The 142500-nt window shown below is 41.8% G+C and overlaps 1 protein-coding gene across 4 annotated transcripts; it reads right to left on the reverse strand.

Annotated features, from left to right (window-relative positions):
* Positions 1-24206: 24206 nt before the first annotated feature.
* On the reverse strand, positions 24207-114478 carry epha5 (EPH receptor A5). 4 transcript variants are annotated; one of them, XM_078288408.1, is made up of 20 exons: positions 114463-114478; positions 108761-108825; positions 99153-99387; positions 98634-99065; positions 71322-71477; positions 70380-70718; positions 53859-53983; positions 51738-51827; positions 51082-51151; positions 50668-50770; positions 43622-43689; positions 42314-42439; positions 40506-40691; positions 39825-39886; positions 35538-35605; positions 35029-35170; positions 33194-33343; positions 28070-28263; positions 25586-25750; positions 24207-24318 (listed from the first exon to the last, which is right to left on the reverse strand). In XM_078288408.1, the coding sequence occupies exons 2-20, from the start codon at positions 108797-108799 to the stop codon at positions 24207-24209; spliced, it is 2862 nt and encodes a 953-aa protein (XP_078144534.1). In that variant the 5' UTR covers positions 108800-108825; positions 114463-114478. The 4 variants fall into 4 exon arrangements, with proteins under 4 accessions (XP_078144534.1, XP_078144547.1, XP_078144541.1 ...); XM_078288421.1 differs by lacking the exon at positions 114463-114478 and adding an exon at positions 103237-103244 and having other exon boundaries at positions 108757-108820; XM_078288415.1 differs by lacking the exon at positions 114463-114478 and having other exon boundaries at positions 43628-43689; positions 108761-108820.
* Positions 114479-142500: the final 28022 nt, after the last annotated feature.

Consider the following 142500-nt stretch of genomic DNA (forward strand, 5'->3'; position numbering starts at 1 on the left):
ATGGGGGGGTGGAAACAAGAGGGGACAGGAAGGAAGGATGGGACGAGGGAGGAGAAGTGGGTATGGGAGGTGGGGGGGTAGGTAAGGAGAGATGTATGGATATAAATTGTAAAGGGGGGGGGTGGAGGAGAGGAGGGAGGATGGGCAGATGTGGGGAAGAAAGGAGCGAGGGGAATTACAGATGAATGGTTGTGATGGAGGGATGGATAAGTATGAGGAGATGCACTGAGAAACTGACAACAAGACAGGAGACATATAGATGTGTCTGAGTGTGTTTCCTCATGTGTGAGTTGCATATGTGGGGCGTGGGAGTCTTCTACCAAAACATTTATTTTAATTAAGGTAAGAATGAAGCACTCAAAAGAATCAATCAAGAGAATCAAGTAAAATGAATTGGGAATTGAATTGAAAAACAAACAAAAAAGACAAAGAAGATGAAGCATACTGTATATTTAAAGGGTTTTACTAGAAAATCTATCAATTTTGGGGTAAAAAAAAAAAAAGAAATTACCTCAAGTTTATAATTCACATCTTAAAATATAGAGGATTCATTCTGTATAAGTATTCACATTTTTCAACAATAGACTTAATTTAATTTCTCGTTCATAAAGAATCACAGTTTGTTTTAATTTTGTGCCATCTGTCATTTTGTAAGTCGGTGCCACTTTTCAAACGGCGGATAACTCATTTTGGAATGTAACTCTATATTTGATGTGCCTATAGGGACCAATTATTTTCCCTATGTGTGTTCACCAATGGCAGGCCAGCAAAGCTAGAGAAAATGTATAAGAACAAACAACAAGAACAGCAATATCTACATAAACACAGTTATGATCCATAGTGGGGTTTGCTTTCAATATGTGTACAATATGTGTTCATATGTACAATATAGTCCACTTTTCCCTTGAAACAGGTTTGACCTGTGCAGAATTACACACTGCAACCTGCAATTGAAACAGAACTAAAAAAAAAAAGCTAGGATAGATGTGGAGACAAACCTAAAATTACCACACCCACACACACACACACACACACACACACACACACACACACACACACACATACTTACCACCCAACCCTCACCCTTGCCGCCATTGAAACTATTAGTGGACACACTGTAGGGACACACAGATAAAACCTCTCAGTGCAAGAAAGCTGATCTGTGATCAACCTCTGTCCTTTAACAAGGAATAAGATGAAATGGGCCCTGAGGACTGGTTTATTGATCCTGAAGCGGTATCTGCACACGGAATCTGCAGTGTCACTGTCTGCATTTACACATGAACGAAAATTTGCACCGTTTGTGGAAGATGTTTGAGGAAGATGTCATGTTTACACTGCTGTCTAGACGAGGAAACAGATTCCGTGTGGTTTCTCCTCGTTTAAATATAGCCGCAAGAGACCAATCTAGCTAGATAAAGAGAAGTATAAATTATTTGTCAAGTCAACATTTCTGGTAAAACTGTTAAAACTGACATATGTCTGCCTGTGTAAACCAATCATTGTCTGTACAGACTCGGGTTAAAAGGCCTTTGCCCACTGAGGTCAGCAGGTTCAATATTGCACTTCATGTATTTGGTCCTATCATGGTCTATTTTAAGTTTTGCTCTATGTTAAAATTTGTTCAGTCTTGCCTTTGGTGTCAGCGAGCTGGTAAAATATGCATGGTTTGGACTTTTCACCTTTCCGATTTTTATTCCTTGTATAAATCAAAGGAAAATGGAGCCTTTTATGGTTGGAGCTCATCCATGTTTGATGTGCAGCCAGGAGGGAGACCTAGATAATAGAAGCTATCAGAGACATACAGCGCTGTGTGTGCGTGTGTGTGCATGTGTGTGCGTGTGCATGTGTGTGTGTGAGTGTGTGTGTGTGTGTGTCCTCTTTTGGATTCTGTTTCATTCCCAGGCATTAATGGACTTGAATGTATTACGACAGATACACTTTCAGAAGCTCTGACACTGAGCTAAATGGGTTCACACACACACACACACACACACACACACACACACACACACACACACACAAACACACACACACATACACGTACATATATATGCATGTATTCATGTATTTAACAGCTATATCAAAAAAATTTGACTGTAATAAAATGCAATATGAGACAAAATCAGACACTAGAGTAAATGGGGTCAAGCAGTCAAGACTAAGACATTCAAAGCGTGTTCTGCAATATAGTTGTCTTAACATTATATGACAGCATTCATTAATTCCTCATTTATTCAAAGAGTCATTCATTCATTCATTAATTCACTTTTCTACCTTACATTCCATGAAGTGAAGAGTGAAAAAAATGTGAAGAAAATACCACTAGGGAAAATACCGCAAAGTGTACTTCAAAGTGCGTCTAAGCGATTCATCATCGGCTGCGGATGATAACCGATCGTCCTCGGGCGTAAATCTTTACAGAAACTTCAATCAGATCTCTAGCTGTGTGTTTTGTTGTGGCCCGTGGCAGCTTGCCCCCGCTGCGGGACAGAATCAATAGTCATTTGAGAAACATGACTTGGTAATGACTTATTATCACAGAGTAAGCACTGCGCTGCCGTTGGAGAGTGAGTCGGATTTAGAGGAGCTCGCATGCATAATGGACAACACATATATGGCGAGACATACTGTCACTGATGGATACAGAGAAACAGAGAATGGCAGACACACAGAAGCACAGACACACACGGAAGAAGATACATGCATGCTAACACACACACACACACACACACACACACACACACTTCTCTATTGAAACGCCACATCCAGGTGATGTATTGCAGTCATTAGGTTGTCTATGTAGAGCGCGGGGGAAACTAAGACAGATGGGAGGTTCATCACACACACACACGCTGTTCGTCTTTTAATGCATTTACCTCCTCAAATTCTGAAATAATAGAAGAATATGGCTTCAGGTGTACGGCTGACACACTCCGCCGCCGCCATTGTTGTTTATGTTTCTGCTGCATTGTTTCTCACTTACGTTTCCCCTTTGGATCAGCCTCCAAAACTGTGATTGGTCCGCTGGTGGTGGACCCAGAGACAGTGTTATATATAGAGACAGTGCACTCTATCAGTTTTGAATGGGAAAATCCGTAACGCTAAAGATTGCGGCTCCGACAACGTATAAGACGTGTCGTCAGCGAAAGTGGCCAATCGACGCACGTTTGTCTGCATATCATAAAGAAAATCCACCAATACTTTCAGGTTTACGCAACAGCAGAACTCAACATCAACCGTCTGCCAGCAACCGTTTTATTCATACATTTTAAATAATTTAATAACATGACATTCTCAGATATATAACCATCAGCTCCCTACTGTGGACTGCATGCATGACATGACTGCTGACAGGTGATACAGTGACAAATGTATGATGGGAGCTGTAAACCAGATTTGACTGGTTGTAATCTCACTGTTTGGTGAAGCAGTGGATGGCGCTGCACAAGTATCGGTAAGTGGAAAAAACGCATTTTCTGTGGCAACAGTGTCCTTTGAAAAAATTATTTTAACACTCCATGTTGTTCACAATTCAGCGGTTTTCATAAATGCAATGCAAATGATAATATGTATGTCAGAACTTTAGATATAGACGATTCCCCATTCAAAGAGATAGGAGTCTTGTCTTGTTAGTTATGAACTTACTACCTGGGGGGCGTTACCAAGATCGCATTGAGTGAACTGACTTTCCTCACAGCTGCAATAAGCAAAATTTTCTGACCACTAGAGGGTGATAGAAACTGCACTGTGCATAAAGGCTAACAGCTAAGCTAACCGTACCTACGGAGAAGTCTCATTGGTTACCAGTCTCACTTTGACAGATCTTTCTCCTGCTGAAGTGAAGAGGCAGGTAGCAAGTTTACTAGTTCAACAAGTTTACTAGTTTAACAAGTTTACTCTCTCGCTTCATCGATTCCACCATTATGAGTAAAGTTTCGGGAATGGGAGGGGGAGAGCGCCGCTTTTAAACAGAAAAAAAAAAAGAAAAGCTACGGATTCAGGAGTGGAATTTGACAACAAGCCTAGAAAAGAGGTGAAAACAGCAACACAGCTGCTGCTGTGTGGATATTGGTTTATATCATTATGTCTCAATGAAATCTCCACATAGCACACATTAGATTCAGGATTAGTTATGAGGTCTGATATCACTTATTGCAGGTTTAAAGGGACTTTGGTGGACTCATCTTTTTCCTAGACTCCTATGGGGGACAGATGTCTTCTAACAGTGTGATCAATTTGCAAGACTCGTCTGAGGCTGGCTAGGTTTTTTTTTTTTAGCAAAATTACTGTTCATTATGAAATTTATGCTCAGTGGATAATTGGAGAAGTGGAAAATCTTGTTAAATCCATGTGCTATTATACAGTTTGACTTTTTAAATGTCTTTCCATCTATTAAAACAAAAAATTGCAGAATGTAATTTACACACATTAGACACACACATGACTGCACACACACACAGAGAAACACATACTGTACTCATGCACAATGCACGCACACATGCACCCACGCATGGCAGGGGTGATTATGGAGAAAGTACAGTAAGCAGACACGGTGGAGGATAATTCCCTCCCAGCTCTCAGTGGGAAATGTCAAAATAATTATCAGACTAGACAGCTCAGTGGGCAGCCAGAACCTCTTCATTACTGAGCAAGGTTGAGGGGGTTGACTACTCCCAAACCTGGCAACGCACAGCATACCAGGTTTGACATGACACTCTTAAAATCCCTCCTACCTCTCTGCTTGGCTCATTTTGCTTCTCTTTTTTCGGACTTTTCTAGTACATGATCCTTCTATACTACAAGAATGTTGTCAGGACCACGATGCCTGAAAATGTGAGTCTCAGTCCTCTAACAAGAGAACTGAGGTGAGGTTTGTTAGAAGTGAGAACGAAATCTGAACCAACTACTGGAAACGACACCAAAAATGAAAGGGATTATGGGTACAAAGAGACGGATGTTGACATCTGACAGCCAGCGGTTCCTCATGCTTGGAAAGCCTAGCAGAACAAAACGAAGTCTGGACTGATGCTCATATTCAGCTATTTCTTCATGTGTTCTTAACTGGTATGAACACCACAGAAGAAGAGACAGACAAGTCCATCATGTTTAGCTAAAGTTACAGGGACTGGAATCAGATTAAGTGGTAGGAAGACCAATTCTTTAGACTAGGAGCAATGCCATCACAAAAAAACAAAAAAAAAGAAAAGAAAATTACCCTACAGTCTAAAACAATTAAATTGAAAATAACCTTATAAAATAGTCAAATAGCTGATACTCTTAATTAAAGGTTAACTGAACCTGGGTTGACTATAATAGAATTGTCTATATCTAACAATGCAGTATTGAAATTTGGGTTTACTGTGATCAAAAACTGTAGAAGTTTTACTTAATTAGTTTTACAGTTAATGAAAAAAATAGATTGATGAACTTCATAATTTCCGCTAGCTAGCAGTGTATAAAAGCTTTCCTCTCATATGGGCCTACAGCCTCAGAAAACTGCACACCTGTAGCACACAGTTAATGAAATGTTGAAGTTTTAATGGTTGCTATAGTGCCACCATCAGGAAGACTGGCCCCGTATTACAGCTCTCCATTTCTTTTTCCTTACTCTTTCTTTCCTTGGCATTCTGTCATTTCAAGCCCCAAAACAGACTCCTCTCTCAGTTATGTGATAGTGACAAACTCTTTTGGCTTTGAGCGTCCTTCATACAGCACAAACCTTACAAAGAAGGCTAGCATTAGCAAAGACAGCGATGACAGCACCGCTGCTGGTGCTGCAAGCATACAAAACTATTTTGTCCTGTTTTATTCTTGATTCTCGGGTAAATTAGGAAAGGCATTCACTATAAACAGAAAGAAAGCAAGTTGAAAATTGTGTTTTTGAACCATAATTTAAGTTGTATACCACCAATTTGCTTACTTGACACACTGAAGTACAGCTACCGCAACACAATTATTTCTCAGTAGATGGTTCTTTTCTACAGAAAGCACGCTCTACCCTGCTCTCTACTTCATGAATTTGCATGCATCCAACTTAAATTGAAAGATCAAAGTGTCTAACTTACAAGTGTTTAACAGCAACACTAATATAAACCACTTTCTGAGAAAATGCTGAATAATTTCAATGCATAAGTCTAAACATACCAAACTGCAAGCGAGCCTCAATATACGGCTTAGCCCAATTTGGTTCTGTAAGCAAATTAGTAAACAAGCTTGAATAGATGGAATAAAAATGTGCGTTCAGAGAATTACACTATTTCCTACTTGAGTGGTTTCTTTGTCTCTCTCTCGCTCTCTCTCTCTCTCTCTCTCTCTCTCTCTCTATCTCACACACACACACACACACAAACATACACACACACACACACACACACACATCCAATCTGAAAATTACAGGTCTAAAATGAAAATGGAATATTAAATTAACTTTGAAATATCAAATACAACCCTAACAAAGTCGTTTCTTTGTTTAGCAAGATAGTTTCCATTTCCAGTTTCCAGCAAATAAGAAAAAAAATTGCTTCCATAAAAGATAAGCAAGCACACTGAACATTTCTGGATTGGGGGGAAAAAAATATCTTAGAGATGAAAAGTGCAAATCATATAGCGTACTGTTTTTTGTCGTTTATAGTATGTTTTTGTATTAACCTCTTTTTAAAAACTCTTTTCCATTTCACCTCTACATTTTGTTCAATTTGGATATTCTGATATAAGTAAAAATGAAGCAAAAGCAAAAGCAATCAAGATATTCAAATGGCAACATCCTGCTGTACTGAACAGACTCAGAGGACAGGGATTATTAAACCAAATAATTAGCCTATTCCCGTAACACACAAAACACATACACACTCTCTCTCTGTTGCGGCTTTGTGTGTTGTGTGTGTGTGTGTGTGTGTGTGTGTGTGTGTGTGTGTGTGTGTGTGTCGTAAGCAGTAACAACAGACTGTGTGGAGCATAAAACCCTCACCCTCTTCTCACCTGAGTACAACTGAGAAAAGCCAGTCACATTATTTTCAATTTAATATATTTTCTCCACAACTACTATGTGCTTTACCGACTATGGTATTTGTATTCGGGAACATCACTAATATTTAGACCAAAAGTCATTCAACAGTTAATGGTGGGAAAATTAATCAAATAAATGTAGGCCTAGCTTTAAAGTTGTGTTTACAGGTTGTAATAGTTGGTCGTCAATACAGTTTTCTGTACACATTGCATATAAGAGAGGCAAGTGTCTTATGATTTTATTGGGAGGATGAAAACAACGATGTGCCCTTAAATGCTCACTGCTGATCAATACAAGCTACTGTCTGTGCCACTGTTTCTCAAAGTCTGGTTCATGACACAATTTCAATCGGGTCGTCAAAGGGTCACCAAGAAAGAGACAATCCATTTGTTAATTGATTATCTCTCAGTATCGTGTTTTGCCACCACACAGGGCGACATACCTGCGCTGTGGAGTCCTATCTGCTATCATTGCAGGAAACATTGAGTAAGCCACAATTCTACCATCTACTGCCATCCACAAGCTTTGTGATGTTACCAATACCGTAAATCCTCTAATAGTGGCCTGTAGTCAATTAAAAGCCGATAATGGCCGGGGGCGTGGTCGACACAAACAAATAATGGCCGGCCTCAAATACAGGCCGGGGAAAAAAACAAAGGAAACAAGACTAGCCCTCGGCGTGCCGAAACCTCCAACGGCGGAAGTCTCTGGAGCATGCCGTCGTCGATTACCGTAATTATCGGTAATGCATTGCAGTAACAAAAAAGCGTCTACCTAACGTACCCCAACAGAAGCAGATCAGAAAACAAGGAGGCTTCGTACTAAAATATGAGCAAATATACTTATCAAACAGAGGGAATTAGAAATAAAGGCCTGTCTCTAATAGAAGCCTGCTTCCAATAAAGGCCTGGTACCCTCTGCAGCTGAGGTAAATAAAGGCCCGGGCCAATATTAGAGGATTTACGGTATACACTCACTGGCCGCTTTATTAGGTACACCTGCTCGTTAACACAAATAGCTCCTCCAAACAGTGAATCATATGGCAGCATCTCAATATATCAAGCATGCAGTCATGGTGAAGTGGTTTAGTTTTTTGTTCGACCAAACATGAGAATGGGCAAGACGCGTGATCTAAGCGGCTTTGACTGTTGATTGTTGGTTCAGCATCTCAGAAACAGCTGCTGCCCTCCTGGGATTTTCACACACTACAGCCTCTAGAGACAAAAAAACATCCAGGAAGCGAAAACACCTTGTTAATAATGAGAGAGGTCAGAGGTCAGAGGAGAACGGGCAGATGTGCTCAAGCTAACAGAAAGGCCACAAATGCTCCAATAAGTCTTTACAACAGTGGTGTGCAGGAGGGCATCTCACAACACAACAAGTCTTATGAGAAATGGGCTATAGCAACAGATGACCAGCTAGCATTAGATACAGTACTGTGCAAATGTCTTAAATCAAAGTGAAGATGCTTTCAAAAATAATGAAATGAAAAGTTTCTAAAAATAAAATAAAATACTATAAAGAGCAGTCTACTGACACACTAATGCAGAAAACAAACATTGAAGACAAAATCTCTGCCTAAGACTTTTGCACAGTACTGTAGTACCTAATAAAGTGGCCGGTGAGTGTATAGTTGCCTTGAGTTAGGCTTCTGCAAATATGAATACGTTTTTTTATTAGAAAAAGACCAGTCATCTTCACCAAGCAATGTTAATACAGGAAAACAGGGTGACCTGCCAGAAGCAGCAGGTGCCACTGTGGAGACTCTGCTGGAGACGAGCAGCATCTCATCGGCCGCTGGTCAGACTGATGCTGGTGGACGGGACTCAGGGGAGGCAGTTTCCAGGGAAAAAAAGAGCAGGAAAAAGGGCATTCAAAGGGCTATTTACTGAAATACAGATTTATAAACTGCTCAAGAAGCAACGATCCAAGTCCTGTCTGCGTAGTGTGGAAAGATAAAGTCACCGATGGAAGTTTAAATTAAAAAGGCACTTAGACCCTCATCATGGTAAACTGGCAGCATGACCCTTGGACTTTTTTTGAGAGGAAGGCACAGGGGACTAAATCGTCTGAAGAAGTTCTCCTCAAATGACAAAAAAAAAACAGTTTAAATGACAAAGCACAATGAGCCTCTTGTCAGGTGGCAAAGGAGAAAATGCTGCACGCGACTGCAGAGAAATTGATTCTGCCTGCCGCAACGGACATGGTCAGTGCAGTCCTACATGAAAAGGCAGCTGTTAAATTAAAATCCGTCGCCCTTAGTGACATTACAGTTTCTTGTAGAATTAATGATATTTCAGAGCAGCTTGAAGAGCGGCTTATTTCAAGGTTGAAGGCAGTGGGGGATTTTTTCGATACGACCGGACAAAAGTACCGATGTGGCTGCAATGTTATTAGTTTATGTAAAATATGCCTGGGAAAATGATTTTGCCAAACACTTTTATTATGCTGTTTGTTGATCCCAGTTCTGTGACAGGTGAACAAATATTTGATACTTTGAATAACTACCTTGTAATAAAGTATGGGCAGAGCTAGGCTAATTGTAAGGGGATCAAGTGATGGGGCGAACGTGACAGGGAAGAAGAGTGGAGCGGTTAGCAAGGAGGCAGCTGGGGAGGAACAATGTGCGGAAACACTTTTATTCACAGAGAGGCGTTGGCAGCCAAATAATTGCCTCCAGAACTAGACTGAGTGGTTAAGGATGTGATTAAAGTTGTGAATTTTGTCAAAGGCAGTGCGCTCAGCGACTGGCGTTTCGGTGCGCTGTGTGCTGATATGGAGGTGGACCACGCGTTTGTTTCAAACAGACATGCGCTTGTTGTCCAGAGGTAAGGTGCTCACATGACTACCAACTAAGGAATTAAACACTTTCTGTCCTCCTTGAGAAGCAACTTATTCACTGATGAGCGGCTTTTAACTGTCATATCTTGCTGATATATTTTCATCACTCAGTGACCTAAATTTGAAATTAGAAGAGCACCATGACAACGTTTTCCGAAACTGGCAACAGGTTTTGGGTTTGCAAAAATACCTGAGACTGAAAAGGCCAAGTCGTGCTATGCTATTACATGTTTCCAACACCGTCACAGCACATTGAGGAAAATGATGCGAGTGAAAAAGACACCAAGCACCTGTCCCATCTCATTCAGAAAACTCGGATGTGCTCATTGACAGACTCGGTCATTATTTCCCAGAGGAGAGATACGGCTATGGAGCTGACTGACGGCCTCAGAGGAGTCTGGACTGCTGCGGCTGACCGGCGACATCATCCTGAGGACGACACACGCAGCGACGCCACTGTCTTCGTTTTGGCTCAGCGTCTCGTCAGAAAAACTCAAGCCTCAGCAAAAACAGGCATTCTGTTGCATTTACCATTCACAACCACATATAGGTGTGTAGTGGGATTTTCTGAGCACAGAAATACACTGAACTCAACACCTGATATGTGTGTATCCCTGTCATCCAGCCGACCAAACTGGGTTGTCATAATAAAAAACACAAACAAGCCCATCTCTCACATTACCACAGGATCTTAATGAAGTGCGTCCTTCAGCAGGACAAAAACTATGTGACAAAAGACACTCGCAGGGAAGAATATTTAAATTTCCCCTCTCTCACACCTGCCCACTTGGTTGCCAGGTTTCTGACATTAGTAAGTTTCTGCAGATTGGTGGTCTCAGTGGGCCAGTCACATTCCCTTTAAGAGAAGCACTTCTACTAATTTTGTGAAAATTAAAATTGTATAGACCTAAAGAGAAACATAACGTAGATCAAATAGGCCTAAAAGCTGTGCTATATTGCCAATTATATTTTATTAATTAGCATATTATATGGACTTGAATCATTGCATTGTTCATTCATTAGGCCTGTAACAGGCTACTCTGTGTTTTTATTTAATTTTATTTAATTTTATTTAGCCTAACTGATATTGCCTGTATCAGTTAGGCTAAATAAAATGAAGCTGTCCTGGGTATTGAATGCAAGCCTAATCAAACTATATTATAGCAGAAAAGACCATTATGTTGCAAGTCAGAACCCTGGAGCTGTTGGGGAACGCCCCTTTTTGGTATATAACATGCTCTGTCTGATATGCAATTATGTAATGTTTGAAATTTCAGAAATTGACATTTCTGTTTGGGTCAACAGGGTTAGTCAACTGAAAAAAGTGGGTTACCTGAAAAAAGTTTGAAAACCAACATTTTATGCTTTTACAGATATTATATATATATATAAGATATTTAACAATAAACTCATGGTATTTTTCCCACGGCGCAGCAAGTTCAGGTCAGTCAGTCATCTGTCGCTTCGTCAGAAGGCCTCTAGAGGGCGTCTTTGACTGTGAGATGCAGTGTTTCCCATACAGAGGCACAAAATCAAAAGTTGGTCAATATATAGAAATTGATCTAAATGGATCTCTAATGCTCCTGATGTCACATCAGGTCATGTCTATAATGTGGAGATGTACAGACAGCAGACCAGCAGCACTGAACTCAGTCCACATAGTCTCTCGGTGTGAAAACAAAAGTGTACAAACTTTAATGGTAAGTAACGTTATTTTAAGTAACGTTAGTGGAATTAGGTAATTTAACCGATATCTGTATCCAGTGCTTCAGTGCATTGAATTGAATTGAACTGACCACACGCACCGTGGGTCTGTACAGGCTCTGTGCTTGTTTCTCCAACAGAGATATATAGAATTTTGGTAAATAACTTTTCATATTTCTTGTCGGTTTATTATGGGAAATTACGGCTGTGGCTAAAGGATGATCAGAAGAGCACAGTGTTTTTGTAAGTTCCAACACATTAGCATTAATGTTGACATGTTTTTCTTTGCATCATAGCGTGTGCCTTATCGGAAGGTCATTGCAATTGATTGCATCACTTCAAGTTAAAATGAGTTTGTGCGCATAGTGAACCACGAACAAAATAATGCAGCATGACGATGAAGACGCTACGAGTTTTTCGAGACAATGGGAACAAAGACTGTGTTCCCTGCCAAGTCGGTTAAAATCTGTGCGTGTGTGTGTGTGTGTGTGTGCATGTGTGTGTGTGTGTGACAGACCTCATTAGACCAGAGTAATGGCTGTGTATGTGCAGAGTGTGTGAGGCAGTTGTTATTAATACATTATGTGTCCCCGTGTCCCAGGTTAACTGCACTTTCATCTCACCTTGATTGACCTTCCACACACACACACATACACACACATACACACACACACACACACACACGCACGCACGCACACACACACACAGTCATTACACCAAAGGGACTTCACTCTAGGGACATTTCAGCTTGTATGATTGAATGCTTCGAATAAAGGACCTTGGAAAAACATCTGGGCAAGTGACAAATACGTCCCTCTGGCTGCGTGTGCATGAAAGAGACAGATACTGTACTGAGAGAGAGAGAGAGAGAGAGAGAGAGAGAGAGAGAGAGAGAGAGAGAGAGAGAGCAAAAGAAAGAAATAGAGCGAGAGAGAGAGAGAGAGGGAGGGGGAGAGACCAGTGTGTGTGTTCTTGAGTTATCTCCAGCTCTACACAAAGACCTGCCAGCCTGCTACCTCTGGCTAAGTGAGTGTGTGTTTGTGTTTGTGTGTGTGTGTGTGTGTCCTTGCCAGCCACTTGACATCACACAGCCCTCTCATGGCAGGCCTCTCAGATCAGTAGCAGAATGGATAAGGCTATTTACCAGCAGCTTATTTGGTCCGGGTCAGACCTCCAGTAACAGTTTAATGGGTGTTGGGGGTGGCTGTTACATGGAGAAGAGCAGTTTTTATCTGTCCATTGCACCTTGAGTTTTGCTTCTGGATGAAAAAGTGATTTACAAATTACATTTTTGACGACTGATAGCAGGCCAGAAATGGGCGGAAAGGAAAAAAAAAAATGCCAGGAAAAAAATGTGTTCTCTCACTGAATTTCTCTTGTGAAAAATGGAATTTACATCAGTGACAATATCCTGCATCCTAAAAAAAAACAAAAAAACACAGCCATACTGGAACATACTGGAAGTCTTGTTAATGCTGACAGATGGCAAGTCGACTGTTCCAACTCAATATTACAGTGCTGATTCTTTATAGACAAGCGATCACGGCGAGACAGCTCTCATTTGAATTTCCCATTCAGCTGATTACACGCTTCAGCGAGCATGCTATGTAAACATTGGCTAAACACTGCTGGGAATTCAATGGCTGAGACATAAATATGTAAATTACGTAAATATTTGTAGTGTCATGCAGAAATACTTCAATTAGTCACGTGAAAGAAAATGCACTTCCCGAGTTTCCTAATTGACTGAAGTGAAAGTGAGGTGGCTGTGTCATTTCAGAGGTGCACACAGCAAAATAAAGGTGCCAACTGGAACCGAGAATGGTTCTTCGGAGTGATGCCATAGAAGAACCATTTCTGGTTCCACAAAGAAACTTCAAGGTTCTTAATTCTTAGTTATTGGATGGTGGGTGATGGCATAAATGTGGAAAATAACCAAACCCCTCCATAGTATATATTGTGCAATTGCAAATGAGGCTATACAAGGACAGATAAACAAAAAATACAATGCCGGTGTCTAAGCAAAGGAGAGCAGAAATGGTTCTTTAAAGAACCTTGGTCAAATGGTTCTTCTATGGCGTCACTCAGAAGAACCATTTTTGCCACCTTTATTTTTCTGTGTGTAGGTATTGTAAATTAGATGTTACAGCAAGGACAGTGTATGTTTTAGTGGGGCTATATAATTTAATCCGCACACTCACACCACACACACACACACACACACTTGCACACGTACACAAGCCATTAACGTTTTTCAACTTTTGCATCCCTGACGATGATTTCTTTCTGGACAAACTAAAATGATAGCGAGGCGACCGTAGCGCCTAATGCTTATAATTTTCCTGCAAGTTTCAGCATTTCCAAAGGGCTCGGTCAAGCCCGCTTCAAATAGCGTTGCCATTTTAAACACCAAGCCCGCTATAAAAACCTGCACAGCAGCAGCAGCAGCGCCTGACTGCTAAGTACCTGCACCCTTTTATTGTAGAGGTCTCACAATAACTTCTTTCTTCAGAGAAACTAATTACGCAAAATGTCATATATCAGTCCGCCCAAATCCTACAGCGCAGACTCAAACACACACAAATGTACAGATATGCACACACACACACACACACACACAATCACACCTAAACTGACAGCTAAGGTTCTGCTGAAGGTCACTCATAATGATTAAAGAGGCGTCTCTGCAATGATTTTCAAATGACCCTCGGGACGGCTCGACCACTGACACCTCTTGAAGAGAAAATTACTTTATCCTGCCCTGGGACACCTGACTTTAGACAGACACAGTGACAGACTAACAGACAGCGAAGAGAGGCAAGCTGGGAGACAGATAGAGAGGCGAGCAGACAGACAGCAGGGAAGATTGATAGAGTTACAGAGCGAATGACATGCAGGTATGGAGAGCCAGGCAGACAGACGGGTAGGGAGTGAGACGGAAAGCAACTAAGTCCATTTACTCAAGTACTGCACTTAAGTACAGTGTTGAGGTTCTGGCACTTTACTTGAGTATTTCCATGTTGTGACACTTTCTACTTTTCCTCCACTACATTTATCTGCCGGCTGGAGTTACTAGTTACTTTGCAGAATAAGGTTTTACATGCAAAACATACGATAAGCTCATAAAATATGTTGCATTGTTAGAGTTTAAACTCCCCAACAGTATATGGAGCAGTTAGACCGACAACATTAAAATTCTTCTGACAGGTTAATGCTTCAATAATTTAACACTCTGAAAGAATGAGGACTTTTACTTTTGATACTTAAGTACATTTTACTGCTAATACTGCTAATACTTTTACTTAAGTAAACTTTTAAATGCAGAACCTTTATTTTTTCATTATGGTATTGCTACTTTTACTTCAGTAAAGGATTTGAGTACTTTTTCCACGACTATAGGTAGGAAGTGAGACAGAAAGGCAGGCAGAGAGAGAGAGAGAGAGAGAGAGAGAGAGAGAGAGAGAGAGAGAGAGAGAGAGAGAGAGAGAGAGAGAGACACAGACAGACAGGCAGACAGGCAGACAGGCTAGCCCAGAGCAAGAAACCCGTCCATCCAAGAACAATCCCAGTCAGCACCTTTGGGAATATGGCTCCCCCCGACTGCACCCCCAACACACACACACACACACACACACACACACACACACACACACACACACACACACACACACACACTCTCACACACACCCTCCAGCTCTCTCTCTTCAAGCCGCTGATACAGAGGTTTTGGTAATAGCCACTCTGATGGTCTGATGGCTAATTTCACCTTCATACACTTTGTGTGTAATAATCACCTTGAGCCATGCTGCCAGTGGATTCCCCCAGAGATCACCCAGGTTGATTTGACATCATAACACACACACACACACACACACACACACACACATTGCTGGTATTTACATATAAACTAGCGCTGAAAGAACGGACCGCCACCTTCACACATGATTCAAGGTTATCACTTAAAATCATGAAGAGACGTTGTGTATTAAGACATTTTTGTATGTATGGCGAAGGAGATTAAGGAATTCCAATCTCCATTGTAAAATCTGTCATGTGTCTTCAAGGCAGAAATACTCAAACAACATGAGCTGTTCATCAGTTTTATTTTCATATGAAGGACTCTGTGAAGGGTTATATTCATATGAGCTGTATGTATCCATTTTTCATACAAAAACTTACCTGTTTTGACCTCAATCTGTAAAGGAAAAGACAATCGCTTCACCTAAAAGGTTTGTAATAGATTGTAACTTCAATAGTATTCAATAACAAGTAAGTCTTACAATTTTCGAATGGTGGATATATCATTTTAAAATGTAACTGTTTATACAGAGCCGTGTGATATTGTGTTAATGACAGATTTGCCTCGAATTGCACAATATTTGCAGAATGATATAAACGAATCAATGTTCAATATCAAAATCAAACTCAAATCACCTGAGTTGTTTATGTACCTTGCTGCTGCTATGCTACCTTACTGTTTTTTTGTTTTTTTTACCTCAATATAAAAAAAAAAGACAATTGCTTTCCCTAAAATGTTACTACTTTGTAAATAAAATACCTACTATACTGTATGACTACTTATCATCATCATCATCATCATCATCACCCATTCATATCTTGACTGTATGTTTTTTAAGGATATAAGCTTTTCACATAAAAATCACATATACAAAGCTTACAGATGAGCCAAATTGTTGGCAAGGCTTCACACATTTGGTGCTTTTGTGTGCAGGAGATCACACAAGAACAGGAGCTGCTGACATCAGCAGCTAAACTCACTGCATCTGACAGACACAGCCACATCGTTGCCAGCTCTTGCATCATCAGGTTTTAAAACATCATGCATTTTACAGAACCCCGCAGTTCATTATCACAATAACCTGGCAGTGAACTGTATTCTGCTGTCAGCCACGATGCACCACAGACGATACGTTTCGCCAGAGAGCTCGGCTCACAAATCGGGACAATTTCATTTAGGAAAACATATTTATTTGGGCAGTTTTGATTTTTTGTATTTGCTTCCTTGCCCATATAGTGTCTGTGTCTGCCTGTTTGTGTGTTCGTTTATCCATCTGTCTCTGTCTATCTACCCCTCCATCCATATATCACCCATCTGTCCCTCCCTCCCTCTCTGATTCCATCTAGACAAAGAGAAAAACTGCTAACTAGCTCCCTGGATCCACCAAGAATTGGCATCTCAACCAATAAACCATGTCTAGCTGTGCTTTGTGGGAATTATTATTAGCACGGTTGGAATGCATCTTTTACCAGTCAGATCGTTTAAATAACCCATTACATAAAGGGCAGCAAAGGATGCAAATACAGATAAAAACAAGAGAGAGCTAACAGATCACAAATCCTTGAATAATTATAGAGTTCTCTGTCTGAGCCATACTAAACTGTGGTACAATAAAGTCCATAGCCTGTAGCCTGGTCTATTATAGTAACTGGTTCGACAGGGTGGTGTGACAGATAGACAACAGCAGCAATAAGTACTCCCACACACACAGGTGCATCCATAAAAACACAGACACACACACACACCTCCAGCAAGCCACCTATCAGGGGAAAATGAAACAGTCAGAAAGTGAAGGCGTTCCATTTATCACAGCTAAAGCTGAAGATGTAGGTGTGTGTGTGTGTGTGTGTGTGTGTGTGTGTGTGTGTGTGTGTGTGTGTGTGTGTGTGTGTGTTCAACATCGCTCCTTTGCAGAGTGCAAGTTCAAAACGTGCGCATGGTTTTGTGACAAAAGGTCAGGGGTTAAACTTGCCTCAGTATGCCCTGTAGTGAACCCTTTTATTCAACATGTGTTATGATGACATGAGGGCGTAGATTTTAAGCGGTAGGTCGACCCAGTGCAACCTTTAGCCTGGTGGTGTTGGTGCCAAGCTCAACACGTTAAAGTGATGTTGAGCTTTGGTAGTATCTTGGGTTGTGTATCTTCCTCCATGATAAAACCCCAAAATCAATGATTCTGTGATCTGTTGCTCCGGTAGAGACGATTGGAGAATTGTGTTTTTTTTTTCTCTCTCCATTCACTGCCATTTTATGGAGGAACAGTCTGAAAATCACACTTTTAGCACATAAACGAATGCAAACAAAGCAGATTCTGACAATATATAAATAAACTAGTCCTACTAGTACTGCTGAACTGCTTTTAAATTTGCGCTTTATTTATGTTTGTTAAACCTTTCAGTTTGAACAAGTGAAACACCGAAATCCAGTCGGAGGAAACTTATGCTGATGGAATGAAGAAAATTGTATTTGTATCAATAATTATAAATACACAAAAAAAGGTGGGAGACAGGACTTTAACAAAGCAGATGTCAATGTCAATATATAAAAAACAGTCTTTTTTTTGGCCATTTACAATTATTGGTAAACATACTATTTTCTTCATTCCACCGGAAAAAGTTTCCGCCAACTGGATTTCGGTGTTACACTTTTTCAAACTGAAAGGTTTAATAAACATAAAGAAAGTGATTCACTTAAAAATAATTCAGCATAATGACTAGTTTTTTATATACTGTCAGAATCTGCTTTATTCGCGTTCGTTTATGTGCTAGAAGTGTGATTTTCAGACTGTTCCTGGCAGTGAATGGAGAGAGAAATAAAAAACACAATTCTCCAATTGTGTCTACCGGAGCAACAGATAACAGAGAATCACTGATTTTGGGGGTTTTATCATGGAGGAAGATACACAACCCAAGATACTACCAAAGCTCAACATCACTTTAATACAAAGGTAATGAAACCCTACTTGTGGAAGTGTCACTGCAACGCACTAGCAGTGAGATAATAAGACAATGAAAGCGCATGAAGAGTTGATTTTTTACATTTTATTGCAAAAATATAGAATTTGATAACACACTACAAAAAACATCAACACAAACAGAATACATGACAGTCTCAAAGACAAACCAATAGCACAACAATAGCTAAGTATTTTTTCTGTGCTTTCAATGAATCACAAAACAGTTATTCAGTTGTTCAAAACCTTATGCGTGAGTTATCAACAACATGATTATTGTCTTTGCCCTGGGGAAAACCTAATAACTGCATATCTGCTTTTTTGTTTTACTTTGATTCTGTGAGTGAAAGCTGCACATTTTGCCCCATGTCCACCGGTGTCACGAGCCTCTGGACGTCCCATTGGCTGTAAGCTTTGAAATGTACCTATTTTTCACTTCCTGAGAAGTTAAATATTTTGAACGTTATTCAAGGACACCGACACTATGTTGTTCACTATGATAAAATATCTTTAAACCATACAGATGTCAGTGCAACCTTGCCTTGTATGGTGGTTATATCCCCATGCATTGGTGTATGCAAATATGTTTTTTTGCTAATAACATATCAGATATTGCTTTTGTACATTTGCTAGAATTCAGTCAAACCCGCCATTAAATTGTTTATGCAGTGCTTTTATTGAGGAGCGAATTCCAACAAACACCAATATGTCTGACTACAAGAACTTGGAAATTTGAAAAAACAATGAAAATTGAAGTCTATTTTGATATGAAGAAATGAGATCATCCTCTTCAGAAAGTCCATTTCAAACACTAAATAGTTGTTTACATTTTGCACATTACACCAAATTTGTTGTGATTTCATTTGACGCTGTGAAACAGGCTCCTGCATAAACACTTCACTACATGTTTGATGGAGTTCCAGCGTAGCCACTGTGTCAGTCAGTTTCTGAGTAGCAACACATCGATAAATCGTTACAAGTCTTTGCTGGTTTGCTGTGCTTTGTTTCTTCCTGCTGAATGAGAATTGCTTTATATTTAAATGCCAGGATAAAAGCATGCCATTGCAAAAGTGCTGAAAGTAAATCATTTTAGTTAATAAAGTTATTTTCCGTAGCACCGCCTATACTATATTTATTGTTGTTTGCAATGACAAGAAATCAACACCTGTTTTCACACATTAGCAGTGGTAATGCTGAAATGTCACAAACGCTCTCTTAGACACAATGTCCTGCTGAAGTTCGCCGACATCGAGGGCGGGTGCTACTGACCTCTTGTCCAAAATCACATTTCATCCTCCCTTTGTCTTTTTTTGAATGATTTCTGATATACCATGATATACCATGTGCTTATGTTCTGAAGGTTCATTGTTGTGCCGTAGACAAGAAAATGATGGTGCTCTAACTGACAATTGCAGAAATTAAATTTTGAGCTTTGTGTTTAACCATCTATCTATTGTTTTTCTTTGTTTTGTTTATGCAAAACGTCAATGCTTTGTGCTTTATGGTCACATTTCATAGCATGGATAGCATGGAGAATTTGAACTGGCATTATCTGTAGCAATATCAGTTGGTAGCAGTATCAGGGAATACAGCGGTTATATAATCAGTCAATAATGAAGAAAAACTTTGACACTATAACGTCAGTCACCTATAGACATTTTTAGTCAAACAAAAGGGCAACAAATTTCCCATAAAGTGCAACTTAAATTAGTTCCAACATACACGTTGTCTGACATTCTTGTTATTGCCTATAGATATCATTGGCAAAAATAAATACATAGAAAGTTGGGGCACAATTGGGGCATAGCAGTTTGGCGCGGGAGGAGTTAATGGTGCTTAAATGATCAGAGGCACTTATAAAGGTGTACTATTCACCAATTGTTTATGCCCCAGGCATTTTGTTTAAGTCGACAATGTTGAGGGTGGTTGAAAAAAGCCAATAACATGAATTTGGGGGTGGTAGGATCAAAATACTCTCAAACTTCATCAAAAGGATTATGTCATTCATATGATTGAGGAAACTTTAATCTAAAACATGCTGTGGGTAAATTAGACGCTCCCAGCACAATAACCTTCACTGTACATGCCTTATACCGTTCAAAATAAAAAGGTACACCATATCGTCGATGCATTCCCCCGCTAAGTAAATATCTGCATAGCCACAATAGTCCAACAATCCTTAAAGCCACCGGTATGTTTATTTTATAATAGCATACAATTTTTTTTTTTATCGTTTATTTACTGTATATATTTTACTGCCAAAAAGTTTCCAGCTAGCCATCGGTCTACTACTGATGGCTAGCTGGAACTGCTAAGAAGCATAGCTCTACAATGCTGCCTGCAAGATCAATTTAGATTCAAACTGTTGGGGTGGCAATGACACCGAGTCAGTTAGAAAAATGAGAACTGCTTGAATAACAACAGTGGACTTAGGAAAAAAAGAGGTAAGAAAAACTACAGATCTTATGTTGCACAATGGCGACTGTTCTCCACTATTTTAACTACAGTACTTCAAGGTACAAGCCAGAGCCAAATCTCCATTGTAAAAAAAAAAGTAGACTAAGGAGACTATGCAGATGTTTAGCTTTCAAGCAAAATTTCACTCTTGTAGAACATTTCAACTTTTTAGCACACATACTCCTATAGAAGTTTCTTGGTTCCCCTATTCAGCCCAACTTACTTGCTTTTTTTGAAATCAGTCAAGTAAGTAATTTTGGCTGTTAGCAATTACTGATATTGACAGCAGGGGAAGAAGCTTGAATGCCAGTGGTGGCAGCGGTTCCACCACCGATGTGGCATTAATTAATGCCAAAATTTAACATGAATTAACTAATTAATGTTAAAGTTTAACTGCCCTCAAACTCCTACAGAGGTGTGAGCGTTTAAAAGTGGGAAATGTTCTCTGAAAAGTGAAATACCCCTTTAAAACCTTACATTCTTCTTGTGTGCTTCTTAATGCTTCTCATACAGACATGCGGGTGTCCCCCCCCTCTTACCACCTCTTATAAAACTAGTTTTACAATCTCTCTTTCTTTCTTTCTTTCTACTTGTCTTACCCCACAGCACCAGCAGTACACTGTGTATAAGCAAGAACAATATTAGCATGTAATCTGCAAAGAGAATATATATTTTATATCTACTGTCAGAACACAATTCCTGCTTAGGTGAACACAATGGTGAAATGGTCAAGTTTTAGCGATAAAGCACTGAGTAGCAATGTATAACATACCATACCATACCAAAGAAGTAAAGCAAGGGCTTGGTCATTGACATCATTGTATACCTCCAAACCATGCCGTACACCAGAAGTTCATAAATCAATCCCTGTGCGCACTTCTCAGGCTCCTAGAGACAACTGAGTATTTATTAAGTGTCTCATTTAGGGCCGCTGAAAGTATTTCCGGGGCCTGCACCAAAACTTGAAACAAAACATGCCTAATTGATCATTCTACATATGTACCCCCTCTTTGCGCCCCTTTGGACGGGACGGCTGTGCTGGTTCCCCCCGCCTGACAGCGGCCCTGGCCTAAGTAGCAGGAATGCTGATTTTGAATATTTTTCACTAACTATTAACACCTACTACTCTGAGACGCTTGATAAATACTTATCATTGTCCACATGATGGTGGACAGAAGAACAATGCTCCCTGCTTTGAATATATAATACATTATATACATGAAAGACATGTAGGCAGAGTTGTTCAGCAGTTTTTGAGAGTCCAACATATCTTATGAGTGCATTATGATGAAACACAATCTGTCTACATCGTTTTTGCTCTTTTTTTTAAACAATACACACTACAAATAAATAAATTACCAAGTTGATCAATATTGCCTCCTTATACTCAGTCCTAGGAGAGTGAGGTTTATCTGTGTGGCAACTGAAAAGAGTGTGTGGCGGAACAGACTCTGAGGCATGTTGAACTGAACGGAGGTTGCTGAGGGTTCTATTCTGTACCTGAAGGTTGTTGGTTCTAAGTGAAGGCTCCACTAAAGCCTGAGTGCGCTCTGAGTGAAGGTTCCATTAGAATCCGACTGACGGTTCCATCAGAATGTGAGTGAAGGTTCCATTAGAATCTGAGTGAAGGTTCCATCAGAATTGCTTGAACATTCCATGACAATCTGAGTGAAGGTTCCACCAGAATCGTACTGAATGTTCCATCAGACTTGGATTGAATATTCCATTAGAATCTGAGTGGAGGTTCCATCAGAACCGGACTGAATGTTCCATTAGATTCTGAGTGAAGGTTCCATCAGAATTGGACTGAATGTTCCATAAGCGTTGGATTGAATGTTGCATTAGAATCTGAGTGAAGGTTCCATCAGAACTGGATTGAATGTTCCATTAGAATCTGAGAGAAGGTTCCATCAGAATCATACTGAATGTTCCATAAGAGTTGGATTGAATGTTCCATTACAATCTGAGTGGAGGTTCCATCGGAACCGGATTGAATGTTCCATTACAATCTGAGAGAAGGTTCCATTAGAATATGAGTGAAGGTCCCACTAGAATCTGAGTGAGTTTAATGAAAGGTCCATAAGATCCTGCATGAAGGTTCCATCAGAATGTGAGTGAAGGTTCCATCAGAATGTGAGTGAAGGTTCCATTGGAATCTGTGTAGTTTATGAATCAAGAGCCTAGCAGGTTCTCAGGGAACATTCCGTCAAGATCTGAGTCGAGACTCGTATAGATTCTGAGAGCAAAAACTCTACTGGAAGCCATCTGAATCTGTTTTTCAAGCTGCAGCTTCATTTAGAAGCTTGTTTTGAGGAGCAGAGCGGCACTGCGCCACATTCTGTCCCCGTTTGGCTGCATTTATATATCAAACCATAACAGTTTGTGCTGTGACAGAGCATTCTGTTCTGTTTAGTGCTATACATTCAGCCAGGAGACCAGAGATAGACAGTATCCGAGTGTCTATAGTGTAGCATCTTTTCTCTCTTTCCGAAAAGACCCAAACCCTAATGGACAAAGCCACACCCATTGAAGTTTGCATTCTCCTCCTTTGTTATCCCCGCCTTTGTTATATTTTCATGCCCAAGTTTTCAGCCTTTTTAAACAATGAAGGTTGCATTGTATTATCTTGTCTTGCATTGCATCCTACAGTAATGTAATGTGTGATGTTCAATAAGACTCCGGACCATCCGAGAGTTGTGGAGTTAGTTTAGAACTGCAGTCTTATGGCATGAAGACCTGCCTGAGGCTGGACACAAAAGGCCAAAGCACATCAGCGTGACGCAGGACAGAACAAAACTTTCTCTCGGTCCATTATCACATGTTTACCCTGCCTGAGAATGGTGCTCGATTCCACGACTCCGAACAGAATTGTAAATCCAGAACATTTGTTGGAGGATGAGTAACAGAGTCAGTACTGTCCAGATCTGCTGGGCTCAGTTCACCTGAGACAGGCTCAGACGGTTCAGTTTGGGCCCATTGTGTGAAACTCCCATATGGTGTGATACAGCCAGACAGTGCTAGTTGAGATCAGATCTGGATTCTGTGTTTTATGTTTGGTCTGAGAGAACCCAAACAGTGCACAGAGATATTAGAATTAGAGTCTTCAAATTAACAGTTGAGTTCAGTTTAGCTCGCCGTCCTCTGCCCTTCATGCGGCACCACTCCAGTTCAATTCAGTTTGGTTTTAGCTCTGCAATGTCAAATCTCCCCAAAGACACCGCAACCGAACTCCACACCAGAACCACAAAAAGATGTGGATCCTCCAGTTTAGATCCGTTTCGGTCAGTAAATACTGGGTTTCCTTGTCCGTAGAAAGTGCTAAGCCGATCTAGGTCCAACAGCTAATCTGAGTGACCGTCTTCTCATCAATTAGGTCCATATTTTGTGTGTGTGTGTGTCTGTGTGCGCATGTGTTTGTGTGCGTGTATTCCTGTGCATATGTGTCAGATGTTTACAGTCGGGTTGATGTTGATCATATGGACTCTCATCTCCTGGATGCTAGTGATGATTTTTTTCTGATGTCCAGCCAGGTTCACTCCTACTCTCCGCAAATCCCTGTAAAACACAAACAACAGGCTCTCATTTGTCAAGCAATCTGCTAACAAATGTGCGTGGAAGGGATATCTGATGCAAGAAATTCTGACAGTACCGAACATTGGACAACAAATGTTCATTTGGCATCCATGGTTTATTTATTGAATGTGTTTTGGCTCATTGTTTTGGCATTTTTACTCATTTTTTAAATTTCATACAGTACATATGCAACTATTTAAAAGGAGGCTCATTGTATTTCTCGCTGTTCATCTCTTTACACTATTGATGACCATATTCATATCATACAAATTTCAAGAAAGTAGGTTCTCTGCGCATCTATATCAGGAAACAGGTGTGTAGGAGACGACTTGGAAGCCTACAGGCCATGTGAAGAGACTCCTGCACACTGTCTATACTTGCAATTTAAAACATTTTAGTGAAGAACTACGTTTCAGTCCTGAGATTTGCCTGATGAAAAGTCTCAGAAACAAAACAGAATTCTCCAATAAAATGTTTTCAATTTCAAGTATAGACAGTGTGTGGGAGTCTCTTCACATATACAAATTTGAAAAAAAAAATATTGTTGCATATTGGAAAAAAGAAGTCACGAGCTTCGTTTTGTGTGTAGTTTGCTCTACCTGAGGTAGCCTACAACAATAGACCAATACAGCAATGTGATACAAATTTACTGACAATTGCTCATCACACCCAGAAAACAACTGAAATTCACAAGCACCACACTGGACTATGTGGTTAATGAATCATGTACAAAGAGTTACTTGATTGAAAAAGAATACAAAGCTGCTTCATAGGATTATAATGGTAGCTTCTATGATGCTACCTGAGTTGTGTATGCTCAGTTACTATTGCACCTCTCTAGCTAATTGTTTAGATAAAGAGACTCTACTCATTAATTAGCTAGCTGCCTCTTTCTGTATGCCTCTCAAACCTGTGAAGGGCTTTTCCTCAGAAGTGGTTCACAACGTTGCAACATTGAAAAAAAAGCAGCTGCTTCCTCATTTTTGCTCCGACTTACGTGCAAGATGCATCATTTTTCAATCATCATGTTTTTAATATTGTGAAGCAACATTTCAAACTTTTTCCTTTTTCCTCCATCACATCCCTTTTCAAAACAAAATTCTGCAAACTTTGTATGGTACAAAAAAATGGCCTTACACAGTGTGTGTGCATCGGTGGGCACATGTATGTGTACTTGCACTTGTGTATGAGTGTTTATATACTGTATGTGTACTTGTACTTGTGTATGTACTTGTGCACGGGGCCTTACTCTGAGGTCATCTGAGCCACCGTCTCCAGCGAGGAGTAACCCCCCTCCATGAAGAGCTCAGTGTAACGACCCATCTTGATGGAGTCCAGCCACTCCCCTACGTTCTGGGTCAGAGTGGTACTTTCAGTTTCTACACTGGCATGCTCCACTAACAGGTTGGAAACCCTGGGAGACAGAAAGAGAGAGAAAGAGAAGGGGCAGAAAGGGAGAGCGAGAGTCAGAGGGAGAGAGACAAAGATAGTGAGACAGAGAGAGACAGAAAGACAAAATGAAAATACAGTAAGAAAGAGAGAGAAATAATAATTAATCAGAGGAACAGAGAGAGATGATGACAGACAAAAAGAGACAGAGAGAAAGAGAGAGGGAAAACAAGTCAAAGAGAGAGGCAAAATGAGAGAGATTGAAGGAGAGAAATGGAAAAGTTAAGACAGACAGAGAGGCAATGAGAGACGGAGAGAAAGGCAAAGAGACAGAAAGACAAAGGCAGAGAGACAGAGATACACAGAGCGAGAAAGAGAGAGAAAGACAGTAATGAAATAACAGCAGAACAGAATATATTTTTTCAGAAGTTCTCCATGGTTGTCAGGATGTCCTCTAAGTAGATTAAAGTCCCTTATCAGCAGCAGCCCAGTCTCACATCGTCGTCCTTCATGTTACGGGTGGAACGGCCCGTTCGATCAACTACAGACTGAAGTTTAGTGGCCCAGCTGAAGCTCAACAGCTCTGACAGCTACCAACGAGGCCTAATAATGCTAATTATGCGCTATCACGTAAAAACTCGCACATGCTGTCCAGTCGCCCTTTATTATTCAGCTCACTCGTCACACCAGCAAATAGCCTTCTTCATGCTATCAATCAGAAATGTTCATGCTAGCCAACGGTATTCTCCACGCTACCGCTAAAACAGGAGTGTCATGTGGAACATGGACTGGCCTTGTTGGAGTCTCTTTCATCTGACTAACTGTCATATGTTATTACATGGGCTGTTAGATATGGAATTGATTTATTAAGTTGTGTGTCACTGTGTATGCATGTACTATGTGTGTGTGTGTGTGTGTATGAGAGCGGACGAGAGAAAAAGAGAAAGAGACGAGAGAAAAAATGAAGATTTCATGCTATTATTTCATTACTTCTGCAAAGAGAACGAGGTAATGAGGGTGGCTGACAGAATGTGGCTTTAGAACACTTGTAGCCATTTCACACCATTACACACTAACCACAGGGCGCGGGATGCTGTGAATGGATACACCAGAAAACAATCAATATCAACTTTACTTCTCTTCATTTCAATGAGGGAGAACACGTGTCAGCCATCAAAAATTGAACCTCGGACACAACGCAAACGCAACGTGAGCAGTTTGGAGCCGATGGCTGTAGTGGAGCAGGGCTGTAATGCAATGCAAATACACATTGGGAAAATACTGATTGAATGTGCAAATGTTAAGATAATTACAGGATATCCCACTTACTACAATTCACACAAATGCACAATTTTGCAAAAAAATCGAGCCACTGCTGCACAAGACTTCCACGGAGACACTATTTAAATTTTCTCTGAACAATGATGAATCTACTTTGCTTAGCTTGCAGCATTGGGTTTAATTCACATAGGATTGAAGAGATCAATTAAAACACTGTAAACATCCTGAAAATATCAATAAATAAATACCTGAGCTTCATCATTCAATGTTGCTAACATATACAGGATCTCATCTGTTAAAGTGTTATAATTTTGTCCACAGAGAACTTAAGTTATATACGATCCTTTAAAGTACAATATTTTATTATTTACAGTCTGTCATTTTGTACAAGTAGGCGTCACTGTAAACAATATTTGAAAAAAGTGGAGATCTCATTTTGAAATAAAATACGACTGATACATCGTTTGGCCAATTTATGGGGCTGATGTTGGCCTTTTATTAAAAATCTGTTCAAATCAATTCCACCTCTAATATGACGAACATGATGTAGTTTGTTTGATTACATGTTTATTGTAGTCAATCAATGATCAATACTACACCGGTTGTCTATGGGAAGACCTTAATCTGAATTGATTTAACATAAGGTGTTGCAGTATGTATGCATGAATCTGTTATGATGACTATGACGAGTTTTAGGTCTAAATGTTGTTTCAGAGGTTTTTCCACCTTGGCAAGAAAAAACTTCCGGGGCAAACATTGAATCCTTCCAATTTTTTGGCAGTAAAATTGTCAAACCATCAAATAAAGATAAAGATATTGATTATCAGTACAAAAATATTGGCTGTCGGCAGCTTCAAACCAAAAAATTCAGTATTGGCACTGGCATGCAAAAAAGCAATATTTTTCAATTCTGGAAGTGGATTTTCTTCAAAATTCAAAATATGAAAAAACCTTGGCATGAGAAGGTTGTCATGCATATCTGACCTGTTACTGTTTATATTTCAATTTGATTTAAATTTGAATTCAAAACTGACTGTCTGTTGTTTTCAGTATGAATTCCCACCTGTGCGAGGAGTTGACCAGTTTCTTTAGTGAGCTGGGGTTGCGGATGAGTTTGTCCAGCAGACAGACAATCTCATCAAACTTGGGCCGGCTGCTGCGCTCTCTCTGCCAGCAGTCCATCATGAGGTGGTACAGTGCCTCGGGGCAGTCCATAGGACCTGGCAACCGATAGCTCTCCTCCACCGCCTTTATTACCTATAGACAGACATGTGGAGACAGAGAGAGGGAAGGAGGGAGGTGGAGAGAGGTTAGTAACGAGAGCGATAAGGTGGTACAGCGCCTCGGGGCAGTCCATAGGACCTGGGAACTGATGACTCTCCTCTACCGCCTTTAGAAACTATATGTTCAAGTAGAGACAGAGGGAGGGACAGGGAGGAAAAGAGAGTGAGAGAGAAAGAGGGGGAGAGAGAGACCACAGGATTGGACAACTGATAATTCTCCTCTACTGCCTTTATAACCCAGAGAGAGAGAGAGAGAGAGAGATGTTCGTAAAATAAAGACATGAGGTGGTGAAATGCTGCAAAGAGAGAGCAAGAAACAGAGAGAGAGAGAGAGAGAGAGAGAGAGAGATGTTCGTAAAATAAAGGCATGAGGTGGTGAAATGCTGCAAAGAGACAGCAAGAAACAGAGAGAGAGAGAGAGAGAGAGAGAGAGAGAGAGAGAGAGAGAGAGAGAGAGAGAGTACAAGAACACAGACAAATAGCCTATACAGCATCAACAAAGTCAGAAGAAGAAAACAATGAAGCATCTCCAGTTCATGGAGAGGGCACAACCTGTTTGACACCTGAGCAGGCAACTATACTCTTCCACAGCAGGACCAGGCAAGCGGTCAAAACAACGGGTGAATTTTGAAGCCAGTAAGGAAGTGTGGGCAGCAGCAGTTCCTCTAACGTCCACTAGAGGCTCCAAAAAGACTCCAAACTGCCCAACTCCATGAAGTCAATGGACCACAACCCAACTTCTGCTCAAAATATAAAGTCAATACAGTTTTTCCACAAGAGGTTTTGGCCTCACTAGCTAATTTCACTTCTTCTAATGTGATTTTCAAAATAATTGTGTCATTAATGGGATATAATGGACATAAAACAGGGTTGTTTTCCTTGTGATTGACAGGTCGCTGTTTACTGGCCAATATCAGGCGGAGCTGCGGCTCTGCAGACGACCCAGACTCCACCCTCTGCCTCTCTTTGGCTGCTCCGGCTCCAAAAAATGTCAACATGGCGGCGATCGTAAACACAACCTCCAGGCTTTAAAAACGGCCCTTCAGAAGCCAGTGGGTGACATCACACTCACTACATCCATCTGCTTTTACAGTCTATAAACTACACTCTTCTACAGCAGGACCACGACACACTCAAACTGGCAACAACACGGTCCTGCTGAAGTGCCGTTGAGCAAGATGCTGAATCCCTACACCAGCACCAGGGGGCGCTATCCTGTAGCCAAACCCTGCAACTCAAGTGCAAAGAGAATTTCCCTGCGGGGATCAACTAAGCATCACGTCATAAAGGCGCTATTTGTTTATTCGATATGCTGCATAACCCAGTTAATCATTTCCGCAGGTAACAAGATGCAAGACAGAATAACAGAGATGGGTTTTTTTTTTTTGGGGGGGGGGGGGGGAATTGAGTAAGACGAATATTAAATAAACCCTGGCTAGCTCCGTCAGGCCCTGCAGTGGAAAGCAGGCTTGAGTTTTCAGCCTAGTTCTGCCAGTGCAAGACACTGCAGGGAATTGATTTGTTGAGTTCATGACAGCCTTTACTCGTGTCAAATTCACACAAAAGACAGACGTGATAGGACTCCAACACACACACACACACACGCATGCATGAAAGCGCGCACGCATGCCGCGCACGCACACACACACACACACCAAATTATAAGAGAGCAGCACAGCATCAAATCATTGCTGCGTGTTGAGTGGGAGAAGAACTACACAGAGTTGACTGGCAGGGAGGAAAGATCAGAGAGCGAGAGAGAGAGAGAGAGAGAGAGAGAGGGGAAGAGCGAGAGTGAGCGAGAGAGGCGAGAAAGAAAATGGAGAAATAGAGATATTGCAGGGTGAAAGGATGAGAGAAGGAACTAAGAAAGAGAAAGAGCTGAGAAACAGAGGGAGAGAGAGCTGAGAGAGAGAGAGGGAGAGAGAGCTGAGAGAGAGAGAGGGAGAGAGAGAGAGAGAGAGAGAGAGAGAGAGTGGGGGAGAGACTGCACTCTTTTTTTTTTCTCCGCAGATCAGAGAAAATCCTGCATAACGCTTTCAATTAAACATCAAACGTCTTCTCCTCTCCTTCCCCTGTCCTCTCATCCTCCTCTCCTCTCCTCCCCCTCTCTAGACTTCTGTAAGACAGACAGCCTAATAACCAGAGGAAGGAGGGAGGGGTCTGAGGCGAGGGATGAAGAGGTCACTGGAGGGCTGTGCGTGTGCGCGAGAGAGAGAGGGGGAGAGTGTGTGTGTGTGTGTGTGTGTGTGGGGGGGTGCATGTGTGTGGTGTCTCACCGAATCAAACGCTACATTCTCTCACTTCACCATGTGACACAGTTGCTGTATTTCCATGGAAGTGACCTGTGTGCTGCCCTATAGGTGCCACCCTCTCCTTCTCTTTTCTTACCCCCTCTGTCTCTCTCCCACCTGTCTCTCTTTCTCTCTCTCTTTTTCTCTCTCTCTTCTTCATCTCCTCTCCGACATACAGATACATGCATCGAGATCTTCTTTACCTCCCCAAATTCAAAACCATGCGCACATATTTTGAAAACCTTCCAACACACAAAAAACTCCAATTCATCCTAGGAGAAAAAAATCAGGCGTGTGCTAGCCTGGTTCCAGACTCCTTCAGATTCTTCAGATTTTATCGAGTGCTTCAGACTCTGGTGTTGCTCTAATCAACGGCTTGTTCTCGCTCTGAGAAACAATCGAGACAATCAGCGCCTTTGTGGGCGGGACTAAATTTTAAACCGTTAGTACGGTTCAAACGGTTTTTCACTGGCGTTTCGGGAGAATAATATTTTTGAAATCACCCCCTTAACCAACATATTGTCTTTGCAAAGACGATATTTTCGTCAAAAACGACCGACATTCTTGGTGAAGTTAGTAAATACTCCCAGCATCAGTGTGACTGAAGTGACGTCAGAGCGGCCGGATACGTCAGTCACTAGTGATTGGTTCAGATGCGTCAGTCACTAGTGATTGGTTTGTTGGTTCGGGGAAAATCAACCCCCCCCCACACAGAAAACGACTAACTAGGTGGCAATCTCAGGCTGAATAATGGAGTGGGAATGAAATGGCCATTCAGTGGAGTGTGCCACTACTGCAGCCAAATATGTCTCAGCCTGTCATCGTCTCAGACAATTAACGTAACGTAAAAAAAGAAAAAATGTGACCAAATCTGTTTGAAAATGTCAAATGTATATATTTAGATAAATTGCTTGACTGTTTATTGTTATATTTACTAATTTAATGACATGTGAATTGTATATATATTTCTCATTGACAGTTTGATTACCATCATTTGAATTTGGCAATAAGTACTTTGGTATTTCATGTCAATAAAGCACCTTGAATTGAACTGATACATGCAGGTCATCGGTACATGCTGAGCACAGCTTACTTGCTAGTGCTGCTATCACTCCCGCTAACCCTCTTTTAGCATTACAAGTCTTTCCATTTTGCATTTTGTGGACAGACAGAATATTTAAAAATAAACACGGGTAACGTTGTGACACGCCAACAACAAAACAAAGCAAAATAAATCTTTGCATTTTGTTCAGACGATCTAAAAAATGCATGGCATTGATGGGGAATCTATAAGTGAGGGGCGAATGTGTTTCCCTGTCATGTTTTTCTGCTTAGCCCTGCAGCTCCATGTGCATTCACCTGTTTCAGCTCTTTTGCTTACACTCTCCTTTCTTCCCACCCCACAACCTCTCTCTGTATTCCCATTAAAACCATTCATTATCCACACTTATAGTATTCTATTAATAGATCCCGGCAATGATTTAATAGATCCCCACACCCTGAACACACACACACACACACACACATCCCATTTCAACCCCCTTTCTGCCTCTGGCAAGCGAGATGCTGTATATTCACCTACATATCTTTCTATTATGTCTTTATCTACAGGAGTCAGTTCTCCAGGAACAATACACTTGGCTTAATGCCAACTTCCCCCCTCTACCAAGACTCAAATCCTCAAAATATTTCACCTGCAATCCCAAAATGATTTTGCAGGCATTTGTGAAGGCTCGACTGACAAAGGAATCTCTGATTTTAGGTTGATAATCTATATAAGTCTACAATATTTTATACAGTATATGTTATATTGCAGTTTTTTTTTTATTTGTGAAGAGCAACGTCACAAATAAAATTCTTCCATGATGTCACAGATTTTCATAATAATAGTAATGATGATAAAGGGCTTATCAAAGTTACAAATAGCTACATCTTCAGAAATTCAACTTTGTGTCCATTTAAAAAAAGTGAAACAAACATTTACTGTGCATTAATACAAGGAGTGTTGTGACTTTTTTCATTTGCATGTTAATTTAATTGGTATAATAAGAAAGGTGAACTGTGTACCTGTTCATTGAGATTGGTGAGACTACATTACCCATAATTCTTTGTGCCAGACCTGTTGTAGGAAGTTTCTGTTTAGACTCAAGTGGCTACAGACAAGTTGGGCTAGTACCGCATCTTTTATCTTTCTACACAAGCTAACAAGATGTAATGTGTTGATTCAGTAATGATAATGCAGTCCGAGTTCAAGTCTTGTCAAATTTGAAGGTAGTTAATCTACATGAAGAAGAAAAAACCCTTTGGGTCAACAGAGGGTGGCAGGATGGTGTAATGGTTAGTGAGGTTATCCTCCAACCGGTGAGCTCTGCTTCGATCCCCATGTGTCCCGACCTGCTGAAGTATCCTCCGGCAAAATATTTAACCCCTAATTTCTTCAGGGGTGCTGCTCCACCCGGCTGACCTTGCACCCAAACCAGAGGGTAAAAAAATCATTTCCATCTTGGGGGATGAATATATCAAAACAAAACAAATTAAGCTTGACATAAAACACGCGTACACACAAGGATACACACTTTGATTCCCATCACAATGTCACGTCAAACTTACGTCCTGATTTGACATTTCCCAGTAGGGCCTCTCTCCATATGACATCACTTCCCACATGACGATGCCGTAGCTCCACACGTCGCTGGCCGAGGTGAACTTCCTGTACGCTATCGCCTCTGGAGCCGTCCAGCGAATAGGAATCTTCCCGCCCTGCGACCACAGAAAACACATTCATCAAACAAGGTAGGGGACAGAGTTACAGCCTTCTGCATCACAAGTACCTCAGTGGACTTCAAAGAAACTAGACTTGGGATATGGGACCTCTGTAACATCTATTACCTTTACTCTTCTGTTACTTTTACTCTTCGGTAAGCACAAAGATGCTTGATTAGATTTGATTTTAAGACTTTTTTTCCCCCCCTTTATCATTTTATGTTTATTTAATTGTGTTTTAATTGTGTACTTCATGCCTTATTTATTGCATTGTGATACTATTTACTATTTGTTTTGTGGTACTATTGGTTTACTATCTTTTCATTTTATATACTGTGAAGCACTCTTCTTTAGAGGGGTGCTATATAAATATAATTATTCTCTGTCATGCATACTTTCTATCTATTCAACTGCTTTGATATATGAAGAGCCTCATATGTTTGTTAAGATAGTTGGGTGTGTCACAGGTCCTATCGCTGTAAACAAACATCCACATCACCACGCATGTATAGATGATCTTTGTGGTGTATAGGTGCAGCTGCATCCGTTTATAAATGCTCAGTTACTTTTCGTTCCCTTACGTAATGTCTGAGTGGGCCTCAAGAAACCAAGAATAGACCCTAATTGAAGCACTTCTGCTATGTGCGATCTAACCTGCAATTTACGCCACTGCACTGCTCATTTTATATGTAGCGGCTGCATACACAGATCAATACAGTCTCGAAAGCACCTTCCTGATAGCGAGTTGCACTCCCTTTCACACAATCCACATCTCAACTGTCTCAGGTATTAAAATCCCTCTTTTAATTTGTCTCCTCATCTTCATCCAACATCTCTGCTTCGCGGCAAACTTGGCAAAAGATAGAAAAAAAAAAGTTCACAGGCCGACTGCTGAGCTCCAGAGGAAAATGTGTTGTCGGCTGACATCGTGTACAGAAATTAACTTGATATAGTATTGATGAACACAGCAGGATGTCTCGGGGTCTGATTATTTTGGAGGGTGTGAATTATGTTATTCTCGCAGAAAGAGAGAGTAAGAGAGAGAGGGGGGGAGAAAGAGAGAGAGAGAGAGAGAGAGAGAGAGAGGTGAGTGACAGGATATTTGGTGCTAAGGCAGCAGGACTCAGTGCTAATTGACTGTTGTGGAGACTGAGCTGAGTACTAATTGGCCCTCCTCCTGTAGGAAGAAGCCTGTCTCTGGCTGACAGGACTCCACTCAGCCTGGGACTCACAGCTCAATTTAAAGCCTGCTGTGTGTGTGTGTGTGTGTGTGTGTGCGTGCGCGTATGTGTCTATTTGTGCATGGTGTGTATATGTATATGTGTATGTGGCTTGTGTGAAATTCTGTGTTGTGTAAGAGTTTTCTACTTAACCCAAAGTTGGATATACCACATTCACCACAGACACAAGCACGTGCGCGCGTGCACACACACACACACACACACACACACACACACACACACACACACACACACACACACACACAGACGGCACAGATTAAATATAGATGTTGGGCATTATGTCCATCATCTCCCCTGTTAAACACACTATCCTCTACACATAGACACAACACACATACACTATGCCCTTCCCATCTCTCTCCTTCTCTCTCACACACTCTCTCTCTCTCTCTCTCTCTCTCTCTCTCACACACACACACACACACACACACACAGTCTTACCCGTGTGGTGTATGCAGCCTCAGGGTCGTCCTCCAGGACTCGGGACAGGCCAAAATCAGAGACTTTACACACCAGGTTGCTATTGACCAGGATGTTACGAGCTGCTAGATCACGGTGGACGTATCCCATGTCAGACAGGTACCTGCGTTCACCAACACACAGGAGCCAGTTACACAACCCGCTGTACCAAAATCCAGGTGAAACCAGTTAGTTGTTAAACAGTTGTGCCCTGCCTTCAGATGCCAAACAACTTAAGAACAGGTATGAAATGATTTGACATGTTCGTTAACATTTTATCAAGCATTCAAGCTTTCTTTGGTTTCACGGCTTTGGTTCCAGCTACAGTTTCATGAAAAAGTGATTCATTAGTTTCTCACTCTGTGTACGTATGTGTCTGCATGAAGATATGATATTTTAGTTGTGGCATTTTATTTTGTTTTATGGTATTTTATTGCTTCTACCTCATGTCTTACTTTGGGTTCCATGTGTGCATATGCATGTGTGTGTACCTCATGCCAGATGCGATGCCACGCAGCATACCAACCAGCTGGATTACAGTAAACTGACCATCATTTTTCTACAGAGAGGAAAGGAAAAAAAACAGAAAAAAGAAACTTGTTGTCATCCATTTGTTTTGGCTTTCCTAGTTTATTGATGGAGATTATATGGAGAGTGACAGGAACGATGGGGGAGAGAGAATGTGACGTTTGACAAAGGTCTGAAGTCAGATCAAATCCACAACGCTTTGTTGCCTTGATATTTCAGCATCTTTGGTACCAGGGCAGAAAATGCAAAATCTATGATCAGCAACATTTTCTTCTTCTAAGGTCCATGATGATAGTTCAGGAGGAAAGAGTCCCATATCCTATTGATCCAGTCTCCCCACAGCGGTGCTCCTCCACTGCACACAACTCTTGAAAAACTACCCATCCCCATCACAGAAACAAACTGGACACATACAGTTTCCAACCGTCCAATCCTTGCTCTCCCTGCTTGGTATATCAACTATGCACCTTTCCAGCTCAGGTCATTCCTCCCTTGCATCCTCCACTGCACTTGTCTCTTTTAATTGTTCAACTTCCTTCCATTTGTGCTCTTCAGTAGATCCACAGCTGGACATTTTTGCCATGAATTTGGGAGTTCCAAACCAGGATTATGGACTCCTCTAAGCCTGGACAGATCTGCCACTTTGCATCCCTGTTGCCTTCAGTCCCACCATCTTCAATGCAATAGGTAGGTCCATCCTAGAAACACCAGCCCAGCCCTCTCTCTCTCTCCCCAGGTGGAAGCCACTCTCTCATTTCTCACTTCCAGCCCAGACTTCCCTTTCTCATGGCTGTTACTCTTGAAGGGGTTCCAAATCCGCAAACCCTAAATATTAATAATTGGGTGGTTTGCAATAACTGAGCAAAATGCTAAGGGAGCAAAGAGTTCTATTGGCCTTGATAGGAGGATATATCTGTTAGGGTATATCTACTCTCTACCTTAGCACTCTAGTCAGGAGGTGGCACCTCAAAAGAGCTGATAGATCTGAATTCTCTCTGAATTCACAGCGCTGGGCCCATAATAACCAAAGATCAAAATCACCACACTTGTACAAATTACCTTTTTTGGTACGTATAGCTACCAAGATACCAATGCAAAGATAAATACTCAGGCTGACTGCTTAGATCCAAAGGAAAACGTGTTGTCAACTCATGTGTGCAGACATTAGCCTGACACAGTATTGATGAACACAGCAGACTATATTAAGGTCTGGCTATTTGGGGTGTGTGATTTTTGAGTCTCACAGCTGTCACAGCACCTCTGCTCTCTCCCTCCTACCTGCAGACCCTTCCACTGTGGCTCCTCTTCATTTTGTCCTCATAGTAGCGCTCACTGCTCTTCAGGTTTCTGCCTCAGCTCCATCCAACCCAACTGTAAACCATCCAACCTCCCCATGATCTTCTCTTCAAGTCTCCATAGGCATACTGCTAAAATCTCTAGTGAGCCTCCTTCTCCTTCTCAGCTCATGCTTTCAACCTCAGTTTCCATCACTGCCACAGGTACCTTTTCCCCATCCATAGCACCTTAGGCTGAACCTCCTACTTATAAGTGAAATGAGAGGTTAAGCCCAAGGTGTTCGTTATGAGCCTTCCTTCTAGTCCATCGTCCATAGCTGCGACAACTAATGCAGCGGCCAGTCCAGCTGACTTTTCCCCCAGTTTTTTTCTCTTGGCTGTGTTACATAGTGGCCTCAGTTCGCCAGCCATCCATGGACTTATTTCCCCGGGTTTCCCATGCTGCTCCTCCTGCTGCTGGTCCCTCAGGGTCCTCTTCCACCCTCTTCCATTCCGGATCGTGCAGCACGGCCACGTCAGCAGTTTCCACTGACAGCCCATCCCGCATCTCCTCCTTCCCCCTGTCTTTTGTCTCACAGCCTCCTCCTATTCCCGCTGGTCTGGGTGAGAAAATCCTGTCAGGTGAGGATTTGATCTTTCCCTTCTGCCTTCTTCACTCCTCCTGTCTTCCTAGCACACCCATAGCTCCAAACGCCACCGTTCACATTCTCAGCTTTCCTGAATTTCCAGAACTGCTTTTCTGTAATATACTGTCGTCATCTGCTCCATCCTCCCTCACTGCTGTACTGAATCATTTGACTAGATTTCCCTCCATTAGCCATCTGCTACAGGGGTTCTCCTTTTTTCATGCAGCATTTAGGCTTGTCCGCCAACTGCGTCTTGCCATTGTAACAGATGTCTTCAGAGGTTTGCCAGACTGCCTCTTCCCTTATAATCCACCTTACTGGATACCTCTTGCTGTCCTCTCAACCCAGCTCTCTTGTCCTCCTCTTGCATCCCTCTTTAACATAACATATAACATATTTGGTGGCCACTTTTTTATCCAAAGACAGTACAGTACCATGAGTGCTTACATTTCAGACAGGGGTGGTTCCAGGGAGAAACAAACCCAAAGTCCTGCCAGTCTTTGCACCATGTTCTACCTTCTGAGCTACACCCAACCAATTTACTATCCTCCGCCTGATCCTGTCCATCGCTGAGGCGGCTGCTTCCTCTGGTCTTTACAGGGGAAGACAGATATCAATTCATATTCAGTCAGACACCTACTGTGTCATTCACTCCGATAAAACTCACGATCGGCATATGTGAGCATCACCCTTGAAGCCATGCTTCTATTGGCTTATTTGGGGTTTCTCCACTTGCCTAAGTTTACCACTGCCTTTTTTCATTTCCCTCCTTTGCATCTTCCCCACATCTGAGATGCATACATTATTCACTATCATCAAATTCTGCAAATTCATCATGTTCAGTTTGATTCAGGCCACCAATTTATATTTTACATTCACCTCTACATCATTTCACTACCTTTTACAATCATGCTCTGTCCATCACAAGCCACTCCATACCATACCAACATGCCAAGCTCAGTTAACCGATGACTTGTCACTGACTTAAGTAGATCCACCGATGCTTATGAGACCAGCATTCATGCAAATATGGTGCATGCCCACATGCTACAAGCGCAGCTAAAACTGATCACTCTAATCTATGTTTATATACCCCAGTACCCACTAGTGCTCCACCTTCGAACCTCCTTTGCCTCACCACTTTTCTTCATGGTACCCTCATGCACCGTTATAGTTCAACATTCACCTTTAGACACTCTTGCAAATCTCTGCCTCGAGGCCATTTGTGCAACCTCAGTTCACAATCAAGGTAGGTTTATCATCTCTTAGCATTCCCTTGCTAAATATATATTACTGCTCTATCCTCAAAACTCTCTTCCCGACCCTTTGAGAGTTGTCCAGCGCAACCTTGGTCCAAGACCGAGGGCCAAAATCTCCAGGTAGTATGGACATAAATCCAGACACGAGCGCTCTGCTGCCTTTGGAAATTTCTGGCAAACCTTCAGTCTCACACTCAGGGCCAACATCTTCATGCGCTGTAGGAAGATTTAAACATCTGCACCATGCTGACAAACTACTGTGTCTCCTTGACAGATGCCAGCATAACCTAATCACATGACCTAGAGTCAAAATTATTGCACACCTGGAATCCCTAGCATGAGCTAGGGCCGACATCTTCACACATGCATAACCTCTTCGGGATGTTATAGCTTTTGCACAAGCATTTTCTCTCAGTTACAATCATCACATCACTTTTATTTCTGTTTGAATGTGTAGAATTCTGAGCTAGTGAATTGGATGTGATGACAGTTTGGGAGGACACATTCTCATTTTCTACTGATCCCCTTTTCTCCACAGTGGTGTACCTCCATTACACACAGCTCTCAAAAATCTATTTCCCCCTGCAGGAAGATTGAATGTGTTTAATTTCCAACTCAGATCATTGCGCTCCCCATTTGGCATATAAACAAACAGCATTTCTCCACCTTGCATCCCACAACCTCCCCATTCTCCTCACAAATTTAGATCCTCATCACCTCCCCTTTTCTCCTCCCCAAGTTACATTAAGTGGAGTCCAGTGGGTGTTTCAGCACAACCTTGATCCATGATGGAGAGCTGACTCCACCTCCTCATGGTAAAAACACAAGGTGTTGCAAAAACATTCACTTATAACCATCATATATTCTTCTTACTTTCATTCCAGTTTGTATATGTAGATTCTTGAGCTAGTGAACTTCTGGTTGTCTTTTTCCCTACCCTCCTCCTCCTCCTACCCCATCCTCTTTCTCTTTCTCCTCCTCCCCATAGTCCTCCTCTTCCTCCACTGTCTATTTCCTATAATCATCCTCTTCTCCTCCTCATAATCGTCCTCCTCTTCCTCCTCTCCTACCTTGAGGAACGTGTCCAGTGATCCATTCTCCATGTATTCAGTAATGATCATCACTGGCTTGCCTGAGAAACAAAATATTAGAACTCACTTAATAACTCACACTTCATAAACAAAAACAACAACACACATGAATAATCAAATCTAATGATATTGAACTGATTAAATAGTGATTAAGTGGTGCATGGGGAGGGGAAAGGGGCAGACTCAAGCTATCGCTTTTCCCTAGCGACTTGATTTGAGCAAGCATATATTACAAAATTTAGCTTGGACTAAAATACTCTGGTGCTTAAAGTTGGCAAATGGAAAATAGTCTCATTAGAATATTGCTGACAAATCAGTAGGGAAGACAAATTCCGATGCTATAGCAACAAAACTAGACAGTTGCCATCAATATTAGTAGCCCCGGTTCATTGCTCTTTCACTTGAGACAATGGGGGAGTTTCAGTCAGATATTCTGTGATTTCTACTGAGTGAGCTTTGAAATTAACCGGGACAGGAGAAAAATAGATCTGCTGATAAAAACTAGTTTACAGGGACAAACTAAAGAACTATAGATCTAATATTTCCTTTAATGGTTGTACATATAAAGTAAATCCTACAGGTAGTATCTTTAGTTCACAAAATCTTACACCAAAAACAAAACACAATGCCTGACAAGGAAATGACATGCTGCCGACTCACTCTTGGTGACCACGCCCTCCAGGTGGATGATGTTTGGGTGGTCAAACTGGCCCATGATCGACGCCTCCCACAGGAAGTCGCGTCTCTGCTGCTCTGTGTAGCCCGCCTTCAAGGTCTTGATGGCGACCTGGATCTCCCTTTTCCCCGGCAGCCTCAGCGGTCCGCTGCACACCTCCCCGAACTCACCTGAGGCAGAGGGACAAAGCTTGACTGTGGCCTCGACATCTGAGTCCAACCTGACCTGAACCTCAATTTATTTTTGTCCAAAGCTAAGCCAAACTGAGGGTTAATTGCTTTCTGTGAGGCCTAACCCAGTTTAAGCCTGGGAGTTCACCAATTACAGTATTTATCTATTTTATTGATTGATTGATTGATCTGAAACTCAAAACATATCCATTTCAACCTAACAGATCCAATCCACTTTTGGGTCTAAAAGTAAAGCTCCAGAGAGGGAACACAGCCCCAAAAATAACCCAGTAAATAAATAAACATCTCTTAAGTGCCATCACTTCTCAGGTTTTTCTATTGTGGCAACATATGGACCACAAAGAATAGCCCAGCCAAACACACACACACACACACACACACACACACACACACACACACACACACACGCACGCAATCCAATACACTATTGGACTATTTTTTCATTTAAATAATTAAACCACGGTTAATAATCCATTTGTATTGATGCTGTTTGGGATTGCCATAATATCATATAACAATATAACTTTTGATTTCTGTAACAATACCAGCCAAGCCTCATTCAACTCCAGATCCAATACTCACATTAGACATTAGATATGTATTTATGGATTTATGAAGGGGGAAACTCAAATCACAACAGGTGTTGCAGGGCCTATTTACTGTATTTCACTGCTGCACAGCAAGTGAGTTCACAAGGCTTACAAATGTAGCAAATCAACACATTTGTCAGCAGAACACATGGACCATTTATAGCTGTGTGAAGTGTCATTTCCTGGTAAAATGTTTGGCTTAATGGACTTGTGTGTAAACATGTGTATCTCTACAACGATGTACTATTATGAGGGTGATATTTATATTTATACCGTTGCATGCGTTTAAAAAAGCAAGGTGCGTTGCAAAAGGTCTGTTTGCGGTGTGTGAACAAGCTAGGCTAATTTAGCTAACGTTAGCCTAGTTTACAGACTCCGTACAGTGTTTATACTGCTTGGATATGATAGCTAATCACTGAAATCATAAATATTCACCACTAGCCCCCACCGGCTTACACATTCAGGTTGTAATAATCCTTGTGGCGAACCACGAGGATGAGCTTTACAGTCACTCATGTTTATCGTCGATGTTGATTGGTCCACTATGGGTGACGTGCCCCTAACACTCGCACTGTGCAAAAGTATCAGCATATTCAACTATGGCACATTCATAAAAATGTGAGGTGCGTTGCTTTGGGAGAAGAGAGCATGCCGATCCCGTGAGCACGCAGCTCCATAGAGAACAATATACAGAAGCACGCTTAAACTCTTTCAAAAGGTGTTTTCTGAACGCACCCTTGTGCAGCTTGAAGAAAATATGATGTGAGATGGTAGAAGTATTAAGAAAACAGTTCTGAGACCATTTCTTAAATATATTCAACAACATTACTATATATTATGGCAGACCTCTTAGTTTCAGCAGCACTTTCGAGTATTTTACCAAGGGCGTAGTTGGCTGAACAAATTTACACCAGTGGATCAGATTGTGTGATAATGTTCACATTTTGCAATATCCAATGCAGGCCACAAACTGCCCAGTACTGACGCTCAGTACTGAATCAGTCGACTCACCGGCTCCGATGATCCTTTCTATGGAGATGAAGGAGACGTCGATCTCCTGGGCGAATTCATGCACTGCCTGGTTGGGGTCCTCATAGGTGAGGGGGTCGATGTAGGTACGCACCCCCGGGAACTTTACTGCAGACACACACACATATATACCATCATTAGCATTCATATGCCATTTAACATTTTAACAATAGACATTTAGTGGTCTCTTATCCAAAGAGCCTTGCAGTACATTTGTAGCATGGATGGACCCAGTGGAAAAGTAACCGCTAAACATGGCAGTGTTTGTTCCTCGCTCTTCATTCATCAGTGTTGTCACCATTAAAATCACTGTCATCAACAGCATTATTGCAATTATCTCATCATTGTTATCATCGACACAATCGTCATTATATTTGTTATTATCACCATCATTGCTGCCATCATTTAATTTGGGCAAAGAGACGTCTACATTTTAAAATCTCCATATACCTCCACATCTGTGCACGGAGGATAATGTGAAAGAATTAAAAGCAGAAATTTCTAATGTGGTCCTATTATCATTATTATTATTACACCAGTGGTGACATACTCCCATAGGCTATAATTTCACTGTCATGCACAAACACTGATCATGTGATTTCTGATAGGCTAGTATCATTCATGAAATCAAATACAGAAAAACAGCTGTCTTATCAAATATGGTAATCCATGCCTCTGTTTTATAAATCTTATGAAACAGTATGGAGAATACAGCTTTATTAATACTGTATTATAACTATAATAACTAAGTTAACAGTCAATATTTCGTCACACGGCATGAATCAATATGACAAGATGGTGGATTATGGTCATTCACAATAAATGTGTGCAGCACGCGCTGACAGCTCTGAGATTTCCCTGACTCGTTGTGAGTTGGGAGCAGCCGGGGTTGGCTCTGCTGCCAACAGATGGGCACGAGGAAACAATGCCAAGAATGTGGCCAAATAAATTAAGCTGTCACGGCCTATAAATCATCACAGCTCGGCGTGTCCTCCACCAACATGGCTGCCAGGGACCTGGTTTGAAGCTATGTCATTCAAAAAACTGCTTCTGGAATAAAAAAAGATTGTCATCTGCACAAGGAAAATACACACACCCACGCATGTAGCACACACACGCACACAAAAACACACACACACACGCCTATAGGGGTGAACGAACCCACAGAGCACGACCGCTATTTGAACCCTCTACTGTAAGTCTTCTTGTAAACTCTAGACGACCTCATGTGCACGCATACACACACACACACACACACACACAAAATCAGTTCGGGCACTCTTAACTTACTGTGACCATTGTGGAAGTGCATCTTCTCCTCTTCAGGATCCTGCTTTGCCTTGCTGTAGCCGCACCGCCTGAGAGGGAAACACTTGCATCAGTGACTAACTTGGCGATGTTTACACACGAGCACCCATCAAACATCTGTAAGCACGCACACAAAAAAGCACAGACTAGTGTTTTTTTTTTTAAAAACAGTGCTGCTGTCATTTCTGACACATATTGTAGAACATCTTCAGCTCATTTGCATCAGTGACGCGTTATATAGGTCAACGCAATGCTCAAACAGTAACACCCGTCACACATCTGTACAAAAGCACATGTGCATGCAGACAAGATGATAAAAAAAACATAGAACATATTAATCAAAACTAGTGATGTGTTTTAATTGAGGACACATATTGCAGACCATTCTGTCTGGGAGATAAATGCTTCTGTACAGTTTCAGCTCCGGTCCAATTAAATCTCTTAATGAGGCATGGCCTTTTAGCAATGATTTTACATCCTACTTTTCTCATGCAGTTTAGTTTTGTCACAGAAATTTCTAATTCCTATTAAGGGGTTTCTATTATGTCTGCCCTCTGTATCTAAACGAGCAGCGAACAGAGACAGGTACAGACAGGAGGAAAAAGAGAGATTTACAGACAGATCACAGTGATTGTAGGAAGCAAACGACCAACACACAAGGCACATTCACACTTGGATTTGAGTGCAAGATAAGCTTTTCATTTCCTCGAGGAAGTTCCGAGTTTACAATTTCACGATTTTTTGCAAAATCAACAGTTCCCTACAAATATTGCCACCGCTTGCAACTACCATGCTTTTACTGCAAAAAACCTTCCACCTTTGAAAAAAAAAAAAAAGCAAAGGACTGCAATTTTCCTAAAATGTTATTTCACCACAAAGCTCTTGTCAACAAAACAACTCGCACTCAAATTTTTTTCATCAAACCTCCGACTTTCACCACAAACAAACACAGAAAAGAGCACAAATTGGCCTTGCATGTTCCCAGTAAAGGTCAAAGACAGATCAAGCGTTTTTGGTCACGATAATCACTTTGTAGGAAAAACCCACAATTAAAACTCATGAAACCCTGGAGCGATTGGCTTTTGCTTCTTTTGTCTCTTTCTTCCTGTCTTTTTCTCTTTTGTGTGGGTGTGGAAACGCAAACATGTGCGTGCCCTCTGATCTGTAGGCCAAAATCTCTAGCTTGTGTTACGTGTGTGTGGGTTTCTGTGTGTGTGTGTGTGTGTGTGTGTGTGTGTGTGAGTGAGAGAGAGTGAGAGAGAGAGAGAGAGATCTAAGAGCTTCTGTCTGTCAATATTTAGACAAGCAGCATCAGAGATAACACAGATTAAATATGAACAGATTGATTTTAAACATGATCCTATAGGCAAACACAAGCAAACACACACACGCAATCACACACACACACACACACACACACACAGATGCACAAATTGCTGTAGTTGTGAGAACATTCTGTTGATTTAATTTCTGACTTTCTATCCCAAATGTACCTCAACTCTAGCCAAAACAGTCCTAATTTTAATCTTTTCCTTAGCGTTACAATTCTAACCCTAAGGGTCAACAAAATGTTTTTTACATTATAGGATTTTCCTCATCTTCCTTTCCTTGAAGACCTAATGCCCAAGTTTGAGAACACATCAACACACACACACACACACATACACACACACACAAACACACACGGGTTCTGTCCAAGTCTTTCCCATCACGGGTCTCTGTAGGAGAGCCAGGCTTGGCCAGGGGGGGTTGGTATGGGCAGCTGGATAGTCTGGGGGAGGGGAGTGTGTGTGTGTGTGTGTGTGTGTGTGTGTGTGTCTGCCTGGGGGGACAGTCAGTGTTTGGTTTGCTGGATCCGATGAGTCAAGGGGTTTGAGCGTGTTCAGTGCCCACTGAGCCCTCCAACTTCCTGCGTGTGCATCTGTGTGTTTGTTAACCCATGCATACACGCGTCTGTGCGTATGTGTGTGTGTGTGTGTGTGTGTGTGTGTGTGTGTATGCGTGTGTGTGTGTGTGTGTCTAGACATGTGTGTTCTCATTGTGTTTGGATGTGTATGCATGTGTGTGTAGGTTGGAGGGTCATGCGGGAGGAGGAGGAGGAGGGGGGGGAGGGGTCAGTGGTTGGAGGGGGTTGCGGTGCTTGTGTCCCAAATCCATCACTGGAAAATTTGGCATTCCTTCCCATCTCTCCTCCCCCACACCAAACCACGGTGATCCTCGCTCCCCGTCCCGGTTTAACTGAACCGGAATCACCCGCCGCATCGTTTTCGGTTTGCCTTTTAAATCCCGAAACGGAACCAGTGCAGCCGCTGTCTGCTCCGTCTGATCATTCTGTCAAACAGCTACACATCTGTATGAATAAATAACTCAATAAGGATGAACTGAATGACCAAAATGATGAACCAATGGCCTGAGGGACGGACAGTTGAATGAATGACGGATCGACAAAAGTATGGATGGATGAAAAGATGGATGGATGGATGGATTGATGGATGGGTGAATCAACAAAAGTAGGGCTAGATACATGAATGGATGAAGGTCAAATAATGCATTGTTAAAAACATGGATGGACTATAAATTCAGATCAAGCGGCCAAAACCACGGGTGAATTTTGAAGCCAATAAGGAAGTGGCTGAGAGCTGCAGTTCCTCTAACGTCTGCGAGGGTCCGGCTCCAAAAAGACTCTAAATCCCGCCCAACTCCATTCAAGTCAATGAGACCACAGCTCAACTTCTCACTCAAAATATAAAGTCAATACATTTTTTCGACAAGAGGTTATGGTCTCAGCAGCTAATTTCACTTCTTCTAATATGTGTCCGTATGACGATTTTCAAAATAACTGCGTCATTAACGGGATATAACGGTTATAAAACGGGGTTGTTTTCCGAGTGATTGACAGGTCGCTTGTCCAGTGATCACGGACCAATAGCAGGCGGCGCTGCGGCTCTGTGGGAAACCCTCGGCTTCGCTCTGGCTGCTCCGGCTCCAAAAAATGTCAATATGGCGGCGCTCGAAGACCCGAACTTTTGGCTTCAAAACGGCCCTTCAGAAACCTGTGGGTGACGTCACACTCACTACGTCCATCTTGTTTTACAGTCTATGATTCAGATTCGTTCATTGTCCATCCATGTTTTTAACGATCCATTGACCTGAGCGTTGTGATCAGAGGAAGCTTTTATTTTGTTAGTTACAGTTCAGCAGAAGGACATCGATATAAGCAGCATGGCTCATATAGCTTATTTTAGTTAAGTTGTTGCATATCACTTGAAATGTGTTTTAAAAGAAGTTGAAATTAGATAAAAGCATTACAGCACCCAACCTGAGTTAATTAGTGGCTATAATGGAATTTCAAAGTTCAAGTTGTTGTTGTTCACATTTGGTATTTTTTCTTGGTGTCTCATTGTAAACGTAGCCCATGTTTTTATTGTCATTCTTTTCTTATACTGTATATGATATTGATATGAACCTGTTTTGTAACTCGTGTATTTTTTCCACTGTGAAGCATTTTCTAACTTTGTTTTGATAAGTGCTATATAAATAAAGTTTATTATAATTTGTAAGTTCTTTAAGTCTATTAAAAGGACATAAAAGGTATTTGGGGTATATTAGGTGAAATGTATTCACAATAACTGTGTAATATTTTGGCCAGTGTATGTACACTCACCAGCCACTTCATTCAGGTACACCTGTTCAACTGCTCGTTAACACAAATATCTAATCAGCCAATCACGTGGCAGCAACTCAATGCATTTAGGCATGTAGACATGGTCAAGACGATCTGCTGAAGTTCAAACCAAGCATCAGAATGGGGAAGAAAGGTGATTAAAGTGACTTTGAACGTGGCATGGTTGGCTGGTTTGAGTAATTCAGAAACTGCTGATCTACTGGGATTTTCACGCACAACCATCTCTAGGGTTTACAGAGAACGGTCCGAAAGAAAAAAAAAAATCCAGTGAGTGGCAGTTCTCTGGGCGAAAATGCCTTGTTGCTGGCAGAGGTCAGAGGAGAACGGCCAGACTGGTTCGAGCTGATAGAAAGGCAACAGTAACCCAGATAACCTCTTTACAACTGTGGTGAGCAGAAAAGCATCTCAGAATGCAACACGTCCAACCTGGAGGCGGATGTCACTTTGGTAGCCGGTTGACACTGAGCTGAAAGCTGATACCTACCCAGTATTACTAAAGTGTACCTAATGAAGTGGCCGGTGAGTGTATATATGTGCTTTTACAGGAGCATGTGTGCTGCCTTGATTTTGCATTTGTGTGTGTGTGTGTGTGTGTGTGTGTGAATGTGGAAGATTGATTGTAGCGTTTCCAAGCCAAGATCAAGACGAGGTCATACGAGCCTGGAGGCATGCTAAATGCTAATACAGCAGTTACACAGCGTATCGAGCACAGAGTGCTAAATGCTGCCGTGCAACAGAGCGAGACTAGCTGACCAAACTTCAGGAGAATCCACTGACTTACACGCATCCCCAAACCTCAACCTCAAACACAAGCCTGGGAAAAGGTGGGAGAAAGGACTTTGACAAAGCAGATTCTGCCAATATATAAAAAACAAGTCTCTCACTTTTTTTCACCTGTTTAAGTATTGATAATCGTTCTATTTTCTTCACTCCATCGGCTTAAGTTTTCTCAGACCGGATTTCGGTGTTGCACTTGTTCAAACTGAAAGGTTTAATAAACATAAAGAAACCAATTCGCTTAAAAATAATTCAGCATAATGACTAGTTTCTTATTTATTGTCAGAATCTGCTTTGTTCGAGTTTGTTTATGTGCTAGAAGTGTGATTTTCAGACTGTTCCTCCATTCAATGGCAGTGAATGGAAAGAGAAAAAAACTCAATTCTCCAATGTCCTCTACCGGAGCAACAGATCACAGAATCACTGATTTGGGGGTTTTATCATGTCCAGGAAGTTCTACCAAAGTTCAACATCACTTTAACAACACTCTAACCTTAACCCTTGTGCTAAATCCTATGATGCTGCACAACAAAGGAGACAGATTTGGGTTGGAAATGAGATTTTCCATATTTCATTTTTGTTAGTCAGCGTTAGGTCAGAGAGGGTTAAGAGGATAACCTCTTACTAAGTCAACAAACAACCACATTTTCAAAGAAATGCTCATAACTGGTCTAAAAGGAAAAAAAACAAGCCAAAAAAAACAAAAAAAAAACTTTGACACTCTCTTTCTCAGTTTCACACCCTGAGCAGCCTCTCCCTTCAGGTTTTGTTGGCATGAACGGTGCCTTTCCTAAACAAGGAAAGTCAGAATGTCCTGTCTTCACAAAATTAAATTTGTCTTCATTTCCTTGAGCAGGAACAAATTTCCTCACAAGGGTAGAAGAACACACACACACACACACACACACACACACACACTGCATGGTTGCAGTGTCTTGAATTAACCTTTACTCCAACCTTCCATCTAATAGTAATAATAACCATCCCTCTCTCCAGAGACGGGCGTGCAGGCTTGTCACTATAAATTCAAATCTCTGTTGACAGACATGTGATGGCGTTTTCTGTCTCTCAATCACAATTCACACAACATTGTCTTTTCCATAAAATTGCATTATACAACTGGTAGTTTGAGCAAAGCAATCTGATTGGTCATGTCCTGACCGTATGCGTATTTGTGCGTTCTGCCAGTAACGTACAGCATGCCACTAACATTCTCTATTTCGATGCATCTAATTTAAGGATCCCAATGCTGTAACATGATTTGGACTGCTGGATTGTATTACCGGTGTGTGATTGGTGTTATTATTGTTAATTCATGATCGGGTTATCAATTGTTCCATGATACAATATGTACATGATACAACATACAGTGAAAAAGATACAATGAAAACAAGGCAGCTGTAAAACACTAAATACATATTGACACAGCTCCCAAGTGTACTGCAACAATATTCAATGCAAAGCTTTTTTTTATTGCTTATGAATACAAATATGGCCGTTCTATGTTGTATATTTCCCACATTTACTGTGGCAGATACTTTGAGTTTGCTCAAAGTATCGACAGTGTAGCAAGAAGTGAGATGGAATGACTTAGCAACCATGATTATGGTTTGTCCTGAAAATTATTTATTCACTTAGGCTAGGAATAGCTGCTGCTCCACAGACCTTGGTATTATAAGGTTCTATCTGACCTTTTTGTCAAAACTGAGTTAGTCACATGAATCTATGAGTGTCTGTTGACATATGTGTGGTGTTCTTTTTTGAAAATAATGATTTTTGAGTCTGTAATTTCTAAAACAAAAAGGACCCATCTCCATTTAACTCAATGGATGCTGAAATCTTTGAAGCTCAATATCTCAGAACTATCCTGAAGGCAGATAGAACCTTATAATTCTAAGCTCACGTAATGTGGAGGGCAGGGATAAGGATTTATATGTTGGCTAACACTTATGGTGCGTTCAGATTACGAGCTACAAAAGCTACAAAAACGGCCTGGTGTACTGAGCTACATTGTCGCCAACGGAGGAGAAAAGTGTCCCTGACGGTTCATGTCGTCATCATGTTGTGGGCACCGACTAATAATGTCACACTGCCATATCTTTGCATTTGTCTCGTTTTTTTATTTTATTTGACAAATAATCGTTCTTGTTAATTGAAACAATTCGTCGAGTAAATGATAATAAAGTAAATAGAACTACCCTGCGCTACCTTCCCTCTGCTCTGATTGGTTCATGCTTCACCGCATCATCAGAGTATGGAAAAACATGGAAGCAGCTGAACTTCAGTTTGTAGCTGCTACATTTTACACGCTGGCTTTGTATCTTCGTGTCGCCGGCTTCCTTTGAAAATGAATGACCTCCTGTTGCTTTGTACACTGTACTTTGTACACCCTTATACTGCAGCATATTTGTTAAGTACTGCTGGTTTTCTTTAGTTCTCACAGGTGTCAGACAGGATGCAGCGCCTTAACTTCCTGTCATGGTATTGTGCTACACAGCTATAAGCAACTGTCTGGTGGTGATTACACGGAAACTAATCAGTGTGTGTGTGTGTGTGTGTGTCTTACCGTCCGCTGAGCAGGAATCCAGCGACGACTGCCAGTAGGACTAGAGCCAAGGTGACGGCCACCGCTACTATGGAAGCCTGAGCACGCTCACTGGTGGCAGTTACTGCCAAGGCAGAGGAGGAGGGGTTAGATGCACACATACATACTTACATACACACAGACACACACACACACACACACACACACACACCTGACATCTGTTGTTGATGCAGCTACCAAAACAGGTCAGAGTCACGTACAAGTTTAACTTTATTGTCCTGTCATGGGGGAAAGAATCCCTTTCTCTATCACACACACACACACACACTCCCTCTTCTCCACATCTCTCTCTCTTTTTTTCTCTCCATCTCTCTCTCTCTCTCTGACCTGACACCCCCCCCCCTCCCCCCCCCTCCTCCTGTCAGCTGTACTCACAGTAAGGGCTGGTCTGGAATTCGAAACGTCGGCTAAACGCCCCGTAGCCTGCTGAGGTCCTGGCTCGCACCTGTAATACATAATATTCAAACATGGCACTTCATTTTATTGCATTTTATTGCATTGTAGGCCTACTGTACCTCTTTTGCTATAGATGAGATTATTAGATAAAACTACATCTATTACATCTACATCTCCCAGCATGCCTGGGGGTGCCTGGGGATCCCTCAGGACCAGCTGGAGGAAGTAGGTAGAAAAAACAAAAAAAAAAAAAACATATGAATTGTGCTGCTTTGCCCTGCTGCCACTGTGACTCATATAAATGGCAATAAATATGGATGGATAGATGGAAGTAGCTCAATTGATTTGTGTTATATCACACCTGAGGGCTCCAATATGGAAACAATTTACACTACCAGTCAAAAGTTTGGACACACACATATTTTTTTATTTTTACTATTTTCCACATTTTACAGTAATAGTAAATGACACAAATGGAATTATGCAGTGACCAAAAAAGTGTTAAATAAATCTAAGCTATCTTATATTTTAGATTCTTTAACAGTAGCCGCCCTTTGCCTTGATGGAATTGATTTTCCTTTCTTTAATCATCAATTAGCAACGTCTTGGTTGTTGTGTTTGACCCCGGCTCTGACCTGGAAGATGTAGGCTGAGGAGGGCTTCAGGCCTTCCACCACCATCTCCGTCTCCTTGGATTTAATTATGGTGTAACTGGAGTCCTGCTCCTGGAGGGGGGGACAGAGGAAGGGAGAGAGGGAGAACGGTTGTTTTTTAAGATGCTTTGGATATATTCTTCTAACCCTGCTGATGATGTGTTGTTGGAAAAGACTTATGCTAATAATGTAATAAACTTCATTTATATAGCACCTTTCAAAACAATTGTTACAAAGTGCATCACAGCAAATAAAAGCATGGAGTAAAGTTATAAGGTAGTGTCGATAAAAACACAACTAAAAGAAGAGCAATTAAGTAAATAATAGAACAACAGTAAAACAAGGAATAGAAAATAAACACAAATAAATCAAATTAAAATCCGGGTAAAAACCTCATAGAAAAAGGCCGTGATAAAAACAAAACTACAGCCACAAGATCAATTTCTCTTTCTCTTCACTTGGTGTCTGCATGCTTGCATTTGTGCATATATGCATCCCCATGTGGAGCACTCTTATTAGCACTCCTATATTCATGTGTTAATGTATATTCTCATGTGCATGTGCATGGTTAAGCTACCTGCAGTTGGTGTGTGTGTATATGTGTGTGTGTGTGCGTAAGGATCAGTTTCCCCACTGTAACCACATCAGGTTTAAACACAGCTAAATGCCCCTCCATTAGCCAGAAGCCATTAGCTAACCACTGACCGCAGCTCTCATCTCCTCTCCTGTATACCTTTATTCTGACCTTCCCAGAAAAGAAGACAGCACAGGATGACGGAGAGAAAACAGAGAGAGGGAAGAGGAGAAATCGTCAGGATAGCAGCATCAAATTGCTGAGTCTACCCAGGTCCAGCTGAAAAAGACACAGCTGCAGGATGTCATATCAGAGAGAGTATTTTCTGCTCTGTGATCTCATGCAGACGACCCAAGTCAGAAAGTGAAATGAAGTAATTGATACACTCTGTTAAATCTCATATTGGAACTATTGGGTCTTTTTGAGGTGAGTTTTTTTTTCAGTGTGCCAGATTTAGAGGAAGACTTCAGGAAAAAAAAATGCTCAAAGACAAAATATATCCTGTGGCATCTCTGATGGCTTGTTTGAATGACATTGGTCTAAAAATGTCTGTGAATGTAACGTATTAACAAAGTTAAGGCAGGATGCTGTAAAATCCGCCATTGTGATTTTTTTTGTCGCACTCAGGTGAAATTGGAGCCTTCTCAGAAGAATAATTATGATTGAAATGAGAAAAATCAACTGCAGTCAAATAGAAAGAAGAAAAAAACCTTACATCATCAAACCCTTTAAAGCCTTTAAAGCAGGGAAAAGTACAAATAAGTGCTTTAAGGAGTTTTACAAGCCAACTTTTAAAGGCCAATGCCGCCAGAATACTAACTAGGCAACCAAATATGTATGAATGTATGTATATATGTATGTATGTATGCCCTGTGGTATCGCTGAGAGCTTAACAGAATAATGTTGGTCTAAAATGACATAAATTACAATGCATTAGCAAAGTAGAAACCGTGAGGGTTGAACAGGGTATGAACAAAAATAATAGAAACACCAAATGATAAAGGACGTTAACTTTAAAGTGACTAAATCACAAGTACAAAGGCTGCTGCTACAGGTACAGTAATTAGCATGTGTATTAGTATGTGTCAGCTTTGAAAAATGTCTTGCAATTATCACTTTTATATGCGAGTTCTTCAAGTGGCAGCTAACAGTTTCCAAAATAGTGGGTCCATCAATCACAAAAACTGCAAACTTATTGAATGTGGCGAAGGGAACAGTCTGGAAAATCATGACAATATGTGTCAAACACAAACAACAGGATAGTTGCATAAACACACCTGAACCCCTGACCCATGGAAAAAAAACTAATATGGTCTGATGAGTTTCTTTTGAATAAAATAAAAACTATATTTTCAACATGCAACTTGATCACATGAAACAGGCTAATTTCTCTCTAGACTACATTGGTCAGATGGACGTTGGACCTTTTGCAATAAATATATTACAGTAGTCAATATTCGAGTCTTTGTGTAACCCTATTAATGATGTATATAGATAAACATGAATATTGATATAAAGTGATTTTTTACCTTTTCAAAATACTTGATCTCGTACTCCAGGATGATGCCGTTGGGACGATCAGGCTCTGCCCAAGAAACGGCGATGCTGCTCTTCCCAGCATGACCTTTCCTCACCACACTCACCGGGGAGGGGGCTGCACACACACACACACACACACACACACACACACACACACACACACACAGATAAAAGATAAAGAGTACAACTGTTAGCACCTACTGTAATTTGGAACCATTTCCTTCCTCTCTCCAAAAGTAAAAACCCAATAATAAAGTAATAATCTGATGCAATCCCCTGCAATCATCTCTTTAATTCCTCTCTGTAACATGATTGACATTAACACCCTAATAAACAATGATTAATTGAAAGAGAAATGGTACCAAAGATGTAAAATTAGTTGATTAACCTAAATCAGCATCTATAAGACATTCCTCCGCTCTTTTGATGTTTAAATGCACAGAACTAATTGTAATTCTTGCTGTGATTGTTGCAGACCATAAAATATTTAACTGAAGATGAAACATCAAAGAACGAAAAAAAAAAAAAAAAAAGATACAACAAAAAACGTCAGATGATTCATCTTTGCTGTGTGGTTAGATGGCATTGAAAGAAACTGAGATTAAAACAAATAAAACAAAAAATCCTTGTTTTAAAGGAGCTCTGGAGGGGAAGTTCATCACTCTATCACATCAAAGAAGGAATATAATGTTCACGGTAATTTACACTCGTCTTTAATACCATTTTATCTCTGTGGTTAGTGGGGTGGGGATTGGTTGGTAGTGGGTGGAGAGCCAGGAGTACTAGTTTTAGTTTTACAAACATTTATCTGAGGCAGAAACAATCTGATTGGTTGAGCTAAACCTCAAGAACCAGCTGACCTTCCAAGATCATGAATGCCACATGATGGGAGGATCTGCTTATCTCACGATACGCAATATGAGGTTCAAGATTCAATACAAACACGATACGATGTAATTAATACAAGTTAAATGACAACAAAGTCTGACTGTGCAGAATTTCTGAGCCACAAATCTTTCTAGTGATGGCATTGGCTTGATAGAATGTAACAACAATTTAAAAATGTCATTACAAAGTGCAGATAATATAATTTGGATGGAGAGCTTGTGAAACTGTGATGGTCAAGCGTCTCATTTGTGATTACTACAGCAGAATAACATGGAGATAATATCACAATTCATTTTTTCTGCCCCATGATACGTATTGTCACTTTGTTGTATTGCAATATATTGAATTTCAAATATTGTCCCATCTTTATAGCCCTGAAAGGGAGCGTTGATTTATTACAGACTATCGGACTCTCTGCTGCTCCCCTAGAGTGATGTACCCGTGGTGCGGGCTTTGTGTTGTTCATCGTTTTATTATTCGGTGTCGAAATAAAAAGATACACGGGCAAGAACCAGACCACTCGTCTTCTGTGTCCTTCGTGCAGCGCAGAAGATATTAAGGCACTTCAACTTGGAAACATACGTTTTCTTGCTGACTTTTAATTTATAAGTTGACTGAAACAGTAGTGAATAGATAGGTCAGAGTTAAGTATTCGTTCTGGTGAAGCAACAAAGAAAAGCCGACTAAAACACAGACAGCACAAGCCAGCAGTTTGTAACTTTAAGAAAACGGCTGTAAAAATATCGTTTTATCAGTTTTATTAGGTCTGTCCTATCACCTCCATTCTATCAGTTCTTGTAATAGTCCCTTTACTTAGTTCTTTACTTTATTTACCCACATTTTAGCACACAAGCTATTCTGCAACTCTCTTCTTTGCACACATTCATCCCCGGGAGCCGAGAACAACCGCTCTACCACTGTTGGAGGTTTAGTACCTCGCTCAAGGGAACCTTATTGGTTGTTTCTTGGCGTGGGAAGAGCGTTTCTCATTCACTTTCCTCCTCTTAATTTTTTTTCCTTGCCAGCGTGGCTCTTTGAAAGAAGGTTTGGAATTATAGGCAGATTTCAAAAGCTGACTGCGAGAAATTATCAGCCAAGAGCTAAAAAGTTTGGTCATGGGGTGGATTTTTTTTTAATTTCATGCTTCTTTTGTGGCTCTTGGCAAAGCTTGAACTTTAAACATAAGTTTTATAGTTAATTTTTTTTTTCTTTTCTGTGAGTTCAGACATCAAGCGGGTACAGTGGTGAGAGTTTGTATCCATCATCCAGCCATCCTGTTGTAACCTGAACTGTTGGCCCATCTCTCAGAGGGACAGTTGGCGAGTCTCTGACACATAAAGAGCTTTTAACCAGGCAAAACGCTCCCTCAGGCAACAACCTGATAGTGTGTGTGTGTGTGTACGTGTGTGTGTGCGTGTGTGTGTGTGTAAGCCTCCGCTGCAAAACGCTACACACCGTTTAGGTTTCAATAGCCTCAGCAGAGCTCCGAAGGGAATAAATCAGTGCTACAAACAGAGTAACTGTATCCTGAGTGGACAGTCACACAGACGTGTTATCTGCAACATCTTAAAAGCCTGAAACCAGAGACAGAATCACACACACACACACACACACTCAATGCTTATAAGGTACAAAGGCTGGGATGCCATGATGAGAAAGAGGCCTTCTTTTCTCCTGCAGCTTAAGAAGTAACAATACACAGACACTTTTTAAGCCCAAGTCCACTGAAAATTGATGCATTTAGCCATGCTATAGGTAATCCAAAACCCTGGAAATATGTCACATATACTGTACAACATGCACATAAATTCATATATATTCCTAGAAATTCAGTTTGAGGAAATCACAGCTTGCGAATGCCGCTTTTCAGAAACCTGCTGGTTCAAAACTTCCTTTGGATTTCTGATTTAACTGCCGTTTTCTGTACAGATAATGTACAGACCCCGGTCTAGTCCCCGCTAAACATCCCCCCCCCCCCCCCCCCCCCAGTCCCCCATCAGCCCTTTGTACCCTTTTACCAAACTGCACTGCTGCATCTTTCAAAATGCCACAGGGTCGCCAAAATGCCAAAACTGATGTTGGCATCACATTTTAAAAAATGATTTAGCTGCAAGGGACACACAACAATTTGCATATATGTAACCCTTTTGACACCCAAAGTAGCATATTAGGCTAAGCTAGCTGACTCAACTAAACAGTACCTTTCTGTGCAATTTGACAACTTTTGCAACAGGAATGCCACAAACTCAGCAGGAGAGAGTAAGGAGAGAGAAAAGCCTCTGACAATTATGAGACAGGTGTGAGAGAGAGAGAGAGAGAGAGAGAGAGAGAGAGAGAGAGAGAGAGGGTGAGAGAGAGAGAGGGAGGGGTGATGGGGAGAGAGGCAAAGGGAGTTGATGGGGAGAGAGAGAAAGGGGGGTGATGGGGAGAGAGAAAGAGAGGTGATGGGGAGAGAGAAAGGGGGGTGATGGGGAGAGAGAAAGGGAGGTGATGGGGAGAGAGAAAAAAGAGGTGATGGGGAGAGAGAGAAAGAGAGGTGATGGGAAAAAGAGAGAAAGCCTCAGAGAGAAAGGGAGGCGATGGGGAGAGAGAGAAAGGGAGGTGATGGACAGAGAGAGAAAGGGGGGTGATGGGGAGAGAGAGAAAGAGGTGATGGGGAGAGAGAAAGGGAAGAGATGGGGAGAGAGAGAAAGGGAAGAGATGGGGAGAGAGAGAGAAAGGGTGCTAAAGGAGGTAGGAGGGAGGAGGGAGGGTTGATGGAATTTTTTTTTTTTTAAAAGTGAGAGCGACGTAATGAGAGAGAGCGATAGGAAGGAAGTAGATAGATGTCTATAAGTGAGCCAGTGAAGGGCGCCAGCAACACTTCCCTGTTAGCAACAGTGAATGACAGTGCGATCACACTTCCTGGTTCACACTTCCTGGTTTAGACACTTCCCTGTGCCTGCTCTATTCTGCTAATGAGCGCCTCAAATACGGTGACGCACGCACAGCACACACACCGATACACACTCCCGCCTTGAAATGTGTCTGTCCGGTCATTTTTTTCGTCAGTTTCGCCATCGATCTGAGGCGGCGAGGTATTCTACTCCATCGCAAGGTTAGAGAAGCATCGTGAAAGCGGTTCAGCGGGCGAGCGAAGCCCTCCGGTGTAACAACTCCGGCCCCAGATAAGAGCGGTGTTATCACAGCGCAGAACATAAGCCTCTCAAGCCCCTATCTATCTGAACCATCACCAAAATCAATACGGACCTTCAACTATCCGTTTTATTATCCTTTAGATACCCTCGGAGGACGACGGGGAAAAGATAGAGATGGAGAGAGAGACAGAGAGAGAGAAGAGAGAGAGAGAGATGGCTTCATTAAGCTTACAAGTATCAGAGCTGTTCTCATCTCTCTAGCATTCAACTTAACCTCCCACCTGCCTGCTCTCCTCTTCTGTGTGTCACCCTCTCTCACCCTGAAGTGCCTCTGCTAGATACGCTGTGCCTACATTTGCGTCACCTTTCTCCGTCTCACATACCTTCTCTCCTCTCGTTTTTGTCTCAACCGAAGCAGTAAACTGACTTCTTTCATCCCTCAGCGACAGTGTTGATTACAAGCCACGGTCAAAATATAAGGCTGCTTCTTTTTCAAAACTGCCACTGCTTTTTTTGCACTAAAAACAAATGTGGAGCAGCCACGAGGTGCACAAAAAAAGGCAGCCGCTCCTGAAAAAGTGCCGCGACCAGGTTTTTTTTTTTTTGGCAGAGCTTTTCTGAAATATTTCGGAAAAAGCTCAGGTGCAGGTGGCCTTGCTGGCAGATTGTAGTTTTGGCTATAGAAACAATTAACTGGCAAACTTGAATGGCAAAGAAAGAATTCTGGTCGAAACATTAATCAAAATTCAATATATCACAATACAAAAATGTGACAATATGTTTCGTGGGGCAGAAAAATGAATCATGATATTAGCTCCATGTTATTCTGCTGTAATAATCACAAATGAGACGCTTGACCATCACAGTTTCATAAGTTCTCCATCCAAATTATATTATCTGCACTTTGTAATGACATTTTTACATTGTTGTTTACATTCTATCAAGCCAATGGCATCGCTAGAAAGATTTGTGGCTCAGAAATAAACACAATTCTGCAGTCAGTCAGACTTTGTTGTCATTTAACCTTTATTAATTACATCGTATCGTGTTTGTATTGAATCTTGAACCTCATATTGCGTATCGTGAGATAAGCAGATCCTCCCATCATGTGGCATTCATGATCTTGGAAGGTCAGCTGGTTCTTGAGGTTTAGCTCAACCAATCAGATTGTTTCTGCCTCAGATAAATGTTTGTAAAACTAAAACTAGTGACATGAACCATTTTTTTCCTCAGCCAACCGATCACAGTGAAGGAGAGGCTGGGTACATTGGAGCCTGGCTGTTTCCTACAACAACAAAGATGGAGAAAGTGCCGGTGGAGAAATTGGTCGTTGCAGTAGCTGAATTTTCGTTACCGCAACACCGATCATAAAGCGGCAGTGTGAGACCATACTGGAGGCGTACTGGGAATATCTGGTAAGCCTTTGCCTGTTGCTCAACGCTGTATTATTATTATAGAAGTGCTAACCAGCTACTCAGCTAACATCAGAGAGCGTTATCGTGATCTGCTGGGCTTGCAATTGCTTATGGAGTCTCCAAGACATGCTAGGTCAAAATGTCCGCAAACAGTATTCAGGAGGCGTTTGCTATAGATTTGTCTGTAAAGGCCCCGACACACCAAACCGACATCAAAGAACCAGCGGCGACGAAGGCCGACTGTTGCGTCGCCAAAAGTTGCACTTGAACACACCGCAAAGACTACAGCCAACGGCCAACTAGCACGTACGTTCTGCGCCTGCGTGAGGGGAAATAACTCTCCATACCTTATGTCTGATAAGAAGTTACAAATGGCACTGGCGTTGTCAGCCCTTGGTCTTTTGGTTGTGGAAGAAGAAAGGAAGAGGCGGAGGCGAAAAATAAGGAGAAACCGCACTAAATGGGTGAAATCATGAATAACGTTACTCCAGCGACAGGCTCAAGGGGCTGTCCCGAACCTGTGTCGAGAGCTGAAGATGAATGAAACCTCCGATTTAAAAAATTTCGCTCGGCTCTTTCCTGTTCAGTTCCACATGTTGAAGGAATTTATCAGTCCAATCATCCAGAGGCAAAACACGAACTACCAATCAGAGTGATCTCTCTCACCGACGGGCTCCGCCGCCGATTCAACATGCTCAATCGGCCGAAAAGCCGCCGACAGGGGTCCGACTAGTGCCGACGGTGCGGGACACACCGCAAAAACTAGGGACACCGACGCTTACCGACGGCCCGACATTGGCCGACCGTCGGCCTGGCGTGTCAGGGCCTTAAGACACGCTCAAATTCAAGGAGTCATTGGGGAGGAGCTTGGTGAAACATGGGGTCCCGCCCAGTTGTCAGACAGATGGAGACGGGGGCCAATTTTACCCACGAGCGTTCTCTCATGCCCTGTCGTCAGCCTCTTTCCTACACTTTCTCTCTCCCTGCGTCTTCTCTCCCTTTCACCCCCAGCTCCAGTCTTATTCTCTCTCTCTCCCATTTCTCTCTGTGCCTCACACTTACCCGCCGGTCTCGGTGTAATTCCTAATTTCAGCACAAATGCACGGGTTCTCCTACGACGCCACTGTGACATATTTGTGTGTCTACAACTCTTGTATCTACGCTCGGTACAAAAGCGAAGCGAAGCGAAGACACGCCTGGCTGTGCGCACATTCTCCTCACCGCCCGACAGACACTGTTTCACCCCACATTTGATTAACAGTCAACAACAGCAAAAACAATGTAGAGGAGCATTGACCGTGCAATTACAGATATTTGTCTACAGCTGGGAGGCCTTGTAGGGCCAGTAGCTTTGAAACCGTCCGTGACCGGCTCTAAAGTGTTGTACAGGCACTGAGACTCTGAAAAACATTTTACTCTCACCCCAATCTCTATCCCCCTGCATAACACACACACACACACACACCTAGCATATCTCCAATTCCTTACTGTGCGTTCACACTGAGCAAGAAGTCCATTCATTTCCTATAGAACTGCAACCAGGGAAACTCGGTCAATGTGTGGCCAGTCAACAAGCTTTTCAGCTGAGAAAAGTTGGTCATGGATACATTTTTGGTGGCCATCAGCCGTCAACAACCAATACGAGTTCTGTGATTCCCTTGTTTCCCTACAGGTGTGATTTTCTTTCACGAGTAATAGTTCAGCCTGGCAAGTGCAACATGACGGAGAAGTTGATTACAGCCATTCAAAGCTGGACCATGCGTGACAACACCGCAACGAACACGCAAAAAAGTTGAGGTGATGTCAACTCTGGAGAAACCAGAGCGTACAGTGTATTCGTCCCATTAGTGTCCTACCTCCCCTTTTTGTTACACTCTCTCTTTACCTCTTTTTCACTTTTTTCCTTCTTATTTTCCATTTCTTCACCATAGACCCTTTTTCACAAACATGGCTGACGTTCTTCCGCAGGGAATAGATCAGATCTCACAATTACCAGCGATGTTAAGAAGCCAACTTTCTGTCTGTGATCACTTATTCTGTGTTTCATTATAGCTTATAATCCAAGACACAGAAGGTGTTGTTACTGACATATGTTTCTGTTTCTGTTGTCAGACGACTGCAGGACTACAAAAAAATTATTTGATTGAGGGTCACAAAATGCTAACAGCACAGAAATTACCATTAGCCTCGGTTAACCAGTTAGCATTTTGTGACCCTTGAATCAGTTTTTTATAGTGGTGCAGTCGTCTGACAACAGAAACAGAAAGATATGTCAGTGACAACACCTGTCTTGTGTTATAAGCTATACTGAAACACGGAATAAGTGATCACAGGGTTGGAGGAGACAGAAAGTTGGCTTTTTAACATTGCTGCCAATGGTAAGAACCAATCTATACCCTACTAAGACGAAGCGGAAGTATGTCAGCCACTTTGTGAAAAGGGTCTATTTCTTCCACTCTCCTTCCTTTTCCCATCTCGTCTCTCTCCAATGTTCCTCATCCCCGGTTTGTCCTCCCCTTCCCTCCCCAGCTCCCCGCCTCCCACCAAACCAACATCTGTCCTCTTGTTCTGTCCTTCCCTCGTCTACTGTCCTCCTGCCTCCCACCTCTCCCCATCTCCTCCTCACGAGTACCAACACTTTATTATTCAGCAGGGCTTCACAGGGACACTGTGAAATCACCTATTTCACGGGTCCCTTATCGAGTGCGACACTTCCCACACATCAAACGGCAGACCCCCTGACTCCCGCTCTGTCTCCGCCTGTGCAACTCTCCCTCTCGCCCCCTTTCCTCTGTAGGTCTGTCTCTGTATCTCTTTTTTTCGCCTCTTTCCCCTCACAGTCAAACACACACTCACACACACACACACACACACACACACACACACAGGGGCACATACACACAAACAACACACACTGATGCTTACAAGGCTGCTGAGGGCTCTTAATTAGTAATTACAGCTCACATTGATATGAAGGTGAGGCAGGATCAGAGTGCGTGAGACAGCTCATTACTTTGATGAAGGATTATGGTTAAAATGATTATCCTGATTATTTTGCTCAATAAGTTGACTTGATTTTTGGAATACTACATTATTTTGTTATTTGTTTTTAGATCTTAAATCACCATATGAAGAGTTAAATTCCAAAAAGTGACACTTACTCTGACAAAATGATTGCATGAAAAGAAAGCTGACAATTGTTCCATGTCGCTCTTGAGCATTTCATTTAGAAAAAACAGTTTTTTAAAGGATCTAATCATCTGTATTGTTTATATATTTGCAGCAGATGCTTTTCTTGTTCACTCTCTTCACCTTCTACATCTTGACATATTGTATTTCTTTTATACATTCTACTTCCACTTGTAACTCTGTAACTTAGGTTAGGTAACGTAGGTAATTAGTTAGAAATCACAGGTGAATTACTTAGAAACACCTCTAGTGTTAGTCTTCTGTTCAAATAACTGCATTGTACATGTCACAGATTTAGGAGAACAGCTCCAGCCCCAAATCTAAAACAAAAGTATAATTTCAACAGCTAGAAATGCTTCAAAACCATTTCCCTTTGTTAGTAAGCTAGTGAACACACCACACCATCCACAGCTAGAGTCAAACTTTTAGCTCATCCATGACTATTTTGAAGGTATTTCTTAGTAAGACACTGATTCATACAAGATAGCCATTCAGCAGAGATTAATCTCAGAATACTAAATTTATGCAGACCTGTAAATGAACCAGCATTTAAGAAGATATACAATGAAACTATAGGTAAACTATGTGGTCTGTCAGACTTTGTGCGAGGATATAATACCCACAACTTACACAGCAACCATTTCATAGTTTAGTATTGATTTAATTCATGGAGAGTAAACAAACTTGGATGAATGCTAATATAAACCTTCAGTACCTACAATATTGATCCTTGAATTTATGGGTAATAGAGAGGATGTTTCTAAAAAAAATGTTGCCTTATTCCCTGGCAATTAGGCGGTTAGGCTGTAGCCATCCTAATGCTTGAACTGATGAGTAATACCAGAGGTGTTTTTAAGTAATTCAGCTGTGATTTAAGTATTTATTTACTTGGAAATGTACTATTCTTGCCATACATTTATCTAGTAAATACCTAGTACTTAGAGTGACTGTAAAAAGAAGTGTTACTACTTGATATGTGCACAGATTACAAATCACATCTGCAGGTCAGCACACATTTCTGCACATATGTTCTTCCATCTATATACCAGATAATGGGAAGAGCCAACAATGCACACAGGCACATCTGCTTCTAATCTGTAAATCAATAAATAAAAAAACACTTTGTTTATTTATCTGTTGTATTATTCTCTGCATGTTTCGTACTCATTTGTTGTATTATCTTCAATACTCTGTTTCAATTTGTTCTATTCTTATTTTCTCTGCTGCTGCAACAACCCAATTTCCCCACGGGGATCATTAAAGTTTCATTTAACAATCAATCAATACGAAGCAGTAAACCTCAGGTAACAACGTTTTTCCCCCGAAGGATATATGGGATTTTGGAATGACAGTTCATATTGACTATTTTCCACCTTTTTTCAGGCATTCATGGAAATTGCTCTGAAGTACATAAAGAAGAAGAAGAAATAAGCACAGCGGGAGAAAGAGTTAATGTTATGGAGAAACACGGGGGTGCTACCAAGAATGATAATCTAAAGTTGAAGCACTATGCTACTTATCTCTCCTGCTGCACACTTCGCACTCGATGACAGTGATTGACCACAGCACTTAGTGTGAATATATCCCTGCATGTAAGCAAGAGTATTTCATTTGGTACAACCAGGGCTCCGAAGGGAAAATAAAATCATGATATATAATCATATATGATTAATCGTGCATCCCCTATGACAAGTCCTTCTACCCTGAGAGAGAAAGAGAAACAGGGAGAAAATACGGACGGAGAGACGGACGCAGTGAGACAGAGAGAGACGAGTAGACAGAGAAAGCGACAGAGGAAGGAAGACAGAAAGAGGCAGACAGAGAGACAGATACACAGAAGATGAGTCAAAGACAAAGACAAAGCAAGTGTTTGAAGTTGAGGTTTTTTTTGTTTTTTTAAGCATGTCTGAAGACAGAACAGAGGCTAATATATTTCTTATTATCTTTTCATCTTATCTTTTTGATGTCTAATTGAGTACAGCATGTTTCATTTCAGTGTTGTAAACTGACAGCAAATGCACCACTGCCATTATCTGTTGCCTAAATACATTTGCCGCCATTTAAAGCAATAGTCCACTTAGTTTTAACATGGGGGTTAAATAAACTCCCACGCTAATACTAAGTGGAATATTGCTTTAAGTCCTTCACAGAGTCTTACAAGTAAATTGTATCTCATCAGTCATTCAACGCACTTCACTAAATAAGTGTAGAAACCAGTCGTAATGCCAAACTGTGCCACAATCCATCCCACAGACCGGCACGCTTTATTTGTCTGTGATTCTACTGACCCCGTGTAATCTAATGTAATCCTTAATCTCCATTCGGTCCAGTGACCGGCTAACTTTAATCCAGCTAGAACTCCAATAAACTGAATGTGCGTTCTGGAGTCTGGTGTAATCCACTCAATCTGCTGGCTGCTGGCAGCCACAGTGACAACAGGTTAAACAGGGCCAACAGTACTCTCTACTGTCAGAGAGCCATCTGCTCCTCTCTCTCTCTATCTCTCTCTATCTCTCTCTCTCTCTATGAACAATACAGTTAGGGATGAGACTATATGTTTATCTCATGATACGATTCGATACGCGATATGGGGTTCAAAATTCGATACAACCGCGATACGATGTAATAAATAAAAGTTCAATGACAACAAAGTCTGACTGTGCAGAATTATGTTTATTTCTGAGACACAAATCTTTCTAGTGATGCCATTGGCTGCTAGAATATAAACAACAATTAAAAAATGTCATTACAAAGTGCAAATAATATAATTTGGATGTACAGCTTGTGAAATCGTGGTGGGCAAGCCGTCTCAGATGTCATCAAATTAATCAATTATAAATCATCCAATTTATCTAAATACATACATTTTGTATTCTCAAACGTATTGATCATGCATTTTTGTTTTCTTTTTTTACATTGTCAGTGGTTCTCTCTGAGTGAAGCTATGACATGACAAGACGTATTTGACTGCAATAGTGGTGCACTCTCCTTTTTTGGGGTTTTTTGAATTTGGGGAGGTAAATATCTGTGACTCCTGCATAATTAGTGCAAAGCAGGAGGAAGTGCTGTTCTGTCTTCAGCTCTCTTTGGGAGCAGAGTGAGCACAGCCTGTCCTCTCTGGGCAGCCAGATCTGAGGCTGAGCTCACTGAGTCTGGATTTTGTCAACATTTCCAGTTTGCTATGGGTCACATTCTCCCCAATATGGTTCATATTTTCTTTTTTGTTTTGTTAGAATTTGGTTGAACTAAGCACTGTCCTGAAGCTTGGTTGGCATTTCAAGGCCTTGTAATGGTAAATGATTGTAAAATTTGATCAGAATCAGAATCAGGTTTATTGCCAAGTAAAGTTCACAATACAAGGAATTTGCCTTGGTATGAAGGTGCATAAAATAAACAAAGTAGAAGTAGAAGTAAAAAACACAACAAGTACTGCAAGTCAAAGTCAAGAACATAAATATAAAAAACAAATGGTAAATGATTGTAAAATTTGATGGCTCTTTTTTTAGTATTGATTGTGGATATTGGCCTAATTCTGCCCTGCATGCAGAGTTTGGGGCATTTCTTTGTACCCCAAGTATGGTCTTGCAGAACTCCACATGCAGAGTCTCAACTGGACGGTTCTCCCAATTTAAAAAAAAAAAAAAAGTCTTGTTTTTGGTCCCCGAACTTCACTACTTTCCTGCAATCAGTTCAATAACTCAACAACCAAACTGGATTTTTCTTCTAATTGCACCGAATGCCCTTCTCTGAATGAATTCTCTTTCATTTCATTCATTGTTAAAGTTGCCTGTAGAACTAATGACAATTCCTAAGTAGTTATAATAACAATATTTCCATCAAGTGTAAAAATTATTTTCCAGATTTTCCTTGCATGTTAATTTTCAGGTCCCAGGTTACAGAAGTTATTGAGTATGTTTGGTCTCTCTTGTAAACCTTCTTCTGTGGTTCACAGCAGCAAATCACCTGCAAACAACAGGAATTTGACTTCTGTGTGTAGCAGACTGGGACCATGAACTGTGGATTGTTGGGCAAGTTCAGTACTATAGATATGAATTAAGTTCTCCATATTAATGTAATGAATGACATGATGTGGGGTGTCTCTACATGGGTGAAGGGTTGAGATATCCACTCTTGCGTCATGGAAGTTAAATGTTGGCTCTCTCTGCCACCCTGGTGATTGCCTCAGCTGTGTCTCACTGCAGGGTGTGGAGGTCATTTGTACCCGTGTGTGTGTGTGACAACACACTGGGGGCTGCCGAGTGTCTCTTCCTTTAGTTGTTCAAGTGCATGGCTTGCATTTCGGCATCGTCTGTAGGTCACTTGTTATCCAGGGAAAAGACGTCGCATGTCACTGTATTTCTGCTGGAGTCCATGAAGAGAACTACTGGGGCATCAGGAGGCGGGGGAAGTCTTGCTGTTATGGACGGAGGCAGAGAAGGTGGAGGCTGAGACTGAAGGGGGTCGCACACAGGACGCGTGACCTTTCTCTCTCTCTCTGTATCTCTTCTCTCATCTGAGGAACGTTTATTTCATAACTGGTTTGCTCATTTGATTGGGCCAGTTCTTTTCCTGTGCTGGAGAAGAATACGCTCTTTGCCTACATGTTTAGCACCTGAATATCACCTCTCTCCAAGTCTTTACATCAGGCGTGTGGAAGACGAGGACATCTTTCACACAAAGTACACAGTACATAAAGTACATCCATATAAGGTTGCCATTACGTTTTCTCCGTGCCTCTTTCTGCGCTCTCACTTTTATAGTTGGCAGGACATTTCTATTTGCCTGCACTTGGTTGCTTTTGTTTCCATGGCAACTTCAAAGCTGACTTTTACTGTCAAAAGCTGTTATTGGCTTATTTTGCTAGCAAGTTGCCAAGACTATATAGTATATTTTAAAATGTTACAGCTAGTCTCTTTCAGTAATAAGAATACAGTCTTGTACTTGTTTGGATCCTCATTGCCACAACCTTTGTTTCTTGTGTGTTAGATCTTAGAGAGCAGAGATTTATAAGGGCCAGTTCAGCCTGGTAACACTTTAGATTAGGGAACACATTTTAACCATTAATAAGTTGCTTATTAAGAGGCATATTAGTATTATATTGGTTCATTATTAGTAATTTCAAACCACCTTATTCTGCATCGTATTCTACAGGTATAGCCCATTAACTATGAGTTTTCCCTCAACAGGCTCTTAATTGGTGCTTATAGCATTCAGTAAGGAAATTGTTGAACATGAATTGGGCTTTTAGTATGCTTTGCTCAATATGGGGCTTAGAAGGTGCTAGTATCACAAGAATACTTATTCTCCCTTAATTAGGCTTCATAAAGTGCGAATAAGTGGTTTGAAATGACTAATAATGAACCGATACACTACTAATATGCATGTTAATAAACAGCGTATTATGCATGTTAATAAGAATCGAATATGTTTACCCTGATCTAAAGTGTTACCAGTATAATTTATGCTTGGTCGTTCGACGCTTCGTCTCTGGATAAAAGATATTATGTAACACCATGTCCCGCATTTATACCTTGATGAAGATGTATGCGGAGGGTTCTGTCATCTCCATGGTAACGAGACGCTGTCGGGTTTGTTGCCAAGAGTTGGCAGCCATTTGTACATCTCGATATTGTTGAGTCATGTAAGTGAAGATATTTTCTCACTTCTTCTTGCCAGCCTTTCTTCAATTCCTTCCATGCTTGTCCCGAATTGTTTACGTTTTCAAGGAAGCAAGGAAGTGGTGAGCATTGCCGTGGCAACGAACTATCCGATCACACTGCGCGACTGCACACTGCACTTTTTGCGATGGTGTACGCAAAAGTGAAAATAAGGGCCTGCGACAACTTTTTCAGTCAAAAATGTGTAATTTTTGATGAAAGACAACTGTCGAGCGACCAGGCATGAATTAAGCTTTAGTCCCCTTCTTCTGAAGTCTCCTTGATTTCTTGAGATGATGATAGTTCTTCTTCTTTCATTGTGCTTCTTTTTGCTTTTTTGATTACAGCTAGGCACCCGTATTTAAATTATTTCTGTCATCTGTTTGACTTCCTCTATAAGAAGTTGAAACAAAAATCAGAGCTCATTTTGTTCTGGTCTCTCACTCTGCTGGCCAACAGAACTTCTCAGTGAACTTTCTTGTGTGTGTGTCTCCGTCTGTCTCCCTCTCTCTCTCTCACTCACACACACACACACACACACACACACATACACCCCTAGTACTACTACTACTTCTTACTACTCCTTGTCTGTCAGTGAGCCATCTGTTCCACTAAGAGGAATAAACACTCTCTTCCAAAACAGTTTTTCTCTACCCTTCCCTTCAGATGGTAGTCTCGGGGAAGGGGATATTAATCTATTTCCTATTTCTATTCTAATCTTCTATTCTAATCTATTAGTCTGTTTATCTGTTTTATTGCAAGCAAATAAAACACAAAAGCACATACCTCCTGTAAACATAAACTGGGTTGCCAAGAGTAGATATGATTTTTAAACCTCATTTAAAAAGACAAGCTGACTAAGAATACATTCCTATTTACAGCAATGGGGAGAAGATGCATTCACACACACACACACACACACAGTGCCTTGCTCAAGGGTACATCAAAGCTGCTTAGTGAAGGAAGAGCATTACTAATTCCCCACCCGGATTTCCAAGCTCAAACTGGCAGATGATAAATATTTCCAGCAGGCAGCTACGAGTGGCTAGTTTGAATAAAAAAGACATCAGTAGGAGTCGTTTGCTACAAATTTGATCAAAACTACCACAGCTCAAAATTAGCATGTCAAGTTAGCATGTCATTGGCTTGATTCAGCATTGTTGATAAGCATGCAGAACAACACCTGCTACCACGCAGGACGTTGCCCACACAAACCGCAACACAGCCTGCAAATCAAGAGCTTTAGAAAAGCATCATTACGGCACACACTCCTCCAAACCTCGCTGATGAAATGTATCGCCTAATTGTGGGGAGCAAGCTGCTTTCCCGATGAAATATCTTGATTCAAAAAGCGAAAACAAAAAAGCTTTCCACTGTGCAATGTTCTCTCAGTCACTGCAGGGATGACGCATGGGTGAAAATTAATACGGCGCCAGATTTGTTGACAAATACTGTGATAATTTGATCATCTGGCGTCTTTGTTTCCATACCAAGATATTCACACTGGGAATCCGATGCACAGGTGAGTCTGTGGCAGTTTCAGTAATGATATCTGATTTTTTTTTTTTTAAACATCAAGCTCATCTTCTGTTGGGAATTTCCACATAATTTTGAATTCTGGAAGAAAGAAAAGTGACAGCTCTGGTGTTGATTGGTGAGCTCATGGGGCTCAATTGTGATTTGACAGATAAAGCTGCAGCCACACTGATGCATTGTGTCTCTGTTCAATTTCAATGCAATTTCACTGAGAGCTGTCTGTTGTCCGGACAGGACTGAGGATGCTCCGTCTGTCAGATTTCCATTTGTTTTGACGGACAGACAGTTGTTTCTGAACGGACAGATTCGCCACCGTCCATTCAGCCAATTAGAGTCGTTCCTAACCCTAACCCTAACCCTTTTGGAAAAAAATAGTGGCAATCACAGACACAACGGTCTGACCAAAACAAAGATAAAACAGAGAGAGCCTGGTGTAACATTGGGATGACTGGAGGTTTTCCAGGCCAGTTTCTTATTTAATTTATACTGTATAGTCTGTGTCTTCTTCCTCTGCTTTTTTCTATGAAGTAGCGCTGCTATGAGCAATGTGACACTCCAAAACAAACCAGCAGACAGAAATCCATCCATGAATAATTCTATTCGCTTTTCGACAGTGTTAAAAAACGTAACCTTAAGCTCTGTGTTGACTAACATGCAGTGTTAGCTGTGATGGAATCGGCACCACCTACCTGCCTGATTGGTGGTCACATTGAGCGACACATACTGCTTTGCGTGCTCCTTGGCGAGCTCCGACACGCCGTTGACCGCCTCCAACAGGAAGCTGTAGTTGGTGTGTGACTGCAGGTCGGCCACCATCACCGAGGTGTTGGACAGGCCGACGCGGCGCGGCAGAAAACGCACACTGGGGCCGCACTCTTCCAAGCCCCGCCCGTCTGGCAAGACCCGCCTGCACAGGATGTTGTAGCGCACATCCTTCCTGCCGCCCGTCTCCATGGGAACGGACCACTCCAGGAAAACACTGGTCTCGTTGACATTGGAGATGGCGTTGCGTGGAGCAGAGGGAGGACCTGAGAGAGGAGGGAGGGGGGGAAGGAGAGAAACGAACACACACATCAATATCATACAACGGCATCTTGATACACAAAAGTTATACTTAAAACAACAAAACATTCAAGACATGTCTATAGAGTTAATATAGGACCACTGAATCAATTAAGTGCATCAATAATGACCAAAATAAGAGTGTAATCAATTTTGTAGTCAAAAAGGGAAAAACAGTGTTTGCCAATTTCTCCTTTTTCCTCAGAATGTAAAATTATTTATTCCAGAATTATGAGCAAATTAGATTGGTCTTTAAAATCTTCAACACAATTAATAGATCCTTGTATCCAGAACATTGCTCTGCCCATTCAAAAACATAATCCCATTTTAGGATTTGTATGGTGGACTGATTAACAGTCTTCAGCAGTGCACAGATGGGCTTCAAATTATGGAAAGTAGGTTAAAATCGCTTTTACCACAAGGACCCATTTTACTTCGACAACTTGTATTTTCAGCCTACGTTTTAAAACCAGAGGTGTTACGACTCCTGGAGCGCCACGGCGATTACAGTTACATCCTGTTGACTGTTGCATGGGTAATATTATTTATGGAGGAATTGCAGTTCTCACGTGTGCAGGCCATATTGGGAGGATCTGAGTCAGTCTTGTAGTATCCTTCCTCACAGCTGCACGCCGTGGCTCCTGTCTGCCGGGCCACACTGTGGGGCGGACACTTACTGCAGGCCAAGGACTGCAACAGGGAACGGTAAAACCCCGCCTTGCAGACTGAGGGGAGGGGAAGGGGCCGGATGGCGCGGGGCGGTAAGGTGTCGGATAAAGAAGAGATGAGATGATTTGAGAAGACATGAATGGGAAAGGGGGGGGGAGAGAGGTGAACAGAGGGGGAGAAAAGAGAGAAAAAAGGAGGAAAGCATGGTTAGTTTTTTTTGTTTTTTTTTAGAAAAGGATGCTAGAATAAAGTTCCCTTTGCAGCTGCACCTTGCTGCAGCTCATCAGAGATACCAGTTGCATTGTTGAACCCAAGAAAGGAGCATTTGTCATCTTATTTTTTTTGTTGTCATACTGTATTTTCTTTTGATGTTTTTTCTTTATAAGCCGCTTGGGTTTATGTCTTTTATCCCACCTGCATGAACCTGTAACTCCTTCCTTTTCTTTGTGTTTTATTATCTCAAATAAACTGTTCACTCTAAGTTTTCCAGTGTGTGTGTTTCCTTCTTCTTCATATTCAGTGTTCAGTTCAGTTGTTTTTTTTTTTTTTTTTTTTTTGTCTGTTTTGTTTTGTTCAATTCAGCATTTCCAGCACCTGGTTAAGAAAACCTATTCTATAGATTTGTGTCTCTAACCTGAATCTGCTGCAGATTATTGTATTCAACCAGTCCCATGCATGCAACATACATAAACATAACCACAAATACAACATCAACACACACACAGCGATATAAACAGACATAATCTCTCTCTCTCGCTCTCCCACACACACACACACTCACACCAAGGCAAACATACACACACACACACACACATACATTCAGACGGCTGATCTAAGTGGGGCAGGTAGACAGGAGGGTGACAGACTCTGAATGTTAACACACCAGAATACATCAACAACCTCTGTCGCCATGGCAGCGCCCCAAGCCAACCAATCAGTGACTTATCACTGCTCATCTTCTTTCTGAATTCCCCCCCTCACACACACACACACACACACACACACACACACACACACACACACACACACACACAAGCACACAAACACACTACACAGGATGAGGGGTTAATGGGATATTGACCATCCTATTAGCACAGTTACAATGGTAGATTAATGTGTCTGTACATGTTGTATGGTTTATGACAAATTAAATTTCTATTTCAGTGTTTGTTTTTGGGTAGTGTATGGGAAGAGAGGGAGAGGAGAGAGAGAGAGAAAGAGAGAGAGAGTGTGTGTGTGGGTGGGGTAGGAGAGGAGATGAGGATATAAGAGAGGAGAGGAGCATAAAGGAAAAAGAGAAGAGGATGGGAGAAAAAGAGGAGGGAATAATAAAGGAGGAGAGAAGAGCAGAAGAAAGGAGAGAAGAAAATAGAGGAGAGAGGGGAGGATGCACTTAGAAGAGGATAAAGCAGAGGAGAATAAAGGAGAGGAGAGGGGAATCGAGGAGAGGAGGAGATGAGATGACAATAAAGGTGAAGAGAGGAGTGAAGGGAGGAGAGGAGATGAGAATAGAAGGGAGGAGAGGAGAGTGAGGGGAGGAGAGGAGAAGAGAGGAGGTAAATTAGAGATGAGGATAACAGCAGAGGAGGAGAAGAAAGGAGGGAAGAGGAGAGGAGGAGAAAGGAGAGGAAAGGAGAGGCAAGGGAGGAGGAGAGAAGAGAGGCAGTAATTAGAAGAGGATAAAGCAGAGGAGAATAAAGGAGGAGAAGGTAATAGAGGAGAGGAGAAGAGAGTTGGTTATTAGAGAAGAGGATAACACAGCAGAGGTGAAGAAAGGAGGGAAGAGGAGAGGAGAAGAAAGGAGGAATGGAGAATAAAGGAGGAGAGGAGAGGAGATAAGACTACAGGTGAGGAGAGGAGTGAAGGGAGAACGGGAGAAGAGAGAAGGCAATTAGAGATGAGGACAACAGCAGAGGAGAAGAAAGGAGGGAAGAGGAGAGGAGGAGAAAGGAGAGGAAAGGAGAGGCGAGGGAGGAGGAGAGGAGGAGAGGAGATGAGACTAAAGGTGAGGAGAGGAGCGAAGGGAGAACGGGAGAAGAGAGCAGGCAATTAGAGGAGATGATAACAAAGAAGATGAGAACAAAGGAGAGGAGAGAAGAGAATAAAGGCGAGAGAGGAGAGGAGAGGGGGAAAAAACACGAGGAGCATAGAGGAGAGGAGATGGGAGGAGAGGACAAAGGGGAGGAGAGGTTTTCGTGGGAGTTGCTCCTTGTTCTCAGCGAGGGTCTGCGGTCGGCGGGTGTCGGTTTTATTTATCGTTTCATAATGTGGCCGCGGAGAAGCCCTCTGAGACCGTTACTGTGATTAAGAGCTGCACAAATAAACCTGACCGGAGAGGAGGATAAAGGAGACGATAAAGCAGAGGACAAAGGAGGAGAGGAGAAGATAGGAGAAAAGTTGAAGGGAAGGGAAAGACCAGAGGAGGAGAAGGGAGGGTGGGGGATGATGGGAGGAGAGGAGAAAGAAGGACAAGCAAAACAAGCAAAGAAGAAGAAGAGGAGGGGAGAAGGGAAGAGAGAGAGGAAAACAGTAGGAGAGGGAGAGGAGAGGAGGATTTAAGGTGCTGTACAACTGTCCTTTTTCATGTCTGCTCCTCTGTGTGTGTGTGTGTGTGTGTGTGTGTGTGTGTGTGTCTCGGGCATTAGGCGTCCCTGGCTCTGATTCACCTTGACGGAACCTTGGTCCGTTGTCATGGAACATTAGGCCTGAAAAATTCTCCCTCTGCCCTGGATCCCTTTCTTTTACCCCCCACCTCACACACACACACACACACACACACACACACACACACGCACACACACACACAATGCTCAGAGAGAGAGGAGGAAGCCTTTCATAAAATGTGTTAGCCATGTAGGACGCCACACATTACCAGAATTATTTTGAGTTAAGGCTCAAGATGCTGATTTTTTATGGTAACGTAATGCGAGCCTTGCGTGCGGCTGGCCTAGTTCTGATTGAGCCGACAGTAATATATCTAACGACTTCATTAGATGCTTCACAGAGCGGAGAAACACACACGGGTGCCCTAATGTCTGTGTTGTAGAACGTGTTTTATTCAGAGGGGGAAAGTTAGTGTACATTTTATTTAATTGAAATTCCACTCCTATTCCATTCCATTATATTCCCGTCTATCATGATGTATTCCTTCTCCTCACTTTCTATACGTGTGTGTGTGAGAGAGTGAGAGAGAGAGCTGCATTCAGGGCAGTAGGACACACCTGATCCCCGTCTGCTTCAGCCTATGTTGCCGTGCATGCACACACACACACACACACACACACACACAGACACACACACACACGTACACAGGTATATAGATTCATTGCCGTCGTCTGGTGTCTAGCTCTCCTTGACATCATCCTCTAAACCTCCATGGCCGAATCAATAAAAATGGGGTGGCAGCTCATTTCACATGTACTCGCACGCACGCGTACACACACACACACACACACACTAAAGAGAAGAGAAGAGAAGAGGGGAAAGAGTAGAAGAGAAAAGAAGCATCTTTTCTCAGCAGCTAAGAGAAGAGAATAGTAGAAGAGAATGGGAGAAAAAGAGGAAAGAGTAGAAAAGAAAAGTGAAGTAAAGAGAAGACACACAAAGAAAAGAGATGAAGAGAAAAAGTTGAAGAGTAGCAGAAAAGGGCAGAGAAGAGGAGAGAAGAGATCAATGGAGACCAACACTCGAACACGAACAGAGTTGAACAGAGTCATGAAATAGTGACAAATAAAACCATCAGGTTGGGAGGAATCATCTGAGACAATAAGGTCTTAAACCTTATCAAGCCTCATCACTGTGGTGTTTCTGCACTGCTCTTCTCACAGATCACCTGTCAATCAAACAGTGTGGGCGGAGCTTGGATTTTTCTGTTGATGCAGTTTGAGTTTCTCTTCTCTCTGTTCAGCCATGGAGGCTATCGCTGCTCATGCTAACTACCCAGTTCTTCTTCTTCTTCTGTTGATTCCAAACAAACCGGAAATGTAAAACGCATCACTTCCTGTGCGGCAGAGGATTTTTCCCAGGAAAGAGCTACCAGACAGTGGCTGTTTAGAACAGACAGTGGAGAAGATTTCAACTGGATATGAATCGAATCACTAATGTGTTATAGCAATCGGTGATAGAGAACAGCAAAATGGACATTTATTTGCATGAAAATGTCACAAATTGTTACTTTAAATCAGCCCATCCAGGATTGTGTCACTCTAAATTGTTCTTGAATGCTGCTCTCCCATTATAAATAAATAGATAAATAAATAAATAACAATGAAAAAAGAACTGGTGATAATTTTGTGTCAAAGCTGCGATTGTTTATTCCAGTAAAATTGCAATAGTGCTTGGAAATTGTCTCCCTGCAGATGTTAAGAATGACAGGAAACATTTGCAATTAAAATGGAGAAAATTGCTTAAAAAAAAAAAAAAAAAAATCTTAAATAAATAAAATAAAATCTGTATGTGCGGCATGCCACTGTAGCAAAACTGTCAGTGTTAGTTGACAATTAAGCACCAACAGTGTAGAGATTAAAGGTATTTATTATCATCAATTCTGCCTCATTTCCATTTAGTCTTACAGCCTGCTTAAATAGATTAGCCATGCGCTATAGGCGAAATGAACACTGAACATGTGTGGAAATTAACCACACGTATGTCTTCTCAGCAATGACATGACTACATGAATGCAAATGACTACATGGTTACATCATGTAACATTTATGCCCGTTTTCCCTTATAATTATGTCCGTGAGGTTTTACCACACACAGCTATAGGGGAAAGGGTCAGAGGAGCTGAAGGCTGGAACCCAGATAAACCGATTAAAGCAAACAGGAACATGCATGTCCAGAGTGGAATCTAAGGGCGATCTACAGCTGAAGGGCAAGCTTCAAGTACATGGCGTAGCTGTCAGAACAAGGGCAGAAAGACCGTATGACTCCACTAAATGTCATTTAAATGGCAGCTGGGTTACGCTGGACTTGGTGATCACGGCTTTACCCTCATCATCTGCTATGTGGTGTTTTGCCAAATAGGAATTAAGTCTTTATTCCATATCTATCAACTGAAAAATATGTTGGCATGAAAGTAAAATCACAATGAAATATAATTGAAGTTACTACATGTGTTTAGCAATTGGCTTAAAACAATTGTAGACAATAAGAGCACTTTAGATGACATAATCAGCTGTATTTTTCTAAAGACTGAACAATTAAGATTGGGTAACTTTGTTTTTTTTTCCCAAAAATCAATATATAGTGTTTTGGAATGAACCCCCACCAAACATCTCTGTGGCTAAGTGGACTATTCAAGTACTGTAGTCGTGTGTTTTAATTCTGGCTCATCAAAATCGGTCACGTTTCTTTGTAGATCATTTCTACCTAGTTTCCAGTCCACCTTTGTGCTACTGGGAAATGTAGGAAAAACATTTGCCAAAGTGATGGATGCCATATCATCCTAACAAACTGCAAATACCCAGGATATGTAAAACATCATCTGCACCTCACACAGCCCACACAGTTTCACCAAGTCACTCCATCGCTTAATAATTCATTGCTTTATACATTCAACTCTTCATTATTCATTGACTTCACTTACTTAAGCTTTCATCTGTTCATTCCTTTCGTTGTTGTTTTCTGACAACAAAACAAAAACATGTCCAGAGGCTAAGACAGCACATTAGATCCTTGGACACTGGTCTCACTTGAAATTGAGCCTCCATCACATAATGAATTTAATTTTCAGCCCTTTTCTATTAGTGAAGTGCATAAAGCCCTTAAGAAATTGAATCCTAAAAAAACCAGCAGGGCCTGATAAACTGGATCCTTATTATTTAAAACTTTCTGCTGATTTTATTGCAGAACCTTTGACGCATATTTTTAATTTAACCTTGACTTGTAATGAAATCCCCAAGATTTGGAAAAAGGCTCACGTTCTTCCCCTGTTAAAAGGTGATGAAGCTTCAAACCTAAACAACTATAGGCCAATTTCTAACCAGTCAGCTCTAGCCAAGATACTGGAAACTCTGGTAAGTAACCAGCTGAAAGAGTTCTTATATAACAATGCTATTTTATCTTGCGATCAATCTGGTTTTAGGAAATGTCACAGTACAGTTACAGCAGCTACAAAAGTAGTAAATGACATAATTGGGGCTTTAGATGGGAAACAACATTGTGCTTCCATTTTTATTGATTTCTCAAAGGCATTTGATACTGTGGACCATAATGTAATGAAGCATAGGCTAATTAATATAGGACTGTCTGACTCTGCTGTTGGCTGGTTCTGTAATTATCTTGCTGACAGGACTCAATGTGTTCAGGCTGATGGTTTTTATTCTGATGTTTTATCTGTCCACAAGGGGATGCCACAAGGTTCTGTTCTAGGACCATCGTTATTTACAATCTACGTATATCAATAATCTAGGCAAAAGTGTTCCAAATGCAAACTTTCATTTTTATGCTGATGACACTGTCATTTACTGTTGTGCTACTGCTTTGACAAAGGCTCTGGAAAATTTGCAAAATGCTTTTAAAGAAATAGAATCCCAACTTCAGCAACTAAAGCTTGTTTTAAATCCGGAGAAAACAAAAATGATAATTTTTAGTCCAAAACAAAAGCGCATAGTCTTGCCTCTAAACGCACATCGCAAGGTATTCCAATTCAGATTGTATCGACTTTTAAATACCTAGGCTTTTTACTTGATGACAGCTTGTCTTTTAAACCACACGTCGAAAGTCTGGTTAAGAAACTAAAAGTGAGGTTTGGTTTCTACTTCAGAAACAAGTCGTGCATTTCTTTTAATGCAAAAAAGAAACTAGTCGCTGCCACTTTTTTACCAGTATTAGATTATGGTGATGTTTTATACATGAATGCCTGTTCCACCTCACTACATATGTTGCACACTGCTTACCATGGTGTATTAAGATTTATTACCGGTTATAGATCACTTACCCATCATTGCACTCCGTATGCTAAAGTAAACTGGCCGTGCTTCATTGGTACACCTTCATTTATAAAGCAATCATTGGTCAGCTCCCTTTTTACCTCTGTTCATACGTCACTATCACATCAAACCCATCTTACAGCTTACGATCGCAGGACTATTTATATGCCTCAGCACCCAGAACCCGCACTGAGTTTGGGAAAAGGGCCTTCATGTTCTCTGCTCCCTCTGCCTGGAATGGACTTCAAAAAAACTCTGAAACTACAGGCTTTCATTACCATATCTGATTTTAAAGCTCAAATTACGGACATTTTAAAGAATGAGATGGGAGAATGTCGATGCTTCACTGTATAATGTGGTGTTATACTTATATTCATTAACTTGACCTTCTCTCCCCAGCAACCCCCTGGAAAGCCTCACCTTCCCTCCTATTTATTACCCTACCTTTTATACCCCATCTTGTCCGCTCCAGCTCAAATTGATCCCCTTGCGCCACTTTGCCTTTTATGTTCTTGTCTGTGTTTGTGTCTTGTATGTTTGTTTTTTTAAATGCTGCCATTTTGGCCACGTCTTGTTCGAAAAAGAGATCATTGATCTCAAGTGACTACCTGGTAAAATAAAGGTTAAATAAAAAAATAAATTAATTGTCTTAAAGACCCCCCACCCCCACTCTACCCACCCACCCACCCACCCATCGACACACACAGAGTCTGTCACACACACACACACACCCACACCCACACACACACACTCTCTCACACACACACACACCCACACCCACACACTCTTACACACACACACACACAAACAAACATACCTCCTGCGGTGAGATTAGCTATGGTCATGGCTGAGTGAAGCGGCTCATTCCTCATTCTGGATGCAACCTGAATAGAGGGTGGTGGTATTGGTGTGTGTGTGTGTGTGTGTGTGTCTGTGTCTGTGTGTGTGTCTCTGTCTGTGTGTGTGTGTGTCTCTGTGTGTGTTGCCCTTGGGCAAGCTGTCTTTCTGATGCCACATTTGACACACAGCTCTTAATGTGCAGCACAAAGGGTAATAGGTAATTAATATGCAATACACACTAATGTATGTGTATGCGTTTTGTCTGTGTGTGTGTGTGTGTGTGTGTGTCTGTGTGTGTGTCTGTGGGTGTGAGGTTAATACGTAATTAATATGCACCACACACTGGCATCCCAGGCAATTAAGGATCCAGCGGTGTCCGTTGACGCTTCTTAACGAGCGTCCTCTTTAATTGGAAACATTTCACTGTAAACATGTTGATTTATATGACTGGCTGTCATTTGGTGGGATTAGAGAGACGAGGCGATTAAAACGGAGAGAGAGAAAGAAAGAGAGTGGGGGTTCAAACAACATAGATATAGAATAGAATGATATAGAACAGAACAGAACAGAATAGAATAGAAAAAATAAAGAGCCATAGATGTCAGCAGGACACTTAGACTTGAATTCATCTATACAGGTATAGATATAGTATGCATCTAAATGTCAATATGCAACTCAACTACCTACAACTGGGACCTTGCCTGAGGACAAAAAAATTAAATAAAATGAAATCACAGCAGAGTCTATGGGGATACCTTGAACAAGAATCATAACAAAAGGACGTCCTGATGGCTCAGCGGCTCAGCAACACGATCACATTTGGCTGCAAACTGAGTTCAACACAAGGAAGCCATGATTCAGCCGTCTTAAGATGAAACTGATTAGATGTGATTAAGGATTGCAGTATTTCAGTAGCCTGATATTCAGACTGAATGTCCATTTTGTTCCCACTCCATTATTCAGCCTGAGATTTCCTCCTCGTTTTCTGTGTGGGGGGGGGGTTGATTTTCCCCGAACCAATCACTAGTGACCGACGTATCTGAACCAATCACTAGTGACCGACGTATCTGAACCAATCACTAGTGACCGACGTATCTGAACCAATCACTAGTGACCGACGTATCTGAACCAATCACTAGTGGCCGACGTATCTGAACCAATCACTAGTGACCGACGTATCTGAACCAATCACTAGTGGCCGACGTATCTGAACCAATCACTAGTGGCCGACGTATCTGAACCAATCACTAGTGACCGACGTATCTGAACCAATCACTAGTGACCGACGTATCTGAACCAATCACTAGTGACTGACGTATCGGCCGCTCTGACGTTACTTCAGTCACACTGATGCTGCAGCCAGTCAGCCTCTACATCCAGGGTTAGCCAGCGGATTTACCAACTTTACCAAGATTGTCGGTCGATTTTGACAAAAATATTGTTTTTACAAAGACAATATGTTGGTTAAGGGGGCGATTTCAACACATTTCTGCCAAATGGCAATGAAAAACCGTCGCACGGTTTCAACAGTTCAAACATCAGTCAAAGGCCACAAAGGCTCTGATTGGCTCGATTGTTTCTCTGAGCGAGAACAAGCCATTGACTAGAGCAACACCAGACTCTCTAAATCGCTCGACAAAATCTGAAGAGTGGGCGGGACGAGATTTAGGAGTCTGGAACCAGGCTAGTATTACAACATAAATTTCCCAAAAAACGTTAGCTTTCCATTACTCCATCAGAAAACACCATGGAAGATTATTCTAATATTAATTTTAATATATTTGGAGAGCACGAAACTTTCAATTCATGGTTAATGGCTGAACTGTCCCCAGTAAAGAAAAGAAAAAGAGAACAAGAAAACGGCGCAGAAAAAGCAACAGAGGTTAAAAGACACAAAGAGCTGGACGACCGACAAGATTGAAGAAGACAGACATGAAATAAACACCAAACGTAACATGATATGGGCTATGGCGGTGTTTAAAGACTGGTTAATCGAAAAGAAAATATCAACAGACTTTGACAGTTACGGGGCAGAAAACCTCAATCAGGTGCTGCGCTCATTTTATGCATCTGTTCAAAATTCCAACGGTAAAACTTACTCGATTGCCAGTTACATAGCAATTAGGGTTGGGCTATGTCGACACTTCTCAAAGTTTGACATAATGAATTGTGCTACCTTCAAATCCAGCAACGGGGCATTTAAATCTGTAATTAAAAACCTTCGCAAAAACGGGAAAGACGTCAGCCAGCACCACCCCCCCATCTCAGCTACAGATTTGCGGCTCCTCAGGTGTTCAGAGGTGCTGTCTCCAAACACAGCGAGCGGACTGGTCCGAAAAGTGCGGTTCGAGGTACGGCTGCATCTGGCAAGACGAGGCAGAGAGGGCAATCGAGACTTAACAAGAGACTCTTATTTTGAAACAGGATGAGAATGAGCAATGAGTACATTTCTCTCGCCCACAACGCTGAGACCAAGAACCACAAAGACGCCAAAGATCCATGTAAAGAAAATTACAGGGGGCGGCATCTTCGCTAAGCCTGACAATCCAAACTGCCCCGTTGCCAGTTTTAAAAAGTATTTATCCCTTTGCCCTCCTGACACTAAAGCTTTCTACCTTCACCCACTAAAAAAAGACCAACAGCTACTGAACAGACAAGCAGTGTGGTACTCTCGTGAGCCCATGGGGTACAATTTCCTTGGGCAAATGTTACCCCAAATCAGCCAGGCAGCCGGGCTTTCAAGGAGGTACCCCAATCACAGCTTGAGGAGCACAGCTGTCCAACTCCTCTCTCAGGCTGGTCTTGAGAGTAGGGAGATAATGTCTGTGACTGGGCACAGATGTGAGGGCACCCTGAGGAGCTACTGGGCTCCAACCATTACAGATAGGGAAAAGTGGAGCAAGGTCCTGTCCTCCAATCCAGGCAACGGCAGCAGATTTGCTGAGCGCCTCTTCTAGTTGCCTATCGCTACATACTAACTTAAGCGATAAGCGGTAGTGATAATAGTAATATTGTTACCAGTTGTAACATTAGTAACAATTGTGTTTCCAGGTGTGTCAACTGCAAAGCCCGGGCAAGAAGGAAACGTAGAGATGAATGAGGACAAAAACGTCAATATCAATATTCCCAAAGAAGTCCCATTCACCTTGTCTCACTTCACCATCAATGGAAATGTTCAGTTTAACGTGAATTATAACGCTAAGTAGGCTAATCTTAAGAAGGCTACAGAGTTTACGTTGCTATGGACGCAGTTCCAACCAAATAAACCCCTTCAGGGTGATGCAGGACTCCTCCGCTTTGCGTCGGGGTCCTGCATCACCCTGAAGGGGTTTATTTCGCAATAATGACCCGCTCGCTGTACATTAATCCCTTACTGAATGAACTTCCATCAAAGAGCAACACTCTACAATGAAAGCCTCGTCTATCTGTGTGATCATGTGGCGGCTTTAACTAATCACAGTAAGCTGATATTGTAATTTCACAAAGATTCAGGTGGTTCAAAGGCCTTGAATAGGAATGATAGGAATATCAATGATGCCTGTTGACGAAGAGTAAAAAGCAGAAGGGATCTAAGGTGAATATATATATTACATGATTGTAAATCAACCAGCCACTTTGTATTGTCTATTGTAAAACAGATTTATGATGTGAATTAAATTGCCAACTATATCAAACAACACCCATATTGTTTAACTATGATGGCACCATGCAAGTTAGCAAAAGTCAAGTCAGTTAACAGACTTACCATTCACAACTACCATGTACAACATCATGAGTTTATTTTTTTTTATTGAAAAACATTGCAGCTGAGGTGCTGAGTGCTAAAGGAACTGACAGATTGTGTTTTGGTGAGATTTGGAATTGTCCTAAGGGTAGTTTTTATTTATTTAGTTTATATTTATCATTTATTTATTTATTTATTGTATAAATCATGCTGAAAGGTATGCAGACCTGGCCACCTCTAAAAGGAAAAGCTGACTTTTTGGGCCAGCCAGTGTATCTATTGATTAATCTCACACCATTTGTGCTCCAATTTTTGAGTGACTTGTATAAGTGGCCATGTGAGATCTGAGTTCCAAGGAGCCTTTTTTTCAGATTTTTTTTTTTTTTCCTGTTTTAAGAGGGACAACAGGGTCGAATTTGATCCAGAGTATGGAGTGGACTTCTGTCAATGGAGCTATTGAGTGATTTTCTATTGACAAGACTGCTTAGGAAAGTGATAGGGCTAGGGAGAGTCTCTAAGAATGTGTGACCAGTTTCAGGGTTAATTAGCCGACTGATAGTAGTTTAAGATGTAGAACTGAGACAGGTGGCCCACATCAAGATAAATAGTGATTAGAAAATCAGACAGAGCTGCACAATCAGACGAAGACAGAACAAACAGGCAAATGGCCCACACCATTTGTCGCATGTGATATCCACTCACTCTCCCATCTTTCCTCTCACTCTCCCAACTGTGTACTAACTAATTCAGCAGGATTGGCATAAAAATAATCTTCGACAGAACAGAAACAAAAAATGGTGGGGCTGAATTTCAATACAATGCCTATGTTGTTAAGAGATAGTATTGTGGACTAATAAACCAACCCCAGGAAACAAGGAAACACAGTAAATATCCTGTTCCTGTGTTTGTCCCATAGTGAGCTACGACCAAAGTAATATAAACACGAGATGTGTGTGTGTGTGTGTGCATATGCATATGTGTGTTCCTGCTGGCATGCGTTATGTATGTATGTGTTTGTACATGTATATGCATGCGAGTGTGTGTGTATGCTTCTGTGTGCCTGTGTGTGTGTGTGTGTGTGTGTGTGTGTGTGTGTGCATCTGTGAACACAAACACAGCCAGATGATAATACCATAATAATATACAATCCAGTCAATGGGGTTTTCCTGTCTGTTAGTTTACTGGGCAAGTCATTGTTCCGAACACACTTATTCTCACAATCATGCTGAGAGCAGAAACCAAAGGGGTCAAGCATCATCACAACAGTTTTCAAATATAAACCAATTTATGGAAAGTGGAAAGTCTTACGGGGAAGAAAATGTATCCTAGACAATGACAGATCAAGCGTTAAGTGTCATGTTCCAAAGATGTTTTGGAACAAATTCAATCAAAACAAAATAACTATGACACCCAAGTACATTTTAGGCATTTTAGCTGACACTCCTCTCCAGAACAATTTACAATTTGTGCAATAGTAGACCAAAAATTGTGTGTGCAAGTGTCAGGGAGTTAGTGCCCCTACAATACTTCTGTGACAATAGAACAATTATGCGAGTTTGAGGAAAAGGGAAAGAATAAGGGCTTTCCGTTTGGTGAAAATCAAAGAATCTGAATTTCAAAACTGAAGTCGGACACAAATGCGAAATAATGCATGAAATGTATGTAAAACTAGTAAAACATTTTTATTTTGAGAAATGTGTGTGCATATGTGTGTCCAGATATACATATTAACAAAATTTTTGCTGAACTACTGCTGCACTGAATCCATCCCCAAGAGGAATGGTTTTGCTTCCTGTTAATCCACCAGAATTTACATTACATTGTCATTTTATATTACACAACATCATTTAGGAGACACTTTTGTCCAAAGCAACTTACAATAAGTACATTTTGTCAACAGTAGTCAAACCGACTGTATATCACAGTCTTTGTCAGCTAAGCCCTCATTTGGAAATAAGTAGCATTTGTAGAATCAGAGAGGTTTTTTCTTCTTTTTTTTTTTTTAAGAGTAGAAGATTAGAAGAGAAAGGAGAACACTACATCAATTTACAAGAAATGATCTGCTAACTAGCTGGTTGAGAGACATTTGAGTGTTTTGTGTTACAATACACTAATTTGGTCCTCGTATGCAACATTCAAAAACACATTCTCTGCAGTACTAATGCAGGATGAAACCAGGATAAAAAATCATGGAGGACTTCTACAATGGCTCCCACTGTATGTGTATGTCAGATAATCCATGTGTGATGGAACCACAATGTCAAAGCAGCAGTCCATCAATGGTATAGGCCTACATGAATTCATACTGCCTTCATCTGAATTGATGAGGGTGCATGTCCCTGCTACACTCCAATATAGCCTACAGATTTCGTATTGAAATACACTGATTATTAATGATCACACAATCCGTAAAGCACCCACCAATATTTTGACTTTTGACTTGTTCATCATCAACTCTTCTTGGACCTCTAGAGAAGCTGTAGAAGACTATCAGATAACGTAACAACTGTACGTAATCGTTATGAAATTAGTAAAATATTTCATTTGGGAACCGCATCATGTACTGACCCAAATGCATCAGTAGCGTCCATAATAACCAGTCTAACCAGTCCTACAGGCCACCGCTGACTGAGCCTCTGGAGACATCCGGGCTTTCATGGAAAGAACCTGGCTCTGCTGAATGAAACATGGTATTAATATTTCACCAACCGCAGGACTTCGTGTGTTTAAGTGTGTGTGTGTGTGAGTGTGTGTGTGTGAGAGAGAGAGAGAGAGAGACAGAGAGAGAGAGAGAGAGAGAGAGCAGTGAGAAGGGGAAAAGAGAGGAAGCACTTCTGGGAAAGTCAGTTTACCCAACAAGCACTCAGGAAGCACTTTAGTTGTCATGACAGCATCACCATGTTGAGATGATGGGGTGATGGAGAGAGAGAGAGAGAGAGAGAGAGAGAGAGAGAGAGAGAGAGAGAGAGAGAGAGAGAGAGAGTATGGCAGGATGCAGTGAAAGAAGCCAGTAACAGTTTGTAATTGAACGAGATCCGAAAAGATGAATGGCTGTCTTTCATGTGATGAATCCAGTCAATTTATATTTCAGGAGATTCCTGGTACTTACAGCGCTAGGAGCCATCACTCACCATGCCATTTTTTTTCTCTAGAGAATGGACTTCGGGATGGCAGTGCTTGTATTTTTGTAAGGACTATTGAATTCTGTTTATACATCAAGACTTAAATGTGAGGTTTATCATCGAATTATGCCAGGATGCATTAAGCTATAGAAGCAGGTGGACAAAAATCTGACTCCTACTCATGTTGCTACTGAATCTTCCTGGCCCTGGTTTCGGCTGTACTCCTGCAATGTGTACGAGCAACGGGAAGAAATCAGCTGAGTACAGTGGGACTAATGTGGTAATGCCAACAGTGATTTAAATAAATACAGCCACAGGAGATAGATGACAGTTTCATAAAGCAACACAAAGCAACATGGCCTTGTAACTCAGATCCTTAAGAGGACATCTTGACAATCATACTGAAATGAGAAATGTAACCGTGGCCATGTGTGTCTCTGTGTTATGCTGGTGACTGTAATACCCTTGCCACCACACCAGCCAGCTCCGCACTGCAAGAGTGAACCACTCTAACGCTATCCCATGATTCCCTAGAGGGGGAGGGCGGAAAGCTTCCTCACATTGCTACGCCAGAGAGACGGTTTCTGACGGCAGCGAACACTGTGAACAGATCGAGTTTGGCATTTGCTGCCGTGACGGCTGACAGGCAGGCAAACAGAGGAAGATCAGGGGAGGCCTGGCACTGAAACCAAGTATCGTCATGGGAGATCCATCCCCAACCCCCGAGACACACTCTGACGGCACGAGTCAAACACAATGCTCTGTGGTTTTATTATTCTACAAGTGAATGGCAGTTAATCATCCCAGCCAATTCTTTTAATACATGAGATACAGAGTCTTCCTCTCAACTTTACATCCTCATTTGCATTCCCTCTACATTGTCCTCTCCTTTCCTCTCCCTAGTCCTGCCCTCCCCCCTACTCCCGCTTCTCTCTTCCCCTTACTTCTCTGCCCATCTCATATCTCCAAGTCTTTTTCCGTGTCATGTGAATTCAATTCAGCCTGAATCCGAACACCACCCCATTCCATCATTCCACTCAGCCCTTATTCCATCATTCCAACATTCCATCCAGCCTTTATTCCATCATTCCATTCAGCCCTTATTCCATCATTCCAACATTCCATCCAGCCCTTATTCCATCATTCCAACATTGCATCCAACCCTTATTCCACCATTCCATCCAGCCCTTATTCCATCATTCCATTCAGCCCTTATTCCATCATTCCAACATCCCATCCAGCCCTTATTCCATCATTCCATTCAGCCCTTATTCCATCATTCCACCCAACCTTTATTCCATCATTCCAACATTCCATTCAGCCCTTATTCCATCATTCCAACATTCCATCCAGCCCTTATTCCATCATTCTAACATTCCATCCAGCCCTTATTCCATCATTCCAACATTCCATCCAGCCCTTATTCCATCATTCCAACATTCCATCCAGCCCTTATTCCATCATTCCAACATTCCATTCAGCCCTTATTCCATCATTCTAACATTCCATCCAGCCCTTATTCCATCATTCCAACATTCCATCCAGCCCTTATTCCATCATTCCAACATTCCATCCAGCCCTTATTCCATCATTCCAACATTCCATCCAGCCCTTATTCCATCATCCCATCGAGGCTTTATTCCATCATTCCAACATCCCATCCAACCCTTATACCATCATTCTAACATTCCATCCAGCCCTTATTCCATCATTCCAACATTCCATCCAGCCCTTATTCCATCATTCCAACATTCCATTCAGCCCTTATTCCATCATTCTAACATTCCATCCAGCCCTTATTCCATCATCCCAACATTCCATCCAAGCCTTATTCCATCATTCCATCCAGCCCTTATTCCATCATTCCAACATTCCATCCAGCCCTTATTCCATCATCCCAACATTCCATCCAACCCTTATTCCATCATCTCAACATTCCATCCAAGCCTTATTCTATCATTCCATCCAGCCCTTATTCTATTATCCCAACATTCCATCCAGCCCTTATTCCACCATTCTAACATTCCATCCAAGCCTTATTCCATCATTCCATCCAACCCTTATTCCATCATTTCATCCAGCCCTTATTCCATCATTCCAACATTCCATCCAATCCTTATTCCACCATTCTAACATTCCATCCAACCCTTATTCCATCATTCCACCCAACCCTTATTCCATCATTCCACTCAGCCCTTATTCCACCATTCCAACATTCCATCCAATCCTTATTCCATCATTTTAACATTCCATCCAACCCTTATTCCATCAATCTAACATTCCATCCAACCCTTATTCCATCATTCCAATATTCCATCCAGCCCTTATTCCATCATTCCAACATTCCATCCAACCCTTATTCCACCATTCTAACATTCCATCCAACCCTTATTCCATCAATCTAACATTCCATCCAACCCTTATTCCATCATTCCAATATTCCATCCAGCCCTTATTCCATCATTCCAACATTCCATCCAACCCTTATTCCATCATTCCATCCAACCCTTATTCCATTATTCCAACATTCCACTAAGCCCTTATTCCACCATTCCAACATTCCATCCAACCCTTATTCCATTATTCTAACACTCCATCCAACCCTTATTCCATCATTCCAATATTCCATCCAGCCCTTATTCCATCAATACAAAATTCCATTCAGCCATAATTCCAACATTCCAGCATTCCATTCAGCCCTGATTACATCATTCCAACATTCCATTCAGCCCTTATTCCATCATTCTAACATTAGATCCAGGCCTTATTCCATCATTCCATTCAGCCATTATTCCAACATTCCAGCATTCCATTCAGCCATTATTCCAACATTCCAGAATTCCGTCAGTTCAACTCACATCTGTGGGGCCACCCCTCTTTCTCCTTCACCCTCCCCCTGCTTCTCATCTCTCTCTCTCTCTCTGTCTATTTTGCAGCTTCTGTCCTCACAGTTATCCTTCCTCTATCAGCTCAATGAATCAACAGTCATCCATCTCTCTGCCTCCCTGCCCTCACGCCCAGCGGTGTGAAATCCCTTCTTTATCTTGTCCCTCGGTTTTCCCATCACTTCTCTTCTCCACACTCCTATCCATCCATCCATCCATCCATCCATCCATCCATCCATCCATCTATCTATCTATCCATTCATCCATCTACCCAGCCATGTCCCTCCCTCCCCTCCCTTCAGTCTTGCAGAGCTGACAGTGCCGCGGGCTATCACCAATTATCCCAGCTAAGTCGTGTCTACATCTATACATCTCACACAGCCACATACAGTATCCTTAGATGCTATCTGACACACTACTACATCTCTGGCACACCAGGACCGTATCACCACACACTTTATCTATGAAAGTGTTTACTATCTGTATATGTTTTCCTCGCTATCGTAATATCTCTCATCTTTACATGGAGGATATACCATTCTATTACTTTTTTTTCCCCTGCTGGATTAGTACCTACTTTAATAGGATGTTCTGTGTACCTATTAAAACGTGTAATCCAAGTCAGCAGCCAATTCCATACAGCACACATAAACAGAGCAGGCTATCCATCTATATTTAGCTCACAATACATGAACAAATAAGTTGATCTCTATAGCTGGAGGCAAACTTTAGGTACCGTATTTCCTCTAATATTGGCCCGGGCCTTTATTTACCTCAACTGCAGAGGGTACCAGGCCTTTATTGGAAGCAGGCTTATATTAGAGACAGGCCTTTATTTCTAATTCCCTCTGTTTGATAAGTATATTTGCTCATATTTTAGTACAAAGCCTCCTTGTTTTCTGATCTGCTTCTGTTACGGTACGTTAGGTAGACGTTTTTTTGTTACTGCAATGCATTACGATAATTACGGTAATCGACGACGGCATGCTCCAGAGACTTCCGCCGGCCAAGCCGTCTTGTGGCACTTGTACGTTACTACAAACTACAGTTACAAACAGGCATCAGGAGTTTACCGGTATCCACCGTTGTTTGCATGTAAGCTGAAGCTAACTGAAGCTAACTGAACCTGGGCGCCGATGTGTTCCCGGTGATCCAGCCGAGATTTTGGCGGGGGTCCGGGGCTCGGATCGGGAGGATCAATGCGGGCCGTGGGCGCGGTGGAGAGGACAGCGGCGGAGAGAGGAGACGGACACGGTGCAGCCATATACTAGGTTTTGACCTAGTCTTGTTTCCTTTGTTTTTTCCCCCGGCCTGTATTTGAGACCGGCCTTTATTTGTTCGTGTCGACGACGGCCTCGGCCATTATCGGAGACCCGGCTTTTAATTGACTACAGGCCACTATTAGAGGAAATACGGTAATTAAAAAACAACTCTTAATGCTGATACTTATGTCAAACATTATTAAAGCGAGTGCATTCAAATTGAATGCTACCCAAGTAACACTGCCAATCGATCACACTGCTGATCAGAACAAAGCTTTGAATAGCACAACTGCAATTGTATAGCCAGCAATGCATTCCTGTAGAGTAACAGATATTAGTGTACAGTGCTGATGTTTCGTCCATCGTGCTTCAGCATCTCCCCAGTGTGACGACCACTTACACTGTGCCGGCGTTCTGTGGCTAAATGTTTTCCATAAATAGAGATGTACTTTGCACTACATGGACATACAGAGATTCCCATGGAAGAGATGGGGAGAAGGAGGGAGAGGGAGAAAGAGATGGGGGAGGGAGGGGGGGGAGGGTAGAACTTTGATGGAGAAAGATGGAGGGATATCCAAAGGGAGAAAGTGAAAGAGAGAAGTAGAGGAAGAGGTAAATGGCAAGAGAGTACATGATGGAAGAACAATAGATGGGAGCAAGAAAGAAAGCGGGGGGAGGGAAAGAGTAAGAGGGATAGAGAGACAAATAGAGAATAGAATAGAGACTAGAGATGAATAAAGAATGAGTGCCTTAACAAATCAGTTCATCCATACATGTTTGTTTGGCTGTTAGTTTCCCACATTTGTCTCTTAATATTGTATATTTATTTGTTTGTTTCCCATGTTGGTTGTTCTTTATTATTATTATTTACTTTATTTTTTTTTGTTTGTTTAAAATCATTATACAATTTGATGCTTTAGCAATATGAAAATACTTGCCAATTTCATGCCAATAAAGCAAATTTGAATGTGACAGAGAGACAATGATAGATAGATAGAGAGAGAGAGAGAGAGAGAGAGAGAGAGAGAGAGAGAGAGAGAGAGAGAGAGAGAGAGAGAGACCATAAGAGAAGGAGAGAAAAGGGAAATGTAGAGAAAAGGGATGGAGAAAAAGACAGAGGTACAGAGAGATACAAGGAGAAAAAGTGAAAAGTAAGAGAGAGACAGAGAGAGAGTTAGAGAGAGAGAGACAGAGGGACACAGAGAGAGAGGCAGAGAGAGAGAGAGCTAGAGAGAGAAAGCGAGGTCCAACGAGTTGTGGCCTACATTCACAAAGGCTGTGTTAAATCATGCTCCGCTAGGCAGCACACACAGCCAGGATACACACACACACACACACACACACACACACACACACACACACATACTTGCAGCACACACACTTTGTCTCTCTTACACACACACACACACACTGTACACTGACCTGCAACTCATTGATTCATACAGTCTACAACAAGATATGCATGCTCACACAAATTCTATTCCAGTTCATATAAATAAAAAACCCATAAAACATCCACGAAAAGGCTAAATAGAGCATACAATAAAAGTTGGGTATTACCATCACTGCATACAAGCAACACACAAACGTGTCACATATTTTTCTTTTTTTTTTTTTCTTTTTTTTTTAAGAGCTCTCTCCTTTATGAAAACACACGCAACGTTCGCCCAGAGGGCAAAATAGATATGATAATGGATTGAAAATTAGACCCCCGCATCCAGTGTAGTAGGTTCTTAAATCCGGCTCTGCAGATGTTCGGGGCTCTCGCATCTGAAAGGCACACCAGCCAACCCAAAAAGCAGATGCTGAATACACAACCCCCTCCTCCCCCTGTGTGCTCAGTCTCTTTCAGCCGCCCATAAACAGAATTCACACTTCACACACCAATCTGAGTGATTGAAATACACATGAAAAACTGTTTACTAAAGCAGGGAACACATATGGTTACAAAGGAAAGAGTGCATGCGCAAGAGAGAGAGAGAGAGAGAGAGAGAGAGAGAGAGAGAGAGAGAGAGAGAGAGAGAGAGAGAGAGAGAGAGAGAGAGAGAGAGAGAGAGAGAGAGAGAGAGAGAGAGAGACTGTCATGTCTCTCCCTATAGGCAGTTTAAAAGGCTTCAGTCAGTTTACTGGTCTCATCTGCATACGAAACTGTATGAAAAAAATGTTGCTGCAGCCTTCACTAATTGCTGGGAGTGTCTGTGTTTCATTGTGTACTTGTGAAAGCTCACCAAGTAAATTTGCTCACTTGATTTCGCTGTACATATGGACCAATCTTGTCAGTAATTAGACACCGGCAAGCTTGAAAAACAATTTTACTGTCTTTGACTGTGTTTTATTTTAAAACATTAAACCAATAGCAAAAATTGCATATTACACCACCTGATTCTCCTCAAAAGCACAACACAGAAACTCACTGGATGAAAATTCAATCAAGTCTTTTGCAACCCTAAAATCTTGTTCACAAAAGCTGCAGCATGACGGTGAAAAGAGGGCATGAGGCTCTATTACCAGCTATCGCACAAGACTCTGCGGTATCGTGTGGTATTCCTGTCATCAATATAGCAGAAACTTCCTATAGGGTGTTGTATACTGTGATTATGGGGACGATGGCGATTGGCTGCATCTCTTAAGCTCAAACTACAATAGAAGCAACTCAGCAACATTTTTTAGTCGTCTGTCCCTTACAACAGAAATGCTCATTTTAAATCAATGCTGCTGTCTGCAGCGGCTCCGTAGAGACACACGTTTCAGCTCCAACCTGTTACAACCATTTACGCTTCAAGTCTTTTTTTTTTTTTTTTTTTTTTTTTTGAGGGACGTGTGCAATCGCACAATTTAAAACAAATCGCATAAGCTTTTAAACCATTCAAACACCAGTATGTTAGTGTATTTTCTCTAGTAACCAGACAATAGTTGAGAATGATCCCATCTCTCCATGTTCACCTTCAGAAAAAATCTTTTATTTTTTCCATATTCTTTCTGGTTTCAATTATACATATACGGACTTAAGTGTTAATAATATATACATATCAATATTTGATAGGAAAAAAAATAGGCATGTTACCCATATCAATGATGTATTTCAGTTTCTGCCTCTGCATATTGAGGATCTGTTTGATTTCATGCTGTTGAATGTGCGGCTAAAACGCAACTAAAACAGAACAGTGTGGACATAAAAGGAGATCTTTGCATGTTGCTGCTAGTGACTGTATGAAGACTATATGAAGGGTTTCTTTCCAAAATGCTATATATCCGTTTTGGAAACATTTTGCTACCTGAAATTCATCAGGCAATATGTGAAAAACATAAACGATTCAGTCAACAAAAAATTAACATTTCATAAGCTTAAGATGACTCCTAAATTTAATACTAACCCATAATGTGTATGACCTTCATGCCATACCTTCATGTGTGTCATTTCTTTGAAATTGTGGACATCTCATTTTGAAACAAACTTTTCATATGTTCCTGTCAGCAGCATCACACTGTGTTCTCTCTGAAAAGTTTAAGTTTACTTAAACTTATTTTGATCTAAAGGCTTCTACTTAAACGCTTGAAATTCATTTCTTAGACAAATATAAATAGTGAAGTTGATCCTATGTATGAATTTCTTTCCAAAGCCTTTGTCTTTCCATCAAGGCAAAGGGCGGCTACTTTAAAGAATCTAAAATATAAGATAGTTTTGATTTGTTTAACACTTTTTTGGTCACTGCATGATTCCATTTGTGTTATTTCATAGTTTTGATGTCTTTACTATTATTCTAAAATAGGTATGCACCGATGCCACTTTTTCAATGCCGATACCGATTACGAGTATGAAAGTTTAAGTATCGGCCGATACGGAGTACCGATCCGATCCATTACTTTCACTGAACAGTGCAGGCTTACTTTCTTAGTTTGGGGTCAATGGACAAAATTATTGAGATAAAATGCTTGTTTTTCCCACTGTTTGAGAAATACAGGCTTCTATGTGCCTTTGCTTTTATTTCTTACATGTTACTCATGGCTTTCGGTATCAGATTTTAGTCTTGAGTAAAATCTCCGATACCGATATTCCATTTTAGCCTGGTATCGGCACGGTATCGGTGCATCCCTATTCTAAAATGTGGAAAACAGTAAAAAATAAAGCAAAATATGGCGTGTCCAAGCTTCTGACTGGTAGTGTACACTATGTGCACACAGTACCCATGCATTTGTAAGAATGTGTATGAACATCAAACCCTCAAAGACGTCCCTTTGAGACTTTGTTGACGCGGACAATGGACGTTGTGTGTAGCGGCACAGCTGCTGTATCTATAGTCACAGTACAGAATGCCCTCTCAGGTATTATTGCTGAACTCCAGAATAAGTTTTTTAGCCTCGTCAGCCATAGGCCTGCAACAGTCTGGGTGAATGTACAGTCTGTGGCAGTATGTCTTCAGGCGTGCCAATGGCCCGGTGACAGCTATTTCCTAATGATCTCCCCACAGAGATGACATGTCAGACGTATAGCCGGAGATGGTACACACTCTTTGTCACATAGTCACAATGTTTTACCATTTCATTATATTGGACTGATCACTGCTGAGAGAGGGGTTGCTTCTGGGAGGCGAGGATTTACTGTGGAGCCTTCTGGAGGGCTTCGTCTGTCGAACTCACTGGAACATCTGTGACGAGCAGCGCTCATCGATAACCCCACTAACATCCAGGCCACGTTCCTACATAGGCAATCACCCAAGCTTTATAGCATAAGGAACAGTTGTAGTACATCTGGTGTATCAGAAAAGGAATAATCCGCTGATTAAGCCGTCGTCGTGGTTTTCAATCTTTTCTTGGAGGCAAAACATTGAATGTGCAAACTAAGATCGGCTGCGTAGGCTTATTAAGCAAAACTCACTCTGGTTTTATATTTTAAGCAACAAACCAACAAGTTCAAGGTATTTTAGTCAACATTATGCTACACTGCAGGGCCTAGGGAACGATTTGACAATACACTATAGTCGGTAGCTTTAGATAGAAATTCTGATTTATTAGCAACACATTCTAATTGTCTTCTGATGCACCTTCTTTTCCTCTTTACACAGTCTTAAAATAAGGTCCAACTGTATTTATAAGTGGAGCCATGCCAAATCCTAGAAGAACAAAATGCATGCAGCAATCTTTTCCCAACCACAGAACTGGTGGAATGTGCCACCTTGCCAAGAAGAACGGCCTACTGCTACTAAAAAGTAATATATGAATACATTTTTGAATTGGAAAAGTGAAAAATATCTGAAGGAAACACTGTGTGCCAAATGTAGCCAAACTAAAACATGTTTTTTCATATCATTATTTTTTATTACTACTGAGGATGCTTGCTGTCACAGGGGATTGTATCGGGTCCTCTGGTCTCCCTAATTACTATATCACCCTGTGTAAATATTATAAATCCAACTATTATACCAATCCAATTATTATACTACTGTTACAAAGTGCTGAAAAAAACCCCAAAACAGAACCAAACCAAAAACACCATTACAGCATAATGAGCACAAAGTCAAATCTCTTAAATGCAGGTTTATAAAAACAGTGTCATTATACTCAGTATAAGAGACAACAATTTACACTAGATTACGGTGCGAGTGGAGTCCCTGAAATAAATGTGTGTGCATGGGTACAGGGCCGCTTCTAGGACACACTGTCTTCTGTTACACCACTGATGTGTTCATCCTTCTCCCTGGTGAGCTGCCGAGTCACTGGAGAGAGAGAGCAGAGCTGGTAGGATACTCCTCCATTCACTTTCATTTCTTTGTGCCCGTGTCCCGTTTCTTTGTCTTTTTGTTTCTTTCTTTCTGAGTGTAATATGACATATGGGGGGCTTCATTTCCAAACCTTAACGCTTTGGAAGAAACATACTTATCTAATGTTCAGTGCTTAAAGGAATAATCCACAATTTAACGCTGTTAAAACACAGCCACTGGTAATGTATCTTGCATTTCTGGGGCCATTTTGTTGTTTGGTGGTGTATTTTTCTTTATTCCGTGGAAGACTGCCCAAACATAGAGGGCATGACATCACATCAAGATATTTTCAGCGCAGCAACACTGGAGTTTGATATGAGAAAATGTTTCAGGATGTAAAACATCAGCGGTAAACGTCAGGTTTTGGTGTCAGTCCCTCAGAATCAAAGAGCGAGGGCTTCTTTCTAGAGCCGCCATTTTGCACCGAGAGACGTTCAACAATCACACAGGGAGAAATCCATCGTAGAAGAGGAGAGAGACCAGTTTCTCCGCCCACAGGAGCAGGAGAGAGACCAGAATGCATTGCAGCCACAAGACAGGTTGGGTTTTGAGTAAGAGGCACAGACACACCTCAGTGTTCACAAACTAGTTGGCTGGTTAGCTAGCTATATTAAATGCTCATACACCACCTTTGATTGAAAGCAAAACGTTCATGCCCTTCTCTGGTGCTTGTCGAAAGGCATTCTGGGAAATGGTCATCAGTGGGTAAACCAAAACAACTCCCAACAGTTAAATAACATAAAATAACTCCTGGAATGCATTGAACATCACAGATTGGTGATGAGAGTGGAACAATGAAGTGGATTTTTTTATTTTTTTTATAATCAGCATTTCAAAAACACATCCTTTGAAGTACTATCATTGTGCAAGGGCTCAGGATAGCTAATTACTTTAATCATTTTTAATAGTAGGTAGTACTTTCATGCAAGCAATCATTGTTAGAGTAGTTTTAGAATGAAAGTCTTGCCAATTGCGTGGGCTTAAACACATCATGGGCTGTTCCACATGATTCCTGTTCTCTTTGCACAATTCCTGCAAATAAAATGCATGGCTGACCACATCACTCCAGTTCAGTTTCACCTCAGTAGTTTGGGAAAATGAGATTTTCTTTCTGACATTTCTAATGCATTTGTGTACAAAGACACTGCAAGGACAAGAGGGAGAGAAATGACATTCAACCAGGAGACTGAGGGGCGTGAGTCCAGATCTTGATACTGTTAAATACTGTTAAAAGATACTGTTAAATACTGTTAAATACTATTAAAATATACTGTTAAAAGCACATATGAGTGACTTTCTCAAAATTTGGCTATAATATGTAGCCTACATTTGATCATAATTTGAATTTTATGTTTCACTGCCTCAATTAAATGATCTACTGGTTCAGAATTCAGGGAGTATCCCATAATGCACTGATGCTACCATCTTAGAGCGAGCCAGCTGAGTCAGGACTAACTCTCATGTCGATACATCACTTCTGATCGGCGGAGCTGACCCTCGGCTTTCAGACCTAATATGCCGCTGCTGCGGTTGAATGGCTGCATGAACACAAGACTGCTGATGAAAATTGGCTTCGGAACGCCCTTCAGGAGCAACCGGAGGCTGCACGTATTCCTCTCTTTCACATTCACAGTGGATTGCCGACAACAACTTTGCCATTAACCAAACTAGAATCCCTTCACTACATAGAGACACAAGCTTTGGATGCAGCAAGTGTCTCTTGCTTTGAATCCAACACTCCTCCAATTCTCCTTCTCTTATCCTCCGCCTGCCTGTGAGCAGCTAACTGAGATTTTAATATTCAGTGTGTTTCTCTCTGGCCTTGTTCACATGTGCACGAGAGATTCCGCTTGCAGATCTCAGCACATCAAAGCTGGAGGAAAAAAAAAAAAAGTCTTCAATTCTGAAAAGCAAAGCAAACAATCATTTTAAACCAATCGTTTACTCTGTCAATTCAGACTGACACTTGATTGGTAGGAAGCTGCGTAAAAAAGGTGAAACGCTATCAGGAGGCATCAAACAAAGCAACACGGCTCAACTTGTTTTTACACTTTTACACTGCAGTGACTGCTGTGATAATGGCGTTTTTTGTATTCTGCATGCCACTCAACAGTCGCTCTCAGTTGCACAAGTAGCACATAAGTACAGTCTAGTGTGCAAGTCTGAAAATTGAGTAATTTAAGTCGGCACAGAAGAGGAGTGGAGAGAAGTGGAGAAGAAAAGAACGGAGTGGCCCTGGGTGAACGTGGACATGGCAGCCGGAGCCGATGGTGCGGCGGCGAGAATGTTTTGGCTCGACGTCGGAGCAGAACAGCGTCTGTGTAAGAGCAGCAAAGTGCTCCGGGGCGCAGGGGAATACCCTCCACTCAGCTAGGAGACACACACACACACACACACACACACACACAAACATACAAAAAGAATGCCAGATACATGCACACACTCAAGCACACAATACTAACACAAGTACATGCACAAATATCAATATAAACAAACACACATGGTGAAGATTGCAAACCAAAAGAAGCACGCATACATGTGCGCACACCAACAAAACACACAAAAATGACAAAGTAAACAAAGTAAACACTATAATAAACTCAACATGGCTGCAGCAGAATTTGTAGAAATCCCACACACACACACACACATCTCTACCCTCCACACACACACACTTTCCCCTCTCACCTTGACAGGATCCGTTGACTTCCTCAAACCCCGGCTGGCACACGCACTTCCCGATGGGCACCAGCCACTCTCCCTCGGTGCTGCAGTGCATCCTGGGAGGCTCGAACAAAGCCAGGGAGCTGTTGACGCAGCGGCCCGCCACCTCCACCAGCTGCGAGGCCTCCGAGCCGGGGATGGTGTCGGGAAACTCGGCCAGACTCTTCACCAGCAGGGGGCAGCGCTTGTAGAACACCCGCACCGACACCAAGGCGATGCACGCCCCCAGATCCTGAAACGCCAGGTAGAAGCCCTTCCGCGTCAGGGGGCCCAAGTCGCGGACCTCGGTGTTGAGCTTCATCACGCGGTCGCCCAGGTCCAGCTCGGTGAAGCTCTCGTCGGCGGCGATGGTGTCGATCTTCGTGTACCTGCTCTCCTTTACCGCCCGGTCCTCCTCTTCCGTCGGCCCGTCGCCGTCTCTCATCGCCCCGTCCCCCATGTCTCCCTCCGCCTCCTCCTCCTCCTCCTCCTCCTCCTCCTCGCCTCCGTCCGTCTCGTAGTAATACATGTTGAACGTCTCCTTGCAGGTGCCGACGCCGCCCGGCAGGCTGTTGCAGTCCCGCAGCGTGAACTTGAGCTCGATGAAGACCCGCTGCGCCCCCTCGGTCAGGATCCAGTTGGTGTGGAGCCAGTTGTTCTGGTTCTGCTCCATGACCCGGCACACTTGGTAGGTGTGGATGGGAGCGTAGTCCTCGTCCACTTCCCCTATCTCCTCCCACTGGGGACGAGAGAGAAAGAGAGAGAGAGAGAGAGAGAGAGAGAGAGAGAGAGAGAGAGAGAGAGAGAGAGAGAGAGAGAGAGAGAGAGACAAAGATGGAGACAAATGGAGAGAGAAAGAGGGGGAAAGTGAAACAAAACGGGATAAGTGAGGAGGCTTTTGATAACAGGAAAGTGAGAACCATGGAATCCTAGTAAGAATCAGCTACAGCAATGCCTATTAGAAAGGCTTAACAGAGTGGCAAGGAAATTATACAGAGGGGTAGTGAGTGTGTGTGTGTGTGTGTGTGTGTGTGTGTGTGTGTGTGTGTGTGTGTGTGTGTGTGTGTGTGTGTGTGTGTGTGTGTGTAGCAAGGTATAGATAGGAGCATAATCCTCATCCCTTCCACCTGATTCCCTCCTCACTGGAATAGACAGAAAAAGAAAGAGATGGTGTTATAGGGTATATGCATTTACTGTGAATAGGGGGATAGAGTTCTCCACAGAATAAAAGAGAGAATTAATGTGCACTTCTACGTGCGTGCGTGTGTGTGTGTGTGTGTGTGTGTGTGTGTGTGCATCCATGTCTGCATCTGTGCCTGTGTGTGCATGTACGTAAATATCACTGTGTCAGAGTCCATGCCTGTGTGTGTGTGTGTGTGTGTCTGTGTCTGCATCCATGCCTGTGTGTGTGTGTGTGTGTGTGTCTGCATCCATGCGTGTGTGTGTCAGACAGCAGCATTAATTCCCTCTGCAGGTCTCCCGGGACGTGGCTATTATCTGCATCACTAGCACTCTCCCATGGCTAATATAGGCCCTTCATCATGTCAGTGTAATATGGCCAGAGGGACCAGGCTATGATCTGGTGTTATAGCATAATAGCCCGTATTAATCAATCCTTGCTGTAGCGGCTGTGTACAACCTGCTGTCTTTGTCTCTGTCTTTTCCTTCTCTCTAATTTCATTCTTGTTCTCGCTCTGTCTTTTTCTTCCTGGCTTTCTCTCATCCCTCTCGCCCTTACCCTTTCTTTTTTTCTGGTTATTGTTCTATTTCTGATTTATCTGTGAGTGAATACATGCATTGTCAAAGTGTGGATATGCTCATAGTGTATATGTATGTGTGTTGTGTGTGTGTGTGTATGTGTGTGTGTGTGTACATGGGCATATTTTGTGGATTTGAGTGTGTGTGTGTGTGCGTATGCGAGTGTGTGTGTGTGTGTGTGTGTGAGTGTCTTTCTTCCAGACCCCAGCCCAATCAGTCCCAGAGCAGACATTAAGCCTCTTACTGGTTAGATCACACAGATCCACCAGCCTGCACCGGGCTTTACACAGCTTAACACACACACACAGACGCACATGCAATCACACACACACACACACACACACACACACACACATATCTCTGCAGACTCATTTTCATTATGGGTAGCCCCACAGGGATCTGAACTGACGACCTCAATAGTTTTGCTTAGAAACAAATGGTCCAGTGTATAAAGAGCGGTTGCCATTGTAGCTATCGTACATCCTCCCACTCTGCATCTCTGCTACATTAATACTGTTTGATGTAAACAGGACATGAGGCTCGCATGAGCCAACTCTTAAAACAGAGGCATCGACCTATGAATAAAAATGAGCTGTCAGTCCGGGTGTAAACAAACTGAAATCAGCAGAGAAAGACGCATCTGCATTCAAGTGAGCTGGGGTCCAAACCCTTCCAGGCAAGACTGCTGTACATGGTATGAAGCACCACAAAGTAGGGCTGGGTATCGGTACTCCGACCGAAAGAACCCAGTACCAAGTAGTATCGAAACTTCTCCAGTCAAACGATACCTGCATTCGATACTTTTTGTACACAGATCTAGAAAAAAATGACTATTTGTATGGTTTTGCTCGCAGCCAATCACCACAAGCGTTCTTCGATTTAATGCGACGTGTGATTGGCCCACTGCCGCAGCAGCTACAACCCATACAGTCTGTGGTGAAGTCGAGCGCGGTGTATGTGACGGAGTTGGCAGTTCAGCGTGCCGAGATGCCACCAAAACGGGAAAAAAAAAGGTATCGAATGAAGTACTCTATTGGTATCGGTATCACTTTAAGGGTACTGGTATTGGTACTGGTATCGTAATTTGGAAACAAAAGCATCCACTAAACAGTAGGGATGGGACAATATATCGAAATTCAATATATCGTAATACAAAAATGTGCCAATTTGTGGGGCAGAAAAATGAATCGCGATATTAGCTACATTTCATCCTGCTCTAGGAATCACTAAAATGTCACCAGCTCTCCATCGAAATCAAAGCCACTGCTAAAAAAAAAAAGCTCAGAAATAAACATAATTCTGCACAGTCAGACTTTGTTGACATTGAACCGTATCGTGGTTGTACTGCATCGTGAACCCCATATCGCTTATCGAATTGTATCGTGAAATAAGCATATCCTCCCATCCCTATACACACACACACACACACACACACACACACACGACCAAAATTCACTTAAATCCCTTACCCACAATCCTTCACACCCTCCCATCCAGCCCTAACCTCTCTTTCACCCTCTGCATTGTCTGTTTTCTCTTCCCTTCTCCTCCTCTCCATGCACCGACCGGTCCGCATCGCCATCGGCTTCTACCTCCTCATTAGTGTGTGTTCAGATGTGTGTATTTATTTAACTGTGTATATGTGTGTGTGTGTGTGTGTCCATGCGTGTGTGTTGTGTCTGTCAGCAGACCCCCTGTGGCTGTGTTGAGTGCCCTCCTGGCTCTAAGTCTATAAAGCCGTCTCCAACATATCATTACCGCCCATTACCGCTGACCGTCATGGCACTGTAATAGAACTGCCCTTCTCACTCCTTCTACCGCGCCAGTATATTTCCCCCTCCTTTTTTTTTTTCCCGCTCTCTCCACCTCCCTCTCACCCTCTCTAACCGCTCGCTCTTTTCCTCGCCTCATTCTTTCTGCCTTGTCATTTCATCCTTTCCCTCTCTCTCTCTCTCATCTCTTTTCTCTCTCCTTATCCCGTCATATTTTCACCCTCTCTCTTCCTTCTCAGTCATTCTTCCTTCTGTGTCCCCACCGTTCTCTTCTTTCTCCTCATCTCTTTCCACCGCGCTCATCCTTTCCTTTTCCCCTCTCTGCTCTTCCTGCCCCCCTTTCCTCTTTCAACTCCTGACTTCTTCCTTGTCCCCGATTTCTTACTCCCCTTTCCTCTCTCTCTATCTCTCTTTCTGCTCTCAAACTTCTCTCCTCCTTCCCTCCCTCCTGTCACACTTCTGCCTGCTAATCTCCTCTGCTCTCTTATCTCCCCCCTCCCTCTTGTCTCCCTTTTACTCCACCTCTTCTTCCCTCATTTCCCCTTCTTCATGGTACTGTAAGGCGCTGTGGGAAGAAAAAAAAAAAAAAAAAGCATCCACTAAACAGCCATATGATCTGCAGCGCAACCAATCTCTTAGCAAACACTCTTCAATCTCCTTCCGTGTTTACAAGCCGGCCGACCAAATACCCGACTAATTTCCAGATGAGAAGGGAGTAAAATGACCCTTCAATTGGCCAGATGGATGGGAGGTAATGGAGAGAGATGATGACAGAGATGGAGTTGACGACGAAATAATCCATACCTTCAGATCCATCCCTTTTACGCCGCCTCCCTTCCCAACCTCCCCTCCCCATCTCTTCTTCATGATACTTTAAAAAGCTGCAGCAGATAAAAGCATCCGCCAAATGGCACATCATCTGCAGCCCGCCCAGTCTGCGAACAAGCACTCCTCCAATGTGAATAGGAGCTAATGTAAGGCAGTAGATGACTGTGGAAGGGGGGGTTGAGGGCCAAATTGTCCCAGGCAAAAAATTTCCTCCATCCCTTTTACTTCACCTCCTCTCCTCCTTTCCCTCCCTACATCTTTTTATCATCTTTTTTTCCCTTTTCATTATGGTTTTGTCCCCTTTACTCATTCATTTTCTCACTTGCTCCACTATTACTATCCTCCTTTATTGATCCCTGTCTTGTCACACTCATGCTTATCCTCTCCTCTCAGACTTTCTACTGATTTTCGTATCCAATACCAAACTAGTAGTAACAATTATATTGACGAAGCAATGACCAATTGTAATACCATTTTGTAATACCATGTAATTTTCTTGTATCTCTAGCTCAGATTTAGCCTTGAAAAGGGAAATATTTTATTGACAATGCTCTCTCTCTCTCTCTCTCTCTCTCTCTCTCTCTCTCTCCATGGGACATCAGGAAGAGATAAACTAACAAACTGGTTACGCAGCCGGGGCCCTTCAAAGGCCAAAACCTCTCTGCTTTCTCTTGTCTCTTCCTCCAATTTATCTCTCCTTCTTCCACGCTGCCTCGTCTGTCCTTTTCCTCTATCTCCTCGCTCCCATATTCTCTCTCTTTCTGCCTTCGGCGGTGATTTTCCTCTCCTCCACTTCAAAGCAGGAGGAGACAGAGAAGAGGTGCTGTCGAGGTCACAGGGAGCCTGCTGTTTCTGTGTCTCTCTCTCTCTCTCTTCTGTCTGTCTATCACTATCTCTAGGTCTCACACACTCTGTCTCTCTCACTCTCTGTCCGTCTCACTTTCTCTCTCTGTGTCCCTGTCTTACTCCATCTCTCCGTCTCACTCAGTCTCTCTCAGTCTCACTCAGTCTCTCTTTCTGTCTCACTCCGTCTCACTCAATCTCTCTCTGCCTCACATAGTCTCTCTCCGTCTCTCTCAGTCTCACTCAGTCTCACTCTCTGTCTCACTCAGTCTCTCTCCATCTCACTCAGTCTCTCTCAGTCTCACTCAGTCTCTCTTTCTGTCTCACTCCGTCTCACTCAATCTCTCTCTGCCTCACATAGTCTCTGTCCGTCTCTCTCAGTCTCTCTCTCTGTCTCACTCAGTCTCTCTCTGTCTCTCTCCGTCTCACTCAATCTCTCTCTGCCTCACATAGTCTCTCTCCGTCTCTCTCAGTCTCACTCAGTCTCACTCTCTGTCTCACTCAGTCTCTCTCCATCTCACTCAGTCTCTCTCTGTCTCACTCAGTCTCTCTCTCTGTCTCACTCAGTCTCTCTCTGTCTCTCTGTCTCTCTCCGTCTCTCTCCGTCTCTCTCCGTCTCTCTCCGTCTCACTCCGTCTCACTCCGTCTCACTCCGTCTCACTCCGTCTCTCTCTCCGTCTCACTCAGTATCTATCTGTCTCACTTCGTCTCTCTGTCTCACTCAGTTTCTCTCTATCTCCCTCTGTGTCTCACTCCATCTCTCTGTCTCACTCTCTCTCTGTCTCACTCCATCTCTGTCTCACTCTTTGTCTCACTCTCTCTCTCTGCGTCTCTGTCTCTCTCTAGCTGCGGTTACATGAGACATACTGTATGTTTTCTTTCTGAATTAAATCATTCCGATTGAAGTTTCCCCCGCAAGTGTTTACATGAGCGCTAAATCAAATGTAAACTCTGGTGTGTGTTTACATGCTGCACAGGATGTAACCAGAATAAAAGTCTCTGACATTCACAAAATACAGAATCCAGCACTCTAGCACGTGCTTATGTTTTTAAAAGATGGACCTGCGTCGGGCGCCTGGCACCGTTATTACTTTACTGCTGTTCTTTCTGATGAAACAGTTTTATCAGGAGTATGTTCTGATAAAACTGTTTCATCTCCCTTTCTCTGCCTCACACCCTGTCTCCATCTCCCTCTCCGTCTCCCTCTCTGCCTCACACCCTGTCTCCGTCTCCCTCTCTGTCTCCCTCTCTGTCTCCCTCTCTGCCTCACACCCTGTCTCCATCTCCCTCTCCGTCTCCCTCTCTGTCTCCCTCTCTGTCTCCCTCTCTGTCTCCCTCTCCTTCTCCCTCTCTGCCTCACACCCTGTCTCCATCTCCCTCTCCGTCTCCCTCTCCGTCTCCCTCTCTGTCTCCCTCTCTGTCTCCCTCTCTGTCTCCCTCTCTGTCTCCCTCTCCTTCTCCCTCTCCCTCTCCTTCTCCCTCTCTGCCACACACCCTGTCTCCATCTCCCTCTCCGTCTCCCTCTCTGTCTCCCTCTCTGTCTCCCTCTCTGCCTCACACCCTGTCTCCGTCTCCCTCTCCTTCTCCCTCTCTGTCTCCCTCTCTGTCTCCCTCTCTGCCTCACACCCTGTCTCCGTCTCCCTCTCTGTCTCCCTCTCTGTCTCCCTCTCCGTCTCCCTCTCTGTCTCCCTCTCTGTCTCCCTCTCTGCCTCCCTCTCTGCCTCACACCCTGTCTCCGTCTCCCTCTCCTTCTCCCTCTCTGCCTCACACCCTGTCTCCATCTCCCTCTCCGTCTCCCTCTCCGTCTCCCTCTCTGTCTCCCTCTCTGCCTCCCTCTCTGCCTCCCTCTCTGTCTCCCTCTCTGCCTCCCTCTCCGTCTCCCTCTCTGTCTCCCTCTCTGTCTCCCTCTCTGCCTCCCTCTCTGCCTCACACCCTGTCTCCGTCTCCCTCTCCTTCTCCCTCTCTGCCTCACACCCTGTCTCCGTCTCCCTCTCCGTCTCCCTCTCCGTCTCACATATATACACAAGAGCACACATGCACATAGATCAAACAGATTCCATGTCGTGCAAACAAAAATGGCCGCAACTTTCAACCAGAATGTCCTACTTTTTGGGGAGATGTGCATATTGAAATATATCAAACTCTGTAGTTGTGAAGTTGCACCGGTGTGCTAGCGATCCACGCTGGCTTAAGTCTCCCAAGATTGGGTTTACAGCTAGCCAAGTTTTATTGGTACCAGAAGTGAACGGGGGAAAGATGTGGATAAGAAGAAGTGGAAAATGAGTGCGATGTGCAATGGAGAGAGAAGGATAGAGAGAAAATGAACAGAGAGAGGAGAGAATTGGGGCTTAGAGAAAAGGCCTCAATTCTAAACCTCAAAAGTTCGGAAAGTTAAAGGTTTTTAAAGGCCCACAGGAGAGCAGAGGGGCAGACAGGAGGGATGAAGGGTTTACAGACACAACTGAAGCAGTTAACCGGAATATCTATGTCTTACAATCTATACTCGTTAATGTCATCGTGCAATATGCTGCTCTTGAGTGCCAGTTAATGATATTTAGTGCCATGCTGTTCTTTCAGATGTGTCCAAACACTTTCAAGGTCATCCATCAATTTTCAAAAGCTTTTAAGCCCTTATTTTCCCTCCATCTCCCTTTTTTTTTTTTTTTTTCTTAAAATGCATGTTTCAAGATTTTTCAAAGCCTGTGGAAGCTTTGGGAGAGGAAAGCAGAAGAGGAGAGGAGAGGAGAGGAGAGGAGAGGAGATGGTGAGATTAAAAGAGAAGCAGCAGCAGCAGCAGCAGCAGACAGGAGGAGGAAGAGGGGGAAAAAAAAAAAAAGTGGGTAAGGAGTCAAATGATTGGGGACAGGGAAGGATGGAGGGGGAAACGGGGATGAGAGGCGAGCCAGAAGAGGAATGACGGATGAGAGGAGAAGAAGACGGGGGATGGGGGAGGGGAGGATGAGAAAACGAGGGATGAAACAAACCATCTGGAACATGATCCTAAAAAGAGCTTCTGCGCTTCCTCAACATCTTATTTAGCCACGGAAGACTGCTGCTGCCAAGTGTGAGCGTGCGTGTGTGTGTGTGTGTGTGTGTGTGTGTGCCCATGTGTGTGTGTGTGTGTGGAGAACACGCAAGTCCACAGAGTATGCTCCTCGCCGGTTTTGCAGATTGTGTAGCACTGTCTTATGAATATTGAACATGATAAGAATTATAATGGACAACAACGGCGTATTCTATGTTATTTAAAATGCTGAAAAGGGCAATATAATTTTTTTTCTTTCTTTCAGTGTCAGATAACATATTTGCTAAATATAAAAAGACATTTTTAAAGTCACATTAAGCTGTAATTGAATAACACATAACAGATAATGAGAGATGATGTCATTATCTTGCTTCTAACTCCTCTTTTTTTCTGTTTTCACTCCCTCTGTCCACCCTGAATGAAGTCCTTTATGCAGTTGCATTGTATAAACCACACACTATAATCATCATCTTCATTAATATGATTGTGAATATGGCTGCTTCTGTCAGCACTATCTGTCCCATCTGCATACAGCCGGAGAATGGGCCGTGATTAGAATACCCACAGCTGAGAAAACGCTGTGGTCAGCACTATCGGTTCAGCGTGCATAGTTGCATATTTGCCAATAGGAGTTGTGACTATATGGGGAGATTTTGCATGTGGATCAAATGAATCCGCAAATGAATTCCTGTTTAAACCAATCAGAGCGATAGCGTTCCCCCGGGGGCGGGGGGGGGGGGGGGGATGAAATATTTTTCCCAGGAATGGCGGTGGAATCGGCTGCGAACGTCTCATGAGGAGAGAGAGCGTTAAAAACTGTAGAATAAATTAATACATTTTTTAAAAAAAAGATCATTTTCGTTAAAAATACACGATATAATATCATGAAATAACTATTATTCCCATTCTGGAAACGTATTCTCTAATTAGCCGTCACCCTGGGAATACTTTAAATGGAAATTCAATTCCTGGCTTGAGAATAATATATTCCATGGTGACTTTCAATATCTTATTCATGAATTCAATTTACCCTGATAATGAACCGAGAGTTCTTGGAAATGAAAATGACCTTTGACCTCGATAGAACAAGTGAGAAGAGAGATTCATCAGTGTAAAATGTGAAAGCCGCATCTCCACGAGGGTTTCTTAAAACAGTCGAGGAACTTATTTCAGTGTAAAATATTATAGAGTTACAGGTGTCATTCATCTCCTGCAGGACGTGATCAGCGTTAGAGTTGAGTATTCTCCTGATCAATCAATTCAAAAGCTAACTCTTGATTTAGACACAGGCTAGTACTTCATGTCATGCTGCCTGCTGTTGTGCTGCTGTCAATCTGCACCGCCTAAAAATGCAGCCTGTCACTTGTGGCCTTTACAGGTACAAAGAATATTAAAAATGTATCTTTTTGAAATATGTATAATTGATGTTTTAATCCTCAGTTGCAGATAATTTTGTCTCTGCTGATGAATATATGGGGCTTTAATCTGATAAACTTTTGAAACACTGCAATGAAAATTCAGCTTTATAACTTTACAGCTTTGGCATGTCTGCAAGTCTAAAGGTGTATTAAAGGTGTACTAACAAAAACGAAGTCATCACATGTAAGTCTACTGGACAACAGGAACCATGTGCATCCAAAAAGACAACTTGCAACTTGTCAGGAAATGGTTTCATTGCCTTTAGGTTCATGAATCTTTTACCAACACATAAATGGGAACTGTGACAACGTCCAGATCAAGCAAATAAAGAAAAAGTCAGAAAAAGAGTTTGGATTAGGTCTCTACACAACAGCAGAAATGCTAGTGGTCATGTTTTATTCTGATTTTTTACAACATTTAGTTGTTATACAGCTAAATTTCCCAGATCTGAGCTTTACAATACTCACCCCATTCTTAGGGTACGCCACCCAGCCCAGGTCCCCCATCACAGAGCGAGAGTCCAACAGGTTCACTGTCAAAACAAACAATCATAGTCAATGGAGAAAAATAATTATATGCAGATCATCACTCAGTGTCTCCTGACCAATCTGTAGTGTCATTTCATCAACGAAAGACTATTCTTTATACGCCTATTTGTGTTCATTTTGTGTCGCATTTTGTTTGATTCATTTAGATTACATTTATAGATGAATATCTCATTTGCATAAAATCAAACATAAAATGAAGTTAAGTTATATAAAAGCAGCATTGTTAAATAATTTTTTGGCCAAGAACCGAAAATGAGAAATTGACTCCCTCAGTCTGTAACCCAGTCTCCAATTATCTCATGTTGCTCCTCTCATCATGTGGGAACCAGCTAGAAGTCGACCCATGACCTGCTGCGGTCAAGATAAGTTTCTGCACCAGTGTCATAAAATCCTGTAAATTCATTGTACTTAGTAAATTAACTTATTCTGATTTTAGTACCGCTCAGCCTCTAATGAAAGCCAACATTTATTCCAGCTGAAATTACAAATATTGTCATATTTAGAATCTCACAAAAACAACCAGCTGTCTGCATAAAGACTTGACCCCTGGGTTTACCGTATTTTCATAGCATTTATTATGGCACTTTTAAAGCTACACTAGGCAAGATTTTTATGCACAGCAGATTTCCAAGTGTTAATAAGTGTTGATTGGATTTATATAAAACATTGGCAGTGTTGATTTTAACACGTTGAGTTAAATTAACAGTGACAATTTAGCTGTGATGTAAAAATACTCCCATCATTTCAGCCCGAATCACAAAGTGTGGCTTCAGCAGAGGGGAGCATCGCATCTCCACTAGTTGAGACCCTGTCAATTCTCCTTATTTGCCCAAATGTTCCTCTGCTGTCAGGTTTGGTCTCTCCTCCTCACAGGAAGAGATGAATCCAGACTTGAGAGTGAAATCCAAACTGTCTCCTAAACAGCAGTGAGCAGCGCTCCGTCCAGAGAAAGCTGGACTCACCAACGTTAGATCTTCTCCTCTCTCGTCTCTTTGGTTTCTTTTGGTATACAGCATCACAGACCGGCCGCTTGGTGAACATGAGCTGCTGTGTGACGTTCACTGACCTCACTGTGCAGGATTTCTGAGTACTGAAGTTCAAAATTTTCAAACAGTTACCTCTTGCTGCCATTTTTTGCTGCCAAAATGTAAAGTTGGCAACACTGCAGCTTTAATACCGAGCCAACGCTAACATGTATGCCATTTGGTTAGTCATCCACAAATTGCACAGAACCTCATAAATAATATTCATGTCTGAGTATAGTATAGTTGAGTACAGTATTCCAAGCATGACATGAACATTGATAAGCCATGTTATAAAATACTCTATCCACATATCAACTCTGTCCCAATGTCAACAGAAGGATAGACAACCATAAAAAAAAGTCTTTCTGCAGTGAGGAGAAGGTGGAGGAAGCAGGACAGCTAGTTCAGTAACTGAGACACACTCACTCTGCAAACCCCCCAACACACACACACACACACACACACACACACACACACACTACTCTTCTCTTACTGTCTCCACTGCTCTGCAGAGAATAATAAAAGATGTCCTTAGGAGGCGATTAGACATCTAATTAGGCCATAAAGAAGAGATAAGTGATGCTGAACTAGATCATAAGGGATAGGTTACCTCTTTCATTCGCTCTCTCTCCCTCTCTCCCCCTTTCTCTACCTCTCTCTCTCTCTCCCTCTCTCCCCCTCTCTCTCCCTCTCTCTCTCTCTCTCTCTGAGGATCAAACCACCTAACAAGTTAGAGCTCAGCAGTGACAATGATCTACATACTTATTATTAAAAGTCATCAACGTTCCATGGAAAAAGTGATTTAAAAGTCTTGTAGCGACATTACTTCAAGGAGTATTTTTGAATATGTTGAGGATTAAGTGGATTTTCAGCTTGGGGAATTACCGCTGAAGTTAAACTTGAAATGACAACTGAATGGTGCGAGAGGCACAAGTTGATTTTTCAATCGCACATACTGGACAATCCTCGCAAGTGACCATGGGTCGGAGAGCCAACTTGACCTGGATGATCCTCAATATCATCTTGTCTGCAACACTTTCTACTCCCCACTATTGAAACAAATAGTTAAAGTCTATAACACATAACCTTCCTAAAGACCTCTGCCTCTCTTCTAGTCTCTCTTTCTCCATCGGTCTGTACCTCATGATGATTACTGTGGCATCTTTGTCTTAGCTTGGATCTCTCTCTCTCTCTCTCCTTCCCAACACATTATAATTCATCCAAATGCAGAAAATTCACCATCCCCAACAAAATTACAGGGGAAAAAGCAAAGTGGCAGGTTTTAAACCCCCCTTGTGTGTCGACACAAACATCTCAAATCACCCCCCCATTAGACAGATATTGTTATTAATGGAATACAATAACAATCCCTAATACAGACGTGAGGCATTTGGCACTGCATCAAGAAGCCGATGCCCACAAATTGATCAATTAAAATGAGAATTGATTAGCTTGAGGGCAGCAAATTAGTCAACCTGGCACAGTGTTCCCCGTGCCATCGTTCATCAGCGGTGGACCCCCACTGCTGGATGACTGTCCCCACTGCTAGAAAAATGTTAATACAATAAAAGAGTCATCTGGGTTTTTCTTGGTTCGCCAGTTATTCCTTCAATTAGTCACCATCAGAGGAGGAGGAGGCGAGCAGTGGGAAAAGTTAAACTTTCATTGGCATAATTCCTGCTTGGTGTGTGCATAAAAGAAGGGGAGACTTCAAATATTTGACAAAAGTCCTCATTCATGTTGAATGAGGCAAGTATAGCAGTGAGACACATTTAAAGCAATATTCAACTTGGTTTTAACACGGGGGTTATTTGGCACTCGACTGCCATGAAAACCAGAATATAAACTACTCACAGATCCTGCTTGTAAGACAACAAAGCATCCTGGGTCCATTGTCATTTTGCATTTGGTTTACACTAAAAATAGTATTTAAAAATAAAACTAGATCCGGTCTCCCAAACAGGAAGTATCTCTCCTAAGTGGTATCCCTCTGCAATAAAAATGCTATTCGGCGAAAGTCTGTTCTAAACGTTGGACCAACAGTCAGCTGAGAATCACAGCAGCAGGATCTGTTGTTGAATCTGTTCACCAACGTGTTCAATGTCAGTTTTCAGTCTATTTTTGTGGCTCATTCAAATGAATGGGAAGTAAAAATCTGAACGCTACAAACTGGTCCAGTTGCATCTGATCTTGGTCAGTAGATTATATTCTGGTTTTCATGGAGGTCAAGTGCTGAATAACCCCCATGTTAAAACTAAGCGAAATATTGCTTTAACTGCAAAACTTCAAACTGCAGTTATATGACGTTCTCTCTCATACGAACACAGAAAGTGACGAGTGACGACATGCGTCGAGGCGGAAGTCCCCTGTCATTCCTTCAGGGCGTCCCAAGCAAACTGAACAATTGTTTAATTTTACTCTCTTTCAATTATCATAAATTAGCCCAATGAGAGAATATTGAATAAGGGCCATTTTAATCACGGGTTTCTCTCTCCTCTGCAATTATGCATGTAATGGTATGATTATCTATTGCAATGCAAATACGTGCCAAATTTAATCTAAAACTCTTCTTACATGGCAGCCTCTGGCAAATGCTTCTTAAAAGGGTGATGAGGGTAAATACATTCCATTTTAGGTGTTTTGTAACGTAAAAGTTAGCAGCTTTTCAAGTTAAATTTGTGTGTTTAATGAAAAACAGGTTTGCCACAAAGTGCTGTTACAAAGAAACAGAGGAGATAAATACATAAGAAAACAAAGAGAAAACAAACGCAAGACTAATTTTAAGATGTGAGAGAAGTGAGCATGTGTATGTGTGTGTGTGTGTGTGTGTGTGTGTGTGGCTCCCCCATTCATCTGCACAGGAGTCAAAACAGACATCACTGCCTTGTGATCCAGCCTGCCATCGACTCACTGACTCACAATGCACCTTCTTTTCCACATAGCAGCCAGCTTGGCACTAACAAGGCTGTTTGTACAGTTTCAATGGGAATTCAAGTGCGTTTATTCTCACTGCAGGTCTTATACTCTCGGTCCTAAAGAAAACAAACTGCAGGAGTTATTGATTCAGACAGGCCAATAGTGGAACTCCTCTCTCAAGTGATTTTTTTGTGAATTGTTCATGGACTTTGCTATATTATGCTGAACTTGGACCAAAGACGCCTCCATGCAGACCAATAAGATTTTGCCCCACAGACCCCCATTTAAGGAGACAGTTTGTGGTTAGATATGATTACATCCAGAAGAGAGGTTGGCTATACAAAGCAGATAAATTCAACCATCTCTTCACTTTGCAATATTTCAAACACACTGGTGAAATGAAACCATTTCTTATATTTCTAAAGGATCCCGTGCAACCCCATCAAGCACTCCCGGAGTGTCCCAGGGCCACACTTTGGGAACCACTAGTTTTTTTTTGACGTGGTGTTGGTGTTGGTGGTGTGGAGCAGTAAATCTAAACACTGACCAAATAAATCTGCCATGTGAAGAATAACCACAGAAAGATGAATGCTCTCTTTCCCCGGATCATGCTGTCTAATAGCTCTAAACAATGGCTTTCATTTCAAGCTATTAAAATTCTGTCCAGTCCGGGGACAATAGCGTGGGAACCAGATGATCTTTCACCGACACACAGTTTCATCCTAAGCGTTTTTTTTTCTCCCCCTTTTTGTTTTTGACAGGTAGGCTATTCTTATTCTTGAGTTCTTTAATTAGTAAATTACAAATGTCCACATTTGGCAGTTGTCAGGAAACAAAATCATTATTCAATTAAAAGTGAAAATTGATTAGTTAGAAGTTAGCAAACCGTTGAACTGGCATATTAAAAAAAATAATAGCACCAACTTATGGGCCTAATTGGTTCCGGTTGAAACTGTTCATTTCTGACCATAAATATTATTATTAATTATAAGCAATTACTATCATAACTCATTGACTGGCAGGCGCGTTAATGAGGTCCAGAGTTTATTGGATCCAATCCACATCCATAAAGAAAGAGAGCTAGACTAGCCTGATCTTAAAATCATGAAAATATATCGGAAATATCACAGCAAAACTATAAGTCCCTATAGTAGAGATGAAAAAAAAACAAACTATCATAATAAACTCACTATACTGCAGACAAACTATAAGTCAATATAGGAGCAGATATGAATGTTACAGTGGCACCATATTGGATAAAGAATACCATGAAGTACAATAAGGCCATAATAAACTCACTGCTGACTACCAGGCACACTATAGGAACATCTGAAGATTACAGTGTTTTTTGCAGCGCACTCTGCGTCTGTCGGCGCAGCGGACTGGTTATCTGGAAACGGGCATGTTCTGATCAAAGGTCCTTTTCTGAGCAAACAGTTATAATAGACGTATGGGACACAGCTGTCATAAACATTATCTGCTCAGCTGAATCTTATCGGCGACCTCTGTCTCTGTCAAACGGCGTCGGAACCGGAGCCAAACCGGCGGCGGCATAACCGACGGACGGTGGGGGGGAACCTGAGGTGAAATGGACCTTTAACCAGTCAGACTTGTCAGTGTCAAATCCTAGTCTTGTACCTGACGGCGTCTGTCATTAACCCATCTGTGTCTGTGTTTTACCTTGATTTGCGGGGATGCACCACGCTCCGAGCACTGCCAGACTCCAAACCCACGTCCATGCCACCAACCGAATACAACAACTCCACCGACGAGATTGCATGGCGCATCCAAAAAATCACAATCGGTAACGGGGGGGGGGGATATTGCCTAAATAACAGCAGTTACGGTCAGCACAAAGCGGGGCACGGTAAAGAAATCATCTGTATCGTTATGTGTCCGGTCAGAGAGATGGTAGCTCATTTTATGCGGCGGGTAGGGGAAGGTAGAGCTGTGCGCTCCGGGTTTGGAGAGGCGGGCAGGGCGCAGGGGGGCGGAGTGAAGCACCCGCGCTCTCCAATCAGACAGACCCTCCACAGGTGCACCTCGCTGTTGGACTCGTTTCTCCAAAAAAAATAAATAAATAAATAAATACAAAAAATAAAAGTAATGCATTACTCTTTACTCGTTGCCAATTTCAAAATCAATGTCATTACTTTATGTACACTACCAGTCAAAAGTTTGGATACACGCATTTATGCAGAATTATGCAGTGACCACAAAAAGTGTCAAAACTATCTTATATTTTAGATTATTTAAAGTAGCCGGAAATTCATACATCTTCACTATATATAATTTGTCTAAGAAACACATTTCAAGCATTTAAGCAGAAGCCTTTAGATCAAAATGGCTTTAAGAGAATGAAAAACACAGAACATTCAATCAGGTGCGTCCAAACTTTTGACTGGTAGTGTATTTCTCCCTGGGGGAATTACACTATTCCTTTTGCCTTTTTTGCATGTGAGTGTGGCTACATAACTGCATGTGTGATGAACAGTGTTGGGTTTGTTTCTTTAAAAAGTAATGCTCAATCATTTCATCTTTCTACTTCCTATTACTTCCTGGGAGCAGTAATACCTTACACCATCCTCTATATTGCTTTCCTGTATGGAGGAAAGCAGTAAGAAGAGAAAACACAGCAAAGCCAGTCAAGTGAAGTTAAGTCAACTCTATATAAAAAACCAAATTTGCACAAATTTGTTCCAAAGTGCTTTATAGAAACAAAAAAATAATAATACATTTATTTGTACAGCGCTTTTCATGCATAGGAAGCAGCTCAAAGTGATCACAGACAATAAAATGATACAATAAAAAATACAAAGGCAAATTTAAGTCAGAGGCACAATTCAAATTACTTAAAGCAGGATGTTAAAAATGTTGAGCATCACTGATCTAGATGATTAAAGTGAAACTTTCAGAAACACTGTGAACATTGCTGTGGGTTGTTGTTTTTTTTTTTTTTTTTTTTCTGACTGCATTCGCCACCTGCTTCCTTAACGCCTGTGCTGGCTTTATGGATGCTGGTCACCTCAGCCTCCGGCTAGATGACATTTCAAAGTAGACAGCTCACCAAGGTGTGAAGTTGGGGTGTGAATCTGACCAGTTGAGGGGGAAGAGGATCGGATTAACCTACACTTATTGCCTCAAGGCGAAAAGTTTCATATTATGCCTTTAAACTGACTGCTGTCTCTAGTTGGAAAACATAATATTCTTTATTTGTCCACTTAGAGCAGTGGCCTCCAATCATGTGATCTATCATGATTTCACTGAATTTTCAGCTAAATCAGCTGCTGTAGTGTTTGGTTGGAATGAAAACCTGCATGCACATGACTCTCAATGGGAAAATGGTTGGAGAAAACTGACTTACACTAAGCGAAAGTCTGAAACATTCAACATTTATTCTGATTCCATGCTTCGGTACACGTAAACACACACCTGATCAGATCACTTTATTTAGTTTCCATGTAAACAGTCCATTTGGACTCTTCAACTGGTGGGAATTCATTTGGTATGCTAAAATATTATGCATGCAGCCATATCCAGTGAGAGCTGATGTCCAGGATTGTTCGAGGGGAATGAACCAAACCATTTGCACGTTCCCAATTCCCATAAGCACCACACACAACCTGCTGTGGTGTCGGACCGTGCCAAGCCTGCCCGACACCGGCCATTAGGCAGTTGCTGCTGTGTAAATGAATTGGTGGTGGTGTGTGTGTGTGTGTGTGTGTGTGAGACTAAAGCAGTCCATGGGGCCGATACAGAATGATAAATATTAATTTCATACAGTTGATGCAGGTAACTTCAGTTTATTGATAGACGAGAACACAGCGGAGGGATACCATTTAGGAGAGATAGTTCCTGTTTGGCAGACCGGATCTACTTTTATTTTTAAATACTAATTTTAGTGTAAACCAAGAATAGAAACGCAAAATGACGACGGACCCAGGATATTGCATCTGTTCACCAACGTGTTAAATGTCAGTTTTCAGTATTTTCATGGCTCATTCAAATGAACGGGAAGTAAAAATCTGAACGTTACAAACTCGTCCAGCTGCTTCCGACCTTGGTGAGTAGTTTATATTCTGGTTTTCATGGTGGTCAAGTGCCGAATAACCCCCATGTTAAAACTAAGTGGAATATTGCTTTAAGTTATAAGTAGGAGGACCTGCAATATGAAGTTCTGTCCAGGGTCACAGTGATAATTAGAGTGGGCCAATGAATGAGAAACACATTATTACCAAGTATAATAACTGCACAGGAATTTGCTTTAGTGACATCTCACCAGTTAGCAAGTACAAACTGTTTTATACACATGGTACAGGGACCATATGACCTCGCTTTCAGTTCTAGAGGAGAGAGCAAGGCACACAAAAGAAAGTAGACCTATGTAAAAACTCCACAGCCCATTTATATCTTTAAGATTCAAACACTGTGTGCTTTCAGGCAACATGGCACACAATATAGCTGCAGCTGCAGAGGAAGGATGCTGAGAGACCACCAGTGGATTGGAAAAGTGTATCATGAGATAGCTGCTGTATGCTGAGTAGGTTGTAACTCCTGGAGAAGATTACAAGCGGGGTTTTGGAAAAATTCTCATTTTCTTTTCATTCTGCTCCTTTCTGGTACATTCCAGGCACGTGGCCACAGAATTTGTGTTCCCACATCAACACAACTGATGTGATAACAGCTTCCAATCTTTCGAAGAGATTTTATGGAGTTTAAGGACTGGCAGTCTTTTGACCCAGGCCAAACTATGCATGCATACTTTTTGGGCCAAGAGCTCAACTCAAAAATAAAACAAAGCACTCATTAAAACATTTGCAGTCGCTTTTAGAAATAAGGGTGGGTGCCCCTTTTTGAATAAAGGTGCTTCGTTTCTTGTAGATATCTTGACCCATTTAAGGCAATCAATGGATGCACAAGGAATTGGACCTGGTTAAGTGGTGTGAACAGTTTCTAAGATTTTCTTCAGAGTTTCAGAATACAGAATTAACACAGTAGGTGCAGGACAAGACATATCAGGACCTGCCATATACTGCAGATAAAACATATGGTATGACAGAAGACGGACCATAAAAACACTACAGGCATACATTCAAAGCTAAAGAATTGTTCCAGTGTAGCATTTATTTTTTTATGGGGATAATGATACTCTTGTCTCTCTTGATACTCTTAGGCTACGTTCATACTGCAGCTGAAAGTGTCCCATTCTGATTTTTTTCACTTTTCACATGTGACACAAATCTGATATTTTTTAATAAGTGTGAACAGGAAAAAGCTGAATGGAGTCACATTTTTTCAGTTCTGATCTGGACCACATGGATGCGTGCTACAAAATCAGATCCTGGGGCATGCGACCTACATGCAACTTGTATTTTTACACCCGAATCGAAATTTGTCAGCGTTGCCATGACAACAACTAAATCTTACTTTAGTTGTTGTCGAAGCACAATTCCAAAACAAAAAGTGTGAGGATGGAGGACAGATAAAGATCCCGGAAGTTTACTTGCCAGCCGAGGATGCATCGGACGGAGACTTGACCAATGAGGACGAAGGGAGGAAGCCCCAAGGTTCATTGCGAGAACGACGCATCACGTCCGAGCAGCGCTGCAGTCTGCAGTACAGAGCCGGGTGAAACAGCTGGGAAATTGAACAACTGTGTCTTAATTATAATCACACACACGCAGTCCATCTCAAACTGTCAGGAAGCTTCTCTGTTCACTTTCATGAGAAGATCGTTCTCTCCAAGTCAACTTGAGGAGAAGAACTTTCTCCACAAGGACACGAGTATCGACTTGGCGTTCTTGGATTTGAGAGTCAGCTAAGGTCTTGTCAGTGGATTGGCGCCAGTTTGAATCCCTGAGCAAGCTGGAGTAACAATTCCCACCAAATAACTACAACTGAAGTGCTCTTGAGCAAGGCCCTTTTGCTCAGTGACCCTCAGTACAGACACACACACACACACACACACACACACACACACACACACATAAACACACAAACAGTCTTACTTAAGTCACTTTTGGGGTATTTACATAGACTTATATTCATTTCCTGGAGACTTACCCTAACCCTAACCGTAACCACTACTTGCCTAACCCTAACCCTAACCTTAACCCTTAACCTTAACCTTAACCTAACCCTAACCCTAACCCTAACCTTAACCTTAGCCTAACCCTAACCTTAACCACTGACCCAAAAATCAGCTTTTTACCAATTGGGGACACGACTTTTGTCCCCAATTGCACAAGCCGTCCCCAATCAACTGGTCTTAAGTCTGGTGTGTGTCCCTGAAAGTGACTTAAGTCATACCCACACACACACACACACACACACACACACACTAGCTAACTCTCCACACTGTAGCTGTGAATGAGAATTTGTTCTTTGTCAACTCGCCTGGTTAAATATGTGTTAAAGCAAAACACACTCACCACACATTATCTTTCCACTAACGTTCCTCTAATGTTAACGCTGTAAAGCAGTGTTGTATCATCAAAGCGTGTTGAATTCATTCATATTTATGGCATCATAAAACTATAACCTGGTTTGTGATGATTCTGTAATGGCATCTTGGTTTTGATCCCCCCCCCCCCTTTCACTTCAACCCCCTTTTCTCTTCAATCCCTCATCTCTCTCTCTTATTCTCTTTCTTTCTCTCTCACGTTTACCTACTCAATCAGGCACATACACACCTCTCTCTCTTTCTATTTCTCACTCTCTTTTTATCTTTCTCTCTCTGTCTGTCTCACTATCGCTCTCTCTGTCTTTATTTGTCTCTCTCTTGTTTGTCTCTCTCTCACTCTCCCTGTTTTCACTCTCTCTCTGTCTCTCTCCATGTATATCTTTCTCTCTCTCTCTCTCTCTCTCTCTTTCTCTCTCTTTGTCTCCCTCTCTCTCTCTGGCGTGTTCCGTTTCTTTGATCACTGAAGGATTCTGGGTGATATTCTCGTGGCTTACCCTGCTGACACCTCCCACGCTCCTTGTGCGCACACACGCACACACACTTCCATACCTATGCATGTACAAACACATTCATGTACATATGCACACACACACACACACACACACACACACACACACACACACACACACACACACTGGTTCATTCCTCACTCACCCAAGCCAGGAATGCACCTTCAATGATCCACTATGCCCTTTCTCTCTATAGAGTGTAGATTAATTTTCAGCCTCAATAGACGCACAAACCCTTACTTCCTGTTTTTCCTCATCTATCAGTTCGTCACACATTGTTGGCATCCTCAAATCTGAAATGTAGCTTTTATTTTATTTTTATTTTTTTAACTGTAAATGATAGCCAACAGTGTTTGCCACGCTTAAGCCTAGCTGTAGGTGTAATGTCGGGGTGGTGTTGGTGTACTATAGATGTGTATGGGTCTGATCAGCGCTGACAGCGGGTGTGGAGGTGGTTCTGGGATGCCAGAAACTGTCTCCCGGAGGTGTTGTGGGCCTAATTCAATGAAATGTCTGTGTTCATATAAGGGAAATCCACCCTCCAACACTTTAACGCTGTTAAAAAAACAGCTACTGGTGATGTATCTTGCATGTATTTCCAGCAGTTACAGTGCAGTTTGATATCAGAAAATGTTTCAGCGATCTAAAACATCAGCGGTAAGCGTCAGGTTTTGGTGTCAGTCCCTCAGAATCAAAGAGCGAGGGCTTCTTTCTAGAGCCGCCATTTTGCACCAAGAGATGTTCAGCAATCACACAGGGAGAAATCCATCGTAGAAGAGGAGAGAGACCAATTTCTCCACCCACAGGAGCAGGAGAGAGACCAGAATGCAATGCAGCCACGAGACAGGTTGGGTTTTGAGTAAGGGGCACAGACACGCCTCAATGTTCACAAACTAGTTGGCTGGTAAACTAGCTATATCAAATGCTCATACGCCCACCTTTGACTGAAAGCAACAAGTCCATCCCCTTCTCTGGGGGTTGTCGAAAGGCATTCTGGGAAATGTAGGAAATCACTAACTGAAGTACAAGTAGACGAGGCAAGTTGAGTGGGTTAACCAAAAAAGCACTTATCTCCTGGAATGCATTAAATATAACAAATGTATGATATCTAACAGCGTAAGAGCATATCTTTAATAGCCTCAGTGAAATACTTATTCTCACCCTCTTTCTAATTCTAATGTTATTCTAATGTCTAAGCTAGGTTTCTACATAGGTGTTCACCCAAAGAGGCACTAGGGGTACATTAGACACTCTGTATTATTATGTAAATGCACATGCAGAAAATGCTCCATTATCAAGACACCAGCCCAAGACACTGATAATGCATTGTAAAATGTCAAAATGTACTTTCAAAATATGATCAATTTTTTTCCTTTTGAAGGCAGCAGGTCTCTGCAGGAGGATAACGTGTTTTTCAGCACCATATTAAACCAATTTCAAAATTCAGTGGTTTGGTGCAATCAGATGTGATAGAGCCTCGGAGGCCGAGCAGTCAGCTGTGATTTTGTGTCTGCCCACTCATGACAGTAGGGGAGGGAACAGGGAAGCAAGGTTATACAGGGTCGAGTGCACACACACACACACACACACACACACACACAGCAGGGGGTAGTAAGGGTCGATAGGTTAATCATGATGACAGGCTGCCAGGGACCCCAGTATTCTCTCTCTCTCTCTCGCTCTCTCTCTCTCTCTCTCTCTCCCACACACACTCATTATCTTGCTCTCTCCCTCTTTCATTCTTCTCTCACTCACTCACTCTCTCTCTCTTGTGTTGTGCGCACACACACACACACACACACACACACGCACACACACATTTATACCAGGAGATATTTTCATGTTGGCACTGCTAAGACAGCTCTGTCCTGTATAGTATAGTATAGTATAGTAAAGTAAGTCAAAACTGACTCAGTCCTCAAGCTGAGAAGGCATCTCTCCCTAAACACACACACACACACACACACAGGCACACACACACACACACACAGATTAGCTGTTATACCTGAGAACGAATGTCTACAGTGCAGATGTGATGCAGAGGAGATGGTTGACCCTGTTTTTTTTTAATCACTATGTTGCATTAGTCATATAGTGACAGCAAAGTGTATGCAAATTTCATATATCATACCTGCAACATGGGCAATAAAAAAAAAAAGAATCCTTCAATTAATATATACTTGTGTAAACCAAAATGCCCATTTTATATTGCAAGTGTAAAGTCTGAAAGCCATGAAGTTGCCTCTTGGTCGCTGTATGGAGGATCATTACACTGATTTTTTTTTATTTTGGGGCATTATTCATTCTGATTTACAATGAGAGGGGAGGGATTCAGTGTTTTTCTTAACACTAGAAAAGCCAATCGCCGTCAGCTGACTGCTGTTTTGAATTTTCGACTTAAGAAAGGAAAATAGCACACTTTGGCACACTTAATCAAAGCAGAAACATCTTTTTAATTAATTGTTAAGCTTTCAGTCCTACATAACCTTGATCAGGACATACAATCAGTGCAGATGTATGGGCTGGTAAATATATAAAAAAAAAAGCCTCAAGGAATTTATATATACCAGTTTTTATCAATGGATAAAAAAAAAATCTCTGTTTCATTTATTACCACCTACACCCTCTAAATCTCACATTATAAAGAAGATGGTGCTGAAGCCCAGGCATCTTCTTGCTACAGACCCAGCTATTTAAAGATGCGCCCGTGTTTGTCTAAAGACCGGGACCAAATCTCCGTAACAAACTGGTTAGAGCCAACATTAAACAGCCGCCTAAACACACTCTCCTTGCTCCTCATAAGAGATGGAAACTACCCGTGTGGACAACAACACACACAAGACCTTTAGACTTCCTAGGTCAGGAAAAAGGTTCCCTGTCAGAGACTTCATCACATGTGACACTAAAAATGTAACTTGCATACTAAGATGTCCGTGTGATATGATTTATGTAGGTAAAACCAACCCTCAAGCAAAGAATCAGTGAACATAAGAGTTCCATAAGAGTTCCTCCATGACATTTCCTGGACCCACTTTCTGTAAAAAATGGTGCCTTCAAATGGGGTCGTGTTTACTGTGTTCACGAGAAGAGTCCATATGAACGCCCCCCTCCTGTGGTATTCACGACTCGAAAGCTCCGAGTTCACGAGTTGTGACGTGTTTGTTGACGTTTTCAGAAATGCCGGAGGCCATGGAAGTTCATTTTTCGGTGGATGGTAAGTTAATATATTGTAATTTTAGTCGTATAGAGTTTTTCTTAGTAATTGTATAATATGTCTGAGGAAAATGTTGATATTCCCAATGGCCTCATCTTTCTCCTCTGTCATTATGCCTTTGCATTTCCTGCATTACGTTACCCGCTCGCTAGCTAGCTAAATTGCCTTAGCCTTAGCCTTGGTGGCTTCTAGATGCAGCGTTGCCTAGCAGCGGTGCTCTCACGACTTGAACGGCAAGCATATCGTGTACACGACTTCCCATGTCGTAACCACGAGCTCACAAGTTCCATTTGAAGGCAGCAAAAGTGTTGATAGACTTTCAAAATCACACGAGGAAATAGCTTTATTATATTTGCCCCCTTCAGTTAGCAGGCCACTTATGGTGCATTCTCACCAAACATGTTTGGACCGGTTCAACTGAACTCTGGTGCGTTTCCTCCTTTACTCTAGTTTGTTTGGGCAGGTAAGAAAAATACCATTCAAACTTGGGCGCGCACCAAAAAAACGTAATAAAAGCGGGTCTCAGTCCACTTCCAAGCGGACGGTGGTGCGGTTCGTTACAAGTAAAAACATAAATGTACCAACTACAGGAAACGACCCCAAAACATCTGGTTTTATGAGTATGTTGTTCGTTGTTTGACCACTGATCCATATGGTTTTAAGGGTATAAGGATGGATATTGACATGAGATAGCCAACAGCTCCTCATGCTCGGAAAGTCTACCGTAACAAAATTAACTGAGGGCAAACCGCAGCCTGGAGCTCATATTCAACTTTTTATTAATATGTTCTTACCTGGTATGAAGACCAGAGATGGTAAATTATGGCAAAGAGCGCAGACAAGTCCGTAGTTAAAGTTTCGGATTTGTTTTGACTTTTTTCCGCACATGAATTGTAGGTTTATGCTCATGGATTCTTGAATTATTGATAGAAATTAATGTGTTTGCAACTCAAATGCCAAAACGTTCCTATTCATGCTGTTTGTTGCTCTGCAATGCGCTTTGTGATGTTTTTTTTTTATTTCACATAACTTTACTGAAACAATACAAACATTCTGTAAACAAAACATTAATCTTAGGCTGTCACATATTGTCGGTCGTTACATCAAGAACTCAATGCAATAAAATATGCATTACAAAAGCCAACTGGTTCAACATAAGCGCTCCTATTCCCAAATATTTGTATTCATTTATTCAGTTATACAGTGGCAAAGGTTATGGGAGAGGGTGATGTGGGTGAACTGATCGTCAAATAACTCTTCCTCCTCCTCCTCCTCCTCCTCTTCCTCCTTCCGCTCAGCCAGACCCCCCCCCCCCCCTCCCCCCCAGGGAGAAATCGGCCATGAGGTAGATGAGGAGTAACCCCACCCCCCCCACACCCACACCCACACACCCACCCACACACAAATACACTCGCACGCAAACCCTGCACCCTCATTCCCAAAATAAGCAGCTTTGGGGCTCGACCAGCTGGGCTCTGCTCGGGGGTGCTGCAAGGAACTCTGGGATTTCCAGAATGCCATGACAAGATGTGGCGAGACATTTAGACCTTTGGACCAAAAGATCGCTCTATTAATTCAGATTTTTTTTTGGAGGCTCCTCCCTCCAGGGCTGCAGTCAATTGAAAATGTAAAAGAAAAAAAAAAAACTGCAATTCATTTGGTAATCATACCTCATTCTTCTTGATTTATTAATGAAAACTGCTTTCAATGTTTAAAGAAAATTCACATCCTGGATCAAATTAATTGAATATAAATTGAAGCCAACTCAGCCTGGGGCCTCAGTGAATCTTCCTCAACTTTCTCAGACAGCACAAGAATGCCATATTACAGCGAGTGTGATGGTGAATTTGTCACTTGGCACATCTCTCCTACACACACAGTCCGTTCTGTAAAGTCCATTTGTTATTTCACACTTGCTCCACCACTGCCTGACCAACTGTTGCTTGAAAATATTTGAATCTTGTTCCGATTTCCGATATCAGAAGACATGGATTGGCAACTAGTCATGTGATCGATATATATATATATTTTTGTTAATAATATACAAAGGAGTAGTATCATTCCACATTTGAAAAAAAACAAAAAAACAGCTGCTTTTGCAAAATGATTGTTTTCATGAAAGTAAAGCATAGTATCGGTTTATATTAAAGTCTGAGTGATCTTAAGACCTCTGGTTATAAAATAGTTACGTATTTGAGGACAGAATCATTTGTTTTTTAAGATTATTTTTCCCCCAAAATGGATATAGCATTTTCAAATGTCCTTTGGTTGTATACTACTCAAGAAAGAATTGTCTGTATACCTCCTGCAGCCGGACTAATGCAGGATAGATGCAGAGTTGATATAAAGTGGGAGGTTTTCCACAATAACTATCACTGCTTTCAAGTCTTGCATGCTTACGGAAACCACCAGAGACGTGTGGAGGTAGCACTACTGAAGCAGGTACACACACAAAAAAAGAGGGTTCCTCAAGGCTTCCTTGGTTAGGGTAGTGGTTCTAAACAGAGCTGGAATTACTCTGATTTGTTGAAATAAAAAAATCTGTCAAATTATAATGAAGAACCTTAGTGTGGTTCTTAAAAGTTTCAATGCTGCTGGTTTGGAGCATTTCATGTATTCTTTAAGGGTTCTTTATAGCACCAAAAAGGTTCTATCTAGCAACATTTGAGCATGGATTTTATATAGAACGTTTCTAAAAGAGTTCTTCACAGCACTATAAAGGTTTGATGTAGAAGAATTTGAGCACGGTGCTATAGACCGTCTATCTTAAAGGGATTTTATAGCGGTCAAACAGGTTCTGCTATGGTCTAAAAGAACATGTTCTACTATACAGAACCCTTTCTGTTAAGAGTGTAGGAGTTCAGCGTCACGCAGAAAGACTCCACAACAAGTACAGACTCCAGTGAATGAAGCTTGTGGCCCCGTGCTGCCTAAAAGGCACAAGTTGAAAGTTTAACATCTGTTATGTGACAGGGAGACGACCACAAGAGCACTCCCAGGTAGAAAAGAAGGATTAAAAAGTCTCTTTTCCTCATATCTTGATGCAATTTAAAAATTAACCTCAATCCATTTAAACTAGTTCACTAACTAGTTGACAAGCTAACAACGCTCAAACAAAGTTCTGCCCATATTTACCACAAACTCCATTTCAGATTAGCTGGCCTCTCTTTGACCCCAAAACATGGAGCACTTGTTTGGGGCTTATGAAGAAGGAAAGCACACAAAAAAATACACCCACACACACACACACTCACACACACACACACACACACACACACACAACCCCCCGGGCATCGTTAAGCCCTGCTTAGCAGCTCAGTGAGGCTGGCAGGCAGTGCTGCTGATATTCTCTCTCTCTGTTCTGGCTGCTCCCCTCTGCAGGCTGCTCCAAATCCTGCTGCTCTCTTCTCGCACATTTTATCTCTCAACTCAGGACCTACACAAGCTATACTTTGTATGGGAAAATGGATGTAGGGGCTGCGGGGTAACGCATTCTGAGTGCAATCCACGGAGGTAAATTGCCTGAGGATCCAAGACGAGAGGCATTGTATAAATACTTAAAGACATTGTGCTTTAACTTAGACTCCTAGTATGCATTTTCACCTTTATTTAGCCAGGAAAGAACGTACTTTGATTAGACGTAATTGAAAATATCAGCTATTTGAAAAAAATGTGACACCTACAAAATGATTGAATAGCACAAAACAAATGAAAACAAGAATTATATTTATGTACACATACTGGATATTAGGTAACATTAGCAGTTACTTAAAGAAATGAAAGATAAACTCTGTAGATTTTGCATTTTGGCGGCACCTGTGGCCACAAGTGGTAACTTAAGTGGTTTTTGCCTTCAGTTCCCATGAATCCTATGGCTATGGCTGAAACATGTTGGTGTTTTTTTTATTTCTTTGCTAATGCTTCTATGATTTAATAAAGTCTTTTGCCTTTTGATACTTTAAAGAGGAGTTGCCTTGATCTCTGCTTACCTACCTCAAGTCTGATAACCTGTTGAGAGGGAAGACGACTCAAGAAAATCATCAGGATCTCATCGTTTCATTTGTGTATGCATGATGTTTCTGTCATTTATTTTCTGTTTGTGCAGTAACATTTCTGTGTGCTCTTTGCTGTGTTTGTAATGAAAAAGAACTGGCTGAAATAGTCCAATTGCTCTTATTAGAAAGGTGCTTCAATGTGTAAAAAAAACAACACCACAATGATAAAGTAGGACACTCCAAACAATGGCATACCAAAAACAAAAGCTGCACATGGTTCATCAGACAGAGCCCAACTCCAAATTGTGCCTCATCTGCTTGTTGTAATCAGGACATATCTTTATACAAAGATGAGAAAACAAAAATAATTAGACTTTGTAGGAAGATCAAATCAAAGATCAAAGATCAAAAATGTATTCATTGGGAATCATCATTGGGAATCTGTTATTACCTCCCACCGCCATTATTCATGCTTTTTTGTTTTTGTTTGTTTGTGCCGTGTTTTTCCTCTAGCTCTCAATTTCATTTACTGTGCACAGATTTAAAAGTATAATGAATATATGAGGTTGTAGCAGGTTGTAATGTAGTAAAATCATAATACATCAAATGAACGGTTGTGACTGCAGGTCTCCAGGGCCGTCAGTAATGGTGTTAGACCATTCATTACCTTCTGTAGAGGTGCGTGGGCTGAAAGTGAGTTATGCCAAATGTTGTTTACGTGGTTTGAAAAATTGCACAGTATGAACAATGTTAAAAAAAATCCTTGTTATCTAAGGTTGGATTTAAACGGGAACAGAAAATCAGATTTCTGACTTGGTGGACATTCTGTTCTGGCTGCTATGGGGACACTGTTGACTAATCTGGCATGCATGGACAATTAACAGTCATCCATGTTATATACTTGATTTGTAATCTGTCTTTTTGTTTGTTAGTGTCTTCGTATTGGGGTGGGTGGGGAGGCGGGAGTGTCTATGTGTTCTGTTTTTGGTATTTTTCTTTATGCTTGTATAAAAAAGTCCCAAATCAAATATTCATATATATATATATAAAAAAAAAGAAAATCAGATTTTACATTCTGTTTCTAGTTCATGGTCGACCTTCTATGTAGCTGATGGACAAGAGGGATCACACTGATCCTATTAGAGATGCTTTTTCATCTCAACAGTTGACCCCTCACTGGTTGGAATACCAGCCCGGCAGAAAAGACTCCCTCTAAAAACGTCAACTTGTCAGAAATGTATAAAAAGAGGTTGATCTTCATATTGCCATTTCTTGACCCTTTCCAATGCGTCTTCAATGGGTTGGCTCGGCCTCGGGGTCAAGCTGCATTTTCCACACATCGGAGACAGTGTCAGTGGTTTAATTGCAGTAACTAAAAGGTGAAATTGGAGGAGGAATGAGGCCGCTGCAGACATCTAACTATAGAGGATTTTGGGGCTGCCGTTTTGGAGTTACATAACACACACACACACACACACACACACACCCCTCCTCCCTCTACCCTCCACCCTTTGGCATCTTTTTCTATCGATTGCCTCCATTCCCCGCGGGCATCCCCCACTTCCCCCATCCATTCCATCCATTTCATCCTTTGTCTCTTCTCCCATCTACCCCCTTTCCTCTCCCCCTCCACTCAGCCATCTTCCCCCCCCCCCCCCCATTTCCTTCGCCGCACTTTTCCTCGTCACAGATTACTTCCCTTTTCTCCCCCTAAGCTTTCTGCTCCAGTGAGACACTTCCATTCTTACCCTCTTCCTCCTCTCCGTTTAGCTCCTGCACGCACCCTGCTCATCCATTCTTCTCCCCCTCTTCCTCTCCATACTCCTCTCACCACACACACACAAACACACACACTTCTGTATTACTATACTTGTGAGGTCCTTCATTGACTACATTCATACCCTAACTCAGTGATTCTCAACCTTATTCATATCAAAGACCACATTAGGGCCACGGACCCCCTTTTGATGAGATTTTGTCACTCTGACCCAAATCTGAGAATATTTTTATTGTTAGATATGATTTTGTCCAGAACTCCATGACTATTGTAGGCAGAGAGATAACAGTGAAACTATGATGAAAACAGTCATTCTTCTACATTCTCTAATCATGTTAACTTCTTGTAAATGAAATAATGGTGAAGTTTAATAATTCATCAATTTGCTGGGGACCCCCTGGAACCCCCTCAAGGACCCCTGGTGGTCCCCGGACCCCACGTTGAGAACCACTGCCCTAACCCCTTACCCTAACCTTAACCATCACCTGTACATGCTTAATCTTAACCCTAACCTAAACCTTACCATCATACTAATAATAATAATAATAATGATAATACATTTTATATATAAAGTAGTTGATACTCAAAGACACTTTACAACAGATAAAAAAACAAAAATATAAAATATATAAAACAATTAGTACAAAATAATAATTATTATTATTATAAATAAATGAACATAATAAAATGAAACGAGTATGCATATTAAATGAAAAGGTTAAAAACGTGGGTTTTGAGTTTATTTTTGAATCTGGGGAGTGAGTCTGAGTTTCTGTTTCATTCTAATCTGAAACCTAAACCCAAGTCCTAAACCAGCCCCTTTAAGAAGTGAGGACCAGCAAAATGTCCTAACTTTGGAGGATTTTCTGTGTTTTTTGAGCCTTGTGAGGATATTTGGTCCTCATAAGTATACAAGATCACACACACACACACACACACACACACACACACACACAAGCACACTCTTCAATCTCTAAAACCCTCTATTTCCCCTTCAGATTAAGCTACAACTTCCCCATCACACTGGCTACACACACACACACACACACACACACACACACACACACACACACACACACATATGCTGGCCAGCTCTTATGAGGTCACACCCTAGGGGTCCAGGACAATCCAATCAAATGTTTGTCTGGTTCAATGGTGTTAGCAAAACGCTGGCATCTCTCTCTCTCTCTCTCTCTCTCTCTCTCTCTCTCTCTCTCTCTGGTTCTATCCATCTATAATCTGTCCACTCCCTCTACAATCAAACAATGAGAAACAAAATCACTTTAATCGTCAAGTACATTGTGCAGGAATTTGTCATGGGGAAACTATTTCAGATACATATCTACATCTTCCAGAGTTTCACATTACACACTGGCACGCATGGTAAATGGAGGCCTTAACACACAATGCAAAGGGGACAGTACTGTAGAAACACATCCCAAATTAAAGAAAAACAAAAAACAAAACATAGTTGACAAGTAATACAAATTTTGACACAAATGCAAACAAAGTGTTAGCGTGCCTATTAACTGGGGCTTCCAGGCGCGGTGGCAACTAGAAAACTTTGCTGCAGATTAGCAAATTTGCATATTGTGGTACAGTCATACACATGAACAAAAAATCTGCACAAAAGTTTATGAGCTGCATAAATAGCTGTGTGCAGTTTTCAGTGTTCTCCTTGTTATTTTAATGGCTTGGTGCCAGAGGGGCAAAGCAAGTACTGGCCTAACAAGTGGGAGATTTTTCTAATCCCCACACAACAACGAGCCAGTAAAATAGAGTCATATTAGCAAGCCTCATGATCACTAACATTGCCTTCAACTGGCAGGTAGGCTACAGTAACTAGCTGACCGCTGTTATTATTTCCCCAAACAGACTATAAGCTATTTCTATCATATCAAAAGTGGTAAGACAGGATGCCATCGTCCAGGTGACAAAGTGCAAAGCAACTCTGTTATCAGGAACAGAGAATTTTGATCCCAAGAAAGCAGTGATAGCATTATTATAGTGCTATGTTGCTGCTGTCTGTCACCACCCAAACAATAAACTGACATCTGTCTCCGATTCTAAACCTCACAAGTGCATGAATCTGTAACAGCGATCAGTCGTGTGAGAGCTGTCTGGTAATGCTGTACGTTAAGTCAGAGACAATGTACAGCGAGCCGGGCGTTATCCTTAATAATCCTCAACAGGGTGAATCAAAACCCTGACGCAAAGTGGAGTTCTGAAGGGCTTATTTTGCGATAATGCCGTATATTATATCACTTATTAGATGGCTACTTATAAAAAACATTAATAATTTGACACAAAATATTGATTTAAAATTATTTTATTACAAGCTAAAGTAACTTACAAGGTACCACTAATAAACTAGTCCAGCAGGAATCACATCCTTGTGGCACAAGCTGTCACCACCAGTTACTTTGATTAGAAATCAGCAAAATGAAGCAGACTTCTTGTTCTTAGTCATTATTGCAAAAATAATGGCACATTCATGTACTTCTCTCCAAGTTGTGAAGTGGGACACATGACTTTTGTGTTCATCCATGTTGGCCAAGGCAACTATGTCACAACTCTGCAAATTTGTGTTGCATCTAGAGTTCTGATCTCCCCGGCTTTATCGTCCGACATGGACAGGGGTTCAAGTGGCACTTCTTGGTGCAAAAGTCATATACCAGACAAACCCGACAGCGCTTGAATGCACAAAAATCCGAGATAGGATGAATCAAGACCCCGAGACAAAGTGGAGACTCTCTGTACATTATCCTGCTTATTACACAGCTACTTACTAAAGACAATCATTTGACAAAATCTAGATTTAAAGGGTACTATGTGTAATTTTTGTTCCAATGCTGGCCTCTATCATTCAGCGTTGTCATGACAACAACACTCTGCCCTCTGCAGAGTGAGACCATCATCAGCATGGTGGGCAGGTTGGACTCACAATCGAAGGTAAGGAGTCGCTATTTTGTGTGTAGTAACACTACTTCCCCACATAAATCAGCCGGTCCATTAAAATTTGAGCTGTTTGGAGGATTATATACGATATGATTAGTAATAGAGTCTGAAATCATATTTTCTGAGTGTGTCTTTTGCCGATAATCAACACAAGAACAAATTTGAAGATTTTTGAACGGACCTCGGTGGGCCGCAGTGCATGCGCTGTGGCTGTTCACTTTGTTTCACTCACTACCATTCGGGAACCTCTGCTGATATTTACTAGTCATATTATGCTTAAGAAAAGCAGAAATATCACAAATTTAACCATTAAAATGATATTATTACAAACTAAAGTAACTACAAGCTTCTGCCAAAAAAATAGTTCAGCAGCACTGCAACCATAGAAACTTCTGGAGCTAGCATCCACGGCTACACCGTAGCAGACCTGTAACCATAGAAACATCTGGAGCTAGCATCCACGGCTACACCGTAGCAGACCTGTAACCATAGAAACATCTGGAGCTAGCATCCACGGCTGCACCGTAGCAGACCTGTAACCATAGAAACATCTGGAGCTAGCATCCACGGCTGCACCGTAGCAGACCTGTAACCATAGAAACGTCTGGAGCTAGCATCTACGTTTACACCGTAGCAGAACTGTGACCATAGAAACGTAAACAAATCAAGTAAGATTGTCATTCAGCCTGTAAACAGCAATCAAACGTTTTGTGCCCTCTGAATAAATTAAGTAATATGGGAAATTTTGTCCATGTTTTTGACCCAGGTTAGTCAAGTGGTTGCCTGTAGCAACCCAGACCTCAGGATGTGTTTATTGGCCAGTCAGAGTGGAAACAGAGATGTGTAAGAAACAAAGTTAATGCACTCCCTCCAGCCGATCGCAATCAAGTATGGTATGCACTTATTTAAAGCCCAAACACCTATAGGGTCAAGTCTGTTCCACTTCCTCTACTAATATATACCAACCAACCCCCCTCCCCCCCCTCCCCCCATCCCCCCCATCCCCTAACCCCAACCCCCACACACACTACTTAATTTGAATGTTACATGTGCACTTGGAAAATAAATGAGTCCCTTTAGAGCGATAACAGACTGGATGGTGGGTGTATGTATGTGGGAGGGCACGTGTGTGTGTGTGTGTGTGTGTGTGGGTGTGTGTGTGTGTGTGGGTGTAAGGGGGAAAGACTATGGATAGAGGTTCTCTGGGGAAGAAACATACATCATACTTACCTTCACATTACACACAAGGGAGACATGTAGTAAAATTCTAGTGACACCAGTGCTGGTACATATATGTGTGTGTGTGTGTGTGTGTGTGTGTTGTGTGTGTGTGTCTGTATATGAAAAATCAGGGTCTAAGGTCGGGGTCAGGGGAGGAGAGGGGGGAGAAGGTGGGCCTTAACAGCTGACATTCCTGCTGCCTGAGCAGGATGTAACACACTCAAATACCCCCCCCCCCCCCCCCCCCCCCCACACACACACACACACACACACACACACATATCTGTATGTCTACACTTGACATTTCAGTGACACACTGTACATTCAACACCTAACCCTAATTACTCAAATCCCCGCTCTAACCTTCATCCTAACTTCATTTCAGCCTTAATACACAGCAAAGGGCAATACATCATCACAATTTCTCCAAACCCATTTCAGAGACAGATAGCACTCTATTATGCTATTAACGGTTGAATAATTAAAAACCTTGTTTGAAAAAAAATAGAAGTAACAGAGGAAACTTTTCAGAGAAAAAGAGAAAACAAATTTAACAACTAAAAGTCTCACAAAATTTAGTCAAATGACAACAACTCTGAAACACAGAGTTTCACGTGTTGTGGACGTTAATAATATAAAGACATTCCTCCACCATTAAATTATTATTTGACAATAACTCGAACTGGACACACCATTTGCATGTGTTTGTTACATGAAAGTAAAGTCAGCAAATCATTAAGCTTAGGCAAGTAAAACAACTTTGGTTAAAACACTTTGGTTTTAAACTGGTTTATGACAGCTTGCAGACGGGCTGAATGGCTTTCAGTGGCTTCTTTGCAGTCTAAAAACTGTTGTCCATTGAGAATAAAACAATTCTATTTCTGCTGTCATTTTGTTTTTAATTTATCACAGGAACCCTTATCAAGGGAACCCACAAAAGGTCACGGTATTTGACATTAGTATCATTCATCAGTATCATCAGACATTACTATCACCTTAAAAATATCGCAAGAATTAAAGAATTCATGTCCGAGCAGGACCTTGAAAAAATTGTTCATGCATTTATTTTTAGTAGGCTTGACTACTGTAACAGTATCTTTACAGGTCTCTCTAAAAAAACCTATTAGACAACTGCAGCTCATCCAGAATGCTGCTGCCAGGGTTCAGACCAGGACTAAGAAAATGGACCACATGCTGAGATCACTGCATTGGCTTCCTGTGTGCCAAAGACTTGAGTTTAAAATCCTGTTGCATGTTTATAAAGCACTTAAGCACTTGGTTTAGGACCAAAATACATTTCTGATCTCCTTCATTGTTATGAACCCGCCAGACCCCTCAGGTCTTCAGGTGCTGGTCTGCTTACTGTTCCCAGGGTCAGAACAAAGCACGGAGAAGCAGCTTTTCGTTTTTATGCTCCTCATGCCTGGAACAAACTTCCAGAAAATCTGAGGTCTGCCTCCACTTTACAATCTTTTAAATCAGGGCTTAAAATGTTTCTTGTTCGCCAGGGCTTTTTAAGAAATCTAGGGCAACACTCATCTGCACTGTAATATTTATGTATTTATATCTTTTTGATTTTCTTTTAAATGTGATTTTAATGCACTTTTCACTTTTCCAATCCTCTTGCACTGTCTTTTTCTGCACTAGTTTACTTTTTAAGTCTTTTATCTTGTGGATCTCTTGTCTGTACTTTTGCACTTTTTAATTGTAAATTTTTTACCTTTACTGTTTCTTACTTTGTAAAGCACTTTGAATTGCCTCAGTGTATGAAATGTGCTATACAAATAAAGCTGCCTTGCCTTGCCTTGCCTTGCCTAGCCTAAGGAGGTTGTCCAATAAAGCAGGGTTGGAAATCCACCGTCCTTTCATATTTCCTCCTCCGTTTATATGTAGACACAAGGGGGGGAAAAGGCAAGAGGGACACAGATACAGAAACATAACACTTTCACGCAGTATGAAGGATGTGTTTATAGGACACATTTTCCATTGACCGCAAAGTGGTATGTCTTCTGCAACTAAACAAAGCAACAAATGGTGTTGAGATTCACCTCTGGGCACACTGTGCACAGTGTGCAGCATAAGCTTTTAGACGATTTGCACGCTTCTGTTATTTTAGGGCGTAGGAACTCACAGAAAAGACTTTGTAGTGAAGGAGAACTACAACACAGAATGTACCAACTGTTGATAGCGGGGGGGGGGAGATCCACCTGAGTAGGGAGGAGACGCTGTCACGCATGGCTAGATGGTAAACTTGAATGACTCGCTGCTGGCTGGCAATCCATGTGAAGCCAGGTCTAAATACCTTAACCCCTTGTACCCTGACTTTTCCTGACTTTACCCTTAAATGTCCCCTTAAGTAGCTTCAAAGTTAGAAAAAAAAAAAAAATCCTAACTGTACAAGAATGTCACATTAATATTCTGTATCTGCTCGTTCCAACTCTTTCTTGAAGCTCTAGCTGCTTATATTGAATGAAATATTAAAGTACAAGACACTTGTACACTTACACACTTTTTTGGTGTCTTTGGAAAACTTGTTATCTTGAATAGAATTTAAAATAAAGTTCTGTGGGTTTGAACAAAGCTTGGCCATGCAACCTGTGTTTGTAATGATGGACCCAGTGGCGGGGTGACAGGGAAGAGTAGTTCACTTTTTTGAGAAGCCCAAATGCTTTGATTGTTGATATATTGGGCTCAGAATTTGTTCCCATTTAGTGGCAAAGTAATGTTAATGGAAAACGAAACCACTTCCTTGACCCACTGACCTTGTCCACCATTATTTATGATTAATGTTGAAGGCTACGTCACATTGTGTTCTATTTTTCTTGCATCACATTTTCTCTTATAAAGTATGATTTTGTAACTGTTCTTCTATAGTGCAAATATGCCGAGGAAGGAGAGGAGACAGAGAGAAAAGAAGAGAGAGAGAGAGAGCGGATGGAGGCAGCCAAGGGGAAGTGGGCCTTTACTCAGGTAAAGATGCCATATTCTCTTTCAGTTGCTGACTTTTCACGAATGAAGGGAAGTACAAAAGCCGAACTGCCTGGACATCAGCGGGGCTAAATTGATGGCGAAGTGCCCTGGAAAAAATAAAAGCGCATACAGCATCAGAAATGCACATGCTGAGCATGGTTCGATGGAGCTCTTTCAAGAAATGGGCATCGGACACCGCTTTTTAGAAGGCTGACCTTCAGTTACAGGCGGCCAAAGACAAAGAAAAGCAGAGGAACAGAGAGATTTTGTCCAGATTAATAGACATCACGCTATACCTTGCAAGACAGGGTATGTCATTTAGGGGAGATGAAGAGACCATGTCCAGCACAAATCGGGGGAATTTCCTTGAGCTGGTGGAGATGTTCAGCAGGAATGAGTGTTATAAAGCTGCACCTCGATGCCAGAAACGAGAAACGACCTCAAGTCTCCTTGCCCTCAAACAGAAAACAGAATGACCTCATCAAAGCTTTGTCCATTTCTGTGAAGCAGGTCATCTTACAGGAAATTCATGAAAGCAGCAAAATCTTTTCCATCCTCATTGATGAAACAGGTTTCATTTTGTTGTCAGGTACGTGCATATGTGCTTTATTCAAGCGTGCAACGAACAATCAACGAGATTGACAACTAAAGAACTTAAAAATGTAGAAAAATGTAGTCTTGTCCCTGCTCTAACCTTGGCGTTCAAGATGTACGTGGCTAAGAATATGATGGGGCTGCAAATACGCGTGGAAATACAAGAGACTTCAGTCCAGGATCCTGAGGCACAGTACAAAGGCCCTATATGTGCATTGCCAGGCACATTGTCTAAACCTGGCATTGGTGGAAATGGTGGAGTTTTTTCAACCTGGCCGAAAATCTCTATGCATCTTTTTTAGTGAAGAGAGAGAGAGAGAAGGTTGGGAGAGAGAGGGAGATGACATGTGACAAAGGTCTTGCGCCGGGTTCGAACCCAGAACGTCGCGTTCTCACTTTCACTTTTCGCACCATTGAAAGTTCCCTGTTTAAAGATTTTTACATTCATAACACTGATGAGACACTTTGCACTTTTCCAGCAATGTAGTCTGATTTTGCTGGGTGAAAGTCTCAGGAGAGGCTTGTGTACTAGCTCTTTTAACGTTCCCTTCCATCTCTTTTCCCCTTCCATTTTAGAGGTTAATTTATGGGCAATGTTGTCTTTACCCGTGATTTCTGCATCTGGATCCGTCTTTCTAATCCCAAATCGAAGAGATCTAGTTGAATCCATAGGCTGCATGCCATAGACACCCAGCAGCAGACGTTGAGAGACATTCTTCCTTTCTCCTTCACCTTCACGTTCAGGTCCAAGGGTCCAAAAGTGAAGCGATAGTGGACTTGGCTAATTTTAATAAATGTATTGACGACAACAAGATTAATTTACAGTTTTTCAGACAATAGAGCAGCAGCAGCGTCTCACCGTGACCTACATGGCCACACTGCTCTCATTGGTCACTTTTTGACATTAAAAGAACGTTTTTTGGGAACACTGTCTCACTATCATAGTAAATTACCTAGGAAATAGAGAAATGCTTTGCACTTTACTGAAAGCAGACAAAAATTGGTTTATAAAGCTTCATAATACACCAAGAGCAAGCATCTTACTTTATTTAAAGCGAACCAACACATGGAAAGATGGTCGTAAAGCTGTATAATACTCTACGAGTCATAATGCCAAGACCAGTGTTATAAGACAAGTTTGCTTATAGATAATGTCACAAGACACTATGAACTTGTTATAGCTACAGTTATAATGTTCTATAAACACCAACATCGAAGAAAGTGTTGCTGAAAAGTACAATAATAACATTATTGATCCCGTGAAATCTTCCTCAAAAGGCTGATTTGCCAAGCTGGTGGACGTGTAGGATCCATGTCATACAGCTAGAGAGCCTACAATTTGCCACAGTCTGGGATTTGACTATGGTCTAATATCCAGGATTATTTGTCTTTTTTTCCTCAAGGGACCCATATTCTCAAATCATTTTTCCTTACCTTTGCAAAATTGATTCATCACGCTATTGTATACCTAAAACCTGCCGTGGATTTAGGCCACTATAGCCAGGTCAGGGGTTATCAATTTTTTTTCTCCACTTCTTACAGTGCTTTTTACACATTTTTTCTCATCATGCAAAATGGATTCATGGGGCCATTGTGTAATAGAATTTAACCTTTTTTTTTTGGCTTGCAATATGTGTTTCACCATACCATACAGTGCAGGAATTAAGGAAGGATAAGGAGAACCAGCTCAGCACTCAGCAGCACGCCACTCGGCTTAAACTGCATTTGGTTAAGCGGTGTGAAAATATTAAATGTGTTCTTGAACCATTGTGGGGGGAAAAGGAAGGAAACACAGCAGCGCAGCACAGTGTGTTTCAGTGCTTTTTAGCCTGATTTGGTTTGCCTGGGCAGTGCAAAGAAAAAAACCCAAAAAAACCATTTGATCTTTCTCCGCTGTTGCAGAGGAAACAGCAGCACAATGCCAGTGTAAAGGAAGACATATAGACTGCATGATGCTGCTCGGTGCCGGCGGACACAGATGGTTTTGTGGCTGCACGCCGCCTGCCAGGAGAGAGCTGGCACAGCTGGTGGACACTGCAGAGGCTCTCTAATAACAGCTTGGATATCGACTCCCTGGACCCTCACCTCACACCACTGAGAAATGAAGCCCGCTGTCCTCCATGGGTCGTTCATTACAATTACATTTACATTTTTAGGCATTTAGCTGATGCTGCTACCCAGAGACAGAGGTGGAAGGTAACAAAGGACATTTACTCAAGTACTGTACATGAGTACAATTTTGAGGCACTTTGTGAGACTGGAGTGCATAATAAGGTTTTATAAACATACAATAAGCTCATAAAATATGATGCATTGTTAGAGTTTAAACTCCCCAAGAGTATATGGAGCAGTTAGACCGACAACACTAAAATACTTCTTACAGTTTAATGCATCAACACTCTGAAAAGGGCCGTTCTTCAAAAAGAGTACTTTTTACTGCTAATACTTATATACTTTTACTTAAATAAACTTTTGAATGCAGAACTTTTACTTTTACTGGAGTATTTTTCCATTATGTTACTGCTACTTTTACTTAGGTAAAGGATTTTATTACTTTTTCCGCTGCTGCCCAGAGTGAATTACAATGAGCCCAGCAGTAGAATAAACTCTGATTCCTTCATCACCAACATGTTAAGCAACTGATAGTAAGGAGTGCAAGGGTCAGAGCCACAGGACCAAACAATAGGTATAACAAAATAGTCCTCTTATTAGTCAAATGAAGGGGTTTTGTTATTTCAAAGGAGAGGATTGTCAGAGAAATCACTGCACACCAAAGCAAAATATAAAAGCTTACATTTGTACATCTCTGCTCAATGGAAAATAATGAAACCCGTTGTTTTCAATCAGTGGTTTATTGTCCGTGTCAAGGCTGCCTGAAGGTCGACAAGGTAAATTAATCTTTACCTTTCAACCGTTGTCTATTTGCCATATGCCATAACGTATTATGTTACTCACTTTTTATGTTAAATACGGCTGCTTGGGATGCAAAACAAATTTTAGGTAGAAATCTGACATTATGGCACTATCTCGTCTCATCTGGCCTCGTCATTTATCTGCAGGGGGAGGACCGGCACAGCTGGCGACGCGGCAGCGGTGCTGGGAGAACAGCTTGCAGCCAGACACACAGGACAGCAATGAAACCAGACATAAAAAGACTCCATGCTTTTATGCTCTTGTAGACACTGTTGCCAAAAAAATGCTGAAACCCGTTGTTTTCAGTCAGTGGGCATATATTTACCCTTACTTCAACCTTTCTTTACTCAGATGAGTCCAACTGAGATCAAGCATCTCTTTTTTTGAGGGAGACCTGGTGAAGACAGCAGCAGACAGCAGCTGTAACCTTCAGTTACAGAAAGAAAAACAAAGCAAAGTAATTAACCCCTTGCACGCAGTGTTTCCCCTTGAGTAGCTTCAAAGTTATGAAAAAAAACTTTTTCCAAACACGTACATATTCTGTATCTGCTCGTTCCAACGCTTCATTGAAGCGCTAGCTGCTTATATTGAGTGAAATATTCAAACCCAAGATGCCATTTTTTTTTTTATGGCTGCACCATTACATCAAATGTAAACATCCATATTGTCTTGTGCATCATTTTCTACACATTTCCCTGTAATTCAGCATGACATAATTTGGTATCTTTGGAAACCTTGGGACCTTGACTAGATTTTAAAATAAAGTTCTGTGGGCTTGAACAAAGCTTGGCTGCGAAATATGTGTTTGAGGATCCCGCATGAGGGACCTTAGGGTAGAATTAATAGGCCTATTAATCTAAAAAAAAGTCAAGGAGAAGGAATGAGAAAGAAACACTAAACTCATTAAGGGTGACCAGTTCCTTTCTTTCTACAGGTCAAAGATGGAAGAAGATCTTTACAGTGTACAATGATGAGAGCTGTACAGTTTGTAAAGAATCTCTAAGCCCTATGATAAACAGTATCGGACATGCACAGGCACGGATATGATGCACAAAAGAATACAGTTTTGAAGCTGGAAAATTAAATATTCCTTTCTCAGTTTATATCAATTCCCCGGATGTAACGTCTGTGGGGATCTGTGCTTGCTATCCGGATAATGTCGGTATAAAAGCGGTGGCTAATGAGCTAGCCCTCCACTTTACCATCCAATACTTTCCATTATAAATAAGGAAACAAACAGGACATTAAACTAGGTAATAGACGCGTGTGTGTTTTGGTTTATGTGTGTGTGTGTGTGTGTGTGTGTGCATGCTTGTGTGTGTGTTACTGTATCTGAATGTATTGAATTTCCACAGAATACAGATCAAGGTATCGGGCATGGAGCAGTATGGAATGGTGTGTGTGTGTGTGTGTGTGTGTGTGTGTGTAGTGGCTATAATAGTTTTCACCCAGAAGCACAGGAGAAAGCTGAAGCTATGCAAGCACTAATATCTGTAACACATTTGAAAAGTTGCTGCGCCGATTTTGGTGATTGTTGATTTTTGTTTTTGTGACCTTTTATAATTATGTGACCTCACTGGAGTACGACTGAATCTCGCCAGAACTTTCTCTTCCTGTGTCTCCTCTACACTGTCTCCCTCTCTACTTTATGCATTCATTCATTTTCTTTACCCACTTATTCAATTTCACGCTGGGCTGGAGTCTATCCCAGCATACATGCCGCAAAAGACGAGGAAACAGGTGTGATGGACGGGTTGCCAGTCCATCACAGGGCGAATGCAGATAGACAGACACTCCAATACAATTTGTTTGCATATCTGACACAAGTCGGATATTTCTTCTAAAGTCTCAACAGCAAAAAATCATATGGAATCTGAATTTTTCAGATCCAGATTTAAACGTCATTCTTGGTGGTTTGAGATGTGATGCAAATCAAATCTCTGAAGATACACCTCACTCTGATCACTAAAATCAGATTTCAAGTGTTTGTTTTTTTCATTTCTCTCCACACGTATTTGACATCACAAGTTGCAACAAGAAGAGCAGAAAACAACAAACATGGAGGAGAGAACAGTGGAGCCTGGACAGATGAAGAGGTTTCATGCCTCCTTCTGATGAGCGCGCCACAATTAGAAAATAGCATCATTAAAACAGTCAGAATAAGCACCAGCGAAACTTCCAAGTTGCTAACTTGTTGCAGTTGTTGGACAGAAAAGACAGCTGTGTTCAGTTTGTGCATGGTTGCGTTATTACCATGACAACCAATGTTGTATGACGTCAAAAAGCAAATGATTATACTGTCTAAACACACAAATCTGACCAGGTCACAATTACAATGTGAACAGTCAGCCTTAAAGATCAGATTTGAAAAACAAATACAATTTTCCCGCTGCCTGAGTAGAGCCACAGAGTATCCAAACTTGTTAATTTTAGTAATGAGGGAGCAACTGGAGGAAAGTCATGCAACCATTGGGAGAAATTGAACCTGGGTCCGATAACCACTATCATGCTGCCCGACACTTTCTACTTTCTTCTTTTTATTGTCTAAACAAGAATAAAAAATAGGGGTCTGCTTTGTCTACTTCTTTTGTCCAAAAGCATGAGAAGCTTTGATTCTCTGTTGGATCCACTCTAAATAATTCCAGTGAAGATGATGTTTCAGGCCGTGACACACAATTGACAGCTGCAATTTTGCCTTTTTGTATTTTTTCATACAGTCTTGCTCCTCAAAGCCCCACTCTGTAATCCAGATGAATTCTGTCCAATGTTATCCACATTATCACAGAGGTCTGCTCATCTGGATTGTGTAAATAAGTTGCTTGTGTATCATCACCTTCAGTATCATGGCCTATAACATGGTGAAAAGCCTAATAATAAAGATTATGAACTCATGATCAGTGCTGTATCATTAATTATCCAGACAGATAAAAACATTACATGACACACACTCCGTTTTATTGGATTATAAAATGCTACATTGAGAGCATATACTGCAACCTGTGAGAACAAAATGAAGTAGTGGTTCAATTTTTCTCTCTCTCTCTCTCTCCCTCTCACACACATACATACACCAACAAACAGGAGGAGAGGGAAATTAAAACTTC

Source organism: Centroberyx gerrardi, chromosome 2 (genome assembly GCF_048128805.1).
Source record: "Centroberyx gerrardi isolate f3 chromosome 2, fCenGer3.hap1.cur.20231027, whole genome shotgun sequence".
Taxonomy (NCBI): Eukaryota; Metazoa; Chordata; class Actinopteri; order Beryciformes; family Berycidae; genus Centroberyx; species Centroberyx gerrardi.

What these genes read in the sequence shown, in the direction of transcription:
- epha5 (XM_078288421.1), bottom strand. Translation starts at nt 108,799, where the DNA reads ATGGGGGACCTGGGCTGGGTGGCGTACCCTAAGAATGGGGTGA. An exon ending in GGATTCCTGCTCAGCGGACG is followed by an intron (nt 43,690 to 50,667) that starts GTAAGACACACA and finishes TTTCCCTCTCAG; the next exon opens with GCGGTGCGGCTACAGCAAGG. An exon ending in GCACTTCCACAATGGTCACA is followed by an intron (nt 42,440 to 43,621) that starts GTAAGTTAAGAG and finishes GTGTGTCTGCAG; the next exon opens with TAAAGTTCCCGGGGGTGCGT.